At 43.4% G+C, this 144179-nt stretch overlaps 1 protein-coding gene and 1 long non-coding RNA gene across 2 annotated transcripts; one reads left to right on the top strand and one right to left on the bottom strand.

The window, feature by feature from the left end:
* Nucleotides 1–32607: 32607 nt before the first annotated feature.
* STC2 (stanniocalcin 2) lies at nt 32608–47914 on the bottom strand. Its single transcript, XM_038413400.2, has 4 exons — nt 47550–47914; nt 44979–45121; nt 41739–41950; nt 32608–36200 (listed from the first exon to the last, which is right to left on the bottom strand). The coding sequence occupies exons 1-4, from the start codon at nt 47815–47817 to the stop codon at nt 35807–35809; spliced, it is 1017 nt and encodes a 338-aa protein (XP_038269328.1). The 5' UTR covers nt 47818–47914; the 3' UTR covers nt 32608–35806.
* A 13967-nt stretch (nt 47915–61881) lies between these two features.
* Nucleotides 61882–87345, top strand: LOC119860509. Its single transcript, XR_005294559.2, has 2 exons — nt 61882–62377; nt 86968–87345. It is a non-coding gene; the product is annotated as an uncharacterized LOC119860509 (long non-coding RNA).
* Nucleotides 87346–144179: the final 56834 nt, after the last annotated feature.

Here is a 144179-nt window from a genome sequence, read left to right as displayed (position 1 = left end):
CCCGGGCAGATAAAGCACCCGATAGCGTTTCTTAAATAACCACCTCTCCCCACCCCGCCTTCCCGGAGTTATCAGTGCCAGGGACTGAGATCCGCTGGGCTAGGTCATGTTATCTCTTGTCTTCGCTGCTGTCCCCGGACGCTGCCCTGTCACGGGAGACGCCACCCGCATTAGGACCCAGACTGGAACCCTTCTGTCCTGAGTCACTCACAAAATCCCACGCTCGCCACCAGGAGAGCCCTCTCCCGAGGGCATTAGCTAGGCTGGGGCTGAGAGGGGAGGGGGGGAGGAGATCCGGACGGACAGTTACACGGATGTCTATCCTTCGAAATATTTTTCCTGGGTTGGGATCTCTCTCCACCCATTCCCTCCGCGCGTCTCCACAGCAGGGGGGAAAGCGAGCGGTCCCTTGGCCCAGTTGCTAACAGAGAACCGGCTGCCCAGGAGCAGTGGGAAAGCGGCTGCCGAAGGAATAGCGAAAATCAGGTCTGCGGCACACATTAAAAACAGGCACTGAACCCTGCAACTCTGCTTCCCCCAGCAGGACTCAGTAAGAGCGGTGGGGAAGGCTAAAATGTAGAGACATTATTTTAATGATTTCACCTCCCTCTGCATATTTGCGTGTGGGAATATATTTATATACCGTGCTAGTCTCTCTGGCTGGAGAATAAATATCCCCGCCAGCCATTATTAATGGTTGCCCTGCCAATTATAATTAATTGTCCCTAGTTCAATTTCTCCTGCCATCCAGTCCTCCCAGGTTCCGACCACTGAATTTCGATCAAAATGTAGCCAGAAAAGCGTGTGTGGCAATTCTTGGTTTTGTCAACAAAGGCGCCTGGTAATGAAGTGATCTGTTATTGATTCTCCGCAGTGGTTCGTGCAATAAATACAGGTGTCCATTTCACCAATATGTGTTTGTATATTTCATATTAATCTCAAGCCAGTTGATTGTGAGTGTGCATATGAAGAATCTAGTTTCCGCCTGTTGGTTTTTGTTTTGGGCTTTTTGTGGGAGTTCAGCATTTGAAATTAGACTTTCCGATCCATTTTTGAAGAGCTCTGTGCTTCCCCGTATTGTTTGTTTATTTGATGAACTGCAGTTTACACACCCGGAGGGTGGTGACGCTATCGAGGGTGGGAAGAGCCATCAAATCGGTTTATTAGCCCCAGTCTTAAATCCGATGTCCTTGAAAATCCCCCCTTGAGTGGAAAAGATCCGGCGTTAAGGATGCCCCTAATGACAATTAGTTGAAAATTAAAAGCGTTTTCCAGAGAAGACTAAAAATACCCGAACTTTGAAGGGCCAACGAAGCAGCACCAGATCCTCAGCTGGTGTAAATCGGCCATCGATTTCCATGGAGCTAGGCTGATTTGGAGCCGCTGAGGAACTGTGGTTGTGCGTGCACCCGAGTGCCGGTTCCGTTAGACGAATTGGACTGAGAGGAAAGTCAGCGAGTTGGATCTTTGGGTATCGCCCTTTTAATTCGGCTAGAAAGAGCAAAGGTGTTTAGGCTCGACCTGACGATTGGGGTATTTTTCTCTCCCCTCACCCGGACCCCCACATTTGCAAATAGGGTTAGCAAAGGGGATTATTTTATTTTTATTGGGAGAAGGGGGGCAGGAAAACAAATGATTGAAACGGAGCCCACTAGAAAGTGGGCAAACTAAATACACCGGGATGGGGAACATGCCTCCAATGTCTGCAACTGAACTGCAAAACTAAAGCAGCCGGCCACTGCCTGGATCGACGTGACTGGTGTGAAACTTTTAAGCGTCCCTGTTAACTCAAATAATAAACATTGGGCTGGGAACGGGTCCGACCACCAGAACTGGGGCCTGGACAGAGCTGCCTCCCCTCCAGAGGAAAGGGTCAATAAAACCATAAACGCGACCAGGGAAAGTCCCTATCGAGAGAAACACCTGCCCTTTCGCCCAGCCAGGCTTTATAATGCTTGCAATTAGCGCCTCACCTTTGAAATCCAGAGGCGTTTTCCTGTGCACTTAAACAGGAGCAGTGAAGCGATTACTGTTTGTAAAAGGTTTCGAAGAGGAGATAGCAGGAGAGATTATTTATTTAATTTGGACAACGATTGAGGCGTTTTCTCGGTGAAGAGAACTGCACAAGCATTCAGGTTTTGATGCTTTCTGATTGAGAAGAGAGCCAAAGCCCCGAATTACCCTCAGAGACGTATTTTCTTGAGTTCAGTAACCCAATTAGAAGGAAAACGGTTAGAAGAGAAGCTTCCAAAAATAAATATTTCGGGGGAGAGTTTTTTCAAGCAATCGGATCAATAGGAATATACTTTAATAAAAACCCTTGCACCCGGGGCTCAGTGAGGTTAAAAGGAGAGTGGAAGGACAAAGGTGATTTTAAAAGCTTATTAACGAGAGAAGCGGGGGAGGAGAACCTGCGAAAAGCCGTGTAGATGGTTGGATTTTCTACAGGGCAGAATTTCCCAGTGACTGGGATTTTCGGCGAGTTTCTTTTTAAGATGCAGAAACGAAGTTCACACAAATAAAAATCAGCTCTATAGTTAGTTAAAATGGCTGTATTCATTATGTAGCTGGCTTTTTCCGTGATGGATACGGACATAGAGAATCAGTACCTGGAGAAAAGAGACAATTGCCGTCCCAGAGCCCCAAAAGGAACAGCAATCAATTCCGCAGGGCAAATGCTGCCTTCCCACAACTTAGTTCATGCCCAGCCGCCCCCATTTCCTAGAATAAGCGTCTCGAACGATCCTTTTGCCCATCTGTAAAAATTTTAAAAATCATCAGCACTCTATAAACCTGGCAACGTTTTAAAAAAATCAAAATAAAACAGCGAAATGTCTGAAAAGTTGACACACCTTAATTTGTCTTTGATTAATAAGCCTTCTTTTAAACAGAAACGCAAGCTCCTAACTTTTGTTAGCAAGATTGTTTTCCTTGGGTTTGGGGATTTTGTGACGGGGTTTTTATTTTTAATTAAAAAGATTCCCCTGTAACGAAAACTAAAGTAACTGGGCGAGCACTTGGCAAAAGGGCGCCGTGCAGATTTGGGGGAAGGTTTATTGTCTAGGACGGGAGGGAGAAAAGTTTAATGAGGGCCAAATCAGACGCATATCCAAGCTAAACTCCCATTAAAGCCAATGGGGCGCGTTGTGCCATCAGTTTTGAAACAGGAGTCCCCATTGCCAGCAATGGTGCACGCTGTTTGCTTAATGCCTTTAGTCTACGTTCTCGGTGATTGTGTAGTGAAGTCAGGGGGAGTTTTCTCGAGGAAGGGCTGCGGAATTTGTCTCTGCAGAGACAGAGTTGGGTTGAATGCCTACAGACTGCTGGCAGCGGTCTGCACTGACCCCTGGGGTTTGAGTGTGTTACATAAACAGGGACAGAAGAAACCTGGCATACCCCGAGCCTCCATAAGCAAATAACTTCGCCTCCTGGCACAAAAGAAGGGCTTTTGTCTAAACCAGCGCGAGAGGACGCTGGAGCCGACGGACCAGGGAGTCGTGACCTTTACACCGATTCACACCCGAATGCTGATCCAGAGGGGAACATGAGTTTGACAGGGATGGACTGTCCCTTGGGCGCTAGAGCTGGGGGATCCTGGTACATTTAACCCTTTGCCCGCCCCCCGAAGCTGTTGTAACCCACTAATAAGCCTGGAACCCCAAGAGACGTTGGCAAATGACGCCTTTTACGGCGTGTCTAGGGAGTCGTGCGTGTTGTTGCCCGTTTGTTTTTAGCAACCCACCGGCTTCCATGCCTGGGACTGCAGGCTGTCAGGGCTGCCCGCCTTATCGGCGCGCCGGTAATTAGGGGTGAGTGGAGGGCGATAAGGAGCCTGGCTGGTGCTGGGCGCTGCAGCGGCCCTGCAGCCCGTCCGTTTCCAGCAGTACCGCTCACCCCTCGGGCACAGCCGCCTCGGGGGGTTTCTCCTCAGTGGGACGCGGGGGCCGGGCCTGCCGCTGATTTCACGGCGCCTGTCCCCCTTTGACAAGGCTGACATGTGGTGTCCCCAGCACGATCCGCCAGGACAAAGGCTCGGGGCGGTGGCCGCGGAAGTGCAGGAGCCGGGAGACTGACCCAGGTCTCAACCTCAGCGGGAGCTTGGTGCAGGATTCCCCTACCCCTTTAAAGTGTTGAACGCGGTGTGTGAAGGGATGGGGGTGGGGGGCAGGCACCGTGCCCCGCCTTTTCCGGGGATAGCTTCCCCCCCCCCCGTGACTGGTACTTTCCACACTCTTTCTGTCTTCTTTAAGATACAGACGTGCTCAAGCACCCTGCTGAATTGGGGCCAGAGGAAGGGTACTCTATGGGAGGGGGAGTTAGAAAAGCCTATCTAAATCCTATTCATTTGTGGCTCACCGAAGCAAATTCTCGGTAAAGTTCTATACGTGTTAATATTACCGACCTGTTAAATCTTTGCAAAACTGCCATTGACTTCAGTTGGAAGCAGAAGCAAACTCACCATGTCTAAAGTTCTGGCATCAGCCCTCCCCCCAGAAATACAGAGAGGCCCTTTGAAGTGAATCCCTGCTGTAGGAATGAATTTCTATTGTCCCAAAAGGGAACTACACGTGTGTACACAAACACAGACACACGCATAGGCTCCTTCGGCTACAGCGAGGTGGAAAATTAAATTCAGAAGACAGCTGGAGCCAGTGTGGTCTGGAGGACTGGGCGTCGGGAGCTCTGGAAAGTTAGTGTTGGCTTTGGCACAGACTTGTGTGACCTCCGTAAATCATTTCAGTTCGCCGTGCCTCAGTTTCCCAACCTGTAAAAGGGCTATAAGGACTAATTTGTTTGTCCAGAGTTTTCAAGAAGCGACGTGCTGTGTGAGACCACAGCAAATGGCTTTCATCATAGGAAGGTTTTTTTTTTTTTTTTCCATTTTGGAGGACAGGGCAGCCTGTTTAATTTCTCCTTCTGGCTATGTAATTTTTCCACTGCGGGCTGAAGTAAAAACCAACTATTGAGTAGCTAGCGGCCAGGCGGAAATATTCCCTACTGGGTTCTGATGTTTTCAAGTCTTAAGTAGAAGCAACAAAACTCCGTTTATTTTAATTTCTTCCGGATTTATCGGAGCCTTTCTAGCTAGTCTCACAGTCTGATGAAAATGATTGTCCTGGATCAGGAAGAGGCGTGCGGCTACGTTTGGCACCATTGGCACAGTTTAAGCATCTCTGAGATGAATGATAACGTTAGGGTTGCAGAGAGTTAATCTGAAAAGGAGCAGCGCTCTCGCTCGCTCTCTGATCTCTGTTGTTTTTTGTTCATGGTCCATCTTGGTTTTAATGTCCAGCCCTAATTAGAACTGAAGAGGATATTTCCTCTCCCAGCGCTTCTCTGGGCAAAGAGGCACCAACAGATTTTCCAATAACGATGAAAACATCTGGACAGATCTTTAACTCTCATGCCCTGAGCTGCTTCCTCGGAGACGACCTCCCTCCCACCCCTTTGGTCAGCTATCACTGGCCCCCCGCCCTCCCCACCCCGGGCGTTGTGAATCGCTAGGGAGGGGTTGGTATCATAGAATCACAAAATCATATTTTGTTTGGGCATTAATGACCCTTCCTTTCTGCGCAGGGGAAACGTACTAAAAATGCTGCAGAGTTGCTAACTTTAACATTGGGTGCCCTAGTGAAGATGGACCACTGGCTACTGTTGACCTGGTCTGACCAGGGTTAGATGACATAGAGGTAAAAACACTTGAAACCAGCCCACACGGGTGGGGAAGCAAGTTCTAATTGTGGGGGTGGCTTTTAATGATGTGGTCAACTGTAAAATAGACTGAAATGGTCAAACTTCTTTTGCACAGTTCACCGAACAGTCCTCTGAGGGAACAACTTTGTGTCGCAGCCAAGCTAGGTTGTATTTGAACTACCAGCCTAGGAGAGAAAGTATCTATAGCCCACCCACTCTCCTGGTTCCTGTCCTCTGTTGGTTTTTCTCCAGTGTGCTGATACAAGCAGAAATTAGGGGAAACTATAAAAGTAAAAGTTAGTTGCTATAATGCAGCTAGGCTTTTTATTTTATGTGGTGAAAGTGAGAGGTGGTAGACATATCCAGTGCTCCAAGAGCCAGGATCTTGGAATTCATATGCTAATCCCTTTGTCTCTGTCTGTCTGTCCGTTTGTCTCTCTCTCTCTCTCTCTCTAATGACAAAAGAGAAGGCACCTGGGTAAAAATGTGACTTTAGTTCTGGACATTTAAAATATAGATCTACTACTTAAGACAAAATCATCAAGGGAAGAGGAAAACACATGCAAATATTGTCTCTGATTCAGCAGATACTGAAGTAGGGGCCCAGTTTTAAGCGTTCCAGTATAGTCCTATTGAAGTCACATGGGTTAGTAAAGGTAGGCATATACTTCAGCACTTTGCTGAATTGGGTCCAGAACAAGTCTCCCAGAATCTGGCTACATGCTGAAGGCTCATAGTCTATCTGTGATTTTTTTTTCTTAAAAAGAAGAAGTAAAACTAAACCATTCTTGCAAAATACATAAATAAATAAATAAATAAGATTGAAAAGCATCAATTGGAAAAATGAAAAATTCTTTGTGCCACAAGGAAACAAGTGTTCTTTATCCCATTAAAGATTCAGTCAGTTGAAGCCACTGTCAAAGCAGCCCAAGAAGTATCCAGCTCTACGTCTCAGAATTTTCAATATTTGAAAAGGAAAGGCAAGGAAATCTTATGTCTAAAATGTGATTTTACTTAGTTCCCAATAAAATAGAAACAAAGCAAACAGCAAATCCCTAAATGCTTCTAGAGAAAAAATGTGCTTAACCACATTTCCAAACATTCTGTCTGTCTTTCTGTTTTTGACATATAATATCTACCCTGGCAGCCAATGGGTCATATTCTAACCTCTACCGTTGTTCCCATTGATGACAAAGCCCAGCACACAGCCCCATAAAAATAATATTCACAAAATATGCACCTGATCCTGCAGTCCTTACTCAGGCAAAACTCCTCACTGAAGTTGAGGGGAGTTTTGCCTGAATAAGGAATGAAAGATCAAGTCCAGTGAAAACGGGACACATCTATAATATTACATTCAAGATGGGCATGGATGTAAAAATCACTGCTAGGTCTCTGTCTATTTGCACCAATTCTGGGATTCTAGGGAACCATTGTTGGTACAGCTTTCAAACTGTAATAGAGGTCTAACAAAGAGATATTTTGGCCATCTGCTTAGAGCAGGAAGTCTCTCTCTCATTCTCATTCCTAATGCATTTATTCTGAAAGATTTGTTAGCAGTTTCTGGATTAAAACTCCAGTGGGATAAAATGTCCTGAAATACAGATTTACATCCTCCACTCTGACGTGAGTAACTGATGTTGGCTCTGTGTACATTTTCACGATAAACCCAGGCAACTCTGGAATAAATCTTCATTTTATACTTGACATCTGAAATGACTGGTGGGTTGGAGCCAATCTGAATTGATTTTATATTACACTCAAAAATTATGCTCAAAAGAATATTAAGGTTGCAGAATCAAGCACTCAAAAGTTAGGAAGTGCTAGAATTAAGGTTGCCCATGAAACCTTAATTTATCCCTTTTGTGTATTTGCATTGTGATACAATCTCTAATTACATGGTCATATACTGAATGTTGTCCTGGTGATTTGTAATACTTAGACACAGGGGACATTTAAGATTCTCTCTGAATTTCCTTTGCTCTTGTTGGCTTAAGTCAGATACTGCATATTATAAGAGCCAAGCTGGTGGTGTTCTGTACATACAGTCATTTTGGGTGCCCCTGATTTATCTGATGATGCAGGAGCAGCCAGGCACTTTGCTTCTTGTTATTAGGGGTCTCTCTCTTGTTCATGCATGTTTATAATTTAAATGTAAGTGACATGCTAAATCCCTGAAGATGTGAGATCATCACTCAGCTGCCTCTCTGGACATCCTGCCTGTCCACAAATTGAATGAGTACTGGAAGGGCCTGAGATTAAAGCCAGAAGCAATCAAAAACATGTTTTGGCTGTAAATGACACTCTGACCCACGCTATGGAAACAGGACTGGGCAGAGAAAACAAGCAAGGAGATCCAGGGTGTAACACCAATGAGGAGATGCCACACAACTGAGTCAAAAACCAGGTCATCTATTGCTAATGTTTGAAGTGGAATTTGAACAGTTAATTTTGCCTGATGTAATGACTTTATAATTTAGGAAACAACTGAATCTCTCTGATTGACTGAGAGGGTTTTCCTGCCCATGCTCAGTTCTTATTAGTCCTTATTATGTCTAATTTCCACTTCAGAATAATTAAGACCCTCCAGATCTTCTTAGAGTGAAGATTCCATTTATAGATCCTTCAGCCTACTACACTGCCAAGAATGGCAGGCCTATCATGTCTGCTTGCTTCAGGGTAAACTCTGTAAATACCTGCATGTTCTGCCATTCTAGGGCTAGTGTCAAATATGCTGATGCTTTTTTGTAATGGAGACAGTAGTTCATTAGGAACTGGACTGAGGCCACTACCTCATTTCATCTAGTCTATCAAAAAGATGTCAGATGGGACCAACTCTGGTTGCTTATCAACCTGGGCTGGATTTGAACTGGACTGCAATCTAGAGGTTGAAGACTCCCTATCCCATCACTGATATAGCCCCACCACCACAATTCCTTTGTGCTCTTGTTTCTGTGCTTAGTTTTTGAAACAAGCATAACTGAGATTTCTGAAATATGGAGCTGAAGGAGGTTCCCTCAGCTTATCTAGGCTGTGTTGTAAGCATGAGGCTCTGCCCAAGGAGCACAGCATAATATATTTTATATAATATATGCCTGTGTGTAAATTTAGAGTTGACAGCTCCCTCACACAATTGCAGAGCTCAAGGACTATCCTATCAGATGGCAGCTGGCTGGTGGGGTATTTATAATCCATTGCTGACTGGAATGGATACGAATCTGTCATCCTTCATGCTACTGAGACACCATGCAGCTAAGGACTGATGATGCTAGTGGCTATTTGCGATCTTTTTTTGCAGTAGCTTAACATGCAGTTCTCAGCTGCTGAACGAATCTCGTTGACTGTGAAAGGTTGTTGCCAAGATAAAATGCTGTCCAACTCTTCCTCTTCCCCCACCATAACAGGATATCTTAAATTTGGCATGGTCAGCGACCAACTGTGGCCAAAGCATCACCTGCAGGTCCAGTGTAGTCGGTAAAGTTCTACAGTGCAACCCACAGCTTCTTACCTCTTGTAATGCAGAGGTGTAGCTTGTGCAGAGTACTGGTCTCAGCATGAAATTGTCTGTGTTGATCTGCATATCCATATTGAAGCAACGGGTTGGGAAATGCCTGGAATGGTTGGGATTTATTCTGTTTTAAGCAAATTTAATGCAACTCTCTGGCTCCTGGCATGTTACCACGGAACCCCCCAGCTGGGCAAAGTTTGTTTGACACCTCCACTCCACCAGTCCACCGCTCTGTGTTGTATTTTGCCCTTGAGAAAGGTTAATCTGGTATCAAAACAAAGCCGGCCAGAAAGGCAGTCTCTGAAATGGATGCCTGGATTTCAGTGTCACATGGGAATCCACTGAGAGGTGGAAGGCTGCTTTGGGTCAGGATTTCAAAGATCACTGAAAGGATGCTCAGGTTTCTGGGGAGGGGCCTCAGTGCTTTGGCTTAAAGCCTTCAACAACATTTTGAAGAAATATTTGGGCAAGAGTTGCCTTATTTTCTTTTCTGGAACTGAATATGATTCTCAGGAAGGGGAGGGCCTAAGAGTTCTGGCTGGTGCCAGGTATGGGGTGCAAAAAGGCTTCCCCCACCTTAGCACTTGGAGATGCTGTGTGGGCTAGTTAATGCCTATAATATCTGTCTGGTTTTGAATGGCTAGGATGTATCTAGGTTTCTAGATATGGCTGCTTATCACTGTGGTATCCGAGTGCTAGGCTCACTACTGATTTTACTTTAGAGACTCAGCAGCCTCAGCCTGGCTTCTTTCCATCTGACTTGGCTGCTTTTAACATCTCCCTGAGAATGAGTGTTATTTGTGTGACAACAGTGATGCTCTTGGCACATGTGGCCTGTGCCTATTGGAGGTTTACCCATTCGAGCCTGGCAGAAGGATAAGCTAATCACATTGGATTTCTCCTCTCAAACAAACTAAACTAAAGCACCAGAACTAGCCGACCTCCCTCCCGCACCAAAATTAATCCTCTTCTCTTTGCCAGTTGTCTGTATTTTGATTAATTTTTAAACCCAATGTCTACATGAATTCAGACCCTCAGTTTTCCACCTGATTAACATGAATGTCCTGTTATCAGAATGGTCCTCTGCTTTATACTTTGGCTTTTGCATGAGTTAAACATTGTGATTTATATCAGCAGAATTCCCCTATATGCTCTCTGGACTCTCTGTGTGCATCCTACATGCTAGCATAGCTGAGACACCAGCTAGCTGATTTGCCATAATTAGAACTAGATTTCAAGAGATGCCTAAACTGATAACTCCTCTTGGCATCTTGCACCCACATCTAAGGCAGCAGTCTGCTGACCAAATGGTGTATCCTGTTAACACACAGTGGCTAACGGAAAAAGAAATGCACCCTAACAGCTAAAATCCAGTGTTCCCATTGTATCTCCTTTTGTTATTTTGCTCTTTGTAAATGCATAGAACAAAGTCTGTGCCTGCAAATCTGTGGATGTGTTGCAGAGAAAGGTCCCAACATAGTGTACCTATTGAGGAATCTGTGATGCAATGTGATGGCATATGTGACAGTGTGAGGGAAAGAGTGATTGCTGGGTAAAGCCTCAAGGAGTGCGATTAGATTACAGCCTGTCTGGCAGGGAGACAAAATGAGCTACTATTAATTTTGGAGGAGGGAGTAGCCCTTATTTACTCTTTGGCAGTAAATACTCACTGTCTGCTGCAAAAGGCAGCAGCAAACATTTGAGAAGTGGTCAGAAAGCTAGCTCAACAGCCTGCTTGCTTTCTTGATGGTCAGGTCTGACAGCCATTTATATATATGAGTAGGTTTGCTGGAGTTAAGGGGAAAATGAAAAACTGAAGCAATTAACAATTCCCCTTCAAAGGAGGAAATTTAAATAGGGAGAAAGATTTACCCTGAAAAAACACAACAGCTGTATCTGTGGCTAAAATCTAGACATCCCTCTACTGGTGATGTAGGCTAGTGGGAGCAGATCCAGCAGCTGCCCGAAAATGCAAAGCTTGGTCTCTCCAATTTAACGCTCTGTGATTTTGCTGCTGTTATCTGGATTGTAGGTTTAGCTGACATGTTTTCACACCCTGTATATAGACACCATTGCTACAGTATGATGCTCCCAAGTGGGGAAGCAGCACCATGGCTCTGGATGCATGTTACTCAGCTGACCACCAGATAACATAAAGGACTCTTACCTAGTGTAGTTGGGGCAGTGACAAGACAGTAGTAAGGCTTTTGGTCTCAGCTCATCAGATATCTAGAGTCATTGTAAAAAATCATACAGTATTGTTAAAAATCACACAGCTCTTCCCTCTATGTCATTAATAGGACGGATGCCCTAGTACTTAAGGAACTAGGATAGGATTGAGGAGAACTGGATTCAGTTTCCAATTCTGACACAGACTTGGGCAAATCACTTCACCGCTCTGTATCTCAGTTCCTCGTCTGTAAAATGGGGATAACAATACTTTCTTTGGGTGTCTTGTCTATTCAGGTTGCAAGGTATTTGGAGCCCGGAATGTCTCTTTGTGTGTGTTTGTACAGTGCCTAGCACAATGGACCCCTGATCATGTGATACAGTTAATAAATAATACAGCTGGTCAAAAACTTTCAAAATTTCTGTTTGCCAAACTTTTTCAGTATTTTTCCTGAAAATTTTTCACTGGTTTCCAACAGTTACAGAGCAGTGAAAATTTTTAAAAATTCAAAACATAAACAAAAAATTTTCATGATAAATTTTGACCACTCTCTAAGCTGGTTGAAAACCAGCAACATATTTTCATGAAAAATAATGATTTTTTTCCCCCTCTCAAAATCCCCTTTTTTTTACTAGCTCTAACAAGCAATAATAAAAATTGAGATTATAACACCCGAGAGGAGTTTTAAAATGTAGTTAACTTTTCACTATTTTTGCTGTTTATTATTGCATTTCACTCAACCTTGCTACAACAAATCGATTCCCTTTCCACTCCTCACACACTAGCACATTGCTGCAATGTTTTGGATAGAGATACTTGTTTAAATCCAAACAATAAAAGCCCAGATGTTTTCATTGTAATTAATAGAAATATTTTCCATGATAATTTGGTTTAAATATTAAATGTTGTAAACTTTTCCTCCTGCCCAACCTACATTTTGGACTAAAAAAAAAAAGGGCAGGTAGTGAGATTGCTTCATTGAGACCCCCCTGGAGAAATAGCGAGAGGCTTGTCGTGTTTTCAAGAGAGACTCTGACTATCCTTTCTCTAATCCTCTGAAGTGTTTCAGACTAGAAACCCTAGCCCTACCCCCTATGTACTGTATCTCAGCATTCATCCTCTGTTTTGCTGCCTACTGATGTGCTTGTCATTTGTGCCTCCAGGCCAGACAGAAATGTCCAGTTTTCAAAATTCTCCCCCTAATGCCTTGAAGTGTTTAAAGGAAAACATCAGGAATTTAACATGAATTTTCAAAAATTTTGGAATTATAGGTCTCACTGTTATGGGTTGGACTCACAGTGAACCCAGACAAAATGGAACAAAGACTTCAGGAAAGGCCCACAATTCTTGTTTGTGAGTCACTCTTCTGTATTGTGACTAGATTCTTGGTTTAGCTGTGTCTCTCTAGATTCTCATATTTGTTGCAGTACAGGATAACTTGCATTACACTGCAGTTTTTCTGCAGTTTTCACTCTGCTGTGAAGCTCTCCTTCCCCCAGGAGCTCAAAAAGAAAAGGAGGACTTGTGGCACCTTATAGACTAATACATTTATTTGAGCATAAGCTTTCGTGAGCTACAGCTCACTTCATCGGATGCTGTAGCTCATGAAAGCTTATGCTCAAATAAATGTGTTAGTCTCTAAGGTGCCACAAGTACTCCTTTTCTTTTTGCAGATACAGACTACCACAGCTGCTACTCTGAAACCTCTCTTCTCAAAGTTACCTCTGCAGACCTGCTCACCCCTGCTAGCCTGAGAAGCCAGACTAAAGCACTGAAATTGCACCCATTAACTTCACTGAGGGTCCAGACCCTAGGACTTTGCATTGAAACTTCAGTCTGGTTTGATGGTACTGATTTAAGGCAAGCTTCATATCTCCAATTATGAGTAAAGTAACAGTAGCTAATGTGAGTAATTAACTCTGCAAGTGTGAGACTGTCTGAACAGGGACGAAAACTTTCAGGCAAGTTTGATGCATTGCATGTGCACACAGAAAACTTTATCTTGACCCAAACCATACTTCACAAGTTTCAGAGTAGCAGCCGTGTTAGTCTGTATTCTCAACTTCACAAGTCCTCTTAGCAGCTGGATTTGGCTTCATGAATATGAACGTATCAGACAAGAACCACATTCTGCATTCCTAAAGTCACATTAACTGCTGGAGATTTTGGCATAAAATATCTCCAAACAGAAACTAGAGCAAAGGCTCCGTTCTAGGAGTTTTATCGCCAGATGGCTATTTTGAGCAAAAGGAAAAGAGCAAAATGTCCAATATGGTTCTACTTTGAAAAGTAAGTTAGTAAAAATGACATTGTGGGCTACTATGTAAATGGTTGGTATTTTCAAAATGGTATAGGAGATTTAGTTATGCAGCTTCCATTTAGGTTAATATTTACAGTGTTGTTGTAGCCGTGTTGGTCCCACTGGGATATTATTGGATATTGTTTCTTTAATTTAAATTAATGGAATAAATGTGTCTAAATCCCCCATGCTCTTTGAAAATTTGAGCCAGTATGTCTCAATGACACCAATCAAATCTGTTCAGTTTACAAGGGAAAAGATGATTGTTCGAACTGGCAGCCCCATGAAAACTGCGTCTGGGATTTGACAGTCAGTGAAGTTACAACAACGATTAATTTGTCCCAAAGAGCTTTTCCTGCTGTCCTAGATGCAGGATAGAGTTAGGCAAGAAATGGTTTTCCTGTCCCATCAGAAGTTTCAAGATTTAGAAAAAAATTATTTGAAATTTTGAAAATTTCCACAAACTGAAAATCTGAAAAAAATTTAGATTGGGTCAAAATGTTTTGTTTTCATAATTTCATAACTTTTTATTTTGATTTTTGACCTTTAATTTTTTAACCTTTTTTTACTATAAATAAACTTAAATTTCAAAATGAAAAGTCATTTCCACCTGAAAAACGGCACTTTTTTGTTTTGAAAATGTCAAAATGGGACTTTTCGATCATTTTAAAACTTTTTTTTTCAATTTTTTTTCACATGGAAAATTCATAAAAAACTATCTTTTCTTGAAACAGTTTCAATGTTGACAAACTGGCATATTCCAATGAAAAGATGTTTTGTCTAAAATTTCCCGACTAGCTCTAATGCAAGGTCCACTGCCGGACTTGATCCTGACTTCTGATATTCAGGATTCCAATTAGATAGCTACAATCCACATTACCTACAAGTCTTATACAAAGTGTCTTTTTATGCAGAATCTCAAGATGATTTCATAAGCTAGGAGTCCCCCCATAAGCACTTTTAGGCATTGACTGCACCCTTTGTCTTCTTAAATTCCCTCTGTAATTTCAACTGGATACAGTGTGTTTTCACTTTCTGTCCTAAATGCTTGTATATGACTAAACCACTGCTACGTTCTACCCCAGCACTTCCTGCATTTTAATGATGGGTGTCTTGATTTCTGGATGTGTATGACTCATAGCATGCTTTGGGTTCCTTTGGGGTAAAAGCCTTGAGATAAATGTAAGATGTAATTGTTGGCTTTGTCCTGATCTTGGAAGTGGTGGGGTAAAGAAATGAGTTCATCCTTTCAGGGCGTGGTCTCTCCCCTCCCCCCCAGTCACCCTTGCAGAATCCACTCTGGGATACTCTTGGGTATTTTGGAGCATTCAAGAAAAGGGTTGTGTGAGAAGACAGCTGCTCAGTGCAGTGTTATTATTATTATTTTATTTTATTTTATTTTATTTTTATTTTTTTATTATTTTATTTGAATTGTAGTAGCACTTAGGAACCCCACTCAAGGACCAAAACTCCACTGTGCTAGGTGACGTGCAAACACAGACCAGAAAGATGGCCCTGCCCCAAAGAGCTTAGATCCTCTCCATACACCACATCCACATGCCAACCTCAGCAAGCACGAACTTAAGTAAGTTCCTCACTGCAGTGTGTGCTGCATCCCTGAGCACTGTTTCTAGGGGTTGTGGCCAGTGGGGCTGTCTCTGGTAGCACAGCCTCAAATGAATGGCAAATCTCCTAACACTTCTGCAGTGGGAAGGGGTAGTGGCAAATCGTCTCCTACCCTCAGGGACAAATAAGAAAATTGTGGGTCCAAACTCTATTTCCCACTGCCTATTGAGGAATAATTCACATAGCAGAGCATTAATCTGTTATTATTAACAACCACCTCTCTGAACTATTCAGGAGAAGAGTTGGCCAGGTTCAGAAGGTGACAACTTTCCTAGAAGAATGGTGGCTGAGATATGCAACCTCGAAGCAGAATGGTTGTAATAGGGCCTTTCTGGTGCCTGGTACCCATAGCCATTTGTCAGAGGCAGAGAGAGATTTTGCTGTTTCCATCAGCGATTTCTCAGTGTTTTGAGTGAATTTCTCTCTTCTCCCTTCCCCACCTTGCCTGAAACTGTGTCTCTCTCTACCTGAAGATGAATGGGTTGGATCCTAAAGAATGTGGAATACTATTTGGGGAAAGAAGCGGTAGTGGCGTTTTCCCTTTCCAGCCTGTATGTTTCTTTCTATAGAAATGTGTGGTGCAATGTTGCCTTCAAGTGAAAACAGAGGAGTACTGCAGGGTGGGGAGAGCCAGAAACCTTGAGCATCAGAATTGATAGTAGCAAACCTGGGAACTATTCTTAGAACTAAAAGGAGGACAGGCAAAGCCCTGAGCAGGAGAGGGAGCCAGTGAACATAAGCAAAATGGGGATCAACAATACTGACACACTAGCTCTGGCATCTCTTTGCAACTCTAATAATCTCCACACCATCTGAGGCCTCTAGAGACCTCTCACCGAACAGATTGAGATGAGAAGCAATTTGGAATCCTCTCCAATCACTTACCTATGTATCTGATCGAGAGCTTTCTGTGAAAGGTTGGGGTTGCCAGGATGAGATCAAGCCTATTTTATTGTCCAATCCTCTCTCTACCCAGACTCACAATTGACAAAGTGAGATGTGGTGACTCTGTGCATCCTTTTTGTGGCTAACCTCACAGATTTTTACTGAGAGTATTTTTCTTTTTGCTAACACTGGTGATTTACAGCAGAGAGGAAGAAAACATATCCTGAATACAGAGTAACAAGAATTACAAGAGCTCTTCTTCCAGTTACAACTGCACATCATCACCCATTGCTCTTCTAAGCCAGGTATTTAAAACCAGATCAGTAGTGAGAACTAATTATTTTTTTCTGGCGGAATCATTTCTCTCTTTAAAAAATGTGACCTGCCTTGGAATTAGTATGACAAAAAGAAGTGTCAGGGTCTGTGAAAATAAATTCAAACAAACTTTATCTTATTAAAGGCACAATTGGGAAGTTAAAATTTAGTCATTTAAAAACATGAGTTAAAAGTTATTTCAGGTCCTACACATGTCCCTGAGTCTTCCGGCTACTTTTTATGGTTTTGCAATCATATTTCCCTATTTATTAAAAATGTATTTTTCTCTCCCTTGTTGCTGTATGAAAAACCCACACAAACAAGAGGGAAAACTGACACTACAGGAGAAACAGTCAAACTGACTATGCACAAAATGCTGTCAAATGTACATAGCAAATAAATTGAAAAAACAGAAAAGCATCTTTTTTTCCCCTGTAATCTCTTTCAGTCCTGCAATCTCAGGTGCTATTTGTAACAATAGGAAATAAAAGCATTCACAGAGAAGTGAGATTTATAAGTCGGATGTGGTCCTTTTTAAAAGGTGATTTATTTTTGTCATGGTTACAGCCAGGAGTTGGCTGTCCCCTCTGCACCTGATTTGCGTGGGGGGAGAGTGCTGGGAAGACGGTGATTGGATGCTGTGGAGTAGGTTGGGGGCAAATGTCACAGGGATGGTGCAAGTGCAAATGTTGACAGCTGTCTGGGTTCAGTTGGAGGAGCTAGAGCGCTTTCCCGGATGGATGTGGAAGGGTTGTGGCAAGTTGGAAAGTTGAGTAGTGGACACAGTTATGAGGGATGGGGCTGCTAAGTTTTGCAAATTGTTACAAGTTGGGCTGAATCCCAGAGCTGACCTCACAGCTGACTTGTGTCTAGACCTGAATTCTCTAGCAGTAGTCAAATAACTGCAATCATCACCCATTCATATTACCTAATTTTGTTTCATTTCAATTACCATTCAAGCTGTGATGTCCCTTAGATGCACATCTCCATGTTTCTTCCTATTCTGGAAGGTGTTTTCCTCCATACTGCTGCAAGATGGCGTTGCAGAACAGGGAAATGAGCCCTGTGCCTGAAGATGGACCAGCCTCAGAGATACTTTTATGCAGTAGATGTTCTGTTAATAAGATGGGTTCCCTACAGCAATCAGCAAGTGACTGTGCCAGTCACTGAGTGGGAAAGGAAAGGAAAAGAAAGGAAAGCAATGTAACCAAAGGATGTGCATGTGATCTGTAATCAGATAGCTTGCTAAACATTGAGGGCTGCATTCAAACCTGGTGTAAGGATACAGCACCTGTGGAAGACTGTGGGCCAGATTCAACCCTGATATAAGGCAGGGGGTAAATTACCTGTCTGCTGTAAGCTGGTAAGAAAATGGATATACCAGGCAGACCTAGGTAATAGAAAATGAGTACGGGGGACAACCCAGACATACTGCAGAGCCCTGTTCTAGATGGATTCTATCTATTGCTGATAGAGATTTGAGGTTGTTGTGTCAATGCAGTGTGGAATTGACTTATGTAACACACACCCATCAGTCAAATGAATGCTTGGTGTTGAGGGCTTTCTTCTGCTGTGTTGCATTTTCCTTGTGTTAGTTGTTCTTTCTGCCATTTCCCACCTTTTTTCCCCCTTAGCTTGTAAGTCTGACTTGTTTCATTGAGCTTACACCTAATTTCTGATTCATTTACACCACCTTTTACACTGTTGCTGGATTTGCCCCACAGAGCCCTACCGTGGACATTTTCAGCACCCAGAACCACCATGAAGCAGCAGGGGAGGCACGGTTGGACAGCACCGTGGAGAACCCCTCAGGGAATAATGAGAAAGGAACTAGTGAAGCTTGTGACCCTGGAGATGGTTACAAGCTGCATTTCAGTCCTCACTGATCATATCTCCTGTTCAGGACAAAGTTGGCAGATCCTCACTGCTGGCCATGAAGCTCCAGCATTATCATGCTCCCCTTAGCAGTTCTTCTCAGTATCTTGCAACACGGCCAGGGTGCAGCTGCTCTGGCCTAGCCATCTGTGAGCAAGTTTTGCCCAGGCTGGTTCTTCCTGGATCTTGGCAGATTGCTTATACGTTAACACTGTTGTTTTTAAAATGCTCTAGTGGTGTTAGCCTTGGCTAGGTTCAAGACCATGTCCTTCATCTTCAGTCTGATAGGTATCTTTGCCCATGTACCACTTGCCTGAGAGAGATCCTTTGACCTTGTCTTTGCTGTGCAGGGTGTGAGATTCCTTCCCCTGAGATCTCAGTCCATCTCTCCCCACTGCTAAAAATCATTTGAAACCATTCCCCCACATACTCCACTATGTGTTTTTCCTAAATGACCTAGTGGGGAGACAGTGTGGCCCAGTGGCTAGGGCACTAGCGTGGGAGTCAGGAAACTTAGGTTTTATTCCTGGGTCTGACATTGCCCTGCTGTGTGACTTTGGGCAAGTCTCTTCCCCTCTCTGTGCCTCAGTTTCCTCTCCCGCCCTTTGTCTGTCGAGCCTGTTGAGATTGTGAGCAATTTGGGGCTGGCTCTTCTATGTGTTTGTACAGGACCTAGCACAGTGAGGCCTCAATCTTGCTTGGGGACTGTAAGAGCTATATAATAATGATAACAATAATGTTCCTGTTTTTAGTAGATCAGACCTCCACACCCCTTCCCCATTACATTTGTGTTAATTGTTTATTTGAATGAAGGTGTATTTTTATGCTATTGCTTTCATATATATTTCAGAATGGTTTTCATGTTGCACCTGCCCTGAGCAGCTTGGCTAGAGGAGTGCGGCGATAGTGGGGGACACTTTGGTAGTACAAGTGCTGCTATTATACTCTCCTCTCCCATCCTTTCTTACTCCCCTATTCATTATGGGAGAGTCGTCAATGCCCAGAGCAATCATCTCTCTGAGTTGCACCCTGCATGCAGGCCCCCTGCAGAAGGAAGGCATGTTGCCTCTGCTGTATCATTTCTTCCACTCCCTGTGGAGCCTGCAAAAGGCCCAGGGGCAATTGTGTGGGGCATGCAGGTCTGTCTCCTACCACCCCACAACGATCCTGCTCAGAAGTGAAGACTGATGGATTCAGCACTAACTTTGTGCGGCCATCCCTCACTGATAAACTCCTCAGAGAGGGGATTTTAGGGCCAATAGGAGGTCCCTGTTGGGGCAGCTCCTATCCTGTCTTCCTTTTATTATTTCCTCTCTTATCTACCACCACAGTTCCCTCCCTTTTCTTTTCCCAGTTATTTCTGTTTACATGCTCTTCATTCTCCCTTTCCTCCCTTCATTTCTCTCCTCCTCCTCCCTTTCGTTTGTAGTTATTCTGTCCCTTCCTTCCCCCTTTCTCTTTCTCTTTCTCTCTCCCTCTCTCTAGTTGCTGGATATTATGAGCAGTGACAGCAGCCTCTCTTAGCTGGAATCTGGGGAGATAACAACATTGCCATGAGAAACAGTCTGCGCAACTACAATTAGCAGCCTCACTGTTATCTTTTACCTGGACAGAACTGCCTTATCACTACAACTTCTTGGAAAATTCAGGGTCCCAGATACCGATCGCAGATACCATGACTCTGGCATTCTTGTCCGCTTTTCAAGCTGCTGGAATCTCTCTTTGGCTCCCCTCTCCATACGATTAGCTTTGCATCCCTCTTGTGCTGCTGTCAGATGTAAAGCAGGCATTGAAGCTTCCAAAAGGGGGATGGTGGAGGCAGAGGCCCTGGGTGAGCCAAGGAGAAATGCCACGTTTACCTGGTGTCAGCAACAACATGAGTGTATGAATCAAATACTATTTAACCCCCATACATTTCTGAAGCTCAAAACCAGAAATAAAAAGACATGTCAGTGCCTGTGGCTGCTTTATCTTTGGGCCTCTCTATTGGGTTTCCAGTTAGGGTCAGTTGTGCTTGTTAACTGCTGGACTGGGACATCCCCCTACCAATTCATTACACAGAGGCCACTGAAAAGCTATCAGCTAGTAATTTGAATTCCATGAGTTTGCTTCCAGGTCTTTTTTCTTCTTCTCTGAAAGTGAGCTTTAACAACTATTCCTCAGACCTGGACTCATTGCCATTGCTCTCCAGGGCACTCTGTCCCTGGCAAACCCCACCTATCTCAGGAAAAGGAGGCCCAGACTGACTGAGTGCATCATGTTAGATGGAGCCTAATCCAGCCCCTTTTATCTTGCTTTGCATTCTCCCTCTTTTGGATGCATTTCCCCTCTGTGTTTGCTCTTTAAATACAACTCTACCCTGGGAACAAACCCTGATTCCAAACATCCCTGGACTTTGAAGAAGTTTGAATTCAGATCTAAACTCCACAGGTTGGGTCATCTCTATCCAAGCCTACTGCAGGGCCACCCTTTCCACAGATGATTTCCTTTCAACATTTCATCCATTTCAATTCTTTCCTTCATGTACATCCATTCCTCCTCTCATACATTTGAATCTAATTATTTATGGCCATGGTTACTGTCATTAGATGCCTAACTAACCAGTTTTCACCCATGTATTACGTAGAAAGACATCTAAATGAACCCAGTGATACCTGCACACAACTAACTGGAAGAGTAAAACTACTCTGCAGTTATTGGGTGCAAAAGGAGGAAGAGAATTAAAGACATGGCCCTGAAAAGGTGGATCCATTCTGTAAAAGTGGCCTTGTGGATTGCCACATAGGGCCAGTTTACACTTAATAATTGGATTGACCTAGCTTCCTTGCTCAGGGCTGTGAAAAATTTCACACCTTGAGCACCATAGTTAGGTTGATCTAACCCCAGGTGTAGACACAGCTAGGTCAATGGAAAAATTCTGTGGACCTAGCTACCACCTCTGGGAGGGGTGGGTAAACTACATTGTTGGAAAAACTGTTGATATAGGAAGTGTCTACAGAACGATGCTACAGCGGCACAGCGTCGCTGTAGGGCCATAGATTCTCTCTTTCTCTGATTCCTGTTCAAATTTGCTCACTTCACAAGTAAAAAGATGTTTGAAGGGCAGTTTTATCTAGTGGATAGACTTCTGGAGTCTCTTCGCCTGCGTTTCTCCTTCCACTTTTTGTCCATTTGATCTGTTTAGACTGTAAGTTCTATGGGGCGGGAGCTGTCTCTTATTGTGTGATTGTTCAGAATTTGACACATTAGGGCTCCAATCCCAGTTGGGGTCTTTTGGCACTACTGTAATATTACTGTTGCTAGCAGTGTTTTATCTAATTGCCAGCTTTGTAAATTGAGCCTGAGACCATAGAGTCAGGCTGTGTTTTCCCAGCTCATGCATCATCAACCATAATAAAGACTGTGCTGCCTTCCATGACATCAATTGCATTACCTTCAGTGGGGTTCAATAGGTGTCACTGAGGGCATCATTTGAGGACAGTGCAATTACACTGGTGACTCTGCAATTGGAACTCAATTCTGTTGCTGATGTAGGAGACAGAATGGAATCCAGCACCCTCTCCCAGGACTTGTGTGTGGGTTCTGCAGGCCTGATAGTAGTAAAAACCTACTTTGTTCACAGAGTGAATATAACTCATCTGAATACATACGGGCAGTAGATCAGCTGAGCAAAAGGCTGCAATTTTTACCTAGTCGCTTTTAGAGTAGAACCGCACTTGTATCTTTCACTAAAGTGGGTGGTCTGCTCCTGGAGACAGTCCCAAATGAGCTCTGCCCCTGCTGTTGGTTGCCTCACTCCAAATGATACTTTTAAGGTGTCTGCTCTCTCGGTGCTTTTTGTTTTCCCCCTAAGTAATCTTCAGCTGCAATAGCGGGTCTATAATTGCTTGCCATATCTCATGACCCCTTTTCTGAGGGATGGTATTAGTTTCACCTACTTTCCTGTCCTCGGGAGTTGAATCTGTCAGCAGAGAAGGCCTAAAAATACTCTCATTTCCTTTACAACTCAGGGATGCATGTTGCCTGAATGTGAGGTTTGTCCAACATAGGAGTGCCCAGTCTTTTCAACACAGCCAGTGCTGTTCTCTGCACTACCCCTGTGTCACCCTGCCAGGAAATCTGATCCTCTCCTTAGGCAGCTCCACTTTGAATCGTTATTAAAAACAGAAGAAAAGATAGATGGATCTTCAAAAAAAAACCCGGTTTGATCAACTCCCAATGTTTGGATGCTTGTCTGATCTTTTCATGTGTGCACAAATTTGGCTAGAAATTTCACAAGAGAGGATTTGACCATCCTAGTGGTCAAATGGATCTTCCAGTGGATTTCCTCTTTCTGATGAATCTGAAAATACCATAAGAACAACGTTTCTAACTAAGACACTGAGATGTCCCTCTGCTTAAGTTGCATCATCATATTCTTTTGCTTTGCCCTGGTCCTTCCTGATTTCAACCCGACCTATATTTTGTCACCCCACTTATTTGTTACATTTGTTCTAAAACTTGATTGGAGGCTCTTCAAAGCAGTTTAAAGTGCCTGGCGCAACTCTAGATACTGTAAAAATCAATAATAATAATAATAATAATAATTCCCCTCCCAGTCCCGGCCAGAATTGAGAAATTCAGAGGGGCATTCATTTTCCTCCCCTAGCCAGCTCCCATCCTCCGCAGTGTGACATTTGGCATGTTTTGTTGCTTCTCTAATTACCCTTTTGCCTGCTTTACTCTAGATATCACAGAATCACAGAAATGTATGTCTGGAAGGAACCTCGAGAGGTCATCTAGTCTAGCCCCCTATGCTGAGGCAGGACTAAGTATGCCTAGACCATCCCTGACAAATGTTTGTCTAACCTATTCTTGAAAACCTCCAGTGACAGGGATTATACAATCTCTCTTGGAAATCTATTCCAGTACTTAACTATCCTTATAGTTTGAAATCTCCCTCGCTGCACCATTCTGCTCATGAGACTGTTTTCAGTTTACTAGCTCCAAACATCCCTGAATTCTGAACCCAGAGCAGGATCCAGATTTTGAAAAGGGCTCCATCTTCAAGGGGTTCCCACCCCCAAAAAAACAGATCCAGGCATCCCTGAACTGTGGGTTGCTTGAAATCTGGACCAGAATTTTGCAGCAGGCTCATCTCCATCTTCTAACCTCATATCAAGTATTTAAAACCTGATGCCAGTGTGATCATCCCAGAACCTTAGATGGACCCTAAGCCCAGCCATAAAGCCAGATCCTGATATCCCATTACTAGCAATAGACATTTTACCATGGACTTCAATGAAATCAGGATTAGGCCTTTATTTATCTTCCAGGGCTCATTACTTAATGTTACATTCCAGAATGTGCCAGTTTTTCATTGCTCCCTGTAACGCTGATAGCCAACCAGTACTCTCTCCATGAAAACATTTCCCCCTTTCTGAGAGTGAGGAGTTATTGAGCTTGCCACCCTCACCTGCCTCTGTTCCTTTGAAAGGCCTCTCTCAGCAGTGCTGACCTTTCTCCAGCTGCCTTGGCGATCTCTAGAACGCTCCAAGAACTGCTGAGCAGCCTCGATTGCTCTGACTCTTCTTCTGTGCTATCCAAAGTCTTTCTCATTGGCCTCTCCAGAGTTGTTGTCACATACACCTCCTTCCTGCATTATATTTTCACCCTTCCTCCTGCTTTGGTTCATGCACTCCTTTTGAACCAACACATACATATGCTAGAGCCATGGAAAAAAGATACAACAATTATTGTTCTGAAGAACGTTGTTAAACGAAGTAATTCTGAGTGTCCAGGCCAGTCATCAGCAACACAACAGATTAATTTAATCCTTTCCCTTCCTTTATACTGGGGCACAAGCAGTGTCCAGTTCATCTGTTCAGGAAGTCAAACAAGTATGATGGAATTGTCCATTAGCTCTTATGCATTTATTATTTTGCAATGAGAGCCACAATTCCAACATACAGAATAAACCATCCCTTCCTAAACACCCAAGCCCCTATTTGCAAAAGTGGCCTGTAATTTTGGGTGCTTCATTTTCCTGGTTGCCTAATATTAGTACCCACGGTCTGATTTCCAGAAGTGCTAAGCATCCTCTACCCCTGTTGGCTTCAATAATGGCACTTAGCAGCTCTGAAAAATCAATTGGCTAAAGTTGGGCCCCCAAATTGAGTGAACACTTCTGAAAATCTGGGCCCAAAGGTTTAGCAAAGACCTTCAAATATAAAGCCAGGGGCCCAAATTCATCACAGTCACTTTTTGCTCTGCACTGATACAACTGTGGGCTGATGTGTGTGCAAACCTTGATTTGCATGCACACCTACCTATACAATGGCTATGAAAATGAGGGGTTTGTGCGTGTGCACCAGAGATTTACATGTATGCAAGTGTCTGCAATGTGACATGCTCACTTTTGAAAATCTGGGCCTGTATAGTTATCCTACAGACAATGATAAGAAGCTCTTTAGAGCAGGGACTGTCTCTCACTATCTGTTTGTACAGTGCTTATCACCATGGGGCCCTGAGCTGGCAGGTCTCTAGATGCTACCACAACAATAAATAAATAAAACAAATAAAATAATAATCTTTTGAAGCAACTTAACAGCAGTAACTTGCAGCCCCCTTACATTTGTCCTTCTATTGATTTTCTGTTTTCATTTCAATTTAACAAACTGCCTTATTCTTTTTTACTTCATCAAACAGACAATCAGTTTAACACAAGACTCCTGAATGTGAGCTCCTCTAGGCCTTTCTCAGCCTCCCACTGCCTTGCAGCTTCTCCTAAAGTCTCACTCCCTGCACTTTGCTGCTGCATTTATATCCTGGGGAGACAGAGTCCTTGAAATCTGAACAGGAATCACGAGGGAGAGGCTGACTGACAAATGTGCTTCAGCATGAGCATGGGACAGGGAGGAGCACTTAAAATGTTCTTAGATACAAAATGAAGGTTACTTGAGAGATGGGGAATCTAATAATCTTGGTTCCAGTGCTTTCATTAGCATGATACTCCTTATTCTTTCCATTGTCCTCAGCTAGAGTGGCACTGGGCCTGTGTACACCACAAGGGGAGTTTGCTGTAACACTGTTTGATCTTTGCTGCGTAGACCAAGCTAGACCTTGTTTCACTCATACTAGGGAACCATGTTATCGCCCTGATCTTTGCAGCCTGTCTTATCACAGATACCAATTACAACATAGCATCAGAATTCCTTACACTTCCCACAGCAGCAGTGCCCTATGGCACTATTTTTCCAGCACTGGAAGAACACCAAGTTTTTTTTTCTAAGTTATTCTCTGTCTGAGCCATTGCCCTCTCTCCACTGAGGCCTTCAGAGCACACTTTCATAAGGCTCCCTCTGTTCTTAAAGAATTCCTAAATAAACTCCAAACCACATTTTTACAGGCAAGAAAAGGTTATAATTCAAGGTCACAGCTGGCAGCTTCCTAGGAGATAGGAATGCTATCTTCCCCATAATTTCTCTTGTCTTTAAACTCCTGAGTCACCGTTTTACATTCTTGATCAAGAAGTCATGAGGTTTTGATTTGGAAATGGCATTTTACGCTGGCATGGATGTCTTTCACGAGGGAAAATGTACAGAAAAAAATAGATCAAAGTATATTATTAACTATTAGCATAAGGACAAGTTTCAGAGTAGCAGCCGTGTTAGTCTGTATCCGCAAAAAGAACAGGAGTACTTGTGGCACTTTAGAGACTAACAAATTTATTTGAGCATAAGCTTTCGTGCATTACAGCCCACTTTATCGGATGCATAGAATGGAACAAATAGAAGATATATATATATATATATATATATATATACACACATACATACAGAGAACATGAAAAGGTATAGTAAGAGGCTAATTAATTTCTCCTACTGACAATAGGTCAACTTAATTAATTAGCCTCTTATTCCACCTTTTCATGTTCTCTGTATGTATGTATATATATATCTTACTATATGTTCCATTCTATGCATCCAATGAAGTGGGCTGTAGCTCACGAAAGCTTATGCTCAAATAAATTTGTTTGTCTCTAAAGTGCCACAAGTACTCCTGTTCTTTTTATTAGCGTAAGAAAGGCCATATTGGGTCAGACCAATAGTCCATCCTGCCCTGTATCCTGTCTTCCGACGGTGACCGGTATCGGATGCTTCAGATAGAATGGACGAACAGGGCAGTTATCAAGTGATCCATCCCTGGTCATCCACTCCCAGTTTCTGGCAGTTGTAGGTTTAGGGACACGCAGAGCATGGGGTTGCATCCCTGATCATCTTGGCCATTGATAGACCTGTCCTCCATGAATTTTTATAATTCTTTTTTGAATCCAGTTATTCTTTTGGCCTTCACAGCATCCTCTGGCAATGAGTTTCACAGGTTAACTGTACATTGTGGGAAGAAGTACTTCCTTGTGTTTTTTTTTAAACCTCCTGCCTATTAATTTCATTGGGTTACCCCTGGTTCTTGTGTTATGTGAAGGGGTAAATAACACTTCCCTATTCACTTTCTCCACACCAGTCATGATTTTATAGACCTCAATCATATCCAAGTCATATCCCTCCAAGTCATCTCTTTTCTAAACTGAACAGTCCTAGTCTTTTTAATCTCTCCTCAGATGGAAGCTGTTCCATACCCCTAATCAGTTTTGTTGACCTTCTCTGTACTTTTTCCAATTCTAATATATCTTTTTTGAGAAGGGGCAACCAGAACAGCATGCAATATTCAAGGTTAATAATAATAATTATCAATTGTATTGTGGTAGCACCAAGGGACCAGGACCCGATTCAGCTACTTGCTATACAAGCACAGAACAACAAAAAAAGACAGTCCCTGGAAACAAAATCTTTGTTTTTAAATGAAGTTAATGCTGGGAAAAGATGGCATTTAGTGCTACCAGTGGTGCTCTGTAATTGAAGCTTGTGCATTGGTTAGGTGAGCATGGATAACAGCAGCACAAGATTATTCCATAACTAGCCCTGCAAGTAGTTCTGCATGGTCCTATGTCCCATGGGATTGCTTGAAAGCTGACAGGTTTCAGAGTAGCAGCCGTGTTAGTCTGTATTCGTAAAAAGAAAAGGAGTATTTGTGGCATCTTAGAGACTAATAAATTTATTTGAGCATAAGCTTTCGTGAGCAAAAATGCATCCGATGAAGTGAGCTGTAGCTCACGAAAGCTTATGCTCAAATAAATTTGTTAGTCTCTAAGGTACCACAAGTACTTCTTTTCTTTTTGAAAGCTGAAGATCAGACAGGCTTTGTCCCTGCCAGCCATTCCATTTCTAACCGGCAAGCACGAGGGAAGCCATGGTGGAAGCTGGAATTTGAAGTGGAAATTCAGTGGAATTTTCATTTCTGATAGCACCTGGCATGAGATTGCTTTTAATATACACTGGCAGATGGTTGTCCAGCAGTTTTTAACTCCTTTTCAACCTAAAAAGATCATTGAGATCAACACATCAGACATGATCCAATAGAAATGTTCCACAATTACTTCCAACCTTATTACATACTTCAAGAGTCCCATTCGTTTCCCAATATCTTACCCCTGTATAGCAGCACAGGCTTCTCAATGGGTTTGCTCTAACTCCACTCATACCACAGTTCCAGTTGTAGAACAGTAGAAGTAAAAAGGCAGTGACCATTGTCTCTTACCATTGTGTCCAGATACTTATCAGGAATATTCAGGAATGAACAAACTCTCTGTAACCTTTAGTTTACCACTGCTGCATGTGATTGCAACTAAAATGACTACTGTCACCACTGTGGCAGAGGCAGGTTGACAGCAATTGTCTTTTATTGTGTGGCCATTGAATCATGCCTGCTACAGCCAAGTGCAGATACCATGTAAATACCTTGGAAATCAGGGGTGGGCAAACTACTGCCTATGGGCCGGATCCGGCCTGCCAGCCATTTTAATCCAGCCCTTGAGCTCCCACTGAGGAGCGGGGTATGGGGCTTGCCCCACTCTGGCTCTCCAGCTGGGAAGTAGGGTCAGGGGCCATTCCACGCGGCTCCTGGAATCAGTGGCATGGCCCCCTTTCGGCTCCTATGCTTGGAGGCAGCGAGGGGCTCTGCTCTGCACACTGCCCCCGCCCCAAGTGCTGCCTCCGCAGGTCCCATTGGCCGGGAATCGTGGCCAATGGAAGCTGCAGGGCTGGTGCCTGAAGATGGGGTAGCACACAGAGCTGCCTGGCCGCTCCTCCACGTAGGAGCTGGAAAAGGGACATGCCGCTGCTTCCAGGAACTGCTTGAGGTAAGCACCGGTCAGAGCCTGCACCCCTGAGCCTCACCTCATGCCCCAAATACCTGCTCCAGCCCTGATCCCCCTCCCGCCCTCTGAACCCCTTGGTCCCAGCCCGGAGCACCCTCCTACACCCCAAACTCTTCATCCCCAGACCAGATGCCGCACCCCCAGCTGGAGCCCTTACCCCCCGCAGCACCCCACGCCCCACCCCAGCCCGGAGCTCCCTCCCACACCCTGAACTCCTCATTTCTGGCCTCACCCTGGATCCCGCATCCCCAACCAGAGCCCTCACCCCCTCCTGCAACCCAACTCCAATTTTGTGAGTATTTATGGCCCACCATACAATTTCTATTCCCAGATGTGGCCCTCGGGCCAAAACATTTGCCCACCCCCATTGTAAATACTTTGATAGACCCAGCTGGACTCTCATATTTTCCTGGAAGGATTGCTCCTAAGTTACAATATGTGTTTTTCCCTTCTAACTGCAGTGTGAAAAGAGAGAGGGCACAGGCTGAGTCCAGTCCCTCAGAAGATGAGAAGATTCTAATGGAAACTACATCGGAACCATTTGCTGGGAAAATTGGCTATGTGTTTGAATTCAAAACAAATTTCAGTTCAACTGTATTTGCTTTCTGCAAATATTCGAGCACTCGAGCTTTTCTAGCATGAAAACTCCTAAACCATGACTTTTTTTTAGTTCCAATATTCACCAACGCAAATGTTGGTTAGGCAGCACTTAGCACAATGAGACACTGATCTTATTTGGACCTCTAGGTGGTAGTGTAATATAAATAAAAGTAGTAAAAATCATAATATGTGCTGAACACCACGGAGTAGGTTGAAAATTTGCCAGGAACTAATCATTTTGCACTGTGTTGTTTGTTTGGTTCCGTAAGTCCTCCAATCAGGAAAAAGGAACAATATAATGTAACTTGTGTAATGTTTATTTAGAGTGGCATAAATTCTGGTTGTATATTCATTTGCAAACTGCAGGTTACTTGTGGAACTATTTGCTCAAGATATTCACAAATTAATATGTAAGTGAGAAGTTTATGATCTGCCTCGGCAGTTTATTAACTGGAAAAATAAGATGAAATTCCTGGAATAAATTATTTGTTTTGACTGACATACATGATGCTAGAGGTTTCAGAGTAGCAGCCGTGTTAGTCTGTATTCGCAAAAAGAAAAGGAGTACTTGTGGCACCATAGAGACTAACAAATTTATTTGAGCATAAGCTTTCGTGAGCTACAGCTCACTTCATCGGTGCATCCGATGAAGTGAGCTGTAGCTCACGAAAGCTTATGCTTAAATAAATTTGTTAGTCTCTACGGTGCCACAAGTACTCCTTTTCTTTTTATGATGCTACAGTGGCTGTAATCCTGCCTTATTAGAAAGTCAGCTGCAAGGAGCTCAAGCAGTTATGGTCCATACCTCCCAGCAAGTCATCACAGACTCTCTTCAATGCAAGGGTGTAGGAAGTGGGTGTGTTGTGGTGTAGCTAGTAAGGTTTATACAGAGCAAATCTATAAGGGCTACAACCAAGTAGGAGGCAAGAAGGTGGCTAAATCTACTGCTCCCTCTCCCTCATTCATAGTAGTAGGTGACCATAGGCCAGTTACGTGGTGAGGTTGCTCTGAAGTTCATTTTAGATCTGGATCCCTTTCTCTCTGTGCCTTTGTACATTTTATGACAGCACAACCCCCCGTTACTCAGGCTTTGCTGTGTTTTATAAGACTGGACCCCCTCAGGAATTGCCAGGATTACATCACCCATCACTGACATGTAGCCATGCCGGGAGTGGAATGCGATTCCACAGCACTATGCTTCAGGACATGAAAAATAACTTTACTCACTGAAATTTTAGGGAGAATGGTAGTTGGCAGAATGTAATTACCTGAGCTGGATTTTGGCCATGACTCTGACCCAACTCTTGCAATGAATGCAGTGAGATCTTTAACAATCAAGAGCGGCCAGAATCTCCATTTTACATCTTATCTGTAAGCCTCCTGGTGCAAACTGTAGCTTGGCATGGGGCCATTTTCTGTGACAGCTGGTAAGATGCACTTTCCCTTTGCACAGTGGTTAAAGATAATAGGCGGCAGGATTATGCACAGGCTGTTGCTAGGTGGCAATGCACCTTAAACAAAGAAATATTACAGGTCATGGATTCCTTCAAATCACATGTAAGCTTGTGAAGTCCATCTTATCCAAAGGCTTAAATTGGATTAGTTATTTTTAAACCTCACAGAAGGAGCATTAAAAATGTGCTTTTAATGCAAGCAGCCATAAACAATTCCTGCCTTGGGGCCTGGGTTTGCTCTTTCGGAATTCTCCCCCTTCCCCACCCCCTGCCCCATAAATAATCCCAGTTAAAGAAGGAAAAAAAGTAGTTTCCAGGCCTGGCCTCCAGTTCAAGTCACCAGCCTGGCTTTTTCCACATCTCAGCTATAGAGACCATTCAAACTAGGGTTTCCTCGCTTGCTTGCTTTAAATCCTGGGATTTAGCTGCTCTGCTTTGCTCAGGGACCAGCAGATTTCTAAGATTTCATTTACAGCTGCACATTCAGATTGTTGCTGAAATGACTATAATAGAACAACTCACATTGGGCTTGCATCTGTATACAAATCCTCAGCAATTGTCACATCTTTAAGCAACACATCCCATATTTAAGATACATGGGTTAATTTAGCAGTCATAAAAATAAAGAACTAAGCAGAATGGACTGGAGACAATGCAGACAGCTTCTCTACATGCATCCGATGAAGTGAGCTGTAGCTCACGAAAGCTTATGCTCAAATAAATTTGTTAGTCTCTAAGGTGCCACAAGTACTCCTTTTCTTTTCTCTACACTCTGTTACCCAGCTCTGCCAATGCACCTCAATCCTGACTGCAGCACCAGTCTTGGGTTCCTCTATACAACTTTGGCAACATAACTAAATGCTAATCTGCATCCATCCAGCAGTTAATTCTGTTGAGCAAAAAGTGCCAGTGATGTCAAATTGTGGAATGATTTTGTGATCTGAGTTACTGAGGACTAGGATAGGTTTCAGAGTAGCAGCCGTGTTAGTCTGTATTCGCAAAAAGAAAAGGAGTACTTGTGGCACCTTAGAGACTAACAAATTTAAATTTGTTAGTCTCTAAGGTGCCACAAGTACTCCTTTTCTTTTTGAGGACTAGGATAAAACCCAACAAGCTTCACGTGCCCATTTGATTGCAGCTAGTCTTTGACCCCAAGGCTCCAGAGGTGAAAGGTGAATCTGTGAGCACCAATGCGTCTCCATACCTGCTTCTCACCCTTCAAGATGAACAGTTTAAAAATATAACTAAGACTGAGCAGGACTCTTTTATCTTTACAGTGGTAGCACATGTACCTAATTAGCACAACCCTGGAGCCCTTACTTAGGCAAAACTGCCACTGAAATCAATGGGAGCTTAGTTTAAGGACTCCAGAATCAGGCCCTTTATTTAATACAATGATGGAGTCAAGATCTGCTGTTTGGTTTTCTCTACTGCGAAAGAGTAAGCAAAGAGCCAGCTCCTGGCCTCACTCTGAGTGTGTAAAGGGGCCAGAAAGCTGGCTTAATGAGCCAGCTGAAGAGTCTCTCGCTTGCATAGGGAACCCCCAGGCTGCATACAGCTGTTGCAGTCATGTCTACTTCACCTGCTCCTGCTCCCCCGACATAAGGATGTATTCAGGGAGTAGGAGGGAGGTGGCTAGAGCAAATGGCCCTAGGGCACCCTTCCAGCTGGTGCAAACTAGAACATCCCTGAGGCTGTTCTAACTTGCTCCATGGTCAAATTAGCCCTCAGGATTGGGGGAAAGGGCTAGCAGGAAATCACTTCCCTCTCCCTTGCTCAGGTAAGTCGAGTGCAGCTTAGGCATACCTGAGGGTCTAGCCCACAGAATATATCTATGTTGTTTAAAAGCCCAGCTTCAAAGTGGCTTCTTATCTCTTACCAACATAGCCAGAACTGCACTTAAAAAATAAAAGTAGGAATCTCAGCAAGACTTATTCAGAACATTTATTAGTGTTTCAGGAAAAATAATAGCAGTGTGAAAAGATACAGAGCTTTACCTAAATCCATATGCAATGTTTACAAGCTTATTCAGCTGTAAATTCTACATGAGATAGAACTAGTATGTTTTTCTCCCAGAGAACTGGAATTTAAGGACAGTTTTTTAATTATTATGTTTCAGAACTTAATTTTTAAAGGTGGGACAGTGTTTTTGTGGGGTGATGGGTTATTTATATATTTTCCAGTAGGCATTGTACTTTTCCCAGTTTCTCTTATGGGTAGTTTTTTTCCAGATGCAAAGCTTAAGAGAAACATCCAGACCTTGTTTTTTAAGCTAAATCTTCTTTGCAAGCAGCAGGTTTGGGAGGATTAGTGATCAAAGTATCATAGGGTCTCTAAGGGGACAGTAGATTTCTTTTACAATTGATTTTACAAAGAATTAAGGCTATGTAGATGTCTTGATAACATACTCTCAGGTAAACACACCCTACATGAAAGAAGGTTTAACAATAAATAAATGATTTGTGCTGTCAATAACATTATGGAACTGTATAAAATTATATTTACGTTGCTTTAAACAACAACAAAAACATACTAGTGGCATGAATATATACAACACAGGTCATGACATACATTTAAATTACCATAGCCAGCAGTGTTTGGTTTTTAAATGGAGACACTATAATAAATAGAAATGTTAAATATTTACAGTAATAGCATATGTGGAATCAGTAGATGAACACAGAAAATCTTCACACACAGAGGAAAAAAATGTTATGCCATATACAAAATCCCCTGCCCCCTTGAAACAATAAAGAAATTTTCATTGAATTAACAAGATGGAGGAATATATACTTTTCCCCATGCAGAATGAATGAATAAAAGTAAAATTGTATGTATGCTGAGGTGATATGTTGACTAAGACATTCAAGAGTGTATATATATCGCTATATGTTTGGTTCTCATAGATGAATCAGACCTTTAATGAGACAGAGAGAGAGAGACCTTAATGGAGTTAGGCAAGAATATTAACTTGGTAGCAAGTCCTTTTTGCTGTCATGGTTCGGTTCTCTTTTTGGTTTCAGCTTTTCCTTTACTATGCCTATGCGTCATCATAGGGTAGTGGGATGCTCATGAGGATGTCACAGTGAGGGAGACCAAAAACTTTCCTATTGCATCACCAGCAGCAAGACGCTCTGTTTTGGGGTAGGGAGGGTGTCCTTCAAAGCAAACCATTGGAAGTGGTGTATGTGCATGAACATTAGCTAGGGAACTACAGTCCCTCTGAGTTGCACCCTCTGTGTATATGAGCCACGGGCCACCATTTCCATGATTGGATCGGTCATCTTGTCCACATACTGGAAGGAACTTGCCCACTCCTCAAAGGCTCTTGGCTTGATCCTAGATTCCCTGAGGTCAGATGAGAGTTTTGTCAGAGACTTCAATGGGAGTAGGATTGGGGTCTTTTTTGATCAAGAGGTTGATGGCTGCATAACGGTGTAACTCTTCAGGTTAATGGTTGTTCTTTGCTCCCTCCCAACCAAGGAGATTTACCCAGATTTATTAAGAGTAATGTCCAAGATTCTGCTAAGGGATATATGCACAAATCTCCCACTGAAGATACTGGGAGCTGCATACACATATCCAGAAGCAGAATTTGACTCAGTGGGAGTTATGGCTAAATCCCCTGTGTTGCTAATCACCTCCACTCCCACCAAGTGACAAAGATGTAGGTCAGTTCCCTGTGCTAGTTCAGTCTGTACCAAACTGCCTTCCCACCACTGGTGATTTGACTCCAGGCTTCCTGAAACAAAAGGCCAGTGCTCAGATCCTTGGTGTGATACTGTCTTGCAAGAAAGATCATCCTTCCCCAACAGAGGTTCCTAAAGTTCCCACCCATCTGCCTTTAGATATGATAACCAATGTTTTAAGAATAACATCCTAGGATACGTAATTGCAGCAGTGCAACTTGAGGGTCACATTTGCATATGGGGATAAGAAAGGATGCACCCTAGCATCTCATCCTAACTTTAAATCGCTCAGGAAGATTAAGCTCTCCAAACCCATCTTATCACTCTGCATTTCACTCTCACTCTATAGGGTTTGGAGGTCACTACCCAGTGTGCTAGTTTAAAAAAAAAAAAGTTAATCCTCTCTCTCTATCCCATAGTCATTTTTGGCACTTTGATAAACCATGACCTATGGCCAGATTTAGAACACTGAGTCTCTAGAGCCCTGCAAAATCCATAATGCTGCTTCCAAAGACAATAAAAGGGATAGCTCTTCAACAGGCCTCCAAAATACTCCCTAAGCCCACAAAGCTTAAGGACACATCAACTGTTTGTGCCTAAGCCCAAAATTTTGGGTTGCCCACAAGTGGGGAGGCTGCTGCAAAAAATGCTCCTCTGTGAGCACAACTGCAGGTTCTGAAAGAGGACATGCCTGAGGACTTTGGAGGTTTGTGGAAAATGTGCTCATTCTGATGCTAAGCAGGTCACAAAACTGGCTACTTAGGCCATTGACATCTTTGAGTAACTGGATAATAAAGTAAAGTTAAGCAGTGGTTAAAATACATACAAGGGGGCATTTAAGTCGGGTAGTGTCACCCAGACAGGAACAATGGCTCAGGACTTAAGAGAAAATGACATAGCTCAAAACAGCAATCTCCCCGTGCAATAAACTGGACATTTATTTCATTAGAGTGTCACAGCAGCCCACTTTGAACTCTTACATTCACAGCCCTGGGCAGCGAAGATCCCTTTGAGATTCTGCCATTTGCTTGGAGACTTCCCTCTAAGCATAGCGGAGCTGTGACTGGGCAAAATAAAATCTGGCTGAGCCCTCCCCACATCCCTTTCCCCAACCAAAAGAAAATCAAATTGAAAACAATATCCACTTGTTCTGTTGTTTTTAAAAGTGTGGGGGGGGGGAGAGAGAGAGGATTTAAAAATTTTGTCTCACCCATTGGTTATGTAAGTGTCAAATTCTCTGGAGACAATCAATAACCCAGAACCACTGCTCTCCTCTACTAATCTATACACTATCACTGAAGTCCACATATCCCACAATGCCCTGTGCTTGACATCACCCCTCTGAATGGTAAAGGTTTTGGAATGTCCATAGCTAAGAAGATGGACTCAATGGAGGAAGTTTTGGTGGAGGGGGAGGGTTGAGTCGGTGCCTCCTTTCACCTTCGGATGTCGGAGAAATCGGACAGTTCTTCTGCCCGCTCAATGATCCCGTGTGCCCCTTTGGGGCTGTAAGCTCCAGCTTTAACCCGGGGGTGAGTGTTCAAGTGAGCCCTGCCACCTCTCTCTCCTTTGGCAGCTCGTGAGCTCTCCCTGTGGTCAGACTCTGGGTGGACTAGTATGTCCCCACGGCTGGTAGAGGCTTTGGTGGCTTCACCTGTCTTCCTCTCAGGACCCAGTGTGGAGTCACTGTGCACGACTGAGGTGCAGAAGCTCAGGATGGAGCAGAGGCTTCCCCAGTTCTGTTCACACTGGGTCTGGATGCTTCTGGTGATAGCCTTTTTCACTTCGTCCCCGCACGTGAGGAGGATGTTCACCAGGTCGACATATGGCCTGGAAGTAAATCAAACAGCGGAAGGGGAAGTTAAAAGAGAATCATGTCGCAAGATGCAACTAGGTTACACATCAGCAAGTGGGTGTGAGGTCACTGTGCCTCATTCTCCTCTTGCTTACTCCAGAGCATCTGCATGGGGCTGACTGTGTTTGCCAGCTAGTGGCCAGATGCTATAGAAGACTTAAATGCAGTACAGCCATTCTCTCACCTGGCAGCCACGCTTTATATCCTTCATGTTACTACAACTGAGACTTGAGTCCTTTGGCAGCATCTCCACCAAGTGAACAATAATGTCCCCCCTCCACAGACCTGGAAACTGCATTAGGCATGGCTGCTACAGAGACATGGCTAGTTGGGTTACAACAGGCAACAGATGCAGAATGTTGAATTGTCTATCGGACAGAACAAGGGAGTAGGAGTCAGGAGACCCAGGCTGCTGCATGTTTGGAGTCAATAGTGCTAATAGATTTAAGCACAAAAAAGTAGATGATTATATGGTGTCTAATCAGTCAGTTGCATGCTTGGGAACAGCTCAGGCATTTGAGGAGTCAAGATGAACTTTGTACCCACTCCCCGTTCTTCCTCCTATTCCCCCCCCCCCCCGGAACCCGAGTTGATATGGGCTGGAGAGTTGCGTTGATTTGAGGGGTGATGCTTTTGGCTGCCACAAGCACAAACATTTATTTTTAAGTTGAAAATAAATAACATACATGTAGCAGAGGCAGAATTGTCACCAACTGTCCCAGAGATGGACTGCCTCCAGTCCTGCATTTACTCGGGCTGTGTCTACACTACAGCAGCACGGATGCAGCTGCACTGCGGTAGCGCTTCTGGTAGTGGTGAAGACACTATGCCGACGGGAGAGAGCTCTCCCATTGGCTTAATAACTCCTGCCTCTGGGAGAAGCTGTAGCTGTGTTGGCGGGAGAAGGTCTCCCACCAACGTAGCGCTGTCCACAATGTAAGTTATACCTAAGTAATTTGGAGCGTAGGCATAGCCTTAGGTGAATTGTGAAATTGTGATTTCAGAGCAGTTAGAGCCAGAAAACACCCATTACATGACTGAATCCAAACCTTGTCAGGATAGGATATTGCTTCCTGATACTTCTCTAACAGATATTAAATCAGTCCTACAGCTGGCCTCTACACACTTTATTCACTTCTACAAATTACTGTCATATGGGATCCCATATGGGACTCAGCCTTTACTCCTTGGGACTGTAGGAGAGCAAAAGCTGGGATTGAAAGCAGAATCTTCGGCTCTCTAGAATAGATGGGATGTGGAGGGCTGAAAAAGGGGGGGTCCTAACTGACCTAGTGGCAATTTATCAGAGCATCACCCTGCTTATGTTTTCAGGGATGGAAGAGACAAGGTCTCTGGACCTTCTCCAGGGCTGGCAGAGGCAAGAAAATATCCTACAAGGAAAAAGAATAATGAAATTTCTATGTATACACCTGAGCCTCCAAGAGTGAGGAGATAATGTGAGTTTCACCACCAAAAGTCACAGAAATTAGATGGAGAAAGCTATTAGGTCCCATCTCACCCAAGCCAGACCAGATTGTACCCCACAGTATATTTTTTAGCAGTTTGTCCTCTTTATTTAGCTGTCCATGGCAGCTAATAACTCAGAGGGAAGCCTCCTGGACATGCCATTCACATAAAAAGGAAATATGCAAACTTGCCCTGAGCTAAGGAGATGTTTTTAATATCATTAGATACTACAGTGGTGAGCATGGTATAAATACCTAGATAGTGTTTTCTCCAAAGCCCTGTCAGCCACTGACCTAATACTCTGTGACTATGCATGTTTCATTGTGGTCATCCTTCTGTCTCCTTCCCCCCATCTCCCTCTTAGTCATCAGCTAAGATAAGGGACCTTAAAAATTAGCCAATTCCCTTCCCACGTGGCCCATCAAGTTCTTAAAATATGTAGCTGATTACAAAAAATTGACTTGCAAAGTCACGCCATTTAATTGTAACACTAGTAGTTACTCATATTATTGTACGTAACAGTAACCAAATCTCACACCTCGGGGCATAAACCAATCACCTGCCTAGGTCAGGGAGGAATTTCCCAATCCACATGAACAGCATTGCGCAACAGGCTAGGGGTTTCTCTGGGTTTTATCACTTTCATTTGCCTTCATCTGAAGCTTCAAGTTTCTGACTCTGCTGGAAGCGGTATCAACAGACCACTGATTTAATTCTATGTAGCTAGAAGACCTTCCACCTTGAAAGCATAGTTTGTTACCATTTTGTGTTGTTGTATCCAGACTTATTTGGTTCCATTTCTTTGCTAACGGGATCACTAAGGATCTAAACTGTCTATCTTCACCCCCACTCAACTAAGGCAGATGGCAAGAAGATTGCCACTCTACGGCAAGTGACTCAAAACCTTTGGGTAGCCTGAGAGCACAAGCAGAATCCTGATCACACCTGGCACCCATCCGCCAACTGGGAAAACTATAGACTGACTATTTTTGAGTCACATCCTGTGGAGTTGCATTCGCATGACACATCATGGCCAGTGAATAGATGATGCCCAGCTTACTTAGCAAAGTGTCAGGGAGGGCAAGCAGAACACTTGTAAGAGTACGCTGGTAAGTATCACCAATAGATGCCAACAGAGCAGACAACAGTTCAGCTGTTAGCAGGCAGGCTGGGAGAGCCCAGAAGGGTGATACAGTTAAAAGTCTCTAGTCAAAGGAACCACCTGAATTACAACTTTAGCATTCTCAAGGGTCCCAATTCAGCCTTAGTGTAAGCAGTGGCAGCTCCATTGATTTCAGTGGTGTGCCCAGCCCACTTACACCAGGGTTAAATCTGGCACATGGAGTGGTGCTGATGTCATCTTCGGTGGAGACCAGTTGTGCATAGTGCTGGATGCCGGATGAGCCCTGTACCTGAAGCTATCCACTTGAAACAGGCAAAATAGACAGGGAGGGATGAGGAGAGCTAGCAAACCAGGATAATAGAGTGGATGAAAGTACCAAGATTTTACTCTGTTGTTAAATTGAATGTCTGGGGATGCAACTTCTTTGAAGGAGGGAGTTTAAGGAATAAAGAATCCATCTTTGGATTCTTGACTGGGGTGGTGGTGTTGAGATTTTTTTAGTTATTTGGAACATAACAGGTCCCGGAAGTGCAACTGTTCTGACCATTTTCACCATTATAATAAAAAAAAAAATCCAAAACCTCCATTCCCCCAACCTGCTCCCCAAGAGGTGCCCTTACTGCCCACAAGGTGCTGTTTAGCTTACATATGAAGAGAAAATGGTGAAAATAATATGGTAAAAGACTGCTCATTTTGGAATAGGTTTCAGAGTAGCAGCCGTGTTAGTTTGTATTTGCAAAAAGAAAAGGAGTACTTGTGGCACCTTAGAGCCTAGCAAATTTATTTGAGCATAAGCTTCCGTGAGCTACAGCTCAAAGTGAGCTATAGCTCACGAAAGCTTATGCTCAAATAAATTTGTTAGTCTCCAAGGTGACACAAGTACTCCTTTTCTTTTTCATATAGGAGGAGGTGGTGAGAATGAGTGTCAATAATGTTTCTGGTCTAAAGTTTTGTCTTTATCTGAAACAGGAATTGTGAGGGGACAGGACACAGTCTTTAATATGCCTGTCAAATGAGCCAGTGAGAATTTTACTAATTACTCACAGCTCTAAATGAGCTTTGCTGACCCGGCCGGAGGTGTACCCAAAAACTGAGGCCACTTTTGAGAATTCTGGCCTTACCCACTGTGTAAAGTAGGGAACATTGATTCACCTTGGCAAAGCACTCTGGTCTTATAGCACTTTTCATCTATGGAGCTAAAAAGTTTTACTTGTAGACAAGTATCCGCCAATTTACAGCCTGTTAATGCAGCTCCTGAAATGCCGGTGCTGGTGTACAATGTGATGCACTGCTTGCCCTCACTGTCCCAGAAGAAGCCCGGCATGCTGGTGCCTCCACAACACTCTCATCCCCTACCACCATGAGGATAGAGACCAGAAATGGCAATGCAAAAACGACAGCGAGGACACCAGCCATGCTGTTAATCCTAGCTTCAGGAAGGTCCATGTTCATGGAAGGAACGGTGTTTTCAGTGGGCCGGGTTCACCTTTTTAAACTGTAATTAATGATGGCGTAAATTTGTGTCACAGCTCCACTCTCCCTAAGCGTAACCTGGAGTTTAAGGGTGGGATTTTTATCAGAACCTAAAGGAATTAGGCTGGGATTTTAAGAGTGCAACACTAACACTTACTTTGAAAGGTGAACTGGTCATTTCATTGATCTGTGCCTCAGTTTCCCCACCTGTAAAATGGGAATAAGGATACTGACCTCCTTGGTAAAGCACTTGGGGATCTTCTGATGAAAAGTGCTATAGAACAGCTGGGTGTTATCATCGGTTGTTGTCTGTGGGTTTGGAGGGTTTGGTTATTCATTAGGGAATGAGAAATCATTGGGGTATGGTATGAAGATGGCCAGTGATAATTTTTCTGCCAGCCTGTGGGTGAGTGTCCCTGTTTCTGGGTGCAATTTCCACCTGCAGAAAAGTATTCTCTCATTTTTGCACCAGCAAATGAAGGGTGGGCACAAACCACAGTAGTCTGTGTCTGATTTGTTCCTGCAATTTAGCAGTTTAGATGTGTTATTACTAAGACTTACCCCAGCTATTCATTGCAGGTGTAAACTGTACTCCCAAAAGAGGGGAACTACTGAAAATCTAGACTCTAATGTTCCATTTTGCATGCATTTGTGCGCTTAGACATTTCCTTGGCAAGCATATGGGGTTGATGTGAATAGGAGCATGGGAGCTTTTCTTCCTGAAGGTCTAGTCAGTTTCTCTGACTAACAGCAACAAGATGCTTTAGGGATATGAATACTTGGGAATTTCATAAAGCAAATCAGAAATGGACTACAATTAATCTTCATGCAAGATTATGTTGTTTGGATGAGGGGAGAGTATGACATCTGTCATTTCAGTAACAGCTGCAGATACTTGGAGATAATCTTCTATTTTATAAATAAATACTGTGGCATCAAACTATTATTACCTAGTGTAAATACCATCTTGACCACTTCACTTATCTTTTCCCTCTTTCTTCTGTCAGTTTGTTTTCTCTTTTAGAATACAAGATCTTTGGGGCAGGAACTGAGCCTTCTTTTTTGTTTGGAAAGTGCTTGGCACATTGTGGGTACTTCTGGAAACAAATAATAATGTCATAACTAAAAAAAAAAAATCGATCCAACTTCAACACATTTGTTTCCCTCCCATGGTCATGTCTGTGTAAGATAATACTCATCACTTTTGTAAAATGTCAACTAGTCTTTGCAGCACCTCTACGAAAAAAGAGTTATCCCAATTTGACAGATGGGAAACTGAAGCAGAATAGTTAAGTGACTTGCTCAAGGACACAATTAGATGGGATGGAACTCAGGATTTCCTGTCTCCTGGGGGACTGAACAAACAACCCAATAGATGACATGTATTTTTAGGTGAAATTCTTCCCTCACCCTCACTACTACACTAAGCTCCTTGCACACTCATACTTACTCGTGTTGCAGCAGGTCTTTGAAGTGAATCATATCCACAATGACTTGGACATTCTCCTTGGCGGCAGAGCAGAGGTCGTGTTTCAGGTAGCACTCCCGCTGTAACTGGAACACCATGTCTTTAATGGCAGGGCACTTGCGACTGATGCAGCTGAATTTGTGTCTCAGGGCGTGAGCCTTACACTTCAGAGCATCTTTAATGAAGGATTTTCCCTGAGAAGATAAGAAACCGAGTAGTTCTGTATTTGCGTCCGTTAAGCACATCAGGTGATTTATGCCTCAACTAGCCACTCCTCCACATGACAGTGTCAAGCATTATTAGACTGCTAAGGCTATTTGTTAATGTCTCCCCCGTTTTATTTCTTTGCTCCTAAAGGCCATGTCAGGTTGTCCTGACCTGCCATTCTAGAAGGGCTGGATGCTGTTCCTAGGTTGGTTGTGTCTTTTTTTCTCCATGGTTTCTCAATGGTTATGTGATGCTTTCATTGCCTCCTCTCAGCACTGACTGCCCTGCCTCTACCACAACCCCTGTCCTTGCGGGTCTAGAAGAGAAAGAAGAGGGTTCATTTCTAAACAACAGAGAGCCCAACTTAATGGACTAAATTCATTCCTGGTCTGTCACCATGGACTACATTGGGCTTACATCACTGATGAGAGTGACCGAATGTGTTTTGAGTCTCCAGGACCAGGAAGGGGATATTTACAGTCAGTCATACCAAAACTATCTTTCCTTATCAGTTTGCGAAGTTCACATAGCTCTTATAGAAGTACTCCCTGTCCCCTTAAGGAAACCACTGGCTTCAGTGTTTCCTGTTTCCCTCTCCCATCCTCACAACAAAAGAGTCCCCAAGTCAATGCTGCCAACCCACTCTCATAAGCCACCTACAATAACATCTTGATGTTTGTGTCTGCTGGAGGGAGGACATTTCAATCTGAAGCCTTCACAAGCAAATATATATGTATTAAAGACAATAAAGGCTATTTAGGCGATGTCCCTAATCATCTTCCATGCTCTCCTCATATTGCTTTACAGAGGAATATTCAAGACATGCTCACCCTCCATCACTATCCTTTCCTCTTTCCACCATTAGATATTATAGCCAGTCCTACTGTATATGTATGTCACAATTCTCTTGGCAACGATGCTCAGCTTTTCTTCTCCTTGTTGAGTGAAAGCTGGGTGGTAGCAATCCTGTGTTGCCCCATTTTGTATTAGCCTCGGGTTATCCTAGCTGATGGGTGATCAATGGGGCAATTTTTGCTCTCACTGATTCCAGATTTACACCTGTGTAACTCTACTGAGATCAATTGTTACACCAGATTCACACAGATCTGAGAGCAAGACACACATGCTCCCCACTGATCAAAGTACTGTGTCAAACATCATCGCCATCCATTCCAAGTGCCAGGTGCACTTCTTTGACCTTGCACTCAGCAACAAACACAGATAGCACAGTAGACTTTAACTAATTACTGTACACACAGAAGAAATAATGTTTTTTTTTAAAAAAAAACAGTCTCACATTTTTGCCATTGGAGAAAAAAGGGGGGGGTAAGAAAAAGAGAATCACAGGTGACCAATGGTAGTCATGTCAGATAGGATTCTGGAACTTGCTCAGATACTGTGGTGATAAGGCCAGTAAAAGAAACTGAAGAGAAGAGATTAAAGTCAATGGGAATTACATATGTATATTTTAGCTTGTTCCCACGGATCCCAGTGTCTTTGCATTGCAGTAGAAACAATCTGGATGTAAAATAGCCCCTGTTCTCTTTAAAGATATGAACATGTCCAATGGAGTAATTATTTGCTGACTTTTATGCAATAATTTCATATATGTGTTTGCTTTTCTTACGGTTTTACTTCCATAAACTTTTTGCTTGTGGATAATATATAATGTATAAAATAAAATAATCTCTAATTATCATTCTCTGGCAGCTGCCTGAAAACTAAGGCTTAGACTTTCAAAGATGCCCAGAGGATCTGGACACACAGTTCCCATCAATTTTAATGGACATCCAGATCCTTTATGTATCTTTGCAAATGTCAGCCTAAAATCTCCAGCACAGGGGAATTTGTTTTTCTGCTAGGTCTGGTCCCATGGCCCAACTAAATAGAACAGCTGGATCTGCAAGACAGCTCTGCTTTCTACTATGCTGTATAAAGTGCCATTAGCCTACAGCTGGGTGACATCAGTAAAGTTATGCTGTAAACTGCACACGTGAAGCCAAATGCCGCTGGCCCGTCGTAATGCTCTCTTCTCTCCACACTGAAATGGGAGAGTAGGTTTACGAGACATAATAACAGGATGCTTCAGTGATGCCTAAATTGTCTGGGGAGAAAATGAAGGAGACAAACTTAATACCGCATACTGCCTAAAGAATGTATTTTATTGTCAGTGTTTGAGCCAAAGGACTATTTGAATACAGCAGCTTTTGGAGATGCCTGTGCTAGTTGTGTGTAGTTCTTGAAAATAATTTATCAAGCTCATTTTGGATAAAATTTTCAAACATGCCTAAGTGACTTGAAAATGGGACTTAGGCTCCTAAGTCACTTAGATGGTTTTGAAAAAAGTGTATCCATCAACCCACTTGAATCAATTTGATCAGATTTGCATAGGGAATGCTAAAGTGTGACACTTCAGTTGAGATACGGGAGATATTTTTAGCATCATATATGCATATGTCACTTAAGCAATAAAATGATACATACACAATACTGACTGTGCCTTGAAGAATCTACAATATTTCAATCTATTGGCAGAATGCCCATTCGTGTCAATGGGATCAATCCGACAGTCCTTAATGAATGCAGCATGAGTTTTGTCTGAGTGAGGACTGCAGGATCCATTCATGGCATCATCACCATTCCATTTTTGTTATCACAGGCCCACTAGGAAAAAATTCTTAGGTGGAGGTACAGCTTGGTAGGAAACAGAATGTCTGTAACATAAGACAACTTAAACATAATGCATATGTTATTCTGTTCTAGGGGTTGATGCAGCACCATTCAAGTCAATGGAAGTTTTTCCATTGAATTGAATGGGAGCAGAAAGAATCAAGCCCTTGGTTGTATGCATCCAATTCTCAATAAAGGAAATGGGAGTTGGGCATGTGGAAGAGCAGATTTGGTCCTTAATTAAAGACTTATTTTAAAGACGTATTTTAAAAAAAATCATTAAATTAAATATAGCACCTTCTAAACATATACTTCTGGGCATTTCACCCCTTTTTTTTGGGTTACCTGGGCATCAAATTTTCCAGCGTTGTGTAGGAAAGTCATGCAGATCTCATGTAAGCCTCGGATCTCACAAGAGTTGTTTTCAAAGCATTCAAACACTCCACATCCCACATCGCCAGCATTAACCAGGCAGTGCTGGATTTCAGCTAAAATGACCATTGATTATGGTTAATTTGTACAAATATTCATAGATGGGGGAGAAGAGTTATTTTGCTAAGATCATCAGTTCAAAAGAAAAAGCACGAGACAACAGTTCCTGTACTCACCGCATATCCACTTTTTGCAGAAATTAGGCCAACATTTGTATTCATTTTGTTATGAATATGAGATCCAAAAAGTAAATGCCAAATTCACTCCACTTACATCGTAGCCATAGTCACTTGAAAATATCTAATGTTGTTTCATTCTTTCAGAGCATATGATGGGCCAGATCTACAATTCCTACTCTCACAAAGTCCCTCCTTAACTTGAATGGGAATTTTGCCTGAGTGAGAACTGCAGGATCAGGCTAGAATTTGTTTTGTCTAGTACTCCGAACTAGTGTCTGGTGATTTTACAACACTATTTTCTGACCATTGGGGGCCCAATCCTGCTGTTTTTGAAGTCAATGGCAAAACTCCCACTAATTTTCAATGGGGGGGCAGAGCCCCTTGTTGCATGAGCCCTCTCCCCGCCATCCTCATTACTATCCAAAAATTCAGATTATTTGAATGCAACAGTCAAATAGAACTTTCAGCCACATGCATAGTGAATCTGTTAGTTTTTCCTTCTAACCTTTATACAATATTGAAGCAAATAATATTGCTTCAGACATTGGACAGACACCTTCAAATCAAAATCTTAACAAGGCAGCTCCTTGCCCTTCCTTAAAAAAATGCTGCCAAAAGGAAGGTGGTTGGTGAGACGCTTAAGGATGAAGTCAAATAGGGGCAGCTTTTTTAGAGTAGAACTGAGGATGCTAAGAATTTGTTGTACTCATTTACTAGTGGCACCTTTAATTAAAGCTCACTTTTGGGATGTAGCCTAATCCCTCTCTAAACCACAGCATGCTTTTAAAACTTCTGCAGCCTTCCCCCTTGACATGTTGCTATCTGAAATCCCTTACAGCAACTTTCGTTTTAATTTTAATTCACTTAGGACAAAGAGGAGAAACAACTGTTGATGTAAAGAGCTGAGTTAGGAGACAATGTAATGTCTCTTAATATATCACAAAAAGAAAACTAATATGTGCAAATACCGTGTAATAACGACACAGAAAATGTCTTCGGAGTTTGTGTTCAGGTAAAAAGAAAGACTATGAGATGCGGAGGGGGAGCGAAAAGACGGGGGAGGGCAGGAAAAGCCACATGGGGCTTTGCAGTTACAAAACCCAGGGGAGTTGGAAATCAGTTAATCAGTGTGACCCGGCATTGTGTTATTCCCATGTGGAAAGCTGCACATTCAGAGGCACACAAAACGAAAAGGGGTCTCTTTGTCAAGCGTTGTATAACTGCATCTTGGGTTTTTTGGGTCTGGAAGCCCAGCTGCAGTGCTTCTGTTGGCATTTGGATGCAGACGGTTCTCGGATCACATGTCCTGGCTCCCAGTTTGCTGAGAATTGCACAGAGCCGTGATTCACATGTGGCAGTCCCTAATGGGCATTCGTGCATTCCGGCTCGCGTGTGTGTTTAAACAAGGCTTGCAGCATTGAGACAGTTAAAAAAAAAAAAAGTGAGAGAGAAAGAGAAAAGTGTACAGCTCCTTCGCGCTCTTTCCATGCTTGGGAAAAGATCCAATAGAGTGCACGCCTCGGTTCTTCCTACTAGGCAGATAATACACTAGGAGGGATGAGAAGAGAAACCCCATGGCCAATTGCATCATTACTTGGGTCTCTGCGCAAGAGAAGCAGGCAGCAGCTCTAGTAATTTTCAGTCACGTCCCCCCCCCTCCATGTTTTAACTGTGTACTTAGCATAGAGAAACCTTCTCTTTCAGACTAAATCTAAACCTCTGCTCAGACACCATCTCCTGGATTAGAAATCGGCAGCGTCTGACCTGCTGGAGTTTCTTGTTTGCCTACAGAATGACTGGATTATTTACAATTAAAGGACTGAACTGGACTGACTTGCAACGTGCAAGGACGGCCATGGCACTTTCCTGGTTCGGTGCCACAAGTAACTATAGTCTTAAACAAAAATCGCGTCTTCACCATTTATGATCACGTGGAATAACTTTCCAGTTGCCGCTAAACTGATATCTATAAGGATTTCATCATTGTTTAGCAGAGATTAAATGCAGCGAGCTACTTGTCTCTGCGATTCAAAGGACAGCACGTGCTTGGCTAGCTGGCGCTTTAAAGGTAATTAGGAGTGAACACTTATTTCCTCCTGATTTATGTTTGACAGTCAAACGCAAAAAAAAAAATGTAATTGTGCACGTCTAGTTTATCCACTACTCTGTAAATAAAACAGAAAGACACCTCCATTTCACTATAACTACTTCCTTATTGAACAATATGTAACATGCAGTTTGTTTGCATTTGAGTTAATTAGACCTGCCTCTTCAAGCATTCCCCCCCACTTTTTAGATCACATACCTGTATTTTGCAAAGACAGCCGCCCTTTTTGTTGAGGGGCTCTCTCTTGGGGACCTTCCGGCGGATTGGTGGCTTCTGTGCCCAAAACCGGATCAAAGCTTGCAAATACCAACGCCAGGGTCACTAATTTACTTAATAGCTCTGCACACATGGTCCTGGTTGCAACTCCACACTGGAGACCTTTGTGGGTTTCCCACCTCTGTTTCTTTTCAAAGGGTGTATAAATGGAGGCTTCTGCTCTTCTTGTCATCTGCTCGCTGGATAGCATGTGATCAGGGCTGGTGCAAGTGCTGAAAGTGGCCAGAAAGGGAAAGGATGGTGCCTCAAATATCCCTGGAAGCTCTGGTGTCACTTGAATGAAGGAGTCGAGCAGGTGTTGTCCACCACCCCGACCAATAGGAGCCCTGTCCCCCTGTGACAACACGCATAGTGGGCGGTGCTCGTCCTAAACTACTACACGCCGTGGAACAAAATGTGAGGAAAATTGCATCAGCAGGTTGCAAGCTGCACAATAATGATCGTGAGCAACCAGGAGCATTTGAACCCAGGAACAGACTGCAACCCAGTTAAAAGTCTTGCTTCTCGGAAGGAACATCTCAGCCATTGCAGGTTATGAAGCAACACCAGGAGACGGAGAAAAGAGGGGATTCTGGGGTCCACTACGTCCCCCTCACATCTATTCGTTCCTTTTGTGAAAGCACGTTGCTTGACAAGGGATCGGGAGGAGACTGTACACCTTATAATGATTATTAGAATTTGGGGGGAGGGGGCAGGGGGTTTCCATGTGAGACGCTGGAATGGGGGTACATCAGATGACAAAACTCTCCCCTCCCCCCGCTTCTTCCTTAAAGCTTGACTCCCTGCACGGGTGTAGCTCCCGTCGCTGTGCACTGCAGACCTTAGCTTGCCCGCTGGGTGAGACGGGCAGGGAGCGCAGCTCGGGAGGCTTCCTAGTGCCCAGAGGTGGGTGCTGGGGGGGGGGGGGTGAAGTGCAAACAAATCTGGAGGTTTGTAATCTTCCCATGTGTTGCTTTGTAAAAAGGAGAAGGAAGCCCCAGCGATCCTCTAGTCACTGGAAGGAGCTGATCCGCCGCACAGCTTCTGGGCTGGGAACAAGAATGCAACTTTAATCTACTTCAAACACACGTTGCCACCTTTCCAAATCTACCCACCACCACCACGCTTATCTTTGCCTCTCTCACTTTGCATTTCTTGGCTGGCTTTCTTGAATCATCACTTTGAAGGGCTCGTCTGCAATGGGGTGGAACACGGCCCCCAGCCCGCCCCCTCTCGCTCGCCCCGTGAAGTCACTTGCATCTCCAGTGTCTTTTCTTACTGCGGGACTGAATAGAGACACTTCAGTTGCGAGAGCTGATTGAAAACATTCAGATCGTGCACTGGGTAGCGGTGAAATACGTTTTCTTAGGCGCTTCCCCCTCCTCCCAGTTGGTATTTTATTTTGCATCTTTGCAGAGATTTATTGGGCCAAAGTCATCCCAGGGGTACGCTCATTGGAGTGGCATGAACTCGGCTTCTTATGCAGTGATCTCTTCGGCAGGGCCCGATCCTGCACTCCTGGCGCACCCCCAACGCCCTCCAAGCCTGGGGTGCACAAGAGCGGCCCCTAGAGAGAGGGGAGCCAGCCTTTTAAGCGTCCTTCTTGCGCAACCCGCAGCAACAAGTCTCTCAGCCTGGCTTCGTCTTGTCTGGGTGGCTGGGGGAAGCCTCCAGCAGGTGATGAGGGGAAAGGGGGCGCGGGGCTCTACCGCCTCCTCCCCAGCTGCGGAAATACACGTCAGATGTTTCATCAGACAGCGCAGGCCACGTGCAGCTCTTCTCTCTAGCACTCCGAGAGGCGCCCGGGAGAGCCCCTGCCTGCTGCTGCCATGTGGCTGGGGGAGCAGGCGCAGGCACCGCTGGGCTGGCCTGCTTCTGCTACCCTAGGGCTGGAGGAGCAGCGGCGGGGGTGCACAGTGAGGGATTTCTCCAGCTGCTGCAGCGATCCCTTTCCTCACAGCTGTCCAAATGCACTTCAGGAAATCCACTCACACCTCCTAAAGAGAGGGTCTCCCTGGAAGGTCATGACACCAAACTTTGGCTCCCTGGTTAAGGCTAAGACCCGCGGCGGGGCTTGTCTACACTACAAAATTAAGTCAACTTTATCTAATTCGACTTGGAGCTGCTGAATTAGTTAAGGCGATTGTGCGTGGCTATACCCTGCTCATTGTCTTGATGGAGTGCGTCCTCACTAGCCGTGCCTGCATCGACGCACAAAGCAGTGCATGGCGTATAGCTATCCCAAAGTGCAACTTGCCGCCCTGTGTTTTGGGAAGTTTGTGCAATGCCTCATGGGCACTGTTCCCTCGAAGCTGTGCGCCTGTGCGCGCGCACACAGATCCGAATCCCCATGCACATGGCGAAACACCGCGTGCACAAAAATTTGCAGAGAAGCACAAAAATTTGCACAGAAGAAATTTTTTGTGCACACGGCATGTCAAAAATTAGAGGGAACATTGCTCATGGGACCAAAACATTGTTGCAGGGGAGAATGGGAACATTGCGTTGGCATCCCATGATGCATTTTGCACCCTCCCTCATATCAACGGCAAACAACCGAATGGTTTTTACTCCTTAAAGGCACCGCAAGTACGCCATAACCCCAGAAGCATGGAGTCTGCTCAGTTGTGCCCTCTTACTGTGAGCATCTTCCTCACTCCTCGCTCCTTCCTCAGCAGTATTTCCAGAGCTGAAGTACGGTCTGCTGCGCGGAATATAGGGATGTCCTGCAAGCAGCCCTGCTGCAAGCCATTGAAAAAAACAATTCCCAGTTGCTGCTGGCAGTCACAGGGCAGCTGCACTCTGTTGAGCGCCGTTTCTGGTCCCGTGAAACAAGCACTGACTGGTGGGATGGCATTATTTTGCAGGTATGGGATGATGAGCATGATGAGATGATGATGTGGCTGAAGAACTTTTGAATGTGGAAGGCCACCTTCCAGGAACGTTGTGCTGAGCTTTCCCCTGCCCTGCAGTTCAGCAGCACCAAAAGGAGAGCGGCTCTGACAGTGGAGAAGTGAGTGGCAATCGCTGTTTGGAAGCTTGCAATGCCAGACAGTTACCGGTCAGTGGGGAATCAATTTGGAATAGGTAAATCAACCATGGGAGCTGCTGTGCTCCAAGTGTGCAGGCAGGGCCTTCCCTACCCATACGCAAAGTACGCAGCTGTATACGGCACCAGGAAATTTGGGGCACCACATTTCCTGGTGCCCTGCACAGCTGCTTGCTGCTCCAGCCCCTGCCCTGCCTCTTCCCCATGGCCCCACCCCAGCCCCGCCTCTTCCAACTCCTCCTCTGCCCCTGCCCCACCCCCACTCCACCCCTTCCCAAAAGCCCCCACTCCTTCCCCACCCCATTCCCCTGAGGGCTGCAGCAGGGCCGGGCCTGCACTCACTGGCGGTGCAAAGTGCAGCAACCCAGACCCAGCCATGCAGCCGGTGAGTGCTGGGGGGCGGTTCTCCCCTGTTCCCCAAGCCAGCCCCGCCCCCTGCGTGGAGGCTTACCCCCGCCAGTGGGGGGCTGTGTAGGGCCCCAGAATAGCTAGGTATGGCCCTGCATGCAGGGCTATTAATTGACTTCTGCTACGAAGGGTAGTGAGTGAGTCTGGGAAATGTGCAGGACATAGTGGATGGTTTTGGCGCAATGGGGTTCCCTAATTGCGGTGGGGCAATAGATGGCACACATATCCCTATTTTGGCACCAGACCACCTTGCTAAAGAGTACATAAAGCGAAAGGGATACTTTTCAATGGTGTTGCAAGCGCTGGTGGATCAACATAGGATGGTCCAGAAAGGTTCATGACGCGCGCATCTTTAAGAACTCGGGTCTGTTCAAAAAGCTGCAATCTGGGACTTTCTTTCTAGACCACAAAATGAACATTGATGACATTAAGATGTCTATAGTTATCCTGGGAGACCCAGTCTAGCCCTTGCTCCCATGGCTCATACACTGGCTGTCTGGACCGCAGTAAGGAATGGTTCAACTGCAAGTGCAGAATGGTGACTGAATGTGCCTTTGGTCATGTAAAAGGGCATTCGAGAAATTTACTAACAAAGTTGAACCTTAATGAAGAGAACATCCCCATGGTTATAGCTGCTTGCTGTGTGCTCCATAATATCTGTGAAAAAAAGGGGGAAAATTTTCTGCAGGGGTGGGCAGTTGAGACAGATCGCATGGCAGCCATTTTTTAGCAGCCACACACCAGGGCAATAAGAAGAGCACAGCAAAAGGTGCTGTGTAGCTGCGATGCTTTGAAAAGCCGTTTCAGTAATGAGTCACAGTAATGTGAGCTGCTAGTCTGCATTGTGCTTTCCCAAACCTTCACCTGGCTTGTATCCCTGACCCTGTAAAGCCAACCGTCCGCCCAAGCCCACTGCTTCTACTCAATAAAGAACATTTATTTCTCGAATCCATTTACTTTATTTAAGAAACATAAGTAAAGAGGGAGAACAGAAAAAAAAAGGTAACCTTGGGGAAAAGGGGTTGTAAAGTTGGAATGGGAGAAACACTTTCAGCTGTGTAACATAACACCACATTCCAACCATCAAAGGTCTGTGAATGGGCACCTTCTGTTCCTTGAACCCGCCCCCTGAGTTAAGTGAAAGGGGTGATGGACTTTTTGCCCACGCCTCATGGAATGCGTGGGGGAGAGTGATTCTCTGCCAGGCGATGCTGGCTGGCTGTCCACCAGGGTCTGGTCTGCAGAGGGATTCTACCCTCTTGCTTCTGTTCCTGCAGTTCAACCAGATGCCTCACTATGTCTGCTTTGTCCCTCATAATCCAAAGCATCCCGTCCTGCACCACACGCTCTTGCTCATTTGAAGCTTTCCTGCTCTCTATGTCCATGTCTAACTTTTCGGAAAGTGAAATCCTCCACACTCTCAGCTCTGTGTCAGCTGTCCCGGAGGTGTTCATTATCTTGGTGAACATGCCCTCCCACATTCTCTTTCTTCTCCTTCTAATCAGCAAAAGTCTGCTTTCAGGTGTTGATGACAGACCGAAGGATACATTTCCAGCTGTCAGTCATGGGAAAAAATAAAGGGACCACTATACATGAATAAAATGTTTCCACAGCAAGGCCGTTTTCATAAAAAAAAATACCCTTATTACACTAGGTGCAAGCCATAACATAATCAGAATCCGTAACCATTCACTGTGCCATTTTGCTGCTCCAGCCATGATGAGTAGTCCCCCCCCCAGGTCATGGGTGACCACACTTTTAATAAAAAAATGAGGAGTACTTGTGGCACCTTAGAGACTAACAAATTTATTTGGGAATAAGCTTTCATGGGCTAAAATCCACTTCATCGGATGCATGCAGTGGAAAATACAGTAGGAAGATATATATACACACAGAGAACATGAAAAAATGGGTGTTGCCATGCCAACTGTAATGAGACCAATTAATTAAGGTGAGCTATTAGCAGCAGGAGAAAAAAAAACCTTTTGTAGTGATAATCAGGATGGCCCATTTCAAACAGTTGACAAGAAGGTGTGAGTAACAGTAGTGGGGAAAAAATTAGCATGGGGAAATAGTTTTACTTTGTGTAATGACCCATCCACTCCCAGTCTTTATTCAAGCCTAATTTAATGGTGTCCAGTTTGCAAATTAATTCCAATTCTGTAGTTTCTCGTTGGAGTAGGTTTTTGAAGTTTTTTTGTTGGAGAATTGCAACTTTTAGGTCTGAATTGAGTGACCAGGGAGGTTGAAGTGTTCTCCGACTGGTTTTTGAATGTTATAATTCTTGATGTCTGATTTGTGTCCATTTATTCTTTTGTTGGCAACGAGCTTTGTTGCAAGAATAGGTTCCTGGGTTAGTGTTTTTGTTGTGTGGTATGTGGTTGCTGGTGAGTATTTGCTTCAGTTGGGGGCTGAAGGTGACGGCTTGAACCTAAACTTAAACCTCTCCAGTGCATCATCAAGGATCTACAACCTATCTTGAAGGACGATCTCTCAGTCTCACAGATCTTGGGAGACAGGCCAGTCCTCGCTTACAGACAGCCCCCCAACCTGAAGCAAATACTCACCAGCAACCGCACACCACGCAACAAAGACACTAACCCAGGAACCTGTCCTTGCAACAAAGCCCGTTGCCAACTTTGTCCACATATCTATTCAAGGGACACCATCATAGGGCCTAATCACATCAGCCACACTATCAGAGGCTCGTTCACCTGCACATCTACCAATGTGATATATGCCATCATGTGCCAACAATGCTCCTCTGCCATGTACATTGGCCAAACCGGACAATCTCTATGCAAAAAAAAAATTAATTTTGGAATTAATTTGCAAACTGGACACCATTAAATTAGGCTTGAATAAAGACTGGGAGTAGATGGGTCATTACACAAAGTAAAAACTATTTCCCCATGCTAATTTTTTCCCCACTACTGTTACTCACACCTTCTTGTCAACTGTTTGAAATGGGCCATCCTGATTATCACCTCAAAAGTTTTTTTTTCTCCTGCTGATAATTGCCCACCTTAATTATTTGGTCTTATTACAGTTGGTATGGCAACACCCATTTTTTCATGTTCTCTGTGTGTATATATATCTTCCCACTGTATTTTCCACTGCATGCATCCGATGAAGTGGGTTTTAGCCCACAAAAGCTTATGTCCAAATAAATTTGTTAGTCTCGAAGATGCCACAAGTACTCCTCGGGTTTTTTTGCTGATACAGACTAAGACAGCTACCACTCTGAAACCTCGAACTTTTAATGAAGTTCATGACAGGCTCATGTCAGGAGCAGAGGTAGCTAGTCAAAAAATGGCCCCTCCCCCTAGCACTATGGGAAGCTGTTTACAAACGGGGCGGGCACGGCGGCGGGGAACCTTTTCACTCCCAGTTTGCGAAATCTCTCATGTGGGGCCCCAGTCATCTATCAGCCACTTTAAACTACTTGCTGACCCATGCTGACCATGGTAAAGGCACATTAGTAGCCACATGGTTTGGTGATCTGGAATGTGTGGGGGTGGGGTGTGTCTACTTGCCCCCTTTTTCTTTTTGGTAAGAGCACTTTTAATGAGAACTTCCCCTGTTTCCCCTAGGCGACCCTATGTGATATTAATCTCCTGAGTGTAACAGAGGTGGAAAGGAAGGAGATACTGCAAGTGTCTGGGTATGGACCCAGTCCTTATGCTGCTATGCTGTGTACCACAATGTTGCCAGCAGAATTAATTCAGGAATTGCGTGGGAAAGTGTCCTACTATGGTGGAAGAAATAAGACTGTCCTACCCCAATAGTTATATGTGGTGTAATCCTTTGGCTTTAGTATGAAGGTGCCGGATAACTTATTCCCCTTGCGCTACAGATGTAAGCACCTTTATGCGGATAGAGTTAAAGCAGTACAAAATTTGTGTGTAGGCAAGCCCTTAGAAAGTTCGAAACAAATTGGCCAAGCTGTTGTGGAGTTACAGGGTACTAGGGACAGTTAAGGGTCCTAGAGAGACAAGGGGTGTGTGTGTGTGGGAGGTAATATCTTTTATTAGACCAACCTCTCAGGAAAAGCTCTGTGTACCTAGAAAACTTCTCTCTCCACCAGCAGTTGGTCCAGTAAAAGATATTACCTCAACCACCTTGTCCCTCGAATATCAACTTCGCTACAACAACACCGTGTATATTTAAGTTTCTGACAGTTGCAAAAATAATCTTTATTTTTTTGGCCACTCCTAACTCATACGCCACTTGATTTTGGGAATTCAAACCTCTTTATGTACTGCAGTTAGCCTACTTAAAAACCAATCCATAGGCTACTTTGGAACAGTATTAATCTTAAAACAAAATCCAGCAGTTCATTACAAACTGATTGGTATATATGACTAGCTAAGGCCCCGATTCTGCAACTTGGTCTGCATGGGCAAACCGCTGAACCTGTCTGGAGCCCCATTGATTTTGTCAGATTGCAGTATTCAGGTGTAAGGGGAGCTTCAATCCTGAAAATGCTTATGCATTGGGGAAGTGCCTTTGAACTCACTGAATTCTATAGGTTTACTCGCGTGTAAAGTTGTTCATGGGTGTAAGTGTTTGCAGAATCAGGATCTGGGTTTACATTAGCAGCTTTGTGAAGGTATGGATCTGTACCAGCAACTATAAAGTGAGTTATTGTCAGCAATGGTCTTATGAATGATCCTGTAGATACTTACGCATGTGAGTAAAGTTAACCTGCATAAGTGTTCACAGGATTGGCTCCCAGTCTCCAGAGAACTAGCATGTGGGAAAGGATCTGAAGAAGTCTGGTTATGTATCAGAGAGTTGGTTCTTACAGGTATCTGGATATGCATAAGTAGATTTTACATCAGTATGCCAGATGTTCATGTTTAATTTCTCAAATGATCTTTGCTTTTACAATTTTTCCTACTGTGACACTCCCCCACACAGAAAAGTTGCTATTAATGAACTGTGCTGTTTCAGTGATTTCCTTAATATCAACAATATTGTGACTTTTAAAGCTTAATTGTTTAAAATCTAAAGCAAAATACAAATGCAAGTTATTTTGTTGTATCAGATTTGATTATATTGTTTATGAACTAATGTTCAGCTCTAGGCAATCCCTATTTAATTATTTTTTAGAAAAATGTTTACCATTTTTCCATTCTCTCCTTCCAGTAGGGTTGGCTGGAGTGATGGATTTTGTGGATGTTAAAAGGTGTGTGTCCCTCCTTTTTTCAGTACACATTTCTCATTGTAACTCTTGTCTTTTCATGGAAGGGGTAATTGACTGGTCCCAGGCCATATTTCATTAAAAAAATTAAAAAAATCTGTGGTTGTATTTTAAAGATGAATAGTATCACAAAAATGCACTTTCTGATATACAAAGCAACTTTGGGATATTTTGGGTAACGTAACAGTCACCCTCCTGTAGTATAACTGGATGCCAGTTCAAGTGCCAGGTAATTTTATAGAATAACTACCAGTCCTAACAAGTTGTTAGTGGCTAGTTCCCAGGAGACTTAGGATGTTTTAGTTATTCCTAGGGCACTGATCCTGCTGTCAGATTCATGTGGGCTGTCCCCATTGACCTCAGTGGGTGCTCTGAACCCATGCAGGAATCTAACTTTTGGATGGGGAGGTCTAAGATAGCTATTTCCTGCAGACATTTTATTGTCATTTGCAGATTCCCTTTTTGGTTTAAAACATGACTCTTCAGAAAGTTTGAATAGTTTTGCATTACTGTTTTCTTTAGGAAACATGCCTTTATTTCTCAAAAAGAAAAGGAGGACTTGTGAGCTACAGCTCACTTCAACGAAAGCTTATGCTCAAAAAATTTGTTAGTCTCTAAGTTGCCAAAAGTCTTCCTTTTCTTTTTGCGGATACAGACTAACATGGCTGCTACTCTGAAACCTGCCTTTATTTCTGTTAGCAAAAACATTCTCTGATGGGTTGGATCACAGAAACCCCCTGGGAGCTGCCACCTGATGCGCCAAGACTACTTCTGCTCCTGCTTTCCTGCCCTGCCACCTTAGGACTTCAGCACCCTGCCTGGTTTGAGCCAGACCCACTAGCCTGCTGCAAACCCAGACCCAGGTCTGAATCACGTCCCCTAACAGCTGTAGGCTTAACTGAAAGCAGCTTACAGAAGTGTTCCTGTCTTTAACACTCAGATGCCCAACTCCCAATGGGGTTCAAACCCTAAATAAATCCGTTTTACCCTGTATAAAGCTTATACAGGGTAAACTCATAAATTGTTCACCCTCTCTAACACTGATAGAGAGATATGCACAGCTGTTTGCCCCCACCAAGTATTAATACATACTCTGGGTTAATTAATAAGTAAAAAGTGATTTTATTAAATACACAAAGTAGGATTTAAGTGGTTCCAAGTAGTAACAGACAGAACAAAGTGAATGACCAAGCAAAATAAAATAAAACCCACAAGTCTATGTCTAATAAAGCTGAATACAGACAAAACCTCACCAGTTCCAGCAAGCTTCCTTTTACAGACTAATCTCCTTCTTGTCCGAGTCTAGCAATCACTCGGACCCCCTGTAGTTACTGTCCTTTGTTCCAGTTTCTTTCAGGTATCCTTGGGGGTGGAGAGGCTTTCTCCTTAGCCAGCTGAAGATAGAATGGAGGGATCTCCCATGGGCTTAAATAGATTTTCTCTTGTGAGTGGAGACCCCCTCCTCTCTTCTATGCAAAGTCCAGCTCCAAGATGAAGTTCTGGAGTCACCTGGGCAAGTCACATGTCCATGCATGACTCACAGTTTTTACAGGCAGAAGCCATTGCCCACATGGTATCTTGAATGTCTCCAGGAAGACTTCTTATATGAATTGGAGCATTCGAGGTGCATTGTTACTTAAGTGCTTCTTGATTGGGCACTTAATTTTGCGAAATCCTTTCCCCAGAAACTGACCAAATACTCTACTAAGGTTATTTAGAAGTCAAGCCAGTACACAGCCAATATTAATAACTTTGAATACAAAAATGATACATGCATAAAAATAGGATTAATAGGTTCAGTAGATCATAACCTTTACATAGATAAGTTACATGGCATATGTAGCATAGAACATATTCCAGTTATGTCATATATATTCATAAGCATATTTCCATAAAGCCTTATGGGGGCACGATCACACATGCACTTTTTATCTTTTAAGAGTGTTTCATGTTCTAAATAAAACGTGAAATGACTAAATAACAAGGTGAGCTTTTGCAAGTATTGTTGGGCCATTAGTCAAGAGTCTACCTTTTTTGGTTTTCTGAAGGGAGCAGGAGTTCACAGGATTATTATCAGTGATTTACAAAGCTAGAGAACACAAGATCAATGCTCCAAAGAGCTCACAGTCTAAACAGGAATAGACATGGGTGCAATTTCAAAGCCACAGAGATTTTCCTGTGGTGTAGTATCCATAAGAGGCCTTACCATAAAGGTCAGACTTGAGGAATGTAGAGAAGAAGCATTTGTCGCACCAGGAGAGAGAGGACAATTCCAAGCATAAGGCATGCTATGGAATAAGGTTTCTAACTGAGAAAGGAAGATGGATATTAAGGGGAGTCTAATGGAGGAGTGTGCAGGAGTTATGGATTCTGAGAATTTGTCAGTGTCTAAATGAATTTCAGTATACAGCTAAGTAACGTACAGTTTATAGCTTGAGCTGTACATTGTGATTCAGTCAGACACCTGAGATAAAAGTGAGATAGTGGAATTTACCGCTGCCTTTTCTCTGCACTGTTGCTCCATCTTGGATCTTAAATCAGGATGCTGACTACAAATGGCATGTCTCTGTGTATCTACCATAGAGCTGCACTTCTAGGAGAATTGGTCAGTGAGAGCATGAGCTGGAGCAGTGTCTAAAGCTGGCCTTGGAGATCAGCCAAAGTGTTAGACCTTCTCCTGGGGTGGAGGGTGTGTGTGTGGGGGGCAGGGCTGGATTTAATTTCTGCAAGACAGATCTGGGATGATGCAAATACAATCAATTGCAGTGAATGAAATAGGGTTCAACATTAGCTTTTAGGCTTAGTAAATTCAAGGCTGTCGTGAGGTTTTAAGAATTCTTTTAAAGAATTTTAAGTTTCTTGCTCCCACTTAACTTTGATATACTATTTTTGAGTCTTCGATATTCACAGGTTTTACGATTTGTGATCAGAAGGTGACTATAAACTATAGAAAATAAAATTAATGAAATGAAAGAAAGGGCAGAATTAATGATATTTAACATTACTCAAATGTCTTTTTTTCTGCTCGTTTTATATAAAGGTCAAATATTTGAAAAATGGTCTCAATGAGGAGTTATATTCTGGGTTTATAGAAATGCCCACTTTGTTGATAAAATATGAACTGTTCGAAAAATTTATAAGGGTCAGAAATCCTGCTGAACGTTTTAGTATTTAGAGCAGCAGGAAACCACTCTGTGATATTTTTAAAACAGGTATTTACTGAAGTAATAGGTTACTTTTTATGTGGAATAAGAAAAACTGGTGTAGCTATATTGGACTTGACATAAAAGAGAGGTATGTAATTTGAAAGCAAAACGGAGTGGAATGTACACATTGTACCTGGGGAGGTATTTCAAGAAAGACAACTCTTTGCGACCAAAACACAAAGCATCAGCCACGCTTGTTTGCATCTAGCAGTGTTTACTCCTTAGCTAATCAGCTATGTAATATATATTTGGAATCAATCCTGTCTGCTCAGGTAATTTAAGTTTCAAAATCCTGGTAACCTTTGTGGGATTCATAAAACTGATTACATGCAAACTGGACAGAAAACACGTTTCTGAGAACATTTTGGTTCAAATAAAAAAAAAAGTGGCAATGTTAGTGCCAACAATTTACTACAGCATATCTAAACCAGATGCCATTAAACCATAATTCCAAGCAATTTGCCAGAGTGATGCATTTACTTTAATCTTAAAGTTAAAGTTAAGATATGCATGGTTTTTATTACTTGTGGATACAAAAAAAAATGTGATATGATTACAACTAATAGGGGACAGATAATGATAAACAGGCACGATTTCAGTAACTACTGCTCTAGCTGAAAGAAAATGGGAAAATTTGCTGGCAATAAGATTAACAAAGAGTTTTCAAAATGTGGTTGTCCAGATTTGACATATCAAGCAATATAATTTTTATCCATTAAGAGAACTGGCAAAATACTTGCTTCCCCAACATTTGCAGTAATACAAAGTTCTTAGGAATGATTCCTCTGTTATTTCTTAAGGAGAGAGTGAGAAAAAGATTTGTAAGGTATGAAACATTATCCAGATTCCTAAATAATCATAAATAATATACACAAGGGAACCTGTTATAAGGATTGACTTGGGCAATTTCTGATCTGCCTGTTACTATCTAGATGAATCACTACATCCAGCTGCTTAAAAAGAGTGAACTTCTCATGTCAAGGGATGTGTGTAGAAGCAAAAATCTTCATCTTGAAAGGACAAAAAAAGATCTGTCAGGTGTTTTAATGCCACCACAGGTTAGTCAGGTTATAAGTGGCTCTAACTGGCTCTCCCACAAGCTGTAACATTCTTTACCAGCCGTTAAGAGGCCCTCAAAGGTAAAATAATTTCCTTTCACTTGGATACTGCCAACTGACAACTCCACTGATCAGTATTGTCCTGATGCAGAGAAGAAATGAATAATTAAATAAGCACTGCTCATGGCAGTCACTACAGCTGAATTTGTGTGTGTGTGTGTATCTGTGTCTGCAAGAAAAGTAGAGCTTGCAAAGGAGCCAGCGGTCTTAGACATTAGGATGCTGGGAAGCAGCATCTTTTAGCCAGAACTTGAGATACTTTCAGATGATGTTCAAAAGCAAACAGGGCTCAAAATGGGCTGGAATAAGGTCCTAGCCTTCTCTAGCATCCCTGTCAGTTTTTGAAAAAAATTATGCATTCGTTTTAAGAAAAATTACATGTGTAGGCACCAGTCCTAGGAACACCTAAATCATGCCTAACTTCAAGCTTGTGAGTAGTTCCATTGACTTCAGTGGGACTTACCACATGGTTCAAGTTAAACATGTGTTAGCAGGATCAGAGCCCTAGTCCTTATGGTTGTGGAGACGACCTTCCAAATGTGACCCAGTGTGGGGCTGCCTTCAGGAATCTGCAGAGAGACTGAAACCATAGCCCTAAGAGAGATGTGAACTGCTCCCATTCATCTCAGTGTCCTAAGAATGCTGAACCACAATGCTAACAATTTAAATAGCTTTAACAGCGTCATGGCTGATCTGTATAGTAGAACCACTCGGCCAATGTGCTTCTCCAATGTGGGCAGATAACACAGAAGTTACTGTTGGGAAAGGTCTGGTAGGTCCCATCTAGTTGTTCTCCTTGTCAGTCCCAGGTTGTTCCCTACAGCCTATTCCCTGGGGCTTTCTCCAGTCTAATTAGACACCACTCCTTTTAGGGGGATTCCACCATTCCCCCTGAAATTTAGTTTACTGTCAGGAAGATTTTCTGGACCATTTTATTCCCTTTCTTCTCTTCATCCTATTCTTTCTATTTACATCCTTCAGTTTAAAGTGAGTCACCAGGGAAGGAGAAGGAGTGGCTGCAGCCAATAAGACACAGGAGAAGGGGAGCTGCAACAGGTGCCTAATTCATTTCATTATTTTTCCTTTTCACCCCCTGATTATGACTCCCTGCCATTTCTGTTCTGCCCATTCTCTAATCACCCTGTGTGATGGGGTGTTCACTCCACCCCTCACCTGAAAGGGTTAACATGGCTGGGAAGGGGTTAATTAACCAGATAGGCTGCACCTGGGGGAGAATTAGACTGGCTAGGCAAGCCCTAATAGAAGATGGAGCCCAGCTGGGCAGGAACAGGCTGAGTTGGTATAAAATTAGGAAACTGAGAACAGGGTGCTGCAGTGTGGAAAACTGTAAGCCTTAGAGAAAGAATGGAGGAAACTAGGGGGGGAAATGAGAAGTCCTGGGATCCTATCCCTGAGGGAAGTGTTGAAAGAGCCTGATAGAGCTGAAGTAGGAAGTGGTCCAGGGAAACAGTAGCAAGCTTTAGGACAGTGCAGACTGTAGCTGCTGGTTATAGGGTCCCTGTGCTGGAACCTGGAGTTGGGAGCAGGCCTGGGTTCCCCTACCAGCCCCTGGGGAAGTGGCACAGTCCAGGCAGCAGCACAGAAGACTGCCTAGGACAGTTGTCCAGTGGGACTTTGGTACCCCAGAAGAGGAGGACTATGGTGATCTGGCTGGAAGACCAAGCTATGAAAAGAGACAGTGGGAGTGTGAATGAGTGGCAGAAGGGGGCATTGGACTTGGAAGGAGCTAATTCCCAGAGCAGCCAGGAGGAGGCACCCTAATGGTGAGTGGACCCTGTGGCACCCTGTCCATGCATCTCACTCCTAACTTGCATCCAGGTTAGAACATATGCTGTTGTCCAGCATGCTAGGATTGACAAAAGCCCAAGTTAGACCTGCAAAACATGGCTTAGGCTCTGATTTTTGAAGGTATTTAGCTGTTGGTGCAGCAGTGCCTAACTGATTTAGAAGCCTAAATGTCATTTTATAAAACTGTCAATGGGATTTCAGCTCCTGAGTGCCTAAATATCTTTAAAATGAAACTTAGGCTCCTAAAACAGTTATGCATTTTGTCACTTACTGGAGAGATGCTTAAAGCAATGTTATCATCTCCAGCTGTTGTTCCATGTTTGAGTTTACTGATGGCTTTCCTATCTTCTTCCATTGCAATATCTCCTAAATAAATATCAAGCTCTGGTAGCAGGTCTTCATCACATATTTGTAGTAGTTTGCTTGGGCCTGGTCTATTTACAACAGCCTGGGAATGTTCAGCCTATCTTTTCCTGTGCTCCTCTGTACTAAGAGGAAATTTATGGACAAATGATAAAGCACAATGGGATGACTTCATTTTTGCTGAGGAGATTGTCCTGCTTATTTCAATGCATTTCTTAATGGAAGAAAAGACCCAGCTTTTGGCAGACATAGCAAAACAAGTTGATTTGTTCATCAATAAGGGGAAGACAAAATATGTGGCTACCAACATCCCAAAAGCTATCATCAGGGTAGACAGAGAAACACTAGAAGAAGTCAGTCTTTTTACCTACCTAGGGAGTGAGGTGTGGAATGTTGATGATCATGCTAAATGTCAAGTAATAAATATCAAAAGTAGCAAACAACTTTCATAAACTTGAAAAGATGTGAAAAAGTAGAACTATTGGCACTGATACACAAATACAGGTTTTAACACTGGCATCATGTCTTCCTTTATGTATCGGAGTCATAACAATCTCGAACAGACACTGATGATCAGCACATTACAAAGTAAATGTCTGAAAGATCTTCAGAGCTCCTGGGAAAGAGCATGTCTTTGCAAGTCTTGCAACATGAAAGATTGTAAAGGGAACAAACCCATCTAAAGTATTAAATGTGGTAAGATGATGATGGACATATTTAGGACAAGCTTTAAGGATGTCAGCAATATGACATCCGCCTCAAGTGATAACATGGACACACCTAGAAAAAGAGGGTGCCCTAGAGAAACATTACACTGGACAATAGAGAGAGAAGCCAAATGCATCAACATGACACCCAGGAGCCTGAGCAGACCAACACAAAACTGAAATAAATAGCAGAAACGGGATGCCCTATGCACCTGAGGGTGTGGGAAGGTAAAGGGGCTGGGGGGAAGGCAGTTAGGCATGGCAATGCATAGCACAGCAACACCTTAATACCTTTAAAAATTTGAGCCTTAGTGCTTGTCTACATGAGGAAATTTACAGGTATAGTTATTCTGGTATAACTCTCCTTGGTGAAAACCCATAGTCTACACCCAGGGTTTTAAAGTGCAGGTCAGGTCAACTCTCTCCCTCTGTGTTGACTGCTCTCATGCCCTTGCCACACTTTCATGTTGAAAGTCACCTCTCTCCTTACTTTTTGGTGTCAAGGCAGAAGCTCTATCATGCAGCACACCCTAGTTGCTAGGAGAACACTCGCATAGGTCCATCCATGACCTAGATGGAACAGTTCATGGCTCAGTAGTGTTGCTGTTTGAATATTGATTTACTGTTAACTGAAATCAACAATTAAAATCAAGAACCAGGCATATAAATTACACAAAAGAATGAAATAGGTACAGCATTCTTGGTTAAACACTAGCAGTTAGGATTGGAAGAATCTCTTATCAGTTATGGTCAGGAATTGCAGACAATATGTTGGAAAACCCAAAGCAGAATTGGTGAACTAACTGTGGATGCAGGGAGTCTGCCCCTGCTGATCCAGTTACAGGAGTGCAGCTTAAATTAATTACCACTATACATGTGTGTGTTTGATGATCAAATCCAAATTATTGTCTGGTGCCAGTGTTATAGTAGCTTGCAGCTCAGCTGTACCTATACACATTTTCTGCTTTATCCATTTCCATATATATTCCTAATTTCATTGTGATGTCTTTTTATTTGGAGGCACCTGGCCATGATGGCATTTAGCTATTTGTGGTAACCTTTTATTTCAGTGTGTTTAAAGTGGTGGTGCTAATTAGTTCTGATTTATACATTATCCAAGCACTTTATGCAAAGTACATCAACATACATGCATGCTTGCTTTCAGTGGGATTTAATGCCCATGGAAACACATTCTTTGAAGAGAGAGGTAATTGCTAAAGGCTTTGTCTAATGTTACGGGAGGACCAATGGACAATTTAACTGGTTTAATATTAATATGTGGTTCAGGGCTGGATAATTGTATTGAGGGGTTCCACTGACATGACATAAACCATGAGAGCTCAGCTAGTCAGCAGAAAGTAGAGATTGGATTACAACTGGGCTTGTCGGCGCAGGACCATACATGGTTGTTTATCACTTCTAGAAATGATGATTTCAGGGGGGTTTTTTAATGTAAATTACTACAAATCTGTCCCCAAAATAGGATGAGAACATTCCCATGTTGCTGCAGTTGAGAACTCTCCAAAGATGAAATCCATTCCCCTGCCTTCCCTGAAATGAGATTTTTTTTTTTTATGCAGGGAAAGTGGATTTGAATGGAATTCAATTCCTCCCTCCAGCCATGAATAGGCTGTGGCTTGCAATACAAGCACCTCTGCCCCACCCTACGAAGGGCTGTGGTCCACTGGACCTGTGTAGTCACAATTCACATAGCCCTTCCTCCAGAGTGCTTATATAGAGTAAATTAAGTTCCCTTCTCCTGCTACCAAACACTCCAGGATGCACAGGTGATGCAAAGACCTCTCTGCATTGTGTTCTACCCAGGGTCCCAACATGCACAGGTTAAGTGGCACTGAAGGTCTTGGGTCAATCTTCTGCACAAGGATGCATCTTATAGCCATTTGGAACAAAGATCCAAAAAGACCAACTTTGTCCCATCATTTGGATTGGGTTAATAGCACTGAACAGTAACCTCAAATCCAACTGTTCTAGCCAAACCTGGGAGTACCTTCCCCTGCTCTGCCACAGACTGACTGTCCTACTCACTTAAGTGCACTGGGCCTCTGTTTTCCCCATCTGTGTAATGGTTTTCAGAAAAGTTCCTCACCTCACAGGCCATCTAAGTAATGGGTTTAAAGCACTTTAGAGTTCTCGGAGGAGGGGAGTCCCCCTGCAGTGGGGTTTGGAACACAGGGAAGGAGCAGGGCTGAAACGTAGCAAACAACCACTCTGCAGTTTCACCAAACGTTGCCATCCAAGAAGTAAGAGCCAAACAATGACAAGAGTTGCCTTGTGGCAGCAGCACCTGTCACTATGTGGCTCCATGCATTGAAGCATGAGGAGTCTCTTTCCCAACTCTTTGGACTGCTGCCTGTGACAAACTCCGCTTCTGAGGGTTGGTGCAGGAAGAGGATTTAACCCTGTGAACTTATAGCGCTTCTCTTCTTCAAAGTGTTTTACCAATGTAAGCAATCTGACCCTCCTTCCCTGCTATGAGATAAGTATTATTACCCCCTTTGTACAGATAGGAAAATAGAGGTATGGAGAGTAGCAAAAGCAAATTCAGAATAAAATCTACTACATAGTACTAATTTTATAAAATGTGACATGTACCATCAATTGTCTGAGCTTGAAGTCAATAGGAATTTTGCCTGCATGTGGCCTGTAGGATCAGGCCCTACATTTGACTGAATAAAAATAAGTGTGTGTATACAATAAAATACTTTGACAATGTTCTTTTATGCAACTGATCATGGTTCCATAGTCAGCAACAGATCATCTGGTGCCATATTTTATATTAATTAGCGCATAGTGTGGTGTTCTTATGTAACACAGATTGTTTCAAAATACAGATGTTTTGGGGTTTTTTTATCTTAGACTCATGACAGCAATTGATAGGAGAGACAGGGATGGAGAAAGGCGTAAGGGTATCCTATGTAAGTAGCTAATAGTCGGGCTAATCATAACTGACAGAATGAATAAAGAAGAGAGACCGTGTAATTGACATGCTAGATATTAGCTTTAATATTGTGTGCTGAGCTTTCAGTACATATTCTTTCAGGGTTCATGTTTCCTGATAATCCACAAAAACAAACTGGATGCAGGGTAAGTGGTTTAGACAGAGCTGACCGCAGGGGAGGAATGTGTGGTATGAGAACATCAATGCCCGTAGGCTTATCCTGTCTCCCAGGCCTTTTTTCCTTCTCTCTTCCTTTTTCCTTTCAGAGTTCTTGTGTCTAGCCAGGTTCTATTTGGACAGATAGTGTTTAGCTCATTTTGCTGAGTCAAATCTCCCTGATGCCACCTCTGCCTTCATACTTTTTTGTCCGCGGCAGTTTTGCTCATAGTTCATGAAAGTGTTAGCTCAGGCTGACAAATGAGACTAAAAGCAGCCTTCCCAGCAGGCAGGGTCAATTCAGATAAATTTCCCAGCCTCTTATGATACACAGAATATTATATACAAAATAGCAAACAACCTGCCCCTTGATTGAAGAGCTAGAAATAATGGGCCAGATCCTGCTCCAGTGGCACAAAGCAACCAGAAACCCAGCTCAACCACCTGAATAAAGTGGGGCTCACCAGGTGGTGATTGGCCAGTATGATGGCTCTGTGTCCATCCTCTTGGGCTTTGGGAGTGTGCTGGAGGCTGGGCACAGCACCTTTGCACCCTGGCTATCCCCAGTTGCCAAACCCCATTTTTTAGGGTTGTTGCAACTGGGTGTGGCTTAGAACAGACTTGAAACTGGTGTAAGGTATACTAGGTCAACCTGGCCTCTGGGTGGCTGCAGGATCAGATTGCTGAAAGGTTTTATAATAGTACTTTGCCCTTTGGAAGCATCTTTCATCAAAAAATCTCAGAGTGCTTCAGAAACCTTCAACCAAACTCAGCCCTGGTGTAAGCTGGTGCAGGCTCTACTTATGTGAATGGGAGTTGCACCCATTAATGTCACAGGTCAACCTGCAAACCACCCCTGTGAGGTAGGGTAGTGATCATTTCACCGACCATTAAAAGGCAGCCACCTCCGAGGGGGTGGGAGGGAGGGGAAGGTGTGAACGAAGCTGTGGAACAGCAAAAAGCAACATTGCGTAACAGTTTAGCATAGGAAGAGAAGAATAACATGGCCACTTGGAACTGTACACTATCTCCAAATGACATTGCAGTTAGGTAGGCAGAACATAACTACCCAAGTGTGAATTTTCCCAGAGTACTTGGTTAATGTCTCTGTGTTTACCAAAAGTAGCATGGGATCTTTACTGACCACCATGTGTCAAGACTTTGATTTTATATCTTTCAGGATTTGACCACTCTAGCAGCATGGCGTATCCCAACACTGGGCTGCGAGCAACTCTTTCTGCAGCATCTGGGTGTACTTCCTTGGAGGCCTCCAATGCAAATATGGACTCAGCCCATTCGTGTTTAGCGCATGAGGCTGGTTGGGATCAGTGCATCTGGTGTGACCATTTATCTCTATCTCTCTTGCACATATGCATGCATACGCACTCCTACCTAGGGTGACCAGATAGCAAGTGTGAAAAATCGGGACCGGGGTGGGGTAATAGGAGCCCATATTAAAAGCCCCAAATAGCAGGACTGTCCCTATAAAATGGGGACATCTGGTCACCCTACTCTTACCCTGTCTGAAGTTTTCTTTCAGAGGAAAATCCTAGGTGGGAGTAAAGTTCCCCAGGTTCAGCAGAATCAGGGCAGTTCTGCTTTTTTGGGGTGGGGCAGGATTAACACCCAGTATGTGCTAAGGACCAGAACTCTCCAAAGACCATATGTGGATTCCCTGTCTAGTGCTGCCTGAGGTCAGAAGGTTTACGGGAATTACTGCAGCATTGGTGCTGCAGTAGTGGCCATGGAGTGGGTCCATGGCCTGTGGGTGAGGGTTCCCCAGGGAGAACTGCAGATGCTCCGACTGCATGCTGATTTCCTGGACTTGGCCCTCTCTGACAAGCATGTTCTTACTGTATTTTCAGTAGCTGTTTATTCTCCTTTCCCTTTTGTAAACCAGAATCTCCTATAAACTTTAACTTACAGCCATATTGATTATTGTATTTGGCTATAAAAAAAAACAATTTCTTCTTTATTAAAGGAGACTCATTTCCTATGGGAATATTCATGAGCTTTGCTTTTTCAGTACAAGGTTATTCTGCCTGAGAGCTGCTAGAGCTTGCGGTCTCATTGCTAATCAGTGCTGGTGTTGGTATGAGCAGGCCTCTGCAGGTTCCTAGGCTACGTCTACACTACAGACCTTCCAGAGGCACAGCGGTACTAATGCAGCTGCACTCGTGTAAGGTCTCCTGTGTAGCCACTCTGTGCTGATGGGAGACCTCTCTCCCATTGGCATAACTAACCCACCCCCCAATGAGCAGCAGTAACAATATCTGCAGGAGAGCATTTCCTGCCAACCTAGTGCTGTCCACACTGGCACTTTTGTTGGGGAAACTTCTATCGTTGGGGGTGGGGGGCACCCAACCCCTGACTGACCTAAGTTTCACTGATAAAAGCACTGGTGTGGACAGTGCTATGTCAGCAGGAGACATAGCTACCGCTGCTTGCTGGGGGTGGTCTAATTATGCCAATGGGCGAGCACTCTCCTGTTGGCATAGAGCGGCTACAAGGGAGACCTTACAGCACCGCAGTTGCAGTGGTATGGCTTTGCCACTTCAAGGTGTGAAGTGTAGATGTAGCCGTAGACTACATCTGAAATCCCTTTCTCTACATGGCTGATCACTACAGTGCCCCGCCTATTCTAGGGTCCTTGCTCTCCTTCCTTCCCCAGACCCCTTTCACACCTTTCCAGGTGGTTAGATGAAAACTCTGGCTGACAGAGATTCAGGCTTTCCTAGAGCAGGATCCCAGAATCTCTTCCCCAGGCTCAAGTTCAAATAGACTGTGTTGGCAGAGCACGTTACACAAGTTAGAAAGCTGAGGTCTCTGCAATACAGCAAGATCTTCCCAGAAGGGAGCTTCAGAGAGAAGCTCATTCCTCCTCACTGAACCCACCCCTTGGGACACTCCCCTCGGATCCAGCCAATGCAGAATAAGAGGACGTGCCACTGCCCAGCACTGTACACAATGGCACTTTCTTTCAGCAGAGCCTCTCACTGGGAAGGGAGTGGGGAGCGAGGTGGCCAGCTGGAGCTCAGCTGCAAAGGGTATTGCTCTGCAATGCAGCTGCTGAAGGAGAACAGCAGGGAGAGGGAAACACAAATCTATGTGTCTGATGCTCCAACTGCACCAATCCTAACCCTACAGGACTTTCTGCAGAGGGACTGGGAAAGGAACCAGCCTGGGAAGGCTACGGGCTTCCTTTCCCTCTATGAGCAGAGAGCTCTGCACAAGGCACTGACCCCTTCCCACCCCTCTTTGAAGAGAGTCTCTTCACACCTTTGGGCAGAGTTTGTAGCAGAGGTGCAAACATACTCTAAAATACAACTGGGGGAGGGGCTTTATTCAAAGCTCTTTGGGGTCAATTGGAGCCTTTCTATTGCTTGCATCCAGTTCATAGAATATCAGGGTTGGAAGGGACCTCAGGAGGTCATCTAGTCCAGCCCCCTTGCTCAAAGCAGGACCAATCACCAACTTTGCCCCAGATCCCTAAATGGCCCCCTTGAGGATTGAACTCACAACACTGGGTTTAGCAGGCCAATGCTCAAACCACTGAGATTGATTCACTGGGCTTAGCATCAAGCCCAATGTTTGTTTATTTTCCTTTTTCCTGCTTAGCCCCAGGTTAACACTTTCCGCTGTAACAGGAACATGTTGAAGGCTTTGTTCTGCTATGTAAGCCCTGACTTTATATTCTCCCATAACTGTTTGGGGAAAAATTAGCTTTCATTTGGGCTCCTATACTAGTGTGTGTGTGTATTTTCAGGTTTGTGTCCTTATGTCCATTACTTCCTTAGCATCTCAAATCTATAGTAGGAATCAGCAATATAAGTAACCTTTCTCTTTCATTATCATTCTGCTTTCCATTTTTATTTTAAACTGCATGCTCAGACACTTGTGCATATAGAACTTTGTTTATTTTTTAATTTTGAACTGGGTTTTTCAATCAACTCAGATTTTTTGTAATGGGTTTGTTATGCATATAATGGAGGGTGGGAGATTATGCTGTTATTCCCCAAGAAGATCAGCCCAGAACCAACTTTTGCTCTGCAAGTGAAATGATCCATGCTAAATATTCATTCTGAATAGACACTCCAGGTTTAGATATGCTGGACCATTTGCTGACAGTATTATACGCTATTTATACCATGAATAGAGCTGGTCTGTGGCTTGTTACCATAGGGTTGCTTGTGAGGGCTAGGCTACTGCCAGTGGGTTTGTTTTGTTTTAAAAGCACTGAAGCATTTGTTGAAAGGGGAAAAAACACATTTAAAAAGTATGTGGATTTTTGTGAATAGAAGACAAAAATGTATCAGATTTGAGGCCTACTTTTTAACCTTGAAATGTCCTTTTAAGTTATCTATGCAAGGAAAAAGGATGGTTAAGGAAGAAAGGACACAGTCTATATTTAGTGGACCTATTCCAAAGCCTTGAACAGATAAACATTGACTTCATAAGGAAGATTGTTCCTCTAATTAACTGATAAGCTACATGATTAACAGTAAATATAGCTGAATCCCGGCGGCCCAATCCATCTCTCGCTGAAGTCAATTGGAATCTTTCCACTGGCTTCAGAGAAAGTTGGATCAAATCCTACATTTGTCTAATGAGTAGGACATAGCACACTTATGTAAAAAGTCTTGGACACCATTGACTTGTGGAGCTGATGATCTGTTGCATGTTAACAGTGTTGGAATTGTTATATAGGCCAGGCTAAAAGGAATCTTCAGATCTTTGAGATGGATGAGTTCCATATAATATATGCTGCTGTTTAAGAGGGAGCTACCATGTGTCTCTTGAAGTGTAATTTCATATAACAACAGATTTCCCAAGAAGTTACAGGCTGATCCCCAAATCAATGTGCCATTCTGTTGTAGGTGAATTGGGGTCATTTTCACCTCTGATCAGATGTGCAAGTTGAAAACTTAATGTCTTTTTGGTTGAAATTTTAAACCCAGCTTTCTGGTGGCTGAGCATCTGGATAGTGTGTAAAAAAAAAAAAAAAAAAAAAAAAAAAAAAAAAAAAAAAATCCTATAGCATTGTTCAGAAAATATGGGGGAAAACCTTACCTGTCCTGTCTGACGTTCCAATTCTCAAAAACAAATGGATTCTAATGCTCAAGGCTGTGTGTAAGCTATAACTGGGAGTATGATTGAACCATTCGACTTGACGGTACACTGTACAACCAGTATTTAAAGACTCTGTAAACTGCTTACGAACTTGAATAGCTTATTCTGATTACTCCTTGGGTAGCCTGTTCTTATCAGACAGGTCTGTACTGCCCATTCAAATGCATTATTTTAACAAACTCAATCCCCACATATTCAGAATGAACAATATTTCATCCCTCTGCTGCATACTCTAAATTTTCACACACATTCAGACTTGTTGATCAGGCCCGAGACCTGTGTTCCTTATCGTTTCAGTGAAGGGCAATGAGTAAGGAGCTTTATAATGATCGCAGATTTATCAAGCAAGAGACATAAAGATACAGCTTGCTATGGGCTGAATAGCTACAGTCCCTTATAATCAAAGAGCCTCTGGGTTTCAGCCTTGAGGTCCTTACTCAGGTTTTACTCTGTCCTTACTCAGACAAAACTTCAACTGATTTTAATGGAAGTTCTGCCTGAGGAAGGATAAGGTAAGAACTCTGGAGTACTTTAACCCATGACCTATATCTTGACTTTGCCTTGTTGTTTTATCTTTCACTGCTTACATAAGAAAATAGCTTGTGCTGTGAACAGGTCCTTTTAACCTTTAATAAAAAAAATTAGTAACTAAAATCAAGGGACCAACTTTTGAAGCCCTTACCTGGGCAAAATTCCCATTGAAGTCAATAGTAACTTTGCCTGAGTGATGGCTGTGTAAATTCTGTGTAAGGATCTCAGAATTTTGCCCAATGAGCTTTATTGCTGTTCTACTGAAAAACAGCAAAGAAGAGCACAGGCAATAAGGAAAGAGAAATGAATACATTAATTGGACCTCACTGTAATTTGTATTTAATGGCTTTACTGGAGGATCTGTTTGACCAGTCCAGGTTTTTTTAATTCTTATTTTCATAGGCTATCTAATGTGCAGAAATGTCAATTCTGACCATATGTTCATGTCTCTGGAGTCTTGTTCAGACATTAGAGAAACATTTTCTAATTCAAAAGATAAACACTTCTGTTGGAGTTGAGGGACGGAAATTTTTTTCATTGCAGCAGGTGCTGCCTATTAGTTCTACTAGAATTAAACACACTGAGCTGGACTTTAAATGAGGTGCATAATCAAGCCCTTACATCATTGTGAGATGTACCGTACTTGAACCTTTTGCTTGTTGAGACTGTATTTCCTCCATGAAGCATCCTGTTTTGCAATCCTCTGAATTCCTCATGTGCCATACATACAGTATTAGGGATTTCATCACCTCCTGGGCACACAGGCTAAACTTTTTGCAGAAGACTGAAAGTGGGGTTGGGGGGAGGGGGAGAGATATCAAGCCAGTGGTTTCCTTGTTTTCTGGTGGAAACTTGTAATCTATGAAAGTTGGCTTTATTTTTTCCTCTTTGCTTGGCACTGTTCCCATTCTTGACTGTGGACTTGCAGTGTATCTGAGTTTGGTGACTGCATTCTTTTTAGGGGGAGATCCTAGTTCATTTCTATTCATTTGCTTCAGGTCACATCTTGTTCATAAGTGCTCTTGGCTGTTTTATTTCTTCCTTCACTCTCCTGTCATTTGTGTATGTCGCGCATGTCATGGACAAAATGTCTGGAATACTTTCACTGTTTTGTAGATTAAAATCCTTAAGGACTTTAATCAAAGTCAATGGATTTACTTGGGAATGACATGGACATAACTGAGGGAAGGATGTGGTTCCTGATATTTCTACTTTATTTTGTTTTCCTTCTTACTTTTCCCTGTTCATTCTGGGCCAGATTTCTGACTCTTCAGACTTCACTGGAGTTGCTCTGGATTAATGTTAGGGTGGCCATATTTCTCAAAGGGAAAACGGACACTGCACACTGCTGCTCACTTGCCTCTCTCCCGCATGGGGCTGGCCCGAGCCACTTGTCTACCTCCCGCCCCACACGGGGCTGGCTCAGGCCCCCCACCCCATGCAGGGCTCGGGTGAGTAGTGACACACATACCAAATAGGGTGACCGTATTTCCCAAAGGCTGGGGCTGGCGTCACTGCTCGCTTGAGCCCTGCCTCCCACCCCTGCATGGGGCTGGCATTGCTACTCGCCCCTGCTGCACATTCCTCCGCATGCCACTTTTTTGACAAAAATGGGCATTTGTCCTGTTTACTCTTGCCAGCTGATCAAGTTGGCAAGAACCAACAGGACAAATGCCCACTTTTGCCAAAAAAGTTGGGGCGGCCTGAACAGGGCTTTAAAAAGGGACTGTCCCAGCCAAAACGGGCTGTATGGTCGCCCTAATAAACGTGGATGTGACAGAGACCGAAATCCGGCCTTCTCTGTTCCAGAAACATTCCTTTGAAGCACTGCCTGCCTGTTTTTTTGTATAAAGCTGACTTAGAATGTGCTTTGAATCTAGCTACACCCCTGCTTCCTCTTTTACAGATTGTACTACAATCACAGTAGAATTTACTTAGCGTTAACTTTCTGTTCTTCAGTTTCAGTGACATCAAGCTATTGAATATATTGAAGAAAATTAGGCTCGCTCCAACTTTTGCTGAAATTAAAAAAAAAATACGATGCCATCTTTGTTGCTTGATTAATTGGACTCGTCACTGGCTGGTCATCTCTGAAATTCTGGTTAAAATCCACCTTATCTGATCAGTGTGAGCAAAGCCGCGGCCTGATGAGATTCCAGCAAAAGATTGCCAGTGAAATGAATTTGGACCATAACTATATCTGTTCAGAGCCTTATTGGTACATGTGTGAGAGGGGGTGGAAAGAAAAGAAGGGTCTTATTCACTTAGAGTAGACCATGTGTCCTGTTTTTCCAGCTTCAAAGTACCTTTGTGCATCAGAAAGAGGCAGTTTTTCCTCATCCCGCTAGAGGGTGGGTGCAGTTTGCACAAGGCTACATTGTGGCTGGTAACTAGCACAACAGGAGTGTGAATGCTAATTAATCACCAAGAAGAACGTTGCAGTTGCCAGAAAAGGCAGTTGGTCCTTAAAATGTTTTAGCTTTGGGATGGACACTTTTTTCTCTCTGAGCAATCCAAACTCCTTAATCTGAAGATGGATTTTAAAAATAAATAAGTACAAAATTGGAATAAGCTAAATGTTTCCATATTCCAGCGATTTAAAATAAAGAAAAAAAAATCTCTTCCTAACTGACTGATGGAAAGTCCTGGCGTTGCCATGTTCCATCAGGCTCAGAGCTGTAGAGTTTATGGAGTGGTTGTTCAAGAGGAATGGCAGAAGTTGGACAAATTGTGGATTTGATTGTATTTTCTTTTGATTGAGTGTTATGTTGTAAAATCACTGCCTGCAAAAAACAAAACAAATGAACAAACAAAAAAAAACCCCCAACAGCCCTTGCTTGTGAATTCCACTCTGGATAGTAGAAAGTGACATATCCATAAAATAAATATCTACAGTTTAGAGAGAACCTGGTTAATTGCTTTAGTATCGGTAGCTTTTGGGGCCAACTTTCCCTAGGAAAGAACACTTCAATCTCTTTGGTCACTTGATTACAGACCTAAAAGTGGCAATACTTCAACAAAAAAAACCTTCAAAAACAGACTCCAACGAGAGACTGCTGAATTGGAATTAATTTGCAAACTGGATACAATTAATTTAGGCTTTAAATAGAGACTGGGAGTGGATGGGTCATTATACAAAGTAAAACTATTCCCCCCCCCCACTGTTCCTCAGACATTCTTGTCAACTGCTGGAAATGGCCCACCTTGATTATCACTACAAAAGGTTCTCCCCCCCCGCCCCCCAGCTCTCCTGCTGGTAATAGCTCACCTTAAGTGATCATCTCCTTACAGTGCGTATGGTAACACCCATTGTTTCATGTTCTCTATGTATATAAATCTCCCTACTGTATTTTCCACTGAATGCATCCGATGAAGTGAGCTGTAGCTCACGAAAGCTTATGCTCAAATAAATTTGTTAGTCTCCTTTTCTTTTTGTGAATAGAGACTAACACGGCTGCTACTCTGAAACCTGTCATTCTACTCTTATTTATTTTCCCTGATCTATTGGTTTGTGTCATTAACTTTAGTGGGACATAATGATGATTTTCAAGGAATTAATAGAATCTTGGTTTAAAGCAAAGCTGCCTGATTAAATTCCGTGACTCCCTAACGTTTGTCCAAGAAAACATGGAACAGAGATGGAAGAGAAAAGAAAAAATACCAATTAAAGGTTTTGGGGTGGGAGGTTCTCTAGGAAGAAATTAAAAGGATCAGGATTATTTTGGAGATGAGTACGACAAGGAAAGAGACAGAAATAATGTGAAATAATGAATAGCTCAGGGAAAGGATCTTATGTTAATTCTTCCATAATAAAAAAAAAGATACCAGATGAAATTAAAAAGCAACATGTTTAAGAAGATAAAAAAAAGGAGCTACCATTAATTACATGTTAAATTAATTTGTGGAAGCCAGTGGTGCAGGCTACAGTAAGGATCCAAAGATGATAGGACATGTATTTTAATAAAAATAATGTCAGCAGTTAGATTAGTCAGGATAAAAAGGAAAGGACTCAGCATATCAATCCTCAGGCTTCAGGGCATGAGCAATCACCTGCTGGGGTCAAGAAGACATTTCTCTGGAATAATTTTACTTAAAATTGTACAACATTATAGTAATTGTGGTTTGTTTTGCACAACTGTCCAGGTGCAGGATATAATATTGCACAGTGGACCCAGGTGCATTATGTTTTTTTTTAACCTTACTTTTAAGCATCATGGATTGGCCACTTCTCCAGACAGAATGTAAGTGTATGTCTACACTACGAAATTAGGTCGAATTTATAGAAGTTGGTTTTGTAGAAAGCGTTTTTATACAGTCGAGTGTGTGTGTCCCCACACAAATGCTCTAAGTGCATGTAGTCGACGGACTGCGTTCACAGTACCGAGGCAAGAGTCGACTTCCGGAGCTTTGCACTGTGGGTAGCTATCCCACAGTTCCTGCAGTCTCCACGGCCCATTTGAATTCTGGGTAGAAATCCCAGGGCCTGATGGGGCTAAAACATTGTCGCAGGTGGTTCTGGGTACATATTGTCAGGCCCCCGTTCCCTCCCTCCCTCGGTAAAAGCAAGGGCAGACAATCATTTTGCGCCTTTTTTCTTGAGTTGCCTGTGCAGACGCCATACCACAGCAAGCATGGAGCCCGCTCAGCTAACTGTCACCGTATGTCTCCTGGGTGCTGGCGGACATGGTACTGCAGTGCTATACAGCAGCAGTTTATTGCCTTTTGGCAGCAGACAGTGCAGTATGACTGGTAGCCGTCGTGAACGTAGTCCTGGATGCTCTTTTAACCGGGCGCCTGGGCAAACATGGGAGTGACTCAGGCAGGTCACTTCCCTTGTTTTGTCTCATGGAGATTGAGTCCTACCGGCAGTGCACTCTCTTTTAATCTGCAGCTAGCAGAAGATGATGGCCAGTAGTCATACTGCACCCAGGAGGTGACGATGGCTAGCGGTTGTACTGCACAGTCTGCTGCCAGCATGATGTAAAAAGATAAATGAAGTGGCTCAGAACAAGAAATAGACCAGATTTGTTTTGTATTCATTTTCTCCTCCCTCTGTGAAATCAACGGCCTGCTAAACCCAGTTTTGAGTTCTATCCTTGAGGCGGCCATTCAGATTATCGTAAAGCCACCCCCTTTGTTGATTTTAATTCCCTGTAAGCCATGTCGTCAGTCGCCCCTCCTTCCGTCAGGGCAACAGCAGACAATCGTTCTGCGCCTTTTTTCTGTGCAGACGCCATACCACGGCAAGCATGGAGCCCGCTCAGATCACTTTGGCAATTAGGAGCACATTAAACACCACAGGCATTATCCAGCAGTATATGCAGCACCAGAACCTGGCAAAGTGAAACTGGGCGAGTAGGCGACGTCAGCGTGGTGACGAGAGTGATGAGGATATGGACACGGACTTCTCTCAAAGCACACGCCCTGGCAATGTGGGTATCATGGTGCTAATGGGGCAGGTTCATGCGGTGGAACGCCGATTCTGGGCTCGGGAAACAAGCACAGACTGGTGGGACCACATAGTGTTGCAGGTCTGGGACGATTCCCAGTGGCTGCGAAACTTTCGCATGCGTAAGGACACTTTCATGGAACTTTGTGACTTGCTTTCCCCTGCCCTGAGGCGCAAGAATACCAAGATGAGAGCAGCCCTCACAGTTGAGAAGCGAATGGCAATAGCCCTGTGGAAGCTTGCCACGCCAGACAGCTACCAGTCAGTTGGGAATCAGTTTGAAGTGGGCAAATCTATTGTGGGGGCTGCTGTGATGCAAGTAGCCAACGTAATCAAAGATCTGCTGATATCAAGGGTAGCGATCCTGGGAAATGTGCAGGTCATAGTGTATGGCTTTGCTGCAATGGGATTCCCTAACTGTGGTGGGGCCATAGACGGAACCCATATCCCTATCTTGGCACCGGAGCACCAAGGCAGCAAGTACATAAACCGCAAGGGGTACTTTTCAATAGTGCTGCAAGCACTGGTAGATCACAAGGGACGTTTCACTAACATCAACGTGGGATGGCTGGGAAAGGTACCTGACGCTCGTATCTTCAGGAACTCTGGTCTGTTTCAAAAGCTGCAGGAAGGGACTTTATTCCCAGACCAGAAAATAACCGTTGGGGATGTTGAAATGCCTATAGCTATCCTTGGGGACTCAGCCTACCCCTTAATGCCATGGCTCATGAAGCCATACTAGGCAGCCTGGAGGGTAGTCAGGAGCTGTTCAAATACAGGCTGAACAAGTGCAGAATGGTGGTAGAATGTGCATTTGGACGTTTAAGCGCGCTGGTGCAGTTTACTGATTCAGTTAGACCTCAGCAAAACCAATATTCCCTCCGTTATTACTGCTTGCTGTGCGCTCCACAATATCTGTGAGAGTAAGGGGAAAGATGTTTATGGTGGAGTGGGAGGTTGAGGCAAATCGTCTGGCTGCTGGTTATGCACAGCCAGACACCAAGGCGGTTAGAAGAGCATAGGAGGGTGGTGCGCATCAGAGAAGCTTTGAAAACCAGTTTCATGACTGGCCAGACTACGGTGTGAAAGTTCTGTTTGTTTCTCCTTGATAAAACCCCCTGCCCCTTGGTTCATTCTACTTCCCTGTAAGCTAACCACCCTCCCCACCTCCCTTCAATCACCGCTTGCAGAGGCAATAAAGTCATTGTTGCTTCACCTTCATGCATTCTTTATTAATTCATCACACAAATAGGGGGATAATTACCAAGGTAGCCCAGGAGGGGTGGTGGAGGAGGGAAGGACAAGGCCACACAGCACTTTAAAAGTTTAAAACTTATTGAATGCCAGCCTTCTGTTACTTGGGCAATCCTCTGGGGTGGAGTGGCTGGGTGGCTGGAGGGGCCCCCCCCATTTTCTTGGGCATCTGGGTAAGGAGGCTATGGAACTTGGGGAGGAGGGCGGTTGGTTACACAGGGGCTGTAGCTGTGGTCTGTGCTCCTGCTGCCTTTCCTGCAGCTCAACCATACGCTGCAGCATATTAGTTTGATCCTCCAGCAGCCTCGGCATTGAATCCTGCCTCCTTTCATCATGCTGCCGCCACCTTTCAGCTTCAGCCCTCTCTTCAGCCCACCACCTCTCCTCCCGGTCATTTTGTGTTTCCTGCACTCTGACATTGTCTGCCTCCATGCATTTGTCTGTGCTCTGTCAGTGTGGGAGGACAGCATGAGCTCGGAGAACATTTCAGTGCGAGTGCGTTTTTTTTCACCTTCTAATCTTCACTAGCCTCTGGGAAGGAGCCGATCCTGTGATCCTTGAAGCACATGCAGCTGGTGGAGGAAAAAAAAAGGGACAGTGGTATTTAAAAAGACACATTTTATAGAACAATGGGTACACTCTTTCACAGTAAACCTTGCTGTTAACATTACATATGTAGCACATGTGCTTTCATTACAAGGTTGTATTTTGCCTCCCCCACTGCGTGGCTAACAGTGGGGAACATTTCTCTTCAGCCATAGGCAAACAGCCCAGCAGGAATGGGCACCTCTAAATGTCCCCTTAAGAAAAGCACCCTATTTCAACCAGGTGACCATAAATGAAATCTCTCTCCTGAGGATAATACAGAGAGATAAAGGATGGATATTGTTTGAACACCAGCAAACATACACTGCAATGCTTTGTTCTACAATGATTCCCGAGTACGTACTACTGGCCTGGAGTGGTAAAGTGTCCTACCATGGTGGATGGAATTAGGCGGCCCACCCCAGAAAACTTTTGCAAAGGCTTTGGGAGTATATCCAGGAGAGCCACGAATGCCAGGGCAAATTAATCATTAAACATGCTGGCTTTTAAACCTTGTATAGTATTTTAAAAGGTACACTCACCAGAGGTCCCTTCCCCGCCTGGCGGGTCCGGGAGGCAGCTTTGAGTGGGTTCGGGGGGCACTGGCGCCAGGTCCAGGGTGAGAAACAGTTCCTGCCTGTCGGGAAAACCGGTTTCTCCACTTGTTTGCTGTGAGCTATCTACAACCTCCTCCTCATTGTCTTCCTCGGTCCCCAAAACCTGCTTCCATGTTGCCTCCATCTCCATTGAAGGAGTCAAACAACACGGCTGGGGTAATGGTGGCTGAACCCCCTAAAATGGCATGCAGCTCATCATAGAAGCGGCATGTTTGGGGCTCTGATCCGGAGTGTCCGTTTGCCTCTCTGGTTTTCTGGTAGGCTTGCCTCAGCTCCTTAAGTTTCACACAGCACTGCTTCAGGTCCCTGTTATGGCCTCTGTCCTTCATACCTTGGGAGATTTTTCACAAATGTTTTGGCATTTTGAAAACTGGAACGTAGTTCTGAGAGCACGGATTCCTCTCCCTCATATACAGTGATCAGATCGCGTACCTCCTGTTCGGTCCATGCTGGAGCTCTTTTGCTCTCCACCAGTCTTTTGGGCTTGTTTTTCTCCCTTATGGGAAGGCATGCAGCCTCCCCAGTCCAAGCCTACTGGCAGCTTGACTCCTTCTCCCACCCACCCTTTAAAAAGGTCTCAGGCAGCCCTTAGTTGGAATCAGCTGATCCTAATTGAGCTCTGATTACCCTCTTCTCAGGTGAACCTGATCGACCTGTAGTCACCCCTCCCCAGTTGATAGGGAGGAGGGCCTTTTAACCTTCTGTGATTGTTTTCTACCCCTTCCTTGCAGCTGTCTGTCCTGAGTTTATCACACTAGGCATGAACAAGCAGAGATAAATGGCTCATAAATGCACAGCTAAGGCTTGCAGGAATTTATGAGTGGGTCCAACCCTGCTGAAGTCTGTTGAATTGCAACTGCTTACACTAGGGCTGAATTCTGCCCTATGCGTTTGACAGGCTAAGGATATGTCTACACTTAAAACACTACAGCGATGGAAGCTGCAGCAGTGCTGCTGTAGTGCTTCAGCATAGACCCTACCTACACCACTGGGAGGGATTCTCCATTGGCCTAGGTAATCCACCTCCCTGAGAAGTGATAGCTAGGTCAACAGAAGAATTCTTCTGTCAACTAGCTCTGTCTGCATCGGGATTTCTGTCTCTCAGGGTTGTGGGTTTTTCATATCTCTGAGAGATGAAGCTATACTGAAGTAAATTTCTAGGATAGACCATGCCTTAGCCTGAAGTATGCCACAGAGGTGGACCGAGTAGTGTAGCTGGAACCATAAAACTGTTGTCAAACTGACCTATGACCATGGTTCTAAAGGCTAAGGAAAAAATACTGGAAGAGGTCAGAAAGGGTATGCAGATAGAACACATGCCAAAATACATTATCCTAAACACTTTATTAGTCTCATTTACCCAATCTGTACGCTATTGGGCTCAATTTCAAGTATTATACAATAGAAAGGACAGCAAGGGGAAAGGTCTAGAGGTGGTATAACAGGGTGGCTTGTGTCTTTAAGGGACAAAGAAGCCTGGAGCTAGTCAGCCATGTTCAGTTAGCCCTGCTGGCACTGTGATTTTTCCCCCAAACCTTCTCTGGGCACCTTTGTCAGCTGCTTGCAGCTGGGGTTCAAGGCCATCCTGACTGGAAGGACTCCCATTCCAGCTGCCCCCTTGACCCAAACAGCCAGCAGGCCCCATTCCCAGCCAGCAGCCCTTTTGGTTGGGCCCTATAGCCTCATGGACCCTGGTGCGACTGCACCATTGTAGTTATGCCACTGTTCTGGATCAGGGCCTTAGCCAATACATTGCATATGGGTAAAGTCAACACATACGCATCAGAGGAAAAAGAAATTTGACAATCAGACACAGGGTCTTGTGTGGAGACAGCCTTGAAGTTAATGAATTGCTCCTGCTTTTCATGCTGAAACAGGATGTGCAGCCACCCAGGCCAGAGCCCAACCACTAATTGGTCTTCCACTGTTTGGGGCAGGCAATCCAGCAGTACCAGGAAGGGTATGGTGTCGCAGAGGCATGGCCCTGTCTACATTCTGTGGTGACAGCCAAGCGCTGCAGGCCAGGAGCTTCTGTGTGTGAGGTGAGTGTGGGGCAGACTTGCTCTCCAACACTTCACACCTCAGGTGGCACCTCTTCACAGTGTCACACCTTTTGATGGAAGGGCCTGCCCCCATCCTGGAGACAGGACCCAACCAGACTCCCCCTCCAAACCCAGGTCTCCCATCTCCAGGAGCAGGACCCTCCCTATGCTTTCAGTAGCACTCTGCACCCCTGGAAATAGGGTACAATATTTTCTGGAAACCTTTTAGTATTGTATGCAACAGGCAGAAATGAAAACTCATTATAATATCAAAGATGCACTCTTTTGGGGAACTTTATTGTACACTTGCGGGTAAATGGATTCTGAAAGCCAATAGGCCTTTTCTATCCCATGTTTCAATTGATGACTCGACATCCATGAATGGATGCTGAAAAGACAGGCTGATCTTTTAGTTTGGCTGGAGGGAGAGAGGTTCTGAATAGAGAGAGCCAACATCATGCTTGGCTACACTGGAAACTTCAAAGTGCTGTCATGGGAACACTCTTGCGGCAGTGCTTTGAAGTGCGAGTGTGCTCGTGCGTGAGCGAGCTCTCCCAGCACTCCTGGTAATCCATCTCCTCGAGGGGATTAGCTTAGAGCGCTGGGAGCAAAGCTCCAAGTGGTTGGAGCCTGTCTACACTCCTGCTTTAAAGCGCTCAGATTTGTTGCACTCAGGGAGGTGATTTTTCACCTCTGAGCCAGCAAGTTGGAACGCTATAAAATATAAGTGTAGACAAGTCCATAAAAGTGATAGTTGTAGATGAGATCCCCCAGTGATCTGGTGTAAAGGGAGAAGGATGGAGCTCTGAGGGACTCCCACCAAAAGAGGGCATGAGGAGAAGGACCTACCAAAAGAGACTGGAGCAGCATCTGAAAGGAAGGAGGAGAACCAGGAGATGAAAACCCAGGGAAGACAACATTTCAAGGAGAGTGTGGTTGAGTGTCAAAGGCATCCAATAGGCTGACAAAGATGAGGATGGAGGCCGAAGATGGAGAACTTCAAGATGTTCAGTCTGACTAACTGAAAGTCTTTCCTACTTTTTTTATTTGTGAGGTTATTTTTTATTCTCCCTGTTATACTCTGTGGCAGGGTGAGGACTCACCAGTGTGGCACCTCCTGCTGGTTGTCTGGGAATCAGCTCTTTCAACACAGAGTGCCCTCTGCAGGCTGGTGTCTTGCTCACCGCTGGCCCCTGTGTCCCTCCCAGGGCCCGCTCTACATTTGGGTTCTGCCCCCACCCCCAGAAACAACCCACAATCAGGGTCTTCCCACCCAGGGGATCCCCCAACCCTCTATCCCCGCCTTACCTCAGTGGCTACTGCCAGTCACCATCTAGCCCCTGCTCCCTGGGGTGGACTGAAGTCTACAAACCACTGATCAGCAAGGGGCGGTTGGACCAGCTGCCTCTCCCTATCTCTGGGCTGCCCCTCTGCAGCCCCAATACCTTTTGTAGGCCTTTAATTAAGCCTGCAGCCTGGCATTTTGCTCAGCTAGAGCTCCTCAGCTCCCTCTGCCCTTCCCCAGCACTGCACCACCTTAGGTGCCTGTCTCAGCTCCCAGGCAGCCAGGTCCTTCTCTCTCAAGGAAGCTAGAGAGAGTGTGGGCCAGCTTCTGGGCCCTGATTAAGATGACCACAGCTGTGGCTGTTTTCCTAGTCAGCCTAGCTTTTCCCACTGCAGCCCTCTCCTGGGTTGCTTTATCCCATTCAGGTAGGAGTGGGGTGACCACCCCACTACATACTTATTTAAGGTCAGATTCTGCAAGCCTTCCACAGAGTAGTACCTTCCTCTAGAAGTGGTCCCATTTATTTGAATTGGATTATTCACAGACTAGGGGCCAGGTTTTTTAAAGGAATTTAGATTGAAATCAATGGGAGTTAGCTGCCTAAGTAGCTTTAAAAATCTGTCCCCAGAGTACTACTCATTGTGAGTGTGGGTGGGAGAATCTCTCCTTAATGAAGTGAAAAATCTGGATGGCTTAACTCATGTTGCAGGTGATACTGCTTTTAGGGCCTAATTCCTAACATAACATCAGTAAAGCCATTGGAATGACACAAATTTGGCTCACAGAATTTGCATGTATGTGCAGTGTGCATGCCATGCATCTTTAAAGAAAGACACTGTTTTTTATCTGTTTCTATATCTTCTTCATATAATTCATCCACAGCCGCCCAGGCAAGTCTTTTCTTGATCTGGATATAGTTTGTTTCACATATATATGGTTTTCAAAGAACCATCTCAACCAGTCATCAAGCGAAGAGCTGTAAAAACAAGAAAAATAATAATCCAACACTTTGGAAGCCAAATCAAACCATAGTGAAATACAGATCTCTGACAGCTGCCCAAGAAACTGAAACCAATCAGTCATGAAACAAATGCCTTTAAATCAACAAATCGAGAACCAAAGAAATATCAAGTGAGATTAATCACTATCAATTGTTCCAAGTTTTTTTTTTTTTTAAAGGGGTAGGGTAAGGGGGGAATTAATCTTGCGGACTTCAAATACCTTTTTTTTTTTCCTAAAGCAGCAGTTATCCAAGTCAGTAAAAATGAGGTAATTTATATTGCAAAACTCTTTGGATGCGAACAAGGCTCACAAACTAAAATCCTAAACTACATCTATCCACAACAGAAAATTGTTGGAAATCAGGAGAATAGTAGCTTGTGTGTTTGTTCTTCCTACCAGAAAACAACTGACTCTTCAGAACTTGTTTCAGAATGACTGAAAGCAGATGGCTTTGGAGATGCTTTATAGCCCAGAAGCATCAGGGTGGTTATGGATTCCTGGGGACTTGTGTTGTATTTTCTTGCCTCAAACTTAAACTGAAAGACAAGCTGAACTGGGAACCAAAAAACTCTGTGAGGCAGGAGCTCTCAAGCACTGATTTGTGATGTAGAGAGAATGGGAAGATAATTGTACTCTTTCTTCAGTTATGATTCTTTATTGTTTTATGATGATAGAATCTAGAGCCCACGGCCTCATTGTGATAGACCATGTATGAAACAGACATTCCCTTCCCCGGATAATTTATGGTTTATGTTTAATTCTACAACAGGAAGACAATCAGCAGAAAGCTGTGGAAGATACTAGGTTGAAGCTATACAGTAAAACAGGGAGAGACACAGACTAGTGCTAAGGATGCTACTGTCTTCCATAACTGAATACAGTTCCTTGTTCAGTGTTGGAAGAAAGTGATGCTTTCTATGATATTTTCCTATTGTCCCATAACAGGAATTGGGAAAACAGATGATCGAGGGAGTGGAAATGAAGCTGGATTTTGTTACAATGCAGAGATATAATAAGACTCTCTCATAAATCTCAGTTTTTGAGTCCTTCTTCCAAACAAACCAGGTACAATGCAGAGCAACCATTTTAAATTACAAGTACCCCATAATCTTCACTTGCCAAAACACTGAGCTCATTATTTGTATTCTAGACTAACGAGGACAAATATATAAAATAAATTCTATTCCCATGTCTTTATATATAAACTGTGCACATGTGTACATATCAAGACATGGGAATTGTTTTTATTTAATATATTCTCATTAGTTTAGAAAACAGACAGGTATATTTGATATAATATCTTTACATGAGGTTTACTGCTAATAAGCGTTCCATACTTTATTTTTACCACTCTGCCAAAGCAGATATACTCAACATCTAGTTAAGGATTCTGGGTAGCGTAGTTCACAAGCAACTTTCTGTTCTAAGTACTACTTTAATTAGAACTACAATCAGAGGGCATTCAAAACACCATGACCGTGATCCAGGAAAGTCCCTTGCAAGTCAATGGGAGTACTCATGTATTTGGAGATGAGTATGTGCTTAAGCATTTTACTGGCTAGGGGGCCATGTGCACATTTTTTTAAAGTGCTGTTACTTATAAAAGTAACTTGTTAAAATTACATCATAGGAAGATTCCCGCTCCCAAGTCAAAATATGATTTTTCTAGCTGCCAGCACAGCAAACTCAGCCTGGGATCTTTTCTTATTTCTAACCATCGCAACTGATGCTGTTGGGGGGCTGTTACTGATTACTGAGAGAAGGTGTTAGTGAAAGGATGGTTCTTGTTTTTGATCTGAATATGATCAGGCTGGGGCTCCATCTGATCTTGTTTGACAAGGAGTTCCATAGATGGGATCCTGCAGTCCTCAGGGCCCAAGAGTCTCTGAATCTGGGTGTGTCCAGCTGCCCTAGGAGGGTGGTAAAGCACTGGAATGGGTTACCTAGGAAGGTGGTGAATTCTCCACCCTTAGAGATTTTTAAGGCCCAGCTTGACAAAGTCCTGGCTGGAATGATTTAGTTGGGGTTGGTCCTGCTTAGAGCAGGGGGTTGGACTAGATGACCTCCTGAGGTCTCCTCCAACCTAATTGTCTATGGTTCTGTGATTGTGCTTGCGGAATGCAATTGTCTTGGTGGGTTGCAGATGGAGATACCTAGGTACTAATTGATGAGGGCCTTGTAAATTAGGGCCCGGACTTTGAATTCAGTCTGGAAGTGAATGGGAAGCCTATAGAGTAGGTGGAGAAGTAGGTTGCTGAGAAATGAATGAATAGTTGCTTCTCTTTGACGTCTATCACCCCAACACAGAGCAACTTGCAATAGTGTATCCCAGAGATGAAAAAGAAATGGATCACAGTGATAGAGGAGAGGGTTGAAAGCCCTCAATCAGCGGTGATGCCAGTGCATTGGCCAGCTCCTCAAAGTGTTTTCTTCTGTGCACCATCACTTTTCTCTCCTATTCCATCTGTCTGCTTATTCCTTCTAGGCACTGGAGGCTGTAGCAGTTGAGAAGATATAAAGCTGCATGCCATCTGTATCCTGGTGACACTGGCATCTCACAGACCTTCTGAGCAATCTCGTAGAACAGTATGGAAGAGGATTTGGGAAGTACTAGACCTGGAGTTGGCCTTAAAAGGAAAAATGCCTGAACCAAATCCTGATATCCAAACAACCCCATACTTGCGTGTTTGAAAACTGGATTGTAATTGCAATTGGGCCCCATTTCTCAGTAATATGTTTTAGTTTATTTGATGTTTCATACACTTGATGGTTGTTATGAAATGGCTTTAGAACACTGCATGAGGCTGGATGATGGGAATACTGTATAGCTATTTATAATGCCAAGTAAATGCATGCAATTGTTTCTCCTGTGTTAGTGTTCCATTTCCTAACACGCCTTCTAAGTATTCTGTTTCAAGGAATTAACTGAACATCTTGGGTGCTCAAGGTCGTTCACCCTTTGGCCTTAGCCAACATCTGAGGCATGCTACAGTCACTCTCAAATGTTCTTCTTGGAATGTCGTATTGCTTAAGCACCCTGTAGCAATGTGGTATATCACTGGATAAATTATTCACCATGATATCGTTAGAACTGCTAGTTTGACATTTAATTTCAGTGGGATACAGAATGTTTCAAACCATGCTCATTAACATTTGCATTTCCTAGAAAACCTGGTGGAATGATATATTAAAAGTACAAGCTCTAAGAAAGCACATGTTAGTATGTAACTCTGCATTTTCCCCCCCAGGCCTGTATCCTAGTTACATGGATTTTCAGATGTGATTACTGCTGGTTCTGCTGACCTGCAGAATATACTATGGCTCCTGCCATTGGTGTGCTGAATGCAGAATCAATAGTCTCATCTGGAGGCATGCGCTTTTTTTGTGACATAATGAAGGATTGTAATGGAGAGTACACTTGGTTACTTCCCAGTATAGCCAGACAATCAAAAGTGGGGAGCCCGTGCGGAGCTGTGTGAATGGACGAGAGACTCCCTCTTTTCAGGAAAGGGCTGAAATCCCAAGTGCATTTTCCTGACTTTTAGAAAAATTGTAAAAAACAAACAAACAATGCCTCACCCCCACCCCAGCAATACTTTATTTTATACCACAATATGTTGGGGGGGGGGGGAGTTACTTTCCTTGCCAGCCGGCCTAACTGGGCCAAAGTCTGGAGTCCTAACTTTAGTTTTATTGTGTCCTTACTCAAGCAAAACCCACAGTGACTCAAGTGAAAGTTTAGTATTTTTCTGGATTGCTATGCTAGAATAAATTGCCAATGATGAATTATGTTCTGTTAAATCATCAGGGAAAAAGAGAGCACCAAAAAAAGCTGGGGTGCAGATGCCCTGGTGTACTCCCCATCTAACACACACAGCCAAAAAGCAAGCACTAACGCTGTAAAACAAAACATCAAAGAAGGTTACTCCCTCCTTGATATGTACACACACCACATGCATATGGAGATGTCAGCCTGCCCTCACCCTGGGCAGTCTTGCCTTTTAATACTGTAGCAACACTTTGTGACATTATGGCACTCAACTTTCTGGAAGCTAAAAGCAATAATACACTTCATTTTCCTTGTTTTCTAATCTCTCTGCCTTAACCTGATTTCCTTATTCTTTCTGTCTGCACCTGTCTCTTCAACTATTTTTGTGTTACTAGTTTCCACTCGGATTAATTTTGTACACCCCTTTCTGCTTCTTAATCTCTGCCTTCTTCCTTTACCCACCAGTTCTTATTTCTGCATGCTATCCTGTCTCTCCATTCTCTCCCATTCTTCCTCACTCTTTCCTGATTTCCTCATTTCCACTCCACTCTTGGCTTCCTCTTGACCCATTCTGGCTCCTTTCTATCAGACCTTGTTCCATTGGATACAACAGATACTTTCCCTGCATTGGAACTTGGTTACCCCTGTACCTTCTGCAGGTTGAGTATTAGCTCTCTGCCCAATTATCTGAGCCATGGGTAGCTGGACACTCTCTATATATCATGCTCCAACAGACTATTCAGATTTTGAGTCCCAGAAAGATGTAGATAGAGTTGTTCTGAATTAATGATTTGGTCTCTCCAAGGACTTGAGAGAGGAAAGTCCATATCTTTGACAGAAGGATGCCTGCTGACTCCAAGGAGTGGCATTGGATGTCCCTGCCCAGCCTCTCCTCTGCCCTTGGGGAGGAAGGAAATGAGAAGGGGGACTATATGTTGAAGCTAAGCCCCAAAAGCTGGTCATAGTTCCAACTGGAAGGAACTCCAACACTGTAGAGAATAAGATCCTAGTATTCTGTGTCATAGGACTACATGGTAGAAAATATGTGGTCAGTCACTGCAGCCCTGAAGGAATCCAAAACACCACTATGTGCCTCAAATGTATAGCTATGGGCTCAGCTCAGGGACACTGCAGTATCTAAGTCTACCCCAAAGACTTCATTGCCAAAGCAATGAAAGGGCTAGGGATGAGTCTGAAGGAGTGCAAAAGAACATGATCTCACCCTGGAGGTCTTGAGTTGCCAGGATTTTCCTGAAAAGGGAGCTGATTTTGTGCAGAGGGAATACAAGCTCTTTAATGTTCCCATTAGGAAAATTTCTATTAAAAATACAAACCCAGACACACACACTTTAATATTAATGTGAAAATTCTCCTGTTTATGAAATCATCTCTTAAGAAAAGAAGAAGCTGTTTGTTAGCAAAATGAAATCCAGACAAATATTTATAGCTACATTCAAGTGGCTTTTTATGACATGGATTGACTGTCTTTAAAATCTTCCCTTTGACACCATTAAGCACTGTCCTGGCACTTGGAATAAAATTTATGAATGTATTATAAGAGTCAACAAGCCAGCAGGGGAAAAAAGAAAAGAACCCCACACAAACAGTGCTTCAACTTAAGAACTAGAACAAAGAAGATAATAATTGTCAATAGTTCATGGGCAGAAAATGAGCCAAGAAGGCTGTTGAAAGCTGACACAAGCCCTGGCTTTTTTGTTTTCCCCCTCCACCTAACAGGAGTATCTTTAGCTGCTGCCAGTGTGGCAGATCCCTTTAGTGAGCTGCTCCCCACCTTTTCTGATTTGCTCTAATAGCTGTTTTTTTCTCTCTCCACAAGAATATTGGCTTCTTAGTAGCTCACGAAAGCTTATGCTCAAATAAATTTGTTAGTCTCTAAGGTGCCAGAAGTACTCCTTTTCTTTTTGCGAATGCAAACTAATACGGCTGCTACTCTGAAACCTGGAAAGAACAGGATGAGTCTCAAAAATCTCACCTGCAATATCATTTTATGGGAGAAACAAATGTCCTGTGAAATATAGTGAAGTGTTGGATGAGATTTAATAATGATATAGTTTGAACTTTTTTAGTAAGTGAATGAATAGATGTCACCATACTGGGTGTAACCAATAGCCAAATGTAGCCCTGTTGAAGGCAGCGATGAATTTGAGCATGGTAATTGTTCTGTTCAGATTAATCTGTAGCTACATTTTCATGCGTCTGCATATATAGGTGGTACTCATTGTTGCTATCACAGGTTCCCCACTGTATTTTGATGTGCATTATATAAAATAGTGACTCATCAGGGGCCTGATACAAACCCTATTAAAGCCAATGATCTTTCCATGGCTTGAGAGGATTTAAATCAGGACCTGGTGTCCGTAAAAGGGAGCTTCAGTCTTTCTTCCATTTCTTCAGTGACAACTAGTCACTTCAAGTGGGAACAGACCCAGATGGCAGACATCTAGGACGATATTGCTGGGATGATTCTGTCACTCTTTAGAAGAAGGCCTGAACAAAGAGCTGGGCTCTTCTTAAAGGTATAAGGGTCGAGCTCAGCCAGCTCTCTGGTTGACTGAAATCGATTGTCCAGGGTCCTTCACTCAGAAGGTCCTTACCACAGAGTCCCTGGTCTAAGGGCTAACCTCAGTTTAGTTTCCCGCTCAGATGATCAGGGAAAGATTATAAACTGACTCTTGTGGATTGGAGGAGGGAGGATGTTTTCAGAGGACGAGGGAGAGGAGAAGGTCAGGCTGCACTGAACTAGGGTCATAGGGTCTGGGTTGAACCTAAGGCTGGGGAAGTTTTCTTTCCTTTTGCATATTTTAACTTGACTTGATTTCTAGTTACATAATCATCCTCCTTTGAGGAAAAACCCTTGCTGAGTGCACCTGTATTTTGTTTCTTATGATCAGCTCACACCCCTACCACAGGATTCCCTTCTCCCTTCTTTGGAAATCCATACACTATTAGAATGGAGGGGGAAAGGGCCTGCTTACTTCCTTTCCATTCCCTGGTAGGTACCCAGACACAGACAGACAACTGTATATCGTGACTGACAGTGACACAGAGAGGGAAATTAGCCCAGTGCCCCTTGTTAGTGAAGACTATGTATATAAGACAAAGAGCCTAATCATTGCCCAAAGTCTGCCCTGGCAGATGTCATAAAAGGGGGAGCAAGCTGCTCCTGAGAAGAGTTCATCACCACTGGCATGGAGTAAACAGTGTGTGGCTATGTCGACATGGCTTTTGTCATTTTTGAGACTCTGGGAGAAAAGGCACTTTGAATTGTACCCAAGGGGACTGCTCTGAATCTGCTCGGAATATCTCATACTACATGCAGATGCTGTGTAGACCTGGATGGAAAGTAACATTTTTTCCAACAAAAATATTTTTAACTGTTCAGCAAAAACACAAAAACAAACAGCCCTTCTCCCCTGAAAACTTTAGTCTGCAAACTGAACATTTCATTTTGGAAATGCCACCTCAGTGCCCCTTGGGAGTTGGATTTTGGGCATTTCATGCCCCCATTCTCTTTTATGGCTGGTCATCCTGGCCAGACTGTATCTTCCATGATGCATCATGGTCTTTATCCCTCTGATTGTGTTGCCACAGTGCATCATGGGAGTCCCTGACGATGGTGCATCATGGGAAATATGGATTGGCCAGGGAGCCCAGCCCACAGAGAAGAATGGGGACATGAGGCACTTAAACCTCAACTCTCTTGAGGCACCCTGGTGGTATTTCTGAATAAAAAATTATCAGGTTCTGGGTCTTTGGTTTTTCAATGAAAAGCTGAAATGTTCAGTGAACGAAGACACTTTTTTTTAAAAATCGAAAACCCAATTTTTTTGATGGACATTTTTTGACTAGCCCTAGTAATAAGGCTTTGGGGTGGGGTAGGGGAGAAGTTCTGACTTTCAAAAGTGGTGAGGCCCCACAACTTTATCTGATTTCAGTGGAAAATGAGGGTGCCTTGTATTTCTGAGAATCAGGCCACATAAGTAAGTTCCTAAATATGGATGTAGGTGCCTAACTTTAGGAGTATGATTTTGAAAATGTTTACTCTAGTGGCTTATCCAAGTGCACATAAAGCAGAGTGGGGAATAGACCTTTCCTGCGATTTAACCACTGTAGCATTTGGCCTCCCTTAAATCGACGATTAACTGCTTATAACCTTGAACAGTAACAGATTTAAAAATAATATAAATGCATTTTAAAAATGGCTGGAAATTATTTCCTACTTTATTTTTCATTTGATATCTGAGTTCAACATTCTTTGCTGCCTCTGCTAAGGTTGTTGACCTACACTAACATCTAAAGTAATACACTAAACACAGCTCCCTGTTCTCTGTTAGGTATTGGTGAGGCCATGAGTTGTTGCAAGGGAAACTCAGAAGCCTTGTCAGGTATCAATAATTAGCCTTTACAGCTCATTTTTAGGATAAAGCACTGCTCTTGGATGCATGCGACTCAGTTCTTATTGGAGTTGAGGATAGTTGCATGCACACATTCAAGGGAAAAATTTAGCTCTTTAGGTTTAATGGCCCTGTTTAGTAGTCTTTATGGAGAGGAGGCAATTACAGGACATTTGTCACGTCTCAGTGCCACATTTCCAAAAGATCTGGAACATATATGCATATTAGAGATCCTCAAAGTTTGAATGGAAATAGGGGAGGAAAACCAAACCAAACCAAAAAGCCTTTAGTAATTGAAATAGAGAGGAACTGGAAAAACAAGTGAAGGATAATGAAAAGCTATTATGGCTTTGAAAAGTTTGTTCCAGGGTTAAAGTCTGCCTGCTGCAGAGTTGGACTTTCTCCTGCTCCAAAACCATGTAAAAGTTAAACAGTTTAACAGTCTTAGCTGCTGTAAATCGTTATCCAAGAAGCCTAGTACTCTAGGCTGGCTATGCTTTCTCTCTCAGAATTGCCTTATCCTTTTGTATTTAAGGTCATTTTCTAGTTTATGGCATGACATAATTGATAACAAAACTGCCCAGCCTCGAATGCGACCTAATCGTCTATTTGTTTTCTTTCAAACACTATGTCTCGTTGAATTATTGAGTCTAAGGCAATGACCTTGATGTAAACATATACTTTTGAACCTATGTGAGGATCAAAGCCAAAGTAAGGTAAATTTAGAGTTAGGGAAAGGGCTGCATAAAAATTGGCATCATGTTTCTTAATTGTTTTTTCTGTGATGTGATGTCCAAGGTAAATTTAAAGTTAAAAAGATGGATTTTTCTAAATGTTGGTGCTACAAACTTCATGTGGCATCTGAAAATCCAGCAGAGTTCTTTCTACTCCTGACATCATCATTAAGAATGTTCTGCACAAATTAGTGGACAGTGGTGTTCATGATGCATGTGGTAGACTAGAACCCAGCTGTTTCCCAAAGCTGTCTTGGCTACGAGGTGCTAACAAGAGTAAACAGTTGTCATGATCAATAAAGACAGTGATATGACCCAAAGGCAGCAAGAATGTTGAGAAAGAAGATGTCATTTGTACATAGCCACTTTTCTGATAATAACTACACTTCAGAAAGAAGGAAAGTGGGATTTCCCATATTCAATCCTACAAGCTATATTTATATTTCTTACACATATTGGCTTTTTGTTTAAAGAGAAGAATGTGAATAGCTGTCTGGTATCATTTCTAACCCAAGCAGCCAGAAAATATATTAACAACCAAAATAGAACTTTGACTCATTTGGAGACATTGAAGGGTGGGTTGTATTGGGAGTATGTTTCTTGGTTCTAATTTGTTCTGATTACTGTCATTGGACTTTTAAGTGGTATTTCAGAAATCTGTGAAAGCTGACCTGTTTCACTTCCCTTCATGTTATGGAGAATTAAGCCCCTGAAAACCCTATATGGACATGAGAATCTGCAGTAAGCTATGGGCTGCCATTTTCAAAAGTAGCTTCTGATTTCAGGTGCTTCACTTTTGGGTGCTCAGTCTGAGATACTTTGGGCCTGACTTTCAGAAGTACTGAGCAATTGCAGCTTCTATTGACTCCAGTTGGAATGGAGGGTGCTCTGCACCTCTGAAAATCAAACACACAGGCTATGTCTACACTACCACTAATGTCAGTATAACTTATTTCAGAGTAGCAGCCGTGTTAGTCTGTATTCGCAAAAAGAAAAGGAGTACTTGTGGCACCTTAGAGACTAACAACTTTATTAGAGCATAAGCTTTCGTGAGCTACAGCTCACTTCATCGGATGCATTTGGAGTATGTCGCTCAGGGGTGTGAATAAGCCATTCCCGTGCGTGATGTAAGTTACACCAACCTAAGCACCGGTGTGGACAGCGCTATGTCAGCGGGAGAACTTCTCCCACCAACATAGCTACCATCGCTCGTTGGGGGTGGATTAATGAAGTTGACAGGAGAGCTGTCTCCCATTGGCTTAGAGTGGCTATATTAGAGAGCTTACAGCTGTGCAACTGCATCCGTGCAGCTGCATCGCTGTAAACGCTCTAGTGTAGCCATAGCCACAATTCCTCATGTTAGACATCCAACATGAGGGGCCAGTTTTGAAAATGTGGTCCTAAGTAATTCGCCCAAGCTCACTTATGAAGATGGTGACAGAGTTGGGAGCAGAATCCAGTTCTCTAGACCTCTAGGTGTTAGGTCTCTAGACCATGCTTCCTGTCATTGTTTGCTTGAAACAGAAGATTACTCATGATCACTAGCATGAGTGGTGGTTAAAAAACAAACATGTGAGGTTAGGAAGAGTTCTAAAATCCTGCTGCAGCTATCTCATCTATTTTGTAGGTTTGCTGCCTTTCCAGTGACTATCTATAAATGTTAAGTATTTAAGAAGTTGGCTTTCCACTTCTAAGTGGCTTTAAGCTGGAGATAGGTTTGATGAAAAATTGATTCTTCAGCAGCTCTAAATCCCAAATGGTAACAAAAAGTTTCTTTTTTCAGCCACGCAGTATCTTTAAAATGTTAAGTTTTTTTAATTTTATTTTTACAAATAGTCATTTTTCCAGCTGTTGAGGAGATCAACACTTTGCTTTTTTTTCATTTCCTGCTGGTCAGACGCTTTTTACAGTTTATTTTATTTTATTTTTTTAGCAAGAAGGAAGTTGCATTTGACTGCTTGAAGTTTTGTCTAAAAATAGATTTGGGAGAGCAATTGAAGGAAGTTTGTCACTGATGCTTGGACTGTACAGACTTCTTCTGTTATTCAGATGGCTTTTCGGCAACGTTCTTAGAGAAACAAGGAGGGGCTTCCAATGTGGCATGGCAATAAAAGGGGTAATATTTACCTGCACATATTAGGCCAGATTCTGAACTGAGTTACGCTGGGGTAAATCCAGATTTAAATTTGTTTAGGATAGTGGAGTTATTCCACATTTACATTGGCGTATCTAACAGCAGAATTTGACAGTATGTGTCAGTTAGAGTTCAGTGGTTTCCTTTCTAATTCACTTGTGAAAAGTACCTTTTGCTCACAGATAACATCACTTCTGAAGGGATTGGGGGTCTCAGCCACCGCTGTGCTCTCCATGGGTTCAATGATCAGCTTTGGAGGAGTGGGCAGAAGGGTGAGGAGTGGGTGGATACAGTGGGGGAAGATCAGGGTGGAAAGATAATACAGCCCTCTGTGATTAGATCCCTCTTTCTGGGAAATTTTACAGGGCAGAAGTTGGTTACAGAAGATCTGATAGAATGGCTTACTGTGTACATTTGAATGTTTTGTTACAACCATTTTTTCTTTTACCTGCTAAGACCTCTGCTTTGAATTATGTATATCTCCAGCTTTAAACAGTGATACTGAAGGTACTTCAGGTATTAGCATGATCCCATCAGCTGTTGCAACATACAACCATAAACTCAGATGTTGATAGGCCAAAGACCATCCAGCTCACCCTTAAAGGTGAGACAAATTGACCGTTATCCTGCTTAGCTGTGCAGACGACTATCCTCCCTGCCTGCTCTTCCCAATCTCTCCCACCTCTTAGCTACCTAACAACCTTCCCCATAAACACCAGAAATGGGCCTTCCTGTGGTATTTAGATGTTGCTTGTAATTATTAGAATTGGGAGCACTGGCTGTTGGGAGCCCGAAAGGACAGGAAACAGAAAGGAGGGGGGAGGAGTTGAAGAGGCTGAGGGAGAGCTACTGAGCGTGCAGCAGCTGCTTGGAAAAGAGGTTTCCACTTTAAAAAATAAAGTCTTGTTGAAGTTTGTTAGTACTTTGCCTGGTTACTACAATGCTTCCCCATGGGCAGACCTTAGGATTTTAATTCCTCCTGCCTCCTTGTCATCACTGGTGCTTTTCCAGAAAGTTCCGGCTCCCCGCTGCTGCTCTGAGCCACCTGCCCCTTACTTCTTGTCTGTGTGAGGTGAAGCTACACCAATCAGCAGGGCCAAGTAGAATAGAAGGGAAGGGCAGGCTATGGAAAGGCAGAGGAATTCCCTTCAGAGGGACTTATCCAGAAGTCCTGATTTGGCCTCATCTCCCAGCAGCCAGAGATGAGGCAACCTATTCAGTGAAACGGCATACTCTACGCTCCTCTCTTAATCCCATAAAACTGGCTTGTCCTGAAGAAGCAAAACACCACTGGCCAGGCCAGCGTCATAGGATTAAAGGTGTTGAAATATATTGGATGCCTCAATAGAATCCAGCGTCTCCCATGCTGCAGGTACACCTGGGCCTTTCAGTCAATTGAATGGACATTCCATTTAAAATGGCTGTTTAGACCCACGTGTGCTTGGATGGCAATGAAAGGGTTAGGTGGGAGGTAAAGGAATGATGTTATCTGGTGCAGAGTGATGCATAGCCCAGGCTTTGTCTAGCATCAGGCAGTGTGCTCAGCTCCAGTTGATTCAGCAGCACTAATGGTCCAGTCATCTGCTTGTAAGCATTTTATAGATCTATTTTCTTTTGCTTTTTCCAAAAAACAATTAGCAATGGGCATCAATTAAATCACTCTTAAGAGCTTTACAACAACAACGTTGCAGGGAATGAAGGAGAAGACCAACAACTGTTTTGGAGTTAATGTTCCGGTCATCCCATGGAAGTTCAAAGTATGGAACTTGGGTGTTAAAAATGAACAGAACTAGTGGAGAGAGAATTCTCCTAATGGAAAAATAAATTCCTGTGGAGCCTGATAGCTCAGTACATCAGGCACAAATGTTACCAGTGGATCAGAATTGAAGCAAATGTGGCTGCATAGTACTCTTCTTTCCCTAGCTCAGGGTTTAGAACATTTATAAATCATTGGCAGCATGGCATGTTGTGGAGAGTAGTAGCTTGCTGCATCTGTCTCCAGCTGATCATTTTTACTAGGAAAAGTAGCTGAGTTTAGGTCAGACTTAGCTTACACATGCCAGATAAGCCTAAATTCAATCTTTTCCCTAATGTAGATGCAGGGTAACACCATAATAGCTTTATTTCACAGGTTGAGTTGTAGCTTAACTGAGGAGTAGCCCTGAACTCAATGTCAGACAGTATTTAAAATATCAATCCCAGTCTTCTTATTAGCCCTTCAGATATCCTGTATTATGTGATACTTGCTTTTGGCAAAAAGAGAGTGCTAGCAAAAAGTCGAGTCCCAAGAATGCTAAACAGATGAGTGTGCTAAAGGATTGTGAAGCATATCTGTGAAATAACAGGAAGAGACAAATAAAAGTAGCCAAGTTTTAAATGGCAAGATATTCTCTCGTATGTGATTAATGTGTCTTTCCCACCCCGTTGCTCTTTTTGGTGGAAATGTATCTTAATAAAGAAAGGCTAAGGAAGCCTGATACAAAAGGTCATTTACTACTATTTGTAAACGTAAAATCATATGACCACCTTGGCTTGGCCTCCAAGATATGTTTAATGGGAGGACAGATCAGCTGATGGACAAAGTTCTTGTATAATAAAGAGAGATCATCAATCATTGTTTCATTCACTCGTTTTTTTCCTCTACTGGTAGAACTAGGTCATCACATTCCAGGTAATCACGTGATGTGCCCCGCCTCCTTCTCCTCCCCCTCCCCTTCACATGGCATTTCCCTCTCATGAGTGGGAGATGGGAACTGCAGTCTTTGCCCTACCAGCATCTAATGGGATGGCTCCATCGATTCGTGACCCTGATCAGAAAGAGGTCAACTTCTTGTATTAGTGTGTCAAATATAGCTCTGACATTCAAGATAAATGTCCAGTTTTACAAGTCAGGATCCTGATGCAGAGAGAGCGCAGTGTGCCTCAGGCAAAGGAGTGGAAAGTACAGAAGTTAAACCAAGCAAAACCGCTCCACAACAGAGGATGCATGTCGGACATTTCAGCTGGTCAAAACAATCTGCCTTCATTCTGTATCAGTTGTCAGTAGAATCAGATAGTACAGTGGTGGACAACCTGTGGCCCTCAGGGATGTGGTGGTTGCTGCTTCCCACAGCTCCCATTGGCCAGGAACAGTGAACCACGGCCACTGGGAGCTGTGGGTGGCCATGCCTGTAGACGGTCAATGTAAACACTGTCTCGCAGCCCAGGGGCCACAGGTTGCCCACCACTCAGGTAGTACCTGCCCAACGTCACGTTTCCCAGTCCCTCAGGCTGCCTCCAGAAGTCTCAGGACTTTGACTATTGTTGCTTCAGCTGTTGTTGGCACTGCACCTGTGAAAGTGACATTGAATAGAACATAGGCAGTGTAGAGAAATGGGCTCTGCTCAGGCAGGCAACAAAGAAGATTGGTCTTGAGTGTCGAAGCCCCGTCAAGTGTCCAGATTCCTTTATAGTGGGGGATGGTGGGATGTACTGCCCCTTTAAGAAACAGTCTGGAACTTACTGCTGAAGCAAGCCTGGGTACTGTCAAGGATTCCCACCTCTGCCCAGCCCTGTGGCTGGGCTATTTAAACAGGAGGAGTAAATTGGTCAGGGGATAGAGGGCACATGCAGGCTGTGGTTTCATTCAGGCACTAGGGGACTTAGCCTCACTGGGCCAGAGACTTTGTTTGCTGATTCTAATTTTAGGAGTTCTGAACCAGGGCCCTGAGGTAAGCTCCTTATGAACTTGGTTAAGACTACTCCTATGTTTAGACCTTCTTAGAGGAGACATACTTGTTTGGTTTAGCTTTCCCTTGCTTGGATACTTTACATAGAGGGTATATTGTTTTCCTGATTTTAATAAAGTTAGTTAATTTCATGGGCATCTTCCCCTTCCCCCTCAATGGCAGAAAGAAGACGTGGTGAGGCTTAACTGATAGGCTTAATTGAGGCTTAATCCCCAGTTTTCAATTACCTGTTGCAGGTGCAGGTATCATCAGGTCTGGACATGTGGACGGGAGTGTACATAAAGCATACCCACAATACAGGGGGACAAATCAGTTTCTGGGAACTGATGTTATTATGATGAAATAGTTTCATCTGGCATCTTAGGAAGTACTTCACTTGTCTTTACAGTTACTGTTCAGCCTGTTCCTGTTTGAAATTGATCTATGCTAATAAATATTGTTGTAGATGGGCCTGATCCAAAGCTCACTGAAATCAGTGGGAGTCCCTCTACTGAAAAAAGAAAAGGAGGACTTGTGGCACCTTAGAGACTAACAAATTTATTTGAGCATAAGCTTTCATGAGCTACAGCTCACATCCGATGAAGTAAGCTGTAGCTCATGAAAGCTTATGCTCAAATAAATTTGTTAGTCTCTAAGGTGCCACAAGTCCTCCTTTTCTTTTTGCGAATACAGACTAACACGGCTGCTACTCTGAACCCTGTCATTATGCAATCTACTGAAAAAGTAAATCAAGGGATCAGTTTGAGTAATCTGTACCTGCCATTACCACAGGTGCAGACTCCATTCAGTAATGGTTCATGCAGATTATACACATGCATTCTTTTAACAAATGTCTGAAAACGTAGGCTTGAAATTCCAACAGAGAGACTGATAGAAGCCAAAATGCTTGGCAAGCAGCCACTGAATAAGTAGCAGTTCAGTACTTGGCCCTGTTGCTAGGGAAGGGCAAACAGGTTCAGAAGAAAAGAGAAGAGACCCCAGAAATCCAGATGAAACCAAAAGGAAACTTGTATGAAGTTAGTAAGAAATGTTAACTCTTTCTCATTCCTTTTCATTTTTCTCCGCTGTATATTTCCAGACTCCATTTGAGGCATATAGGCTGGGCATGCTGAAATACTACAACCAGCTGAGTCTGCAAAGCTAGACTGAACATATCACAAGAAAGATAATATGACCATATTTTCAAAGTAAAACCCTGGGACACTACCATGGCAATATTTTAAAGTGAAATAGTCAAACAGACAAAAGGACATTGATGGGTGGGGAAGGGTCAGAAAATCTCTGTCTGGAGCAACAGAGCAGATCAAAGAAAGTCTGAGCTCTACTTCTTGCTTTGCTTCTTTCTATGATTCAGGTAACTGTAAAGTGGAGAGTAGCAAGGGACAGTGTGACAATCATGTGCCCATCCCTTTCCTGTCTTATTCTGCCCACTAGAAGGGGTCAGAGTTGGGTTTTGCACTGACTAAAGAGGGCATCAGCTCAGCAGACTTGTACTGCAGTCTTGTTACCTGGCACATTATGAAAAGCTTTGATGTTGGGCAATGGTTGCCATGAAACACATTTGCTATGGGATAGGAGTGAAATGGGTGCACAAGACACTGTATGTGTCTAGCAATATTGCTTGAACATACACTTTGTCATTATAAAAATTTCAGTGTTTTGGCTAGTGACATGGAAAAATTGGGACATTTCAGGTGTCTTGAAACAAATTAGGGATGCTAGGACATGATATGGAAATGATATGAAAATCTGGACCAAGATGATAAAATGGAGATATACGGTCTTTAGAGAATGAGCTTTTTATGCACTCTTTAGTCCCTCCTGCTTTTGATAGAGCCATGAATACAGTCAGAGCTGCTTTTCCATTGGTATTTTGTCACTTTCTCTTCCACTCTCTATCAGAGCCTGACGTTCAGGTGAAAATAATAATAATAAAACCTCTCTAAAGAGCTGGACAAACTTTTCTGCACTTTTTCTGATCATTCGTACTCTTCCAGAATCAACTTGCGCATCCCTGCTTAACATCTTAAACAGAGAAGACTAGTAATAAATAATATTAATATAATAATACCTTTTTAGAGAGGGATGGTCCAGTGATTAGTGCACTAGCCCAAGACTTGGAAGACATGGGTCCAATTCTTTGTGTGACTTTGGGCAAGTCACTTAGTTTCTCTGTACCTCAGTTCCCCATCTGTAAAATGGGGATAATGGTACCGCCCTACCTCACAGCAGTGTTTTGAAGGTAAATACATTAGAGATTGAAAAGTGCCATCTAAGTGCTGTACATATTTTTCACTTTTTAAAGCACTTTTTATCAGTGGATTCCAAAGCACTTGACAAACATTAGGGCCTGAATCTGTGAGGTGTTGAGCTCCAGACCAATCCACTGCCATTGGATATGTCTATACTGCAGCTGGGAGGTGTGTTTCTTGGTGAAGGTAGACAGAATTGTGCTATCTATGCTTGAGCTAAGGTACCAAAAATAGCGCTGTGGATGTTGCAACAAGGGTGGTGGCTCAGGCTAGTCACCTGAACTCGGACCCGGGGGGTTGGGCCAGCTTGGACTTGGGTGGCTAGCCCAAGCTACTGCCTGTGCTGCTGTGGCCACACAGCTATTTTTATTGGGCTAGCTCAAGCAGAACTAGCACAAGATTGTTTACCTGTGCTGGGAATCGCACCTGCCAGCAGCAGGGTAGACATCCCCAGTGATGTGTGTGTGCTCAGTACCTTTGAAGCTCAGGGCACTTATATTTAAGTGCCTAAACATAGATTTGGGTGCTTCTGGGCTTGATTTTGTAACAATGAAATGTAATTGGCCATTTGGGTTTATTGGGAACTGGATTGGGCCATGTTTCAGATAGCCAAGTTTGAAAATTTTAGCATAAAAGGTTACTGAGCAAGTGAGTGGCAAAAGGAATGAAACTCGGGAATCCTGGTTTCCAGTCCCTTTCCCTGACTGCTAGATTAAACTTCTTATTGTAGAGAAGTAGCTCACTTTAGGAAGCATGTATTGTAGACACATGTGTATCATCATGTACTTAATCCTAATGCTGTATCTCTTCTCACACAGTGTGCTCCTGCAGCAGTATGTTCTGCTTGGTGTTCCTTACCCAGTGTAATACTAGCTGCAGCATCCCAGATAGAAGGGTAGAGCTGCAGGCTATTTAATACGGTACTGTGACACATCTGGCAAGTTCCTGCAATATCTTTGGGAGAGCTTACTGTATTAAGTTTATGCATTATTGTGGGCCAGGGATTATATGCAATTCCACGTGGGAGGGTGACCACAGCTCCTCCAGGAACTAAGAACAGCAATGGGCGATTTAAGCAAATTCACCCAGGTGTAACACCTCCAGGGAAGTACTACAACCTGGAGAGTGTATATATATACTAGTTCAAACAGATTCTCCAGAAATCAACAGATAAAGGACTTTTAGATAAAAAACTGAGTTTAAACTGACTCAGGGCCTTCTTTCTGAACCAGCAGACAGACAGCACCTTCTGTCTAAAGGGGGGCCCAGTCGTTCCTGCGAAGGGTTGGAAGGACTTTAGCCTACTGAGTCTCCATGAGACTAATGGGTGGCCTCTGGTAAGCTTTTAGCACATGTAGTTTCTTTTATTAACTTTGTTTGTTTTCTCTGTAATGCTTTTACCTTAAGAATAAATGTGCTTGTTTATGTAAAGAACTGTGTAGTAACTCATAACTGCTGGCAATTGTGTCAGTCATAACATTTGAAGAGTGAGCAAAGTGCACTGTTTAGGCAGCCTGGCTTGCTAGGAATATCCCAGTGTAGGTGAGAAACTGTGCAGCCTGCAAAAACCTCTGGTCAGGTGGGAAAGAGATGCAGGTCTCTGCCCAAGAGGTAATAGCTGAGAAGCCAGCGAGCCTAGAGTGGGTGACCCTGAGGGACCACAGAGGGGGTAATATAGGTGCAGTTGCCCTGAACAGTGAAAGGTGCATTTTCTCCAGGGCATGACAATTACAGCTACATCCCCATCACTTGGTGTTCATCTACAGAGAAAATTCACAGGGTTCTGCTCTCTCATTCTTCTCAAAGTGCATTTGTGTAATTGTTATATAATTGGGTACCTTAATTTTTAATAGTAATGTTAGAGCTATTTATGCAAGTGGAGACATTCTCACATGAAATCAAGAGGTTTAATATGGGACATTTAGCGATTGGGAAAGTGCACACAGGAATTTACCACTATTTGCCCTAGCTGTAGTGTGGGCTTGAATCCAGTGTAGGTTGTAGCTACTACAGGTCAACATGGTAACATACAGTTGAGTAAGCGTGATATTCTATCTAGCAGGGGATTGTGGTGCAAATATACAATTAGGGCCAGATCCTATTTCCTTTGAAGATCAGAGTCCAATCTCTAACCAGCCCCTTACTCACTGAGGAGCTAGGACTAGTAGTTCTCCAAAGGAGTCTGGATTATCTTGCATACAGTATGCTCAGTAATCAGACTTGCCCCATTTCTTATTTGTAAGATAGAAACATGCAGAAAAAACAAGGGGAGAAATGTGGGTATTCCTCCTTAGGCTAGCTGCTGCTCATGCTCTTGCAGAAATTGGGTAAACTACTGTATTTCAGAAAGCGGCAAAGAGTCCTGTGGCACCTTATAGACTAACAGATGTATTGGAGCATAAGCTTTCGTGGGTGAATACCCACTTCTTCAGATGCATGTAGTGGAAATTTCCAGAGGCAGGTATAAATATGCAAGAATCAGGCTAGGGATAACGAGATTAGTTCAATCAGGGAGGATGAGGCCCTCTTCTAGCAGTTGAGGTGTGAACACCAAGGGAGGGGAAACTGCTTTTGTAGTTGGCTTGCCATTCACAGTCTTTGTTTAATCCTGAGCTGATGGTGTCAAATTTGCAAATGAACTGAAGCTCAGCAGTTTCTCTTTGAAGTCTGGTCCTGAAATTTTTTTGCTGCAGGATGGCTACCTTTAAATCTGCTATTGTGTGTCCAGGGAGGTTGAAGTGTTCTCCTACAGGTTTTTGTATATTGCCATTCCTAATATCTGATTTGTCCATTTATTCTTTCACATAGGGACTGTCCAGGGGCATTGCTGGCACGATGGCTATATTACATTGGTGGACGTGCAGATGAATGAACTGGTGATGGTGTGGCTGATCTGGTTATGTCCTGTGATGATGTCGCTGGTGTAGATATGTGGGCAGAGTTGGCATCGAGGTTAGTTGCATTGATTGGTTCCCGAGTTAGAGTTACTATGGTGCAGTGTGTCATTGCTGGTGAGAATATGCTTCAGGTTGGCGGGTTGTCTGTGGGTGAGGACTAGTCTGCCTCCCAAGGCCTGTGAAAATGGGGGATCCTTATCCAGGATGGGTTGTAGATCACTGATGATGTGTTGGAGAGGTTTTAGCTGAGGACTTTGTGATGGCCAGTGGAGTTCTGTTGGTTTCTTTCTTGGGCTTGTCTTGTAGCAGGAGGCTTCTGGGTACATGTCTGGCTCTGTTGATCTGTTTCCTTATTTCCTTGTGTGTGTATCGTAGTTTTGAGAATGCTTGGTGAAGATCTTGTAGGTGTTGGTCTCTGTCTGAGGGGTTGGTGCAAATGTGGTTGAACCTCAGCGCTTGGCTGTAGACAATGGATCATGTGGTGTGTCCGGGATGGAAGTTGGAGGCATGAAGGTAGGCATACTGGTCAGTTGGTGATCGGTGGGTGGGGAACTGCAGCAAATCTTCATCCAATGGATCTAGCAGAGGAAATGGTAGTATTTTGGCATATTGTTTGCAATTTGCTTCATCACATATTAACTTGCATCAAATCCATCTCTCTCTTTCGGTATAGATTGATGTTAACGTGACCATCACTTATTTGCACCGCGGTGTCTAGGTTGGTCCAGGCTGAGGTTGATGGTGGGGTGGAAGCTGTTAAAATTGTGGTGGAATTCTTCCAGGGTTTCCTTCCCATGGGTCCAGATGATGACGATGTCATCAATGTAGCATAGGTAGAGAAAGGGTGTGAGTGGACACGAGCTGAGGAAGCGTTCCAGGTCAGCCATAAAAATGTTGGCATATTTTGGGGCTTTGCTGGTGCCCATAGCAGTGCCACTGGTCTGGAGGTATATATTGTCACCAAATTTGAAATTATTGTGCATGAGGATAAAGTCACAGAGCTCAGCAACTAGTTATGCTGTGGCATCATCAGGGATACAGTTCCTGACAGCTTGTATTCCATCTGTGTGTGGGATGTTTGTATAGAGAGCCTCTACATCCATGGTGGCTAGGATGGTGTTTTCTGGAAGATCACCAATGCATTGTCGTTTTCTCAGGAAATCAGTGGTGTCACGGAGATAGCTGGGAGTGCTGGTGGCATAGGGTCTGAGTAGAGAGTCCACATATCTGGACAGGCCTTCAGTGAGCGTGCCAATGCCCGAGATGATGGGGCGTCCAGGATTTCCGGGTTTGTGGATCTTGGGTAGTAGATAGAATAGCCCCGGTTGGGGCTCTAAGGGAGTGTTGATTTGTTCCTGTGTTAGTGTAGGGAGTGTCCTGAGTAGATGGTGCCGTTTCTTAGTGTATTCCTCAGTGGGATCTGAGGAAGTGGCCTGTAGAATTTGGTATTGGAGAGTTGTCTGGCAGCCTTCTTTTGGTAGTCAGACCTGTTCATAATGACAACAGCACCTTCTTTATCAGCCTCTTTGATTATAATGTCAGGGTTGTTTCTGAGGCTGTGGATGGCATTGTGTTCTGCACAACTTAGGTTATGAGGCAAGCAATGTTGTTTTTCCACAATTTCTGCCTGTGCACGTCAGCGGAAGTATTCTATGTATAGATCCAGACTGTTTCGACCCTCAGGAGGAGTCCATGTGGAGTTCTTCTTCTTGTGCTGTTGGTGGGAGGGTATCTGTGTATCAGTGCACTGTTCACTGTTATCTTTGAGTTGGAGTTCCAAAAACTCATCTCCAGTTTGGCTTGTAGGTAACTGTGGCTGTGACAGTTGAACAGGGAAAGCTAAGGCTCAGCATAGGTTGAAATCATTTATGATGTGGGGCCATTGGCATCTGCTCTGCATATCATTGTGTAGGGCAGTGTTTCCCAAACTTGGGATGTTGCTTGTTCAGGGAAAGCCCCTGGCGGGCCGGGCCGGTTTGTTTACCTGCCATGTCTGCAGGTTCGGCTGATCGTGGTCCACTGCTGCAGGCCAATGAGGGCTGTGGAAAGCGGGAGCCAGTACGTCCCTTGGCCCGCACCGCTTCCCGCAGCCCCCATTGCACCTGCAGCAGTGAACTGCGGCCAGTGGGAGCTGCGATCGGTTGAACCTGTGGATGTAGCAGGTAAACAAACTGGCCCGGCCCGCCAGGGGCTTTCCCTGAACAAGCGGCATCCCAAGTTTGGGAAACACTGGTGTAGGGCAACAAATGTGCTGTTAAGCAGCTGGGGATGGGAAACTGTGGGTGGGTGGGTGGGGAACTGCAGCAAATCTTCATCCAATGGATCTAGCAGAGGAAAGGTGGTATTTTGGCATATTGTTTGCAATTTGCTTCATCACATATTAACTTGCATCAAATCCATCTCTCTCATATGCATACACAATTACACACTTACACATAGCTACAATCACACCTGCATACTGAGGGAGATTTTTCTACAAGGCTCTGATCAGAGAAAGTGGTCAGCAAGTTTAAGTACCTAGATAGACATAGACTAGAGGACTGGTACAAGAGTGTCAACAGAGAGTTGGCAAACTTGGATGTTAGCAAACAAGGTTGGCAGGAAAGGTCTGAAGGCGATTTGCACGTTACACCATCAACCTTCATGATATGTTATCATAAAACTCAGCTTTGTTTGGTCTCACATGGCTCTAAAATTGGGGATGATGTAAGAAACTATGAAACCCATCCTACTGTGACACAGGAGCATGGTCAGAACTAGATGACCCAAGAACTCTTTCCCAATGCTTCTGTTGTATTTTCAGTTGGGTTTTTATTAGCCATTAAGACACAGGTCTGGTTTGAGCTCTGTTTCAATAAGGATGTGTTATGTCTCTAATATAGGAAAAGACAATATACTGGGAGCTTGAAGCTTGTATCGTTCTTGTAAGAGATGAATTGGTTACGTCTTTGTCTATATGGTGTCGCTAGGCAAATTCCGTGAAGAAGGCCACTGATGGGCCGTATGGTGGTCCGGAGTTGTCTTTAAGCAACACAGGCTTGGTTTTGTAAACTGTATGTGCAAATTCATATGTAAAAATTATCACCAACACTTCAGATGCAAAGCTGGCCAGTTGCGTGAGCAGTTTACCACCTTGCCTATGTAAAGGTTTGCAGTTGGTCATGCAGTTTAGAAAATCAGTCCAACAATATAGCAATTCCTTAACCTGACATAGCTATTACATTTGATACAATATCTAGGAATCCGTGAAAATGAATCTCAAGGTTTAAGGTCTTGCCTGTCTTGAGATGGGCCCTGACGTTAGCACCGCCATTGAATGTTACATGGGCTGTCCTACCACTGTGTGTTCTTGTGTCACATACTTTTCAATATGCAGACTAATAAATGGAAAAAGTCAGTATTACCAAAAGTACTAGGAGTTAAAAACTTGGTAGGGACTCAAATCCCATACAAAGGTTCTTTATTTGAGAAATAAATAAATTTTAAAAAGCCTCCTTCAGTCCAATGCTACAGCCCTGCAATGTAAAGACTTGTCTACACTTTACAATTAATTTGAATTAGGGTAGGGCATGAATTTAAAAAGCAATAAATATTCTGGAATAACTCCATGTGTAGACAAGCCATAACTGTTTTACACTGATTGGGTAATCTACACAAAGAATAAAAAGAACAGCACTTCTCAGATGGGGTAGCTGATGCAATTGATTTAATTTTTAAAAGTACCTTAAATTTTTATCATTTTCAATTACCTTCCAAATAGACTGTGTCACTTTCAATTATTATGATTTTCACTGTTACAGGTAAAAAGTTGAGGGCCTGATTCTCACCTGGTGTAATTCAGTTTACCTTCATTGGAGTCAGTCTAGTTATGCTGATGGACACCAAATATGGCTCTAGTCCTGAGTCTCAAAATTCTCACTTTTGCCTCCCAAAATGACTTTTAGCTAATTACCTCCTCCTCTGTATTGCAGTTTTGCCTAATTTTTATAGTCTCAATGCAGTAAAGAGAGTTGAAGGCACTCAACACCTTGCACGAATGAGTCCTAAATCTGTGAAGTTCAAATGTTTTTTTGCAGAACGCCTCCACCTTTTGACAATAGGCTGGATCTTGTCTTTTTATATTTCAGCCTGAGTTAAAGGCCTTTTCATTTCCTTCATTCAGCTTCTACTTCCTATGTTACATAACTTTTATAAAAGTGCTGTAATTCGGTGAGGTGAAATTTTTGTTCCAGACATATTCAGTAGCACAAAATAGCTGGAGGAAAGGAAGGCAGACATTAAAGAGAGAATAAAAAATCCTTTAGAATATTTGTACTCCTGGAAAAAATCCACCCTAATTTCATGCTTTGCTTTTTAACCAATGATATTAACTGAATATGTATTTTTTCCCACAATTTATGCAACAATATTTCTCCCCTGACAATCTTGGAGCTTCTTTCTATTTCTGGCTTTGAAGATTTTTTTTTTAAATGTGTCTTATTACAGATGCTTTTTTTAAACTAAAGGCCTTTTTAGGAATGCAGGAAAATATTTGTTTTGAAGTTCTGCTCTCATCTTCACTGCTTACCTTGGCCATAGCTGCTCACTTAATCAAATTCACTAGGCTGTAGGACATTGGATTTTTCTTCTGCAGCCCTACTTGGTAGATTGGAAATCAGTTCCTCTCCAGTTCCCCCTTTCGTTCTCCTCATCCAAAGGTGACTAGAGGTGATGTGATTTTAGCTCAGGTTTAATTACAGCATGCCAATCCTCTCTAGGACCAAAAAAGGTGAAGACAGAGTCAGGCATAACTATGTCAGTGATCAACTGATCGGTACTTAGAGACACGGAGTGGCACACAAAAATTTGGTTTGTGTGAAAGAGGGTTTTTTTCTTTTACTAATTGTAGGGATGCATTGTCCAGCCCAGCACCTGGAAGACATTAAAGGTAAACATGATTGTCACAAACATTGAGGAGTTGAAATGTTTTCTTTTATGGAACAGCTGCATTTTAAAAGTGGGGGAGAAAAGATGTCTCATATGTGAGGGTATGACGGTGACACTTTAGTTATCCAGAAAGAATGTTAACCTGAAAGCATTTCAAAATTCTTACTAGCTACATGTCCTGGGAGGTTATAAAGCTTCATGTAATGTTGGTTTTCAATAAAAAGAGCTATGTCTCATGTTTGGACTGAAACCCTGCCATTCATGACTCCAAAGTGCTTGCCTCAGACATCCACATTCTCACGCTCTGTCCTTTGCTGTCTTCCATAGTTGCCTGATTGCTGGATCTCCTGTATTTATTTCCCAGTGGTCCTCACTGTCCCCAGTGTGGATCATGGCCATATTGTTTTAGGTACTGTACAAGTACCAAAGACACAGTCCCTGCTCCAAAGTGTCCACTAGACTGCCCTTCCTATTCCCTCTAGAATAGTTTCCATAGTCCTTCAAAAACACTTCTGCATGTACCCTTGATTTTTGATATCTCACCTTTGATTTTTCACATAGCTTTCTAGGGTTATCAATTCATCCACCCCTTTCACTTTCACTTTCCACTGGAGAGTGGTATTCCCTGTCCCCAGGGGGTGAAAGGGATCTCTTCTGGTGGTGATCGGTTTTTTGGGCTGGAGGATGGCAGAACAATATAACTGCTGAAGCTTAAAACCAAACTTTTCACACTTAGGTGCCCAAGTTAAGTTTTGACACTTAAATAAGGCACCTGATCTTCAGAGGTGTTGAGTGCCCTCTGCTTCCAGGGCTGTGGGTGCTCAGCACCTCCAAAAATCAGGCTCCTTACTTAGGTGCCTAATATTGGTGTTAGAGCCTAACTCTGGGCACCCAAATTTGAAAATCTTCACCCAAAACTTTTAGCCTGCGTTAGGAATTTACTCCTAGCACACCATAGACTGAGCATTAAGCCAACATGCAGTTGTAAAAAGCTGCTAACGTTTCATTAAAGTTACAGTATTTTCCTCCTGCCTAACCATTTGCCTTGGGCTGCATAAATTTATTGATAGACTTGGCTTGACGTTTGGGGAGAGGAGAGGAGGAGTCCCTCCTGGTTTCATTCCTGAAAATCCTGCACATGGGAAGGGAAATGATCTCCTCCATTATTACTATTTGTGTTAAAAAGGTGTAACTGTTGCATGAGAAGAAATAAAATTGCTCAGCTGATCAAATGATTCATAATGAATATTTTATCCAGTCAAGCTTCTTTTGCTGCTCACTAAATATCTGTGTGCAGATAGTGATTGTCTCAAATATATATATAGTCCTAATTACTCAATGAATTTGTTTAACTCTCTCATCAAATGTTGATGTGAGTTGTATTGGTTAATGGGGATTTGGTAGTTAAGTCACATGGTACTGTTTCTCTCTCAGGTGGGATGAGTGTAAGCATTCCCAAAGTGAATGCAAATGTACAATCTGCTTTTCGTGAACATGTGTCAGTAAAATCCGATTCCCTCCTATGTTCATAGCAAATGAACAGAAGAAGTCTGAGCACGAGCAAAACTAATCCATTTAAAAATTCCAATAACATTCACATGAATTTTATTCATTCTCCACTCAACACTCCAGTACTTCTGTGTGGATGTTTGGCGCATGTAATACATTCAGTTACATTCCTTTAACAATACTTCACATGCGCAGAGCACCTTACAGATATAAATTCATAAGCCCCAATGGAAGTAGCTACGGATCCTAACCCATCCCACTTTAGTTTGTCACTATGGGTACATCCACACTTCAAGCTGGAGGGGTCAGTTCCAGCCTGAGGACACACACCCAGGTTGGCTTTGATTGAGCTAATGTGGAGAATAGCTGTAATAGCAGGAGAGGCTAGCCACCCTGAGTACATACCCATCTGAGATACTAGGCATGTATGTAGGGGTGACTAACCCCTCTCACCCCTGCAGCTACATTCCACATCATCTCAATTAGAGCTAATGTGGTAATGTTGCCTCAAGCAGGAATTTACACCACCATCCTTAAGTGTAGACATACCCTAAGAATGCTGCAGCATTGCAAACTTGCTGTTGTATCACAAGTCATGGAATATTCATTTCTGGTTTTTTTCCCTGCTCAAAGCCTCAGTTCCTGGAGTCATGTGATTATCTGGGAGTTACTTTTTCGTTGAAAGTTGTTGTTTTTTTGAGGAAAGCTTGAACACATGAACCTTAAAGGGACAGGTTTCAGAGTAGCAGCCGTGTTAGTCTGTATTTGCAAAAAGAAAAGGAATACTTGTGGCACCTTAGAGACTAACAAATTTATTTGAGCATAAGCTTTCATGAGCTACAGCTCACTTCATCGGACGCACTGATGAACTACAAACTATAAACTACAGAAGCAGCATCCGATGAAGTGAGCTGTAGCTCACGAAAGCTTATGCTCAAATAAATTTGTTCGTCTCTAAGGTGCCACAAGTACTCCTTTTCTTAAAGGGACAGAAACCAGAAGGAAAATAGAGCCATGACTAGAACTCAGAGATCCTGACCCTTAGCCTTATGCTCATTCCTATCGCCCACACTCCTTCCCACACTGTCAATCTTTTCCGTGTAGCGACATACAGAACATATGGCAGCACATTCATATTAAAACATGATAATGCATGAATACTTTTTGCTGCACTTGCCCATGTGTGCCACATCTTTAAGAGGAGAGAAGGCTATGTGATTTGGGGGAAGATTAAGAGAAAAGTATGTTTGCTTCTGAAGTTTATGGTGAGACCCTATTCTCATCCTCATCCACCTCATTTTTTTTGTCTTCCCTGATAATCCGAGAAACAGAGAAAATGTGGCTTCCTCAGACTGGTAGTATAATGGCAGCTCTTAAAAAACAAAACAAAAAAAACAACAACAATGTCCTAATTAAGGACTCGTCCCCATAATTTGTGGGTTTATATACTGGAAAGCAAGCCAAGTCTGTCTGATTTCACTTCTGTAAAAGAATGTAATTCTAGTTCCTTGCCAGTTTATACCATTCCCCATGCTGGGCAATAGATAATTTCTCATGGTCCCAAAGCTTTCAACAATACCCCATTATGTTTCATGACTCATAAATGGGCTGGTGCCCACGGAAAGCCATGTGTCTCCAAACAGGCAGTACAGCTCCCTGCAGTGTGTTTGAACTGATTTCATAGCCTTCAGACCTAGCATGGTTTATTATTCTCATGACTTGCTCACTGTTCTCATTGTTGCTAAGAAAGTATTGTGTCAGTAGCGGAAATAAAATTAAAGGCCCTGATGTGTTTCGATGGGAAATTAAATGCACGATATGCTGAGCTTCAAATGTTTGCAGGGGAAAACAACATCAAACAAAGGAGAGAATTGAAGTTCAGATATAAAAGTTCTTTGAGATAAGCAACTCTTATAAACTACAGAAGCAGCAGATAGATAAGAGGATATCTTCTGATCTTATAAGGCTTCAGTGCTTTTTGCTGGCTCACTTGTGTGCTTAATGCTCCATGGTAGTGGATAGTGCATGTCCTTTCTCTGGGGTTAGAATAAACTATAAACAAATAAAAAACAAAAATTATTTTATGATCTTGGGTCTTATTCTGAAACCTTTATTCAAACCAGTTGAAGTCACTGAAGCCAAACGTTACTTACATTATTATTGGTTTCTGGTAGAGCTCAGTCTGTTAAGCGCTGTACAAACATACATGAAGGCACTCTTGAGTAAAGGTTGCAAGATTATGGCCTCTTGATAACAGGCTGATCTTGCTTTTGTTGAAGCCAGTGGCGAAACTCCCGTTGATTTCAACTGGAATTTGACTGGGTCTTTTTGAGTCTGTTCTGTTACTTGGTAGCATTATTTAAGCGGATTTTGATTTGCTAGTTTCAGCCAGTCAGATCCCAGTAGTTACGTGATGTGGGAAATTGCTGCTCAAGAGACTTTTATTCAAATTCAAAACCAGAAGAAACTCACTTTGTGGCTGATTGTGTCTTTTGGAGGGAAGGGACCCTGTCACACACGAAGATGATGTATTTTAAAATGTCATCACCTGTGTGTGTGTTTGTTTGTCATTGTACAAATAACTGGATTAATAAGAGTAATAGAATTTTAAAAATCCAGTGGACTTTTCCCTATGTGTTGTTTGCTTTTCTTTTTCATTTTTCTCTCAGCTTGGACAGTGAAAATAGACTTCACCTTGAATGGACACTTGAAATATGTATTAACTACTTATGCTAAACAATCTTATATTTAGTTGTGACACTGAGTACGTTTCCCAAACCTGAAGAAGAGCACTGTATAACCTTGAAAGCTTGTCTCTCTCATCAGCAGAAGTTGGTCCAGTAAAAGATATTATCTCACCCACCTTGTATCTCTAATTTCACTATGAGTTTCATGTTCAGGTACTCATGTTCTAGCATATGGCTGCAAGGTTTGGGCTGCAAACACTGTAGTGTGAATACTTATTTGTTCTTGGAAAAATACATTTCAGAGGAAAATTTTTAAAAAATTTAAAAATGTTCATGGAAACATTTCTCTTGGTCTTAGTTGTTTAACCTTTTTAAATTTTGGTACTAGATTGAACCAAAAGTGCATAAAGTGGTTTAAAATGCACATTCTTTGAGCAATTGCTCTTACAAGTGTAATTTCCCATTTTCTATTAAAGTAAAGCCCCTTAAATTAATTTTATGGTTTAGTCAATTAACATCTATTGAATGTGTGTATTTAAGAGGGCTGAATAATTTGGTTTTGTGCAAGGATAGTGTTCAAACATGTCCGTTCCTTCCGCAGAGTTTTATCCATGTCGTTATTTTTCTGAAGGAGTCACAGCAGTCATGTTGGAAATGTGCTTTGGTTTCTTGAACAATTTTTGGGTGTTTATACAGAAAACACCAGACTGCAGTCCTTGGAAGCTTGAAGAAGTACAGCTTGTGCAGATTTGTTGTGATGCAGAATGATTAATTTGGTATCCTGCAGTTAATGATTACATGGAAACTATGTGCTCCAGCCCACCCCCAAAATATCCCAGTAACAGACAACATCAAACATTGTGTTACCATGAGTTGATGGGCAGCAGGTAATGTGCTGATCAGTCTGTATGTTTGTCACTATCAGCAGGTTCTGAAATTGATTCAGTGAAAGTGGCTGAGGCTTCACAGAGCCAGGTCTACACTCTGGCTCCTACCAGCTTTAAGACATTTAAAATTTTGGGGGAAACTTCCCCAGTGTTGACCAGGCCTCAGTGGCTGCAACCTAAAGAGGATATGAACCCTAATGAGAGAGCTGTGTAAGTTAATGGAGATTGATTGAGGGGGATGCTGAGGGGGGTAATAGTAGCTGGCTCTGATAGGAAGGATGTCTTTTGCTATGCAGATTGCAGAGAGCCTTGTACAAAAGTAGGAGACCTCCTCCTTGCCAAAGATCCATCACAGAGGAAACTTCTGCCATCCCCCAGTGTCAGCAATTGGTTGGGGGCAGGATAAGCATCCCAACAACTTATGAATTCAAGCAGGTGGAAGGAGATTGTATTATTTCTGCTGCTATGCAAAAGGGGAGCAGACATATGATAAACCTGAACTTCTGCTGGAGATAGGGTTGGGTGAATGCTTTTGATCTGCTGCTAGAGCTTTAGCAGGATACCCATTGCTTTGACCTCCAAAATGCACATGGCTGTTGAGCCTCCTTCTTTGAAAATTGTCCAAGTAAGTCCAGTTGCTGCTCCAGGGAGATTCTGATGATTAGTCCTGTGCTCTAGTGTCTACCTGGAAGGCACAAACAAGGAGTGCCTCTTGGGAGGGGAGGAAAATTGAGTCTCTATGTCCATTCAGTCCTTAGCCACTCCAATTAGCATGGCAACAAGAAAGCCAGTTGTTATGGTACTTCTGTGTGCTGTGGACATCTATCCAGTGTATAGCAAACTGAAAATCTCCATCTTATTTCACATCAGCCTTCAAAGAACCATCAAATGGCAGCAACTTTTTGTCACTGAGATGGGTCAGATTTGATAATAGAATTATTTATTGGATTCATAAAATTAGTTAGAGCCTAGTTATTATGAGTAGTAGAATTACATAGATAAGTAATTATCCAAATCCTCAACTGCTGTAAATGATGGTTAGGCTGATTTCTACCAGCTGAGGATCTGACTGTTTGTACAGTATGCCAGGGTGACCTAATATAGGAGTGTTATGTATTGGTAATATTAGAATACTCTTAATATTTAAACAGTACTGAAATCAGGGCAAATGTAGGCCAGATTTTCAGAAAGGTTGGGATGCACTTTTTGAAGTGTAATTTATGTGCATAGTTACTGTAATTGCAAGCATAAAATAAGGATATTGTATGTGAAAATGGCTAACTAGGTACTTTTCCATGCACAATACTAGATATTTGCATGTGATTCATGATTGCATGTGCAGGCATGCACTTGAAAACCTAAATTGTCTGAAAGACAGACTTGGTGAACTGCATTTAAAGAAGAAGAACAATATCTACAAATGCAAATAAGAACATAAAATTGCTTTTGTCCCCTTTTAGTCCTGCACTTCTTATAGTCAGCTAGAGAGACCTAGGGTATGATTTGTTTCAATATAGCTATCCTCACTTCATTCAAACTGTCATGGTTCACTGACCATGAACCAACTGTAAATTTGCACAAAGCCCCCTGACTTGCTCTAACTCATACTGATGTGGCAATAACTACTTAGGCGTATAAATGTCTTCCTGGAAAACCAACACTAGAGCTGAGCATCAGTTCAGTCAAAGATGTCTCTGGCTATAAAATAACGGAACACCTGCTCCACACTTTTTTTTTAAACACCAAAATACCTTCCAGGAGTTCTGTTCTTTTTTTTTAAAACTGCAGTGCCCTCTGACTGTAAGGCCTGCCTTTCATACTTAGGGGACTTTACTACAACAGCCTTACAAAACTGCCATGAGCATTTACCAGCTCCAGGTAGAACATCTACTCTCCCGCCCTTGATCGTAATGACTGAATGTTATATTTATTCGTTCATCAAAAAACCACTCTTTTTGGGCGGGTGGGTGAGTACAATTTTGCAAGGCTGTTTTATGGTATGGGTGGGAAGAGATTTTTTTTTTATGTAGCTGAAACAAGTGGCACTGGCAAATTTATTTTTATATTGACCTGGAGCAACTTAAATCCTGCCAGATTAATTTGGTGATTCAGGTAGATGTGAAGTCTAAGTGTGACAAAGGAGACATTTAATCCTTGCCTATTCTAGGCTTTTTCCAAAAAGGTCTTTGTCTATACACGAAAGATGCATTAATTCAACTAAATCATTTTTAAAAATTGGCTTAGCTAAAGCAGTGTAAACCCTAATATGGACTCTCTGAAATCAGTTTGCACCTGGCTCATATCAACTTAAGTCCAGTATCCACTACTCTTTAACTGCTAGATACTTGTGTAGACATGCTGCTATGCTTTCTGTGTAGCATAATTCCATGATGACTGTGGGCCTTGCAGATATCATGAAAAGCAGTCAGTCATTCATCTGAAGCCTTGTCCACACTAGAAAATGTTTCCTGTTGATAACAGTGGGTGGCACCCACTAGTGTAGTTGATCCAATGCAGTTGCACTGCAGGTGCAGACAGGTATTAATTGTGTTCTGTACTGTTGCATAAACTGGGTACAGAATGCTGATCAGACAAGGCTAGAAGTTGTACCTGCTAGAGAGGGCTTGGACAATCTGTGCTATCTCGGGCAGCATTCCCAGATTATTTCCCTCCAATATATTGCCCTGAGCTTATGCACATCTGATGTTTCCCCTCCCCAGTCCTGGTCCAGAGGCAGCTAAAGAATACGATGGGGAAGATATGATTGCCAAGCTGTTCTGCTCCCCCACATCAGAATTCACCTAGAAGAATCAGTTCTGTGACCTGATCCCACTCCCGCTGAAGTTAGTGGAGGTCTTTGCATTGAGTTTTCATCGGGGGCTGGATCAAAGCCCTAATGAATATTGGCTCTGATTTGATTGTCTTTGTTGTGCCTCTGAGCAGTGCTATATTTGCCTGGGATGGTTGTCTAGTGACAACACACTGCACTTCAAGGCGTGAAACTTGAGTTTGGGTTCCAAGTGCTGTCCTTTGCTCCCTATGTCAACAGGAGCTGCAAGTGCTATGGAAAGCAGCATGCTTGATGCCTGGAGAAGGGGAAGATTGTTTCAAGCATGCCTCCCTGTCTGACTCAAAGGCAGCAATCGATAAGGGAACTACGTCCAGCCCTGCTTGACTAGAACTAGCCCATTATCTGATGGGCCTTTGGTAGGAGTAAAGGGAAATGTATCTCTGAAGAAAAAGAGAGCTCAATGCTGTTTTTTTGTTTAAAAGCATAGGGTCAGGTTTTCAAGTGGTGTAAACTGGCCTAGTTTTAAACAGTCGAGGAGCTGCTGCTTGTATGCAAACTCACCTTCAACTCTTCCCATTCTGCCATTATTTTCCTATCTGTGATGGTCATTTTTTTTAAAGATTTGCGTTAATCACATCACAAGTAGCTTGTAATGTTTTACTGACATGTGAAATGTTCTGCTGACATTCATCTCTCTGAATCCTGAAGGGGATGGTGGTAAATGTTGTTGTCCTCTTCTCCAGATTTATGTGGCTCTCCTAGACCATCTTGGGGATCCATACCTTCTCCAGATTCAGGGAACAAACAGTTCTTGACTGTTTTGAAAGTCCATTTGTACCAGGCACATCATTATTCTGGCTTTTTGGTAGAGAAATTTGTAGACCTATTTTAATAGTTCCAAGAAGATCTCAGTCAATCTAAGATGGTAGGTACTGACAAAAGCTGAACATATAGCTTCATTAACTGCTGCTCCCAGAAACTGGATGGTTCAGACGACAGAAAATGGAAAACAGTTTTTGTCTCAGGGGCACTGGTTTGCATTTGAACATAGGGCAGTAAAACTGTTTGGATTATATGAGATGAGTTTAGTGGGTTTCAATCCAGTTCGGAGGAATAAAAAGCCACCTTCACATTTTTCCATGTGCATGTGTGAATTGTTCTTTCTCTCATTCTACACTGCTATTCCAGAAATGGATCAGGATTATAGTAATCACTAATAAAAAGTGCAAATAGATGTTTTCAGTGACAGGTAATGGGGTTGGGAGGAGGCAAATTTGGAATGTTTTTCTGGCCTTCTACTGTGGCAGGGTATCTTCTGGCACATTGGGAAGGGGTGCGTGCGTGCGTGCGTGCGTGCGTGCACATCTTTGCAGCCATCTCCATTGTGGGCAGGTTAGAAGATTTGCCCCAAGTGTCCAAGAAGACACAGGATGCAATCAGTCTCCAAAAGGAGAGGTTAGCAGCTGCTCTCCCACTACATGTAGAGCAAAAGCTACTGTGATCAGATGCCTATTGCTAAGCAAGCTCTTTTTCTGTTTAGCTCACAACAATAGAGGGAACACAGCAGTAAGTGGGATCAGGTGGTAAGGCTGTGTGCTGCTGTCATCCTGTCCATAACAAGGCTCCAAAAAATTCTGAGTGACAAGCGTGAGCCCTTCCAGAGGCTCAGCTAAATATCGGACACTTTAAATAACCGCAGATCCACCTGCAGTCTGATACCTATTCTATGATGCAACTTGTGGTGCAATGTGTGTATGAGACTCTCACTACAGTCTTTCCCTGAAGAGAAACATTTGGAGGGAGGGGAGAAGTAGAAGGGATGTCAAGTCTATCTTCTTAGAGGTTTGTTCTATGATAATGTAACAATCATCCCTGGCAAAGGCAGTTTTCCAACCTCCCTGGATGCTGTTCTCCCTCCAGGCTGAGTGATGGCTATTACTTCTAGCATGCAGGGAAAGGGAGTATAGCGTCCCTGTTCTTAATTTTTTTTTATTTTTTTTTAAATTAGATCGGCCCAAGCCAGAATCCTGGATTCAAACTACTCAGCCCTGAAGCTTTTTTAACCGTAGGTCTCAGCTATGAATATTGGATCCAATCTCAATAATTGGATTGGAAGTTTCAGTTCAGGCCCAACATCCACAAACTTTGGGAAAGTTCCTTGTCAGAGCCAAATCCACATCCAAACTCTGCAAGTGGGGCCTATCTTCTACTGTGTGCAGCCATGCTTAGGCAGCTGCTTTGAATGTGTGTTTGAGACTAACATTAAGTATATACAGCCAATATTTATACCTTAGAGAATTGTACTATTCTCTGTGGTGGGAGAATGGTCTAGTAGTTAACACAAAGGAACTTAAAATCTGGGAGATGGAGGCTCGGTTCCAAGCCCTGCCACTTACTAACTCTAACCTTTAACAAATCTTTTTGCCCCTCTGTGCCTCAGTTTCCCCATCTGTTAAAATAGGAATTAAAATAACTTGTTAAACCCAAACAAATACTCACTTACCTCACGGGAATGTTGTAAATATTAATGTTTGCAAAGCTATTTAAGGTTCTCTGCTGAAAGGAATTATGCATATATTAAGTGTTAAACCATTTACAGGACATGGCTATTGTAATAAATATCTGACTAGAGGAGGTGGATCTCATGACTAATTGTTGAGGGCAGACCCTTAAAGAAAATAGTCATGTTGTACTTGTGTGGGATTTTATAGTATATTTTAAGAGAGGCAGATCTCTTGATATTAGATGCGAACAATATGCCTGACTTTATTGCCCTACTCTCCAAACACAGGCCTACCCAGTTTGCTATTAAGTATTCTGAGTAATATATTCCAAAAGGCAATTTCCTAAATTAAGTACTACAATTAGTACTACCAGTCAGAAAATCTATGGACATATAGTACTACTTTATAAGTTACTTAATTGTTCAAAGAAGCAATTTGCAAGAGAAAAGGGGCAATGAGATTAAAGACTGCTCCTCAAAATCAGACCCAAGGAGTCAATAAATATGGGCTTCATTGTTAATGGTGAGAATATTTGACCCTTCTGGACTGATTGGCTCATATTCTCCTCCACTGTTATAGTCAGCAGTAACGGAAACCCTGGGCTAAATGTTGCCTACAGTTACACCTATGCAACTACACTGACTTCAGTGGGACTATAACGGGGAGCGAAACCTGGCAGCATAACTCTGGTATCACCAAGCTGGAAAAAAACAGTCTAGCCAGTTGATTTTATTATGCTGTAGTTTTTTATCGAGAGACACAATTTATTAAATCTTTAATGGTCTGTTCAGAAAACTGCAAGCCAAGTCACACACTTACTAGGTTGGGTGTGGGCAGAAATATTAGCAGAACAAAGTGACTGTTTAAGTCAGCCAAGGAGACCATGTGCAATTATACCTAAGAATGGAGCTACTTACGTAAGTGAAAAATGAAGAGCATTTCTATCACTCACGCATTGGTGCAGAAATCAAAGTGAGGGAGCTCACTCACCATTAAATACAAAAACCCCAAAAGTCTGGCAAGAAGTTCAAATGTGATCTGTCCTAAGTGCTGGGAATTCAAGCAAACTTCTTAGGTGGTATGTCTGCAATGCCAAATAGACCTACCCAATTGAAAAAGAACTACTCCCTGCCACATGGAGATGCAAATTGTCAGGAGAGGATGCAGATCTGTAATCAAGGTATTTTGGGAAAGGTTTTTAAACAGACGGATGGTGATATAAGTACTGTTGTAAGGCTGGAGGAGATCTTGGGAAGGCAAATCCCAAGCACATGATGAAGGAATGAAGGCTAAATATAGAAGAGTGTATAACCTAGCCACAATCCAGTCTTGCAAAAATACACCCTAGGAAAAGGTATTGTTACCCCTTACTCATATGCCACTATTTAGAATGTTCTTCCAGATTACAACTGTTTTATAGCAGTGACATGGCCCATAGGCCCGCAAAGATCTGAATGTATACAAGGGCACTTCAAAATCAGTCTGTATCCCTGGCACCTCACCCCAGTGAAGCAATCTCAGTGTTTTCATTCAGTGGCCCTTTTCTCAGGTTCATTTATTAGAACATATTCCTTTTCTTGGGGACTGTTTCCAGTGAAAAAATTAAGGTTCTTGGTTGGAGTTTGGCTCCATATGGGTTTTGGTGAAAGCCTGAAATGTTGTCTTGGCCATATCTGTGTCTGATTCTCTCCAGACCTTTTCAAGGTATGATATTGAGCAGGCAAGTACCATGTAAAGCAGCACAATGAACATTATCTAAGGGCTTGTCTACACAAACATTTGCACTGGTTTAACTGAAGATGTGGTTTTTAAACTGATTTTGTTAAACCAGTGCAAATCCTCGTGTGGATACTCTTACCGGCTTTGAGTGGCTTATAATGATTTAGCTTAATTCAGCTCTTTACTGACCTAAGCTACATTGATACAAGTCACTCTTAAGATATCAGGGGTGGCACTAATTGTTCAGTTTCTAAGCCAATCTAGTTAAATCAAGACAGTCTTTGTGTGTAGACAAGGCCTAGCGCTAGGAGAAATTGGGACAGGAACCTGAATATGTAGCAAACAGTTATAAACACAAACACGTCAATCCTGTTGAATAGAGGGATGTTGCTAGGAGAGAGCAGGAGAAAGTTTTTGACTGTGAGATCTGTTTTACTGTGGAAGACTCACGGAAGTGGTAGAATTTCTTGAGTCTCTTAAAATGAAACTGGACTAGGTGTTAGAACATACACTGTACAGAACAAACTTGTGTGGTAGAGGTGGGGAGTTGATACCCTAATAGACACTTCTGAAAAATTTACCCTTTAGCATAAGCCTAGAAGTTGGTTCAGATCAAATAAGTTAATGATGGAAATTACCTAAGTCCCATTTTCAGAAGTGACTTAAGACACTAAGCCTCTTTGACTCAAAGTGCCTAAATTCAATTTTCAAAAGTGCCCAAGTAATGTTTTTGAAAATGTTCGCCTAAATCTTTCAAGAAACTCTTCTACAAGTGGTACTTGGAAACTTCAAGATGATTGCAATTAGTTGTTTGGAGACAAAAGACCCTGGTTAGCTTGTTTAGCGTGTAGCTATAAGCTGAAGACTTCAACATTTTTGAAAAGTAAGTAGTGATTTTTGGATGCTGATCACCTCTCCTGTGAAAATCAGGCCCTTTTAAGGTGTCTCAAGTGAGTACCAAAACACTGAGGCCATCAAAATTATTAGCCACTCTTGAAAATCTTGACCTAGGAGTACTCCTGAGGATAGATTCTCTTCTCCCACCTCCAACCAGGTTTCAGTCATTCTCTTCCTGTTGACTTCAATGGGGAGCTATGGAGCAGCCAAACCACCTTTCATGCTTCTCTGAAAATATTCCACTCTAAAGCATAAATCTCCCTTTTAGATAATTTTGCACAGTTTAATCATTCTTCCTGCAAAAAATATTATTCTAGCAATAACAGATGAGCCTGTCAAAATCAGCCAGTGGAGGGCGGTGTTGAGCCATGGGAGGCCTTCTCCTTGCCAGGGGGGCTGAATGCATTGTTTCCTTCATTCAGCATTAATTCTTAGACCTGTTTCTAAAGCAAACCAGACAGTAGTCTTTATTCATTATAGGTCCACCTTACATAGCTTTAGCTTTCATCCTCAAAGTTTCTCCATTGATTAGAGTATAAGATTCAGTCCTTTGCCACTTGGGCCCATCGCTCTCCAAATACAAATCTTGCATCTGGATCTGAGTCTTGGGGTGTCTGGAACCAGAGCATTGTTGTGGGCCCATCTTTGTGGTAGAGCTTACAAGATGTAATGGTGTGTGTACACGTGTTTGTGCATGAAGCGATGGGTATAGACCACTCCAGGCACTGTCAGGCAGCACCTTTCTTCCTCTTGGTTGACACCTAGAAACAACCACCAAAGAGTTTTTCTTGTTAACTATTTCATGACATTTTTACCTTACCTTGGTCCTTCTGGAAATGTTGGCCTTATCATGATGAGCATTTGATCTTATTGTAGCATCTTCTGTTCTGAGTAGAGGCTATTCCTTAAAATGGTTGTAAATGTTGATATCTGTTTAGTGGACACTACTGCAGATAATATTTACAAGGAAACTGTTGCAAATATTAGCAAGGGGGGGGTGGAAATCACAAGAAAAGTAACATCTGTACATATTGTACATAGATTGTATTTGCTTTAGAGAGTTGGATGCCCCTCCCTGCACTCCCTTGCATTGAAGGTAATACCAGTGAGAACATTGAGACTGTTTCAATATCAGGGCATTTTAATGATCACCCCTTAGGGCGAGCGCCTCTGTAATCCTCTCCGAGCCAGTGCACTTGAAAGAGCACTATGTTCTTCTGAATATATGGAAATACGTGAGAGAAGGGAAAAACCTTTGGTTCCTGGGACACACAAAGCCAATGATGACCAGCAGGTTAATATGGGAAGTCAAAGACTTATCAGCTTGGTAGTCCTACAACCCCCTCTTCCCCTTTCTGAGTCTATATGTGTATGCTCACACGTGTACAAACATGCTATTAAGTTCCAGTAAATACCAGTGGAAATCCAATTAATCTCTGCTGAGACTACCCTAGAGTAACCCCAATCAGCAGGTTAATTTTGATGGTGCCCACTGGAACTTGGACATTAGCAGAGAGTCCATAAATAAACCGGGTAAAAGCTTGGCTAAACCAGCATGGAAGGAGCTCCCTACTGAAAATGGATTAATGCCTTGAATTTGCTCTGATTCATCTTGCAGAAATAAATACAGTGTGTATTGGTTCCATGGGGTCAGTCAAGTGATGACTTTTATCAGTCAAACTCTTTTAAAGAGTACATTTGCCAGGACAAAGACATTAAAGTAAACACAATAAATACTGCTTCAGTTTTCAACCAGAGAAATACTGTGCTTGACCGAGCCTGGTATGTTTCCCAGAAATTATTCCTCGTTTAAAAAAAAAAAATCAGCCCGAAATGCCATTGCTTCTCATGATTAGGCATTAGGGGTCAGATCCTATTGTCCTTTATGCTGTTGTAAATCCCGAGAGGATGAAAACATCCACTCAAAGTGCAGCAGCAGTCAAAAAAGCTAATAGAATGTTAGGAACCATTAGAAAAGGGTAAGATAATAAAACAGAAAATATCATCATGCCACCAGATAAATCTGTGGTATGGCTACACTTTGAATACTGCGTGCAGTTTTGGTTGCCTCATCTCAAAAAAGATCTATTACAATTTGAAAAGGTACAGAGAAAGGTGACGAAAATGATTAGGGTATGAAACAGCTTTCATACAAGGAGGGATTAAAAAGAATGGGACTGTTCATCGTCGAAAAGGGATGACTTTTGGGGGATATGATAGAGGTCTATCAAATCATGAATGGTTTGGAGAAAGTGAATAGGGAGGTGTTATTTATCCCTTCACATAACACAAGAACTAGGAGTCATCCAAAGAAATTAATAGGCAGCAAGTTTAAAACAAACATTAGGAAGTACTACTTTGTACAACGCAGTCAACCCATGGAACTCATTGCCATGGGATGTTGTGAAGGCCAAAAGCATAACGAGGTTTGAAAAAAGGATTAAATGAGTTCACTAAGGATAGGTCCATTAATGGCTATTAGCCAAGATGGTCAAGGACACAACCTTATGCTCTTGGTGTCCTTAAACTTTGAATGCCAGATGCTGTGACTGGCTGACAGGAGATTGTCCTACACAAAGCTATGGTTCTCAAAGCTGTGGTCTCACATGCAAATGAAAATGAAGCACCATGGCCACTGTGATTGTCTAATGACACTGCTCTGCATCTTACTTATTAGGAGTATTGCAAACAGTTTCTCATTTTCATTGCCCTGTTCTGTTCACTCCCTCCGAAGCATCTGGCACTGGCCAGTATCAGAAAACAGGATACTCGGCTAGATGGAACATTGGTCGTACTTATTCCTTTAACTCCAGTGGATTTGCTTCCCTTTTACTCAGGTGTAAATGTGAGATCAGAATCTGACCACTTGGTTTCCAAATTGACCACTAGAAAAATTAATTGGGTAAAGGTCCATTGGCCAGCTGAAGACTTGTTAATATTTTAATTCAGGATTTAGTTTAATCAACAACACACTTTCCCACCCAGGTGACCCTCACTAGTGATGGCAAACTTCTGTGCCTGACTTGGGAGTGTGGGGAATGGAATTCCCATCACCTCCTTCCCATTTATCATCATTCATGCATTGGTACTTTGCCATGTGTGTTTGGTACTCTGCCATGTTAAAAAGGAGCTTCTCTCAATGTTCCCAGGAGAAAAATGCTGGTGAGAAAGGGGAGATTCTGACCTTTACAGAGAAACAGAAAATACGTATTGCAGCAGCCCCAGAAGAGCCAGAATGGACTGAATGTTCCTAAACCTTTATGGTAATTTTGCTTCAGTAATTCACATCATAATTAAGAGCTTGACCCTGAAGCCCTTATTGCTGTGAGTCATGACTGCAGGATCAGGCCTTGGGTGATCAGATAGCAACTGTGAAAAAACAGGACAGGAGATTGGGGGTAATAGGCGCCTATATAATAAAAAGTTAAAAAAAAAACAGGACTGTCCCTATAAAAACAGGATATCAGGCCCCATTAGCACACATGGCTGCAAATCTACATGGAGCCCACAGTCAGAAAGCTATTGCCTTAGTAATTTTCAACAAGACAATATTTACTGTAAACATGTTTATTAAATGGAAGGTGGGGAGGACCCTGTGCATACACACATGGAGGACTCAGTTCAGGGTACAGGTTGGTACAGGACTTGCAAATGTGGCATAAAGCCTCATGCAAGCTTTTGATCTCTGGATCTAGCCTGGGTTTGGCCCCAATGGCATCTCTAACTTAGGGTTGGCTATTGAGGCTGCTGCGCTCTAGCCACTCTCCTTCCCTCGGCACAGTCTCTAACACGCTGCCCAGTGTGTGCTGCTGGAATGGCACAAAGCAGGTCCTAAGTGTGGACCAGGATCTGATCCACTGGTTCCTTCCATCACCTCATTTGACCCTGTGCAGACCAGTCTATTTTCTTGCCATGTCTAGCTCCCTTACATGGGACTAGTGCGTGCTGAGCACCTCTGAAAAACAGGCCATTTGTACTTAGGTGCTTAAATAGGGATTCAGAAGCCTACCTTTGAGCATCCAGTGAAAATTTTTGCCTTAATTTTAGGAATCTGTTCACTGTTTGTAATTTGATGGATAGTTTGTGAGAGCAAATTTGATGGTTGTTCGTGAGTTGTCCTCTTGACTCTTTGCTATTCACTGTTTCTGCTCCAGCATAAGATGATGGACACTTTTTATTTCTTTTAAACAGGAGAATTGGAAATAGTGAAGAATGGATACTCAAGTTCATGCATCTGTCCCCATTCTCACGAGCAAATATGGGTGTTTTGTAAGAAATATGAGCATTTCCCAGACTTATGTGTGAAACCCCCATTTGAATGAATGTTCACTAAGGGCATGGGCATGTTTGGAATTTGAGTGGTTTCCAACACTTGCAATATTTCATCAGCTCTGTATACAAGGGGCTGTTCTCATTCCTCTTCCTCAAGCCAGGTGTCTGCAAGAATCATTCTGCCAAATTCTTCCCTGGTGTAATGGGTGAGTCCCTGATCCCTCGTGGTTCGCTTTTGGCTCAGAGTGGTCACCCTCGCAATGGCATCCCTAAAAGAAGCCTGAGCGGGCACCTTCCTGAAGCAGCTGTGTGCAGGTTTCACGAGGTCTGTGAGTTAAAGGCTGGCATTTTGGCATATCATTTTCTCTCCCTTTTCAAAATTCATTCTATTTTAAGAGAATCTACTGCTGGTGAAAAGCACTGAGTGACTGCCTTGAAGGCTGAAGTCCTCTGTCTGTCCTCAAGAGCAGGTACTGCCCAGAGATTGCTAGATTCCCCTGCCACTGTGACTCCTCCATGACCTGGAGGGACCCCTTCATGGGCAGGAAGGTAATTCTGGCACCAGGCCTGTTCAGTGCTTATGGTAGGTCCCCATCTTGGGGGTGCCTTTAAGAGGTGAAGATTCTGGGAATGATATTATTGTGGCTAATGCACGGGACTGGGAGTCAGGAGATGTGGGTTCTATTGCAGGCCATTCATGCTCACTGTTCGACCTTGGGCAAGTCTCTCTGCCTTAGTTTCTGCATTGAAATGGGGAATCCATGATGCTGCTTTGCCTCCCAGGCTTAATCTGTAAAACACCTTTAGATTCTAGGATGGGAAGCCCTACAAGAAGTCCATTATGAATTTGGACTTGATACCACCAACTCATTTCACATAGGTCACCAAACTGACAGGTAGGTACTCTTGGCTATAATCTGGGCCACTAGCAACCTAGTAATGAGCGCTCAGGTCTGGTTTGTATGTGAGATAGCTTTGGTAGGCTGTTAGTTGTGAAAGATGTTCTTCCAATTCCTTCCTTGAATACTGCCTGCTGCTCAGTGCTAGTCCTTGCTGGGAACGTGGAATCTCTGTTGATGCTTTTCAAATAAATATCCCTTATATCAATTCTGTACATACCTTACATGGTAAGAAAACCTCTCCTTCGTCCATATTTGAGTGGTGCATGTAATTGCATTCTTGTTCTAGTCTTGGCATACGTTTATGTAAATGCTGCTCATGCACAGAAGATTTGCAGCCCCAGCACATGCTGCCTGTGAAAGTGTTCCTCGCAGCACACTCATCCCTTACTGGGAAATGATTCTCTTTTTGGATGGTTTGTGATGAGCACAGAAATGTAATCATTTGCGACGAGAGCAGACACACGATCTTCTATAAAGCACTTGCTGTATGATTCGGGCAAGAATTACAACATGCTGTCTAGGAAGAATTCTAAAGCTCTTATAACTGAGATTTTTCCATTTTATAACTTACCCAGAAGCCAAGAGATGACCTATTGGCCTGCATTATAGTTAGAAGAACAGCCACAGAACTATGCAGTGCTGCAGTTTAATATTCATCTCAAAGCCAAGCCTAAGTAGAGGTTGAAGATACAATCTGAATTAATGGTAACTAGACATATCAAGAGGCAGTGTGGGAACACTGGCTTTAGCAGCCTCAGATTAGGTTCCTGAGCAAAGGAATGAATTGCAAACCCGAAAGTTTTTCCTCCTTGTTGGTTAGAGAAGTCCAGCATTCAGTATGTGACAGACAAAATGCTTAAATTACTGAATCATCATACAGAGCCTCCCTTCCAAGAATCTCAAAGCATTTACAAACCTAACTAGCGAAGTATTTATATAGCACCTATCCTCATAATAGATAGGCACCTCAGTATCTAATCTAAGATAGCTAATGTATCCGACGGCCTCCCTGGAAGTAGCTCAGTGTTATCCTTCAAGGTGATGTGTGTTTTGGTGTTTGTTTGGGGTTTTGTTTTTTTTTTACTCTTGAGGCTATTGTGACTCTGCAAAGTTAAAATTACTTGCCCAAGGTCTCAAAGCATGTTACTGAGTCCAGGAGGAGTCAGGTCTCCTGACTTTCAGTCACGTTCCCAACACAGTAGTCTATGCTGTCTTCAGTTGCACACATGCATCAAACTGTAATTTTGTGCAAACTTTTGAACCCACTCAAACACTGGGTCAGGCTGACTAAACTAGTGATAGTGGGCAATTGATATGATTCTGTTCAGCCTAGGGCTTGCTTGGGAGCTATTCAAACTCTCTCCTTTACCTCCCCGCCCTGCCCCCATGAACATCTTCCTAGTTAACCATGTAAAATTCAGCAGTCATTTGGTAATGCTGCATGGACTTGGGATTTTTTCGTAGGACCTTATATACTACAACTTAAACTCTTCTTTACCAATATAATATGGGTAAAGTCCTTCCCCTCCCCCCCATATAGAGATGGGCAGACTTGGAAATAATCAACTTAGCTACGGATGGGGGTTTCTTATTTGTAGGTGGGACAAAACAAAATACCTGCTGCTGTTAATCTTAATTATTGGGTAACCTTCAAAGTTGAGGCAAATCTAAGGTTTGCGATCTAAATCTAATATCTCCTCCTTCCTCCTCCCCCTAGAAAGCACCCAGTGGAATAAGCAAAGCTTAGTTGTCCCAGCTAAATTACAATTCTAGTAATTACAGTCTGAATTCCAAAACTTCCCCTGCATTACAGTTGGATTCAATATTCTCCTTCACAGCCTGTCCTGAAGTGTTGTGTTACTTGTAGTGTTTCTGTGCACCATGAAATAGCTGCTGGGTTTCACCCTAGAGGTAGGTGCATTTCAGTGGCGTATGAGGTAATTGCTATATACAGGCCAGATGCCTCCTTCAGCTGTGTGGCAGGAGAGACAAAGGGGGATAGAAAGACCCTATAACTAGTGGAAGGGAGGGCAGGGTCTGCACAGCTTGCTATATTGTGCCCAAGAGCCTGCAGCAGTTCTGTGTATACAGTGGGAGGGAAAGTAGCTGCTCCGTGCGGCATGTTCCACTCCAGTAATGGCAGAAATACAAGTAGGAAATAAGAACTCTCCTTTGTCCCACATACCATCTACCTACCCTTTGTAGGTTCAGAGCATGGCAGGGACGATTAATGACATTACATGTTCCTCAGGAGCCATGCTGTCAGTTGAGGGTGAGCAGTGTGGGGTGGGGATTGGAGTCTGATTTCCCTGCATAATTCTTGACCATGATATGCCCTCTCCATGAGGCTGGAAATTCTTGCTCCCTTAGGGTCTTCCTTCCTCTAAAGGGTACACTGCTAAATTTGTTCTGTGGAGATGCTAATACTGCTGGGTGAACTGATGTAGCCATAGAATATTAGCCCTACAGGCCTTCGAATGGGCACCAGGAAGATTCCTCCTGCCTCGGCTGATTGGATTATGGTCAGTTAATGAGCATGGGGATCACATGGAGTGGGAAGGAGAATGGATAGATAACTCTGCAGCAGTAGTTCCATCCACAGTTGGGTTTAACCCTAGCTTATGTTCATATTAGAAGAGTTGCAGTTTACAGCAGTTTGTCCAGAATGGAGTCAAGATCAAGTAACTGAACCAATACGCAGTAGAACACTGGGGATGTATCAAATACAGATTTTAATAGAACAGGACTCTCATGTTAAGAATTGTACCCAGAGCATTAACTGGCCTCTTTTTTTTTTATTTGTGTATGTAAAATAATAACGTTGGCTGCAAATACTTTCTGGAATAAACTGGGCGTGCTGTAATCTTTTGGTAATAACATAACTAGAGGTGCTTTGAATAATATTCTGTCTTTTTATTGCTATATTGCACAAAATAAGAGAACCAAGAGATGAATGAAAGGCACAGATTCTTTGGCGCTCACATTACTCAATGGAGGAGTGAGCAAATACACTCCGACTCAGTGATTTCTCACTCTGCTTTATACAACTTAAAGAAAGGTTACTGGAATAGAAGTAGGGAATTCTGTAGGTAAGGCCTTAGAGTTCTGACTTCTTTCCTTCTTGTGAGGGTAACATTTAAGCCACTGATTGTAAAACATTGCTGTATTTGTAAAGAACCTCCAGATAAGTCATTACTGCAAAAGTAAGACATCATAATTTAGAGTTTAACGTAATGCTCACTGCTGGCAAAAGTTATTCATCATGTGGTCCAGTATATGGTCACAGAGATGCAGATTTTGAGCTCTGTAGTTTCAGTGAGAGTAGCTTTCATAGCTCAGAGATGTTTCTATCTGGTTTTAGGTAAGCTCATTATGGAGATAGGTACAAGCTGCAAATCTCATTTCTGGATGTAGTTCTAAACTTTTCCAAGGTTTGGGGGTATTGGGACCTGGGATTTCACCACCTGACTCGAGCCCACCTATGTCAGTGGCCAGTACAAAAGTTTTTTAATATTGCACTCAGGTTTGGCCCTGCAGACCTTCTGCAACAGTGGAGTTCCAGCGGGGCCAAAATCGTGTGAGTGGCATTATGACCCATGTGCATTGGGGGTTGCGGTGCTGCTCAGGTATGGCCCCACTGGCTCTCTGCCATGAGGGAGGGCCAAAACTGAGTGAGTGGCGTTGAGAGGCCAGTGCTGTTGCTCCTTGTTGCTACCAATCATACATGCCATGCGTACTGTGTGTGGCGGTGGGTGTGGCTGTTACACAGAAAGCCTGGTTATTTGGCACATGAGAAATGAGGTGTTTCCAGCATAGAAGGTGGCATGGGAGAAGATACAATAAAAGACAAGAGCCTGAGGATAACCTAGAAGTTAGGAGATAGCTTCAGGCAGGACAAATGGAGACAGGAGGAAAGAAGAGCAGAGAGGCAAGCAGGAGTGAGTTGAGCATTAATAGTTTGAATCCACCTGACCCCATAAAAAAAATTGACTTCGGGTTGGGTCAGTGGCCAATACAAGCTCCAAATGTGTACAGCTGTCTATGTTCAATACGCCATTGCAGAAAAGAGCAGAGCAGAATCAGCCAGAGACTCCAGCTGGTAGAAGCAGAAGTAACCAAAGCGGGGACCTCTGGACAATTCAGAGAATTTTCTACAGTTTTGACAGGACTTTTTCTGCCCTGTGCTCATTGGTGGTTTGCTCCAACCCTCTTTCTCCCCCTCACTCAGACTCTTGCCCTCAACTTCACTCCACCTCCCCGTCTTACTTTTTCCCCACCCCCTTCCCTCAGCCCTTTTCTGTCCCTCTTCTTTTTATTCTGCTGGTGTGCTATACCCCTTCTCTCACCCTGTGTCCATCTTGTCGCTTTAGATTGTAAGCTCTTCAGGGCAGGGAACTCCTGTGTTTGTACAGTACCTAGCACAATGGGCCCCCATTCCTGGTTGGTCTTTAAGTCCTACCATAATAAATAAGGTCAATAACACTAAAAAAAGCTCCATGCTACTTAATTTACTTCTGGTGGATTGGGAGACAGATCCATGAGAAAGAGAAATCCATACAGACTAAGTTTAAAAACTCAGGGTAGAAGAGCTGTCATGGGAAGATAAAATGTAGGCAAGCTTGTGTTGTGTCCAAAGGTGACAAGAACCTGTGGTCCCAGTACTTAGTTTTCTAGCCAAACGGGGCTGGTCTATTTTATTTGTTTGTGTAACCATATTGTGTATTTGGGTGTGTTTGCTGCTGACCTGGAGTTTTGGGTGGGCTCTCGCTGGAAAAATATTTTACAGAGGTTATTTTCTTTTCTAATGGAAGGGGAGATGTAACTGTCCTAAGCAGAGGCAGTAGACATTGTTGAAGTCTTTTTTTTTTTTTTTTGGTCAAAACATTTTATCAACAAAAATGTCTCAGTCCACAGTGAAAATGTTCATTTTACTTGAAATTTTCCCGTTCTTTCTTGATTCTGCATCTATTACAACAGTGAGAGTGGCATTGACTTACAGGAAGCAGGAGAGGGGCCTTTGAGAGAGAAGAGATAGTATTTTTTTATATGTATCCTCTGTTATCTAGCACCTGTTTTCATTTCAATGTGTCTCATCTCTGCATAGGTGAAGTTTCTGCTCTGTCATCAGACATTCTTCACTGTGGTTCTTCCTAATTTAATGTGCATGAGCATCATTGCAGTTCCCACTGCAGGAGAGATGCACAAGTAGTCAAGGAAACTTTGCACCCTGATGGAATGGAGGAATGAGGGTACCTATGAATGCAGAAATGAAATAGTGAGGCAGCAGATGCTACTCAAATGATTGGTGGAACAAATATTGCCGGCAGTGAGTTTTGTTGTTGTTGCTTAGTAGAGTAATGAGCTGGGTCTGACCAGACATCCAAATTCCCCCTCTGGTGGATGATGCATTTTCACAGCTGCCAAAGCACCTGTTCGTCATTGCATCAGCAAGTCTAGAATCAGTGCTCCATTGACAGAACTGCCACTCTTGACAGGGCCAGTAGGCAGCAGGTTCCCCCACTGAGCAGCAAACTGACCCAGCCAGTAATGGCAGTTGAGAAGCCCCGGTTCTAGGTCTGCTGATGCAGTGAAGAACTGGTGGTCTGGCAGCAATCTGAGCTATAGAGAGCTTTTAAAGTTCACAAAGAAAGGAAGTGTAATGAACACAGGGAAGAGAACAGAAGGAAGAAAGAGCTAAAAGCGACCTAGATGCTTGTATATTTCACTTCCTCACAAATAAACCTGCATGATTCTCCAGGTCCTGGGAAGGACGGGGCGGCACCTTGAGTTGTATTCAGATGTAGCCAGAGTTGGCTTATCCTCTAAGTCAAAAGTGTAGGTTTCCTAATTGTCAGCTGTGTAGCCTGAACTTTGTACCGGATCTGGAAACAAAGCCATACCATTCCTTCTTTGTACAACTTCACCAGCATACGTGAGGTTGGGGACTGTAAGACTTTGTCTATAATTCATGAGGTATGACCAAGGCCCTTCAGTTTTGTTACTTACCAATTTTTTTCTCTGAAACATTCCCAGGATTTTAGAGAGCTGGTATTCAGTTGTTACCTTTTTAACCTGAATTTTGACTTTTTGGGGGAATTTTTTTGCAGAGGAAGCGGAAGGGGCTGCTCTGAAGGGCTGGGGTCAGGAGTGAGGCCAAACATTGACCCTCCACCCCACCCCCATACCTTGCCAATTGCCTTTTCATTTTGGTTTTTACTGTTTTTTTCCCCCCACCTGTTTTTTAAAGTTTAGAATAAACACTGGTCAATTCCTGAGAAACTTAAAAAAACAACCAAACGATGAAGGGACTTAGATATGACTGAATGCAGTTTACTCTTCCATGGCTGTCAGTTCTGAAGTGCTGAGAGCAAAAGGCTAGAGATGGTCCAAGGAAAGTGGTGCTGGGATCAGGACCTGGGTCAAATTTGTTAGAGGTCAGGTTCAAGGCTGAATCAAGTTTGGACTCAATGCTTCTGAAATCTTGCAGGCGATTCCTGTTACAATCCAGCCTGGTATGGCAGCACTCTAGACAGATCTGCTGTTTGGGAAGAATTCTCATGAGACTTCAGTCATCTCCAAAGCAGAAAATAGGCCTTTTCTAGTTTGGGATTTGATTTGCAACCACAGTGAGAAGCTGGTTTGGATCTGGGTATTCAAGCAGGTCCCCCCCGAACACACGTGTGCATACACACACAATTTTTGGATTTGAGGTTCTGATTTTTGCATAAACAATAGAACAGGGCTTTACCAAAAGGGTGTTTTTCTGCAAAGTCACTTTTCAGCCTATAACTACATAATAATGAGGCTTATGGGATTTTAGTTGTGGGGGCAGTTTCATTTCTCCTCCTCTGGCTCCCTCCAGGCATTACCTGCACTAGATAGGACGAATCAGAAGGTTCCCATTTAAAAAACAAACAACAAATCAGAGTTAATTTTGTACAAAGCAAAAATCCTTAGCACAAAGTTCTGGGTTTAACTAGTTACGCAGTTATTTAGTTTTATCACTGAAGTAGGCAGTGTATTAAAAAGCCTTGTTTACATGAATTTAAACCATCAGAGCTGTTTCAATTTCACTCAGTCATTCTCACTATAGATTGTATATTCAAGGGAAAATCCTCTCTGCAATACTGGGCATGCCGCACTCTTCTCAGACTGATGTTTATTAACTAATACAAAGTTACAAATGATGTACAAACACAGCTAAACAAAAGAGCCCAGTGTTGAGCCTAAATCAAGGTCCTAAATCATAAGCCGTGGTGTGACAAACTGCATAATGTTTGCCAGTACTTTTAAAATGGGGCTTTCTTGCCAGGCTGAGAATCCATAGAGCCTCGCCAAAGAAAACAGTGGGACGGAGCCAGGGTTCTCCCAAGTCTTGGCATGGAATCCACAATAGTAGCTTTGGCGGAGGTCCATAGAATTGAGCACATGCTCCATAAGGTCACTTCAGAACACCATAATTACTTGGTATTTGCTTCAGTGGGTTTCACAGACAAAAATAAAAAGGACACCAGTACAATTTAGGGACTGGAATACATTCCCCGACCTCTACCATCTCTCTACCCCAATGATAGATAGGAACCCTTACCTTAGTTACCACATGCTTTCGCGGGAGGCATCGGAGGTTCCCTTTTATCTGACCATGCAATTTAATAATAACAATAAATAATAATAATAATAATAATGAATAACTGGGGGGACTTAGTTGCTCAGGGAATTGGGAATGAACTCCGGATCATGGGTTGTAATCTAGCCCATGTCAGTAGTAAGTGAGTCACTGCCATCCGATGGCGATTTGATGGTGACTTTTACGAAATAAACTGGTGGTCACAGCTCAGTTTGTAAGAAGCACAGCGGACTCCTCGGAGAGATCAAGGACTGAATGTCCATGGGGACCAGAGGAGGCCCCTGTATCCTAGATCTGAAAAACTCAGAACTTTGTGAAGGACTTGGAAACCAAGCTCACTTATAAATATCATGACCTTATCTCTATAATGGACCAAGTTACAGCCCTTGATACGAACATGCCCAAACTTCTGGCAGTTGGGGCTGGGTTTCAAAATCTGCATCCAAAGTTACATATCACAGCTTGGGCCCATCATAATGGGGAATGTTGTCAGATAACCCCATTAGAAAAAATCCCTCCAGAGCCGGGTTGAGGCATGCCAGGAGGGTGGTGCTGAGGTTGCTTGCTGCTTGCTTGTGCCTGTTTTGTGCATAAAGAAAGGACTTCAGTCTCCAGGGCCCTCAGCCTGGCTGTCCACTCACACCAACATTCACTTTTACTATTTAAATTTTTAAAAAGAAATCTCATCTGATTATTCAGCATTCTTATTTTACATTTTTATTGCTGTTTGCAAAACATGTCTAAGGCCTAGAGGAAATCTTGAGGCTTGACATCCTTAAAGTTTTAACACTTCATCGGATCTCCAGACATCAATAGCCAGCAAGTGCATGTGTTTCTGAGGCTCCAAGTACAGCTTCTGCTCTGACTCTGGCCTCATGAAGCAAAAGAGACAAGAAAAATTAATTTGGGTCAATGCTGATTTGTTTGTTGTCAGTTGTGTTTGGGGTTTGTGTGTTGACAGGAGAAAAGGAGGAAAAGCAGAGTCCTTGAAAAATAATGTCACATCTTAATTTTCTTGGGTTGGCAATGCACGCATTCCACATACTCTGTAATGTGTAGCACTAATGAAGATAGAAGTGCAAAAAACCTACCAAATCCAGTACATACCATGCATAGCACAACACAGCACACCTGTCTGAAATCTCATGAGCTAGGCACAAAATCCAGTCAATGAGCCAGGAAGCCCAAATATTTCTGGATGGTTAGGTTTTAGGCAAAGGTCTATATCCACAGTAAAGCAAAACCAAACACGTGCTTTCTAATGTGTATTTTGTACCAAAAACTTGTAGCGAACTTTATTAGATGGTTTTTAGAGAGAGGCTCAAATGGCTAGATTTGAGGATAAGACCCAGCATGTGAAATGGACATTTTATTGTGGTGGTGGTGGTTCAGGGTCAGTCTGTTTCTCTGTCTTTTACTGCTCCTAATAGGCCTTCCATTATGGCCGCTCCAAGTGTTCTTTACACACACAAAATATGACAGGTCTTTACCCTGTGGAGCTAATGTTAGCAGTAGTGCTATGATAGTGACGAGAGAACCCCAAGGAGACCAAGGAATGAGTGTACTATCCCATTAAGGAACAGACTGCCACCTACAGCTGGAACAACCTGGGGGTGTAATCAAGGAGGCCATACCAGTGCCCAATCCTAGGGCCTGGGCTATATAAACAGGAAGAGGAAGCTAAGGAGGAGAGAGGGGAGTATCTGTTGTGGTTACTGGGAGATGGAGGGCATAAGCATGCCCAAAGCTAAAGGCCTGCATCCACAATTGAGGGGGAGAAGCCATCAAACCTGGGCCACAACTGAAGTCTTAGTACAAGAAATGAAAAAAACAGGGATGGGAGTGAAGTTTAAAGGTTAAAAATCAGGGATCCAGAGGGGTATGCCAAGCAGAGAATCCCAGAGAGCGCCTCTGCTCCTCAAAGGTGTCTAAGGCAGTGGTCCCTGACTTGTGGGCCATACCCCCTTAAGGGGACATGTAGTGGAGGAATGTTCAGAGAGGTGCAGCGGGATCTGGGCCAACCCTTTTGGGGCTGGGGAAGGAGTGCCACTCAGTCCCACTCTGCTCCCAACTCCACTGTGGCCCTGACCCCTGCCCCAGCCCCAGCCGCAGCTCCAGCCTGGCCCCCAGCCCTGACTGTGGCTGTGGCATTGGGTGGGAGGGAGCACAGACAGATTCCGTTATGGGTAAGGAGGCCGCACCACAGAAAGTTTGGGGACCACTGGTCCAAAGAGTCAGTGGACACCACCCAGAGGAGCTGAACCTGGAGGCACAATCGGACAAGGTACTGGCAATAGTTGCAGAGCATGCCCCCCCTCCCATCTAGCTTCCTCCTTATGGTGTGATTGAGGGGAGTAGGAGCCAGGCAGGCTATAGCGGGTAGTGGTGGATTCCTCTCAGTCTCTAGGAGACTGACCTGACTAGAGACTTCGTGAAGTTTAAGTTTGAGAGCTGAACCACACCCTTACAAACTGCATATTGTAATTGTTCCTGTCCTGAAACCTTATTAAACAGGGACATGGTACATGTTAGCATGTGTTGGTTTCTCCTTGCCCTGGGCTGCTACAGTGAACTTAGTGCTGCCCCAGTTGGGGGAAATTAAAGTGGGGCACAACAGTGCCACACTGGGCCTGGAGGGGTGTGTGCAGGGACTGCCCCCCCTTTCCACCCTCAATGACCTAGACTCTACAAGCCTAGAGCAAGTGAGTGCTTGCCCCCAGAGAGCTTACAGTCTAAACAGACAAACAGTTTTGTCAACTCCCTTTGTATTAACCACTTACTACTGCCTAATTATTGTAACTTAGCCACCATCTTATGTGCCTTGTGAGGAAGGATGGTCTAATCTAGGACTTGGAAGACCTGGGTTCAGGTCCCTTCTCTTCCACAGACTTCCTGTGACTTTGTGCAACTCAGCCTCTCTGGATGGGGGTTTAGTGCCTAAGTCCCAGTGTTGGCTCTACTGCGATCCACAAAACTCCCACTGAACCCTGTAGGTATGCAAACCTCTTTGGGTGTGTTGAAGATAAATGTAATAAAGATTGTGAGGTGCTCAATATTACTGTAATGGGCGGGGGGGGGGGGGAGAGACATAAATAACTTAGATTCTTGTGTCCTGTCCTTTAGCTTTTACTACTGGTATATTTTTACCCATGCTTGTTTCATGTCCCCCCCCCCAAGCCTTCATCCATTCATGCACTGCCTCCTTCCAGTCTTTGTTTGTCTGCTGTTTAGCCGTGTTCTGTATTTCATTGCTGCAGAGATCACCAGCTCCTCTCCCGCCCACTTCAGCAGGGGGCTTGGAGAACCTCTCTCACTGGCAGCGTTGCCAAACCCTAATGCTCAAAAAAATCGAGTCTGACCCAAAAACTCATGAGATTTATTAAAAAGAGATTAAATGTTTTTAGAACTGTCTTCTGATTTTTAACTCCTCCTCCTCCTCCTCCTGGCCCGTGTGTGTGTGGTTGAGACTACTAGTGTTGCCAATTTATGGTAAAAAGTGTGTGTGGGTTTTTTGTTTTTTCCACCATGCCCCTACATCAATTAATTTTGTGCTCCAGCCCCCACGTGAACTCAGCCCACCAGCCACACAATATTTCTGACCCTTGCTCCCCACCCCCCACCTTACACCCCTGCTCCTCCTGCAGCTGTGGGTGTTCTTCACCTGCTGCTCCTGGTCTGAAGGGAGGGCAGCTCCAGGGGAGATCACAAAATCATGTTCCCATAACTGTGAGAGCTGGCAAACTGGCATTGAAATCAATGGGATTTTTGCTTTTGACGTCAGTGGAATCAGGATCAGTCCTAGGACACCATGCCAAGCTAAAAAGAAATGTTCAGCAGTTCAGTTTATCCTCCTCCCACCCAAAGTCCTGTGAGTGACACTTTCCTCGCTCTATAATGAATACCAAAAGAGCACAAAAATGGTTAATCCGGCTTCTCTGGCCACACTGCTCTCTGCCTATCAGTTTTACATCCCTCCCAAATGTGACAACTGATAGGGAAGCTGTTGGTGGGAAACTGACAAAAGGATAAAGATGAGGAAGATAAGGAGTAGCATGAAATTGGTGTATGCTTCCATGTGACTGTAAGGGGAGAAATCAGCAGGTGTTTTCTGGGGGGCTAATGGTTTGAACCAAACACCAGAAGCCCAATTTCTGTTGCTCAGGATTGTCTTTGCATAAGTCTCTTGTGTAGCCAGGTCTCGGCTCTCGCCTTCAGCTCAGTATGGCTGCTGAATAGATTCAGATATCTGCACATCTGTAAATAATGAATGACAGCAATTACATGTTCTTTCTAAAAGACAAAGCAATATATTGAACACTGCTGGCATAGGGAGAAAAGCCCAGCAGGATTTATCTTAGGGTTGTTGATTTGAACCCTCTGCTCTGTTAAAGGGACGTAGTTCCTGGAGTGTAGTTGCTTTAAAATGTGTTGCTTCTGAGCTTTGTGTTCCATTGAACTGGCCATATCTTATCCTGAAAATGGCTCAGGTAAAACTCCTGTTAAAGTAAGGACTGATTAATGTTTGGAGGGTTTGCCCTTGTATATTTCCCAGATTATCTTTCAGTAATACGCGTCACACTTGTACCTATCACCCAGAGACCGCCAGATCGCAAATGGGGAAACCAAGAAACAGAGAGACCAATCTTGGCTGATACCACATGGCAGGTCACTGTTAGAGCCAGGAATAGAGTCCAGCTCTCCTGATTCCTATCCCCATGCTTCAAACATGAGAGGTCGCTGTCACTTCACTTATGGTAAAAACAATACATTCTTAGGTGTGTGATCACTGGCTGTTTTTACATTCACCCACCACTTTCATTTGTGGCTTGCAAGGAGCCACAGATGGTGATCTTCAGTAATGGATTTTTAGAGATGAATAGGGTGAACATATTTCCCAAAGGGAAAACGGAATACTGCGTGGGACTGGCCTGAACCTCCCTTCCACCCCCATGGGGGCTGGCCCGAGCCGCTCCCCAATTCCCTCCCCCCCCCGCAGGGCTGGCCCAAGCTGCTTGCACAAGTCCCCTCCCCACACGGGGGCAGGAGGCGGGAGGCAGGGCTTGCATGAGAGCAGCGACAACTAGATAGGGTGACCATATTTCCCAAAGGGTGGGCCTGGCATTGCTGCTCACTCAAGTCCTGCCCCACCCCCCAAATGGGGCTGGCATTGCCACTCCCTCCCCTGCATGTTCTTCCACACCCAAAAAGTTGGCATTTGTCCCTTTTGCTCTTGCCAACTGATGAAGTTGGCAAGAGCAAACGGGACAAAAGCCCACTTTTGCCTCCCCCAAAATGGGATGCCTGGGACAGGTCTTAAAAAATGGACTGTCACAGCCAAAATGGGATGTATGGTCACCCTAGAGATGAAGCCTGACTTACTACTTGCACGTTTGCAACACTGAAGCTTGCCCAGCCCAGGTCTTGTTTGTATCATGCATTTAAACCCTATTGCCATGGGCAAAACTGTTTTGGTGCAATGAGGTCATACACAGAACCATGCCAATGCTTAATGAGCAATCAGAAAGGTGAAGGAATGTTCAAAGTGTTGTTTGTCCCTGCCGTAGCTGCTTGTGTCCTTTAACCCTCTGAGTACACCACCATCTTATGCAAGTTTTGTTTTTTTGCATTCACTAGAGCATGTAATTGTCCCCTCAATAACTTGAAATACTTGGAATGTTCAAAGAGCATTGGGGGCGGGAGGGTGGGTGAGGAGAAACCAAGCAGATAAGTGACCTATTTAGACAAGAAAAGGAGGACTTGTGGCACCTTAAAGACTAACAAATTTATTTGAGCATAAGCTTTCATGAGCTACAGCTCACTTACTGATTTCACTTTCTGTTTGGCTTGTGTAACCAGTTCTTATGTGGGCATCTCTTAGTTCTGCGCCAATCTCTAGAAATGGTCAACAAGACATAATCTTACTGCAGTTTGTTGGTCGTAAATTCTTGCATTATCTTCCTGGGCACAGAGGCTGTCCCAGGCAGAGTTAGAGCTCCAGATAGAAGAAAATGAAATCAGTAGCTTTTATGTTCCCAGCCTGAAGTTATCCAGAGAGAGATTCCCAGTCCCTGGCTCTAACCTTGGGAGCTCAGAATAAGAAGCTCAGGAGACTGTATTCCTGGGATCATCCAGGAAGATGAATTGGAGAGAGTGCTCAGGGTGGGATGGCACTGAACATATATATTCCATCTCTTGCACACACTGCCCTTCCCCCCACCCCCCAGCCCACTTTATTAGCTGGAAGTGGTAAGGTGTGTGGTATGACATCTTCACTGATAGCCCCCAAAATGAGCATGAGAGAACAAATCTTGCCCCTTCCTCACTGTAGCATTGCTGCTTCCACAACTGGCTTCCAAAAGGGGAATTTGCAACTATTGCAGGGGTCATTGCAGCCCAAAGGCTGCAGAAGTGACTCTGCTTTTTACTCAGTGGACTGTGGGAGAGGATTTCCTCCCAACACTCAAAAAATCAATTGCAACTGAATATTATTCAGCTTGTGCACTGGGTCCAGGATTTACCCTTGTGTGAAGGGAATACTCAAAGCTGGATGGAGAAATATTGAACAACCAAGCAGTATCATGCAAGGGAAGTTCCTGCTCTGCTTACATTATGAAGGTCTTTGGATCCCTGGTTATTACCAGCTATGGCAAGTGGAGCAGAAACATGAGAATTAACAAGAGTCCAAACCACAGTGTAAACGCTGAACAGAAAAGCTTGGAGCGGCAACCCGAAGAAGATCTAGGAAGATAAGAAATTGGGCAAGGACATCTTGAAGATTATGAAGAAGCTCAAGTGGTATGATACTAGTGGTGCTTATGGAAAAGAGACAGAACATTTAAAAATATGTGTAAGCGGGGAAATAGTCCCGCTACTGTGGGGAACTTTCCTGGCTTCTGCACTACCCGGTGAAGTGGGCTAGCGAAAGGATCTGAGTCCTCACTCCCACTTCCTTTACCCAGTGGCCTCCCTGCCCTCAAGGACTCCCCTTCCACTCTCCTGTCTGGCGGAGTCCTTGTAACCCCAACAAGGCTGGGCCCAGGATTCCTGGGGGCCGACCCCCACCCTGCTGTGGTCACCTAGGACAGGGGCTAGGGTGTCCCCACTCTGGAGTACTCTCTTTGTACTGGGCACTTCTCTGACCCACTGACCATTACATACAATTTAAAGCAAATGCAGTTATTTAATCAACAATTAATTTTAAAAAGAATAAGGGGAAATGGGAAAGGTTAAAGGAAACACATCACCCCGCTCTGTGGCAGGGAACATCACAAACAGTGTCTCTGGAATGTCAGGGCAGTTCACAGGCTGTTCCTTGTAGGTCCAGGCCTTCTTCTCAGTCCCTGGCTGTGCTGCAGGGATGCTGTGGGTTGGAGACTTGCTCTGATGGTGGCCACACGCTCTCAGGTTCTAGGTGGCAGGGCCTTTCTTCCCAGCGTTGCCCCCGCCCTGTCAGGGGCTACCATCCCCCTCCGAGTCTGGCCTGCAGAGCCTCCTGGCTGAGGCATCTCCCTGTGCTGGGCCCGCTGCCCAGGGTCCCCCCTCGCTCTCCTCCAGCTGTTTACCACACCCAGCTACGGACTGCTCCAGCTCCACTCTGCCTCAGCACTGCTGCTGCTCTGCCTCCAGCCTCCTGGGCTGCTTCTCTGGCCCCGGTTCACAGACTATCAGAGTTGGAAGGGACCTCAGGAGGTCAACTTGTCCAACCCCCTGCTCGAAGCAGGACCAATCCACAATTTTTGCCCCAGATCCTTAAATGGGATTGAACTCACAACCCTGCATTTAGCAGGCCCAATGCTCAAACCACTGAGCTATCCCTCCCCAACTCTCCTCCCAGGACAGGTCTGCTCTGCAGGCTGCTCCTGTGACCCTGCTCCCAGCACTGACCTGCTTTGTGGGCTGCTTTTTTGGCCCCTCTGGCTCTGGTTGCTCTAGCTCTCATCCCAGGACAAGTCTGCTTTCTCTGGGCTTTGCCTCTGGCTTTGGGGCTGCAGCTCTCCTCCCAGCACAGGATCTGCTCTCTCTGAGCTGCTTTTCTGGCCCCTTTGGATCTGGCACAGCTCTGCTCCCCAGCTCAGCTTGGGCCACTGCTTTCTCCTTAGCTTGGCCCCACTCTGTCTGACCCAGGCAATTCCAGCTCACATGGAGGATGGGACCCCTCCAGACTCCCTGATTAGCCTGTCATTCAGGCTGACCTGGAGCATTGGCCTCTCCCCATTGTTCCTGGGGACTGTCAGTCTCAGGGTCCTGATTTCCCATCGACCCTTCCCCCTTTTAGTACTGGGAGCTAGCCAACCAAAACACCCCCACTGAATGTTAGTAAGGGGGCAACAGTCCCCTTACATATGCTTTATGAGAAATGGTGAACACAGCAAAGGCTGTCAGAGGGGGGCAGCGTTGTGCTAAAAGCTTCTGTTGGGCTAGCTTGGACACATTTGGCTCCAGACTCAGAATATCACTGAACTCATCAAATGCAGCTGTAGTTATAATTGTTCTTGAGGGTTCTTGATGTATGGTTTGCATATCGTTAGTCCATAATGCTGTGTGATTCCAGACAGGAGATTTTGCCTTATTTTAATTTTTTTTACATTTTGGGTTAAAGCTGACTTGACAGGACGCTTGGCTGTGTACTTTCCAGCTGAAGAGAACAGGGCATAAGACTGCATAAGAACATGTGCTCTGAAAGAACTATTATCACTGCTCTCATTGCAATCACAGAGCTAGGCTTCTGCATGTTGCTTCACAGCTTTCAAATCCATAATTACTGACTGCTGCCCACACTATAAACCTCTTTATTAAATCTTCAGAGTCATTAAGAATTTGTAGGGGATTTATGGGAGCTCAGTTCATATTGCCTGTTTATTTACATAGCCAAGGTATGGCCAAAATATAGCCTGAAGAGTTCTGCAGTGAAGCCCACTCTTGCCCACGTTCAGGATGCAGGTGAGACTGAGTGGAAACAGCTTTCAGCATGCAATGTGACATTTTCTGTGGCGCTCTCTGGAGTATTGCACTAGTTTCTGTGTGCCAAGCCTCTTATCTGAATCAAA

This window comes from Dermochelys coriacea, chromosome 8, assembly GCF_009764565.3.
Source record: "Dermochelys coriacea isolate rDerCor1 chromosome 8, rDerCor1.pri.v4, whole genome shotgun sequence".
Classification (NCBI taxonomy): Eukaryota; Metazoa; Chordata; order Testudines; family Dermochelyidae; genus Dermochelys; species Dermochelys coriacea.
This window is presented reverse-complemented; position numbering and strand designations above follow the sequence as displayed.

Coding starts and splice junctions, on each gene's coding strand:
- STC2 (XM_038413400.2), bottom strand. CDS start 47,817: ATGCTATCCAGCGAGCAGATGACAAGAAGAGCAGAAGCCTCCATTTAT. Junction 45,122..47,549: donor GCTGTCTTTGCAAAATACAG/GTATGTGATCTA, acceptor TGGTCATTTTAG/CTGAAATCCAGCACTGCCTG. Junction 36,201..41,738: donor AAAGACCTGCTGCAACACGA/GTAAGTATGAGT, acceptor ATTTACTTCCAG/GCCATATGTCGACCTGGTGA.